Here is a 137957-nt window from a genome sequence, read left to right as displayed (position 1 = left end):
GATGTTGCCAGCTGTGCAGACATTGCCTTGCTGGTGGGCACCCCCATGGGTGCCTCCGGTCCCTGGCGATTGTTTGGGCTGGAAGTTAATCGACATGGGAAAAAAAAGGGAATTTGGATTTCATCTTGACACTGCCACATGCACATAACAAACACGGAGACCAAGGGAGACATTTACCCCTTCGAAAGAGGTCGGCACAGAGGTTTTGTAACATCCAAGCCCCGGGGACGCCGTGGGCTGCCTCTATCCACAGGGCTGCGTTTTGCCCTTAAAGAGTAATCCCTTAAAGATGACTTTATCGCCAGAGAAGGGGAGGAGATGGAGGGAGTGTGAGAGCCTGTGTGCTGGACGAGTAAGTTCTTTGTTGCCTAGAGCTTGTTAAATCCATACATTGAAGAGAAGAATAAATAAAAAATCAAATCTCTACTTCTGAAAAGCGTTTCTGTGGGGAGCTGCTTCCCTGAATCTTCCAGACCCGGCCTCTGTCAATAAATCAATAGCTGATGCAGGTTGGCTGCAATCGGCTGCAGGAGAGCAAGCGTGTGATGGATGGACAGGAGAGAGGCGAATCTAAGAGATAGGGCAGAGGTGATGCTCACCTTGAGCTTTATCGTTTGCCACTGAAAGACGAGGTAGTGTGGCGGCATTAAGCGAAGTGCTAACAGCAGGAGCAGTAGCACAAACACCCTCCTCCCCAAAGCCCACTTCTCCTGAAGACCCTGCTGTGTCTCTCTTCTGGCTTTTACCCTGTGTCCTGTGGTCTTCCTTGCCACGCAAATGCATAAACTGAGGTGAGGAGAGAAGCTAAATGATGCTCCAAATGGCTGGGAAAGGAGGGATGCTCCTCGGGCCCCTCCTCAGGTGTTCCTTGTGCATTAAAGCTTTCCAATTTTGGCTGCAAGGGGAACCTTGTTGCTCCTGCACGAGGGAGGGAGGCGTGGGAGAGAAATGTGGGATTTTCACAGCCGATTTCCTAGTTTTCAAGCCCAGTGTCTGTTCAGCATCAGGAAGGGGGCAACTATACCGGGGAATGGCGAACTAGATCTCCTAGGTTCAGAGTTCACTTGGGGCAGCACAGACCAAACCCAGCCCTCGCTCCCAGGCCAGCATCGAGATCAGCCCAGAGCAGTGATGGGCTTCCATGAGTCTGTCTCATGGGAGTGGTTTTTCCTTCTGCCATCCTCCTCCTGCCCCACAGATTCACTCTTCCCTCCCCTGAAATCCAGGAGACCTTTGGGACCCTCAGCACATCCCTGTCCCTGGGGAGAGATGCTAGGGGAAAGCTGGTAAGAAATAAGGTGACACTTCTCATGCTGAACCACTTCTTCTTACCTTCAGCTTAACGACTTATGTAGCTGAGGCTGCACTAGCCATCCCATGTAACTGCCCTCAAGGGGTTATTCCAGCCCCTCTGTCGGGGTTTAGCCCCAGCCGGCAACTAAGCACCACGCAGCCGCTCGCTCACTCCCCCCTGGTGGGATGGGGGAGAGAATCGGAAGAGCAAAAGTAAGAAAACTCGAGGGGTGAGATAAAAACAGTTTAATAGGTAAAGCAAAAGCTGCGCACGCGAGCAAAGCAAAGCAAGGAATTCATTCACCCCTTCCCATGGGCAGGCAGGGGTTCAGCCATCTCCAGGACAGCAGGGCTCCATCACGCGTAGTGGTTACTTGGGAAGGCAAACGCCATCACTCCAAATGTCCCCCCCTTCCTTCTTCTTCCCCAGCTTTATATACTGAGCATGACGTCATGTGGTCTGGAATAGCCCTTTGGGCAGTTTGGATCAACTACCCTGGCTGTGTCCCCTCCCAGCTTCTTCTGCACCTGGCAGAGCACGGGAAGCTGAAAAGTCCTTGACCAGTGCAGCAACAACTAAAACATCTCTGTATTATCCACACTGTTCTCAGCACAAATCCAAAACATAGCCCCATACCAGCCACTATAAAGAAAATTAACTCTATCTCAGCTGAAACCAGGACACCCTCCAAGCACATTTATGCTTTGGGTCTTGGCAGCCCGGAGATGGGGAATTCCTAAACACAAGGAAACACAGAGGGAAGAGGATTCCCTTTGGTTTGCTCTGAGACTGCTTATCAGAGAGATTTGAGGGTTTGCCTCATTCTTCTGTTAGGAAAACAAGAAAATAACCATTTCCCTTCTTCTCCAGGTTTCTTACCATCTTTAGGGCTCCTCATATGCCCCTTAATGTCCCTGTATGCGGGTACCAGCCCATCCCACCCTCAGTACCTCTCCTTGCTCAGCTCCCAGAGCAGGAGGGGACGGGAGTATCGAATATGGATTGACACAGGACTATAATGATGTGTTCTGATTTCTCCTCTGTTCCTCTCTTAATCATTGCTAACATCCGATTTGCCTTTTTGACTGCAGCCGAACATTGAGCTGACATTTCCAGAGAACTACCCACATTAACTCCAAGAGCTCTTCCCTGAGCAGTAATAGCTAATTTGGAGCCCATCATGGCATATAGGTAGTTAGGGTTGTTTTCCTCATGTGCATGACTTTGCATTTATCAACATTGTATTTTATCTGCCCTTTTATTGCCCAGTCTCCTCGTGTCCCTAGATCCTTCTGCAAACTTTTCCAGTCAGTCTTTGTGTCAACTACCATGAAAATTTCTGCCTCCCCACCAAGCCTTATTGCTTTATTTTCTGCTTTTTCCCGGATTATTTAAGAACGTGTGGATCACGGTGGGTCACAGCAGGGATCCCTGTGGATCCTACATAGAAGTCCTCCATGGGGGCGGCTCTGATATCCACGCTCCGCCTGGCCATATTTCTGGTCCCAGGTTCTCCAGGACAAGCAAATCTATTTTAGGCCCAGGACACTGCATAAGAAGGGAGCTAATTTTGGAGAACATGGAAGAGAGCAGCAACAGATCCCATAAAATAATCAGGAATGTTGAGGAAGGTCACTTCCTCACCAGGCACAAGGCTTCTGCCCAGGTAGATGTTATCTTCAAGCCCTTGTTGCTGTCCTGCCTGTGCTTGTCTGTCCTGAGGTCTGTCTATCCAGGTCATCCATCCCTTGCGCTAGGATCCCACGTAAGCAATTCCAGCCTGGGAACCTTCAGAGCAGGATTTTCTCCTGGGATGTCTGCAAGGCCCTTGACCCTGGTGATCTCCAGGAGCACATGGAGGCAATGAAGCCCAGATCCCGGGGACTGGGTCAGCTGGGGAACAGCGTAGGGCACTGACCCCAGCAAACGTGCTCAGAGACAAGCTCTCCTTGGGCGGGGGATTCAGAGCTGCCCTTTCACCTGTGATCCACCCCATCTTCCCTGGCACAAGTCTTCATCGTCTCCTTGCTACTCGGAGGCTTGTAATAGCAGGATGGAGTAGCCAGGCTGACGGTCAGCCTGTGCTTTGTAGGCAAAGGAAAATACCTTCCTAATCCAGGCATCTTTTCCCCAAAGAGGGATGCAATTGCTCTCACAGGGTCTGTATAAAGAGGAGAGGACTGGGATTTGTACCCCTACTCAGCCCATGAATGAAGGCGTCCCATTTAATCTCCACTCCCGACCAAGTCATGGAGATGCTGCATCACCTCCCCTTGGCTTTCAGCCACGCCATGTCCTGAAGGATGCCGCAGCCCCCACAACCACACCAGTTTGCCCAGTAACGTTTGCCGTACACCTCCCTGTGTGCCCCTTGTCATGGGGAGAAGCAGGGGAATCCAGCTCGGAGCGCTTTGCCTTGTTTCTCCCTCAAACTCATTCTTGGTTTCATTCAAAACAGCTTGGAAAATAATAGCCAAAAATAAACCAGGCTGCCAGGGAAGGCTGGAGGGAGAGGACTGTGCCCACTGCTATGGCAACTGCAATCACTCCCTGCCCTGCTGCGGGAGGCAGAGCTGCTGATTTGTCTTTATTTCCGAGAAGATTGGCTCAGCCCCAGCCCAAGGCATGCACTCAGGCAGTCTCTCCTTGGGTGGGCAAACGGGCATCTCACCTGCAGGCAGCACAGCGAGCCCTGGGCACCGCTGGCTGGGCAAGGGGCAGCCAGAAGCAAGTCAAATCTGGCGACGACAAGCTTTTGGAGTTGGTTGAAAGGAGCGGAGTTGTGGTTTCAGTGCTCGGTCTCCCCCTCTGTCCCTGCAAAGGCCTCATGTGCACGGTCACAACAAGACAGAGATCCTGGCGTGCCTAAAAATAAACCAAAGGCAGACAAAGAGTGCTCTTATGGCCAAGGCACAGGCTGGATGCAAGTAGATGAGATGTTTAAAAGGTTTGAAAGCAAACCTAAAACCAGATCAAAAAGACAGCCACTGCATGGCGTAAAACCACCCCAGACTTCTCCAGATCACTTCAGGGTCCTCAAGGAGATTGTTGGTTGAGACGAAAGTAAATGAGATGGGTGAGATTTGCTCTGCCCAGCCGCCCTGCCTCGCACACAGGCCGTCATCACCCCTTTGGCTCCTTGGGCAGCCCCAGCCCCATCTCCTTGAGACCCTGGGGGAGCCCAGACCTCGCTACAAGCTCCCTCCCAGCACCAGATAAGGAGGTTTTTTTGAGGCTGTTTGTGGGTTTCATGCTGTGGGTGCCTTGCTAGGGTCATCCTGGACTTTTACCCAGACTCCTTCCTTTTGAGGTCATCTGAAATACCCTTGCAAAGTAACACCTGCACTTGAGGACTCTGTTGGCTTTTTCCAACCTGTCATTTCTTGCTGAAGACAGAATTTCAATAGGTTTTAAGATCCGTCCCAAGGTATGCAGAGAGGCCACATTATCGGGTCATGCTCTGCTTCCATTAGGATCCTTTGAAGCAGACAAGCCAGGTTCAACCCTTCTGCTGAGGAGCAGGGTCACCAGCCCAGCTCAGCGAGTGGGAGCAGCAAACCTCCACAGGCCTGGCCCACAGTAACAAGAAATAAATCTTCAGCCTTTAGATTTTTTTTCCTAAACTAGAACTTTTCAACATCTCCTATGAAATAAAACTGGGGAAGATACAATTAGACTAAAATCTAGTAACTTCTTAACTTAGAACTTAACTCAGAAGCACTATAGGCATCTAGAACATGGAAATTAAGTATCATTTGAAATATCCTGTGTTGGCAGGTCAAAGTATTTCATTTCAGCCTTTAAATGGCGTTTCCTTCCGGAGCTTTCCCCTGTACGCTTCATTCAGCTGAAGTCAACACCGTTCCTTGTATTTGTCTGATGAAGGAGTCACCACTGCACAGGTTCCCAAGCCATTTCTGCTCATCTTTTCTTTGATTTCCACATCAGCTTTCCTCAAACAGAGCAGCCAGGCTCCTGCCTCACCGGCTATTTAAAGCACGAGGTCCTGAGTGCCTGGCACACTTCCCCAGCTGGATTTCTCCCCAGCCTGTCACTCTGGGCCCCGATACTGCCTGAGCACCGAGACGCTAATTGAGAGCCAAGCAGAAGGCCACATGCTCCCAATTTGAGGACTGGAGACTAATTTAGAGGCAACAACCTAATTCAGAGGCAACAGACTAATTCACCCCAAACTCTGCAGCCTGAGGAAGGGAGCGGGGCTGTATTGCAGAGCCAGGACTCAAATCTCCTTGATCTCCAGAATTTGCCTGGTGCAGCCTCAATATCCAGGCTGGTGGCGGCTCCGGGAGCCCTTGCTCTTGGGGGAGGGGGATTTTGAGGGCTCTGCACTGCACTGGGTTTCACTGGTGCCCCGTAGCCCTGCTGGCTGCAGACCCCCTGGGCTGGCTGGGGCAGGCTACCGGAGTCTCGGAAAGAAGGAGAAGCACTAGAAACGGAATTCATCTTTTTTACAGGTCTAAAGAGGTGCTGGTGCCTCATGGCTCCTGGGGAAGAATCGTCTTTTACTTGTCCCAAAATAGGCTCAGCAGAGCCCAGGGGAGGCTGAGCTGGGATTGGAAGTTGTGTCCTGGTGTCCCTCCATGGCCTCGTCCGCTCTCCTCAGCCGTGCCGCGGCTCCTCGGAGTCTCCAGCCCTGTCCCCAGGGCTCAGCCATACGTCCTGGCTGCCGTCCTCTGCACGGGGCTGTCGCCCTTCCCTGCCATCCCTTACGCTGACCTCAGCTGAACGGCGCCCTTGGGCCTGGGACCAGGATGCGCCTCATGGTGCCTGGAGACCCACTGGTGCCTGAGAACCCACCGGTAGCTGCTTTGACCGGAGCAAAGGGACATTTTAAAGATCGTGCAACTCACCCGGCCCACACAGTTGGAGACAGGAAGATGTTTCTAGCCATGATAAACTTGGAGCTGCAGCACGAGGCTCATTGCAGGATTGCCACCCGTGTGGGCATGGAATCATTTAGAATCACAGAATCATTTAGGTTGGAAAAGACCTTTAAGATCATCGAGTTCAACCTCCATCTCTGCAGGCACATCCATACCAGCTGCCTTGTGTGTCGTGGGATAAGGATCTCCCCAGGGATAACCCAGGGAGGGCTGGTGGCTTCCTGGGACGCCTCGCTATGGTGTCCCGTGCACAACTGGCCCATGTTGCTCAGCACCACCAGGCCTGGGCAAGCACGTGTGGTGCATCGTGCCATGGGATGTGGGGCCGCTGGACACCAGCAGGGAGTAGCGCACACGCTTTCTTCCTTGCAACTGCAATAGCAAAGCAGTGGCAAGGACTTGAGGGGGGGAATGGGCTTTTTTGTCCTTTTTTTATCCTTGCACTGATATCCCCTGAGTCAAGACTGGCTCCTCCACAGGACCGACACTGCCCCGGTCCTCCAGAGCCATGCCCTGGACCTGAAGTCCCCACCGCCGTCACCTCTTCCCAGCTGTCGCCAGCTGCAGCAGAAAATCCCGGCGTCCCCGCTTTGGCCAGGCTCCGCCACCTTCCCTGGCTCTTGGTACAGTATCTCCCGGCCCCCTCCCTGCTCCTTGGGCTTTGTCAAAGCACATTTCCCAATTAGAGGATAAAAATATTCCATTCCTGACTCCGCGCGCTATCGATTTTGCCTGTAGCTGTGGAGGGGGCGAGGGCGGGCGCACGCGGGGTAGGGAGAGGTGAAGGGCTGTAGGCACAAAGTGCAGCTGCCTCCCCCCCTACCCCTTTATTATTATTGTTATTATTCATCACTGTGAAAAGCACCTAGCAGGACTGGTTAGCTCAGCTGACCACTGATAGAGAACAGGGGATCGATACTTAATTGACACAGGCTGGGCAGCCGGAGCAGGGATTGGAGATGGGGGAAGGCTTCTGGGAGGAGGGAGGGGAAGAGAAGAGAAGGAACAAAAGCCAGAGGAAGGGAGGAGAGGCAGGGAGAGGGTGGGAGGAGCGGAGAAATAATGAAGGAAGAGGCAGAGAGGAGAGGACGGAAGAGGAGGCGGGAGGACAAAGCCCTCTGGAGCCCAGCTGGCCCAGTGGGAGCTCGGCGGATGGGTGCTGTGCCGGCATGCGGCCCCGGACGCCTTGTGTGCCGCAAGGTCTGACGGGACGGGAGAGGCGACAGCGTGGCAAGGACCTCCTGGCGCCTACACGAATATCTAAATCCTCTTCTGAAGGCAAGGTGTGGGCTCTGTCACTGCTGCAGGTGTGCGTGCACCCTCGGCTTCACAGCAACAGCAAAACGCCCTGGACCAGCACTGCTCGTCCCTTCTTGCCCCCTTTGGCCAGGAAGTGTGAAAAGTAATGAACATTGCTCTGCTGTCAAAAATACCCCAGCAAGACCCAAACAGCATGCAGGAAATAATCTGCTGACCTCGGATCTTCTCTTCCACCACCTCGTGGTGTAACTCCACCTCCTTCTGCTGGCAGGAGCCATCCCTCCCTTAGCAGCAGAGCCCGTCCCACACAGCTGGTGGTGTGTCTACCTAAGTAGCAGATATGGTCTAAACTCCCCAAACCTCAGTTTTCCTACCTCTAGATAATGCCTCCCAGAGCTGTTGGGAAAATTAGTAACTTTGAGCGAGGCTTGTCTTATGAGGACTTGTTTTCTCTCACAGTGATCATCCGGGTCCTCTCTCTGCCCAGTGATGCCCTGCCATGCAGGCAAGTTCAGGTGCAGATGGTGGCAATGACAGGGACAAGCACAGCTCACAGAGCGGGGTCTCACTAAGGACCGATGTGTCACCTAGTGGCCCTGGTCACTGCCACCCCTCGAGGTGAGGGGCTAGTCTTGAGTGCTCAACAGAGCCTGCAATGCCCTGCTTTTTGGGGAAAAGCCCCGAGTAGGTTGGGGAGCGCACATGAGCCAGGCAAGGTGCCAGACCTGGCAGTCACCCTCTTGCTTGACTCAGCTCTAGTGAGGTCCCCGCTGGAGCAGCTCACCTGGGCTGGGCACCAGATTTACAAGGAAGATGTATACAACCTGGAGAGCCATGGAGGAAAGGAACAAGAATAAGAGGTTTGGAAGATGTGACCTTTGAGGAAGAGTAGAAGGTGGTGAGTTCATGTACTCCAGCAGGGAGAAGACAGCAGCAGCCAAGCCTAGTAGGACAGGACACTGGCTAGTTTCTTCTCTGTCTCTGTTGAGGGGAGGACAGGAGAAACCCTGTAAGGTTGAAGATGGGCTCCCAGGCTGGAGCCAGTTTCTCTCTGAGGATTTTGGTGGCCAGTGGTGGCACCAGACATGATTGTTACGAGGTCTGGGGGAGAACAATGTGGATATTCCTGCAGAACTCCAAGAGACACTGCCTGTAGTATGGAGGTCTGGCAAAGGGAACTTTGACCAGAAGGACAGAAAATTGCTGAACGTCTCCAGGACTTGGCTGCTCCAGAGGCCTGGGCAAGACACACTTGGGGCTTCTTGCTGGGCCAGGAAGGGAAAAGCCAAAACATGCCTTGACCTTCAAAGCCCTTCAGCTGCCAACAGCATGGGCTGCTCTTCACCCTGAGCTGAGCTCTCAGCCCTAGGGAGAGAGACAGCAGGAATCCTTTCTTGAGCAGAGGGCTCTTTGCCCCTGTTTGTAGAGTAAGAGGGATGACCTTTCCCACGCTAGAAGTTCACTTTCCTTTCTCTTTCCTGTTACTCTGGACCCTTCCAACTCTCCCACCCATGACCTTCAAGAGGACACCCATGCACAGAAAGCCTTCCAGGCTCTTCCTTCTGCCAACCTTTGCCAGCAGCTCACGCAAACAACCCAACCAGCCAGGAAGAGGCCAGCTGGCCTTGAGCAGAGCCCAATGGAGCCTTTGGCTGCTTCCCAGTCAACAGGAAGAAGAAAGACCTTCCAGGCACCTTGCCCTGCTCCAGAGTGTTCAACCTACAGAGAACGTACCAACCTGGAGACACACATCTGCCTCTCGCTCCTGGGAGCTGTCTGGATGGGAAACGCTCAGACCCTCTTCCCATCCACACAGCTGATCACCCGCAGACGGGAAAGGCAGATATATTTAGCTTCTCTTGGCACCAGCCAAAAAGAGCATTGAAGGGAGGGATGGGGTGGTGGGAAAACAGCACTTTGATTTTATTTGTTCTTTTTATGGACTCTTAAAGGTACAGGCTGGTATTTGATCCTTGTTAAGGCATGGGGCCCAACAGGCCGTGGCACAGGGAGCATCAACCCGGGGCCTGTCCCGTCACTCTTGATCTATAACACGTCAGCCTTAAAAGGATCCTCTCTGTCTCCTTAAACAATATATTACCGCTGTCCATCGTTCCCATTAATGCATAAAAAATCATTAGGTATTTCTATGGAGACCCATCGCCATAAACACAGGCTTCCAAATGCACTCTGGCATTAAGTGGCCAAAGTAAACTGAAGGCGATGTCTGTGGTAATACCCTCTCATCACGCATCCCCATCCCAGCCCTCCCCCGTCCCCCACCGTCTCTCTTCCCTCGATCAATTTTATGGTGCTTGCCTGGGGTTCATTAATGTTTCCGGAATCTCTCTCTGCCCTGTTTAAAAATTCTTAATTAAGCAAGGTTTTTTTGTTTACACTTGAACTAATTACACTTTTAAACCCGACAATAAAACATCAGCTCTGGGCCATTAGGGCCTGCTGCGGCCGGGCAATTCAGGAACTGCCACGCTTTGCAAGGAGATAGGAAGGCCGGAGATGCAGCCGTTCTGCCTAGCTTCAGTCAAGAGGATGCCAGGATCTTCACCTGGTACGTGGAGATGGGGGCCAAGGGTTCGAGCAGCCAGATGTCTCCTTTAGCTCTTCCTTGTTTCCTCCGGATGCGCCTCCCCCAGATAAGGGCTGGCAGAGCGGCTAGACGCGGACGTGTCCTCTCCCAACGCTCATTGTTGTTTGCCATGCATGGGTTCTCCACGCAACCGTCCCCATTTCTCCAGAGGCACATTGCCATAGTGGGGCCCAAGGGTAATGAACGATGGAGGCAATGGAGACCTGCAGAATGGGCCTACATGGAGGATGTAGGCCCTGGATGTCAGTGGTTGGGTTGTCTCCAACAGGCCAGGCTTGAGCGCTTGTCTGTACCGAAGGAGATGCTCTCCCTGGTGGCCAAGGAGCAGAAGGGATGGAGCAGAACCTCTGGGACACATCTGTCTCCATCCACAAGGGAATGTCCCACAGCCTAGTGGTGGGAGCACCACATCTCAGGAGCTTGGACTCAGCTTCTCACTGCTGCAGGAAAGTGTTTCTTCCTGGCCTTTGTCTGCCTTGAGCTTTTCGTGTCCATCCTTGGGGGCAGGATCTGCTGTTGTGGTGCTGAGTCCTTGGGGTGTTGGTACCAGGCTGATGCTGGTGAAGACCCTTTAAGCAAGAGGTAGTGCAGCTGGTGGTGGACATGGTGTCACCAGTGACAGGGAGCTGCCCACCACCACCATGCAAATGTTCAAAAGTCCCCATGAGCACAGCAATAAGGGACACCCAGAAGCTGTTCTGCTCCATTCAGGACCAGGAGATGCTGGTCATTAGTTCATCTCCCACCATACTGGTGGCTCTCCAGATACCAGCTCCAAACTGGTATTTTCTGCCTTCTTTCTGTCCCATCTAGAAATAACCTCCCTTACATCAGGAAAGCACATGGGCATGATGAAGGTGGCACTGGGGCTAGGTTTGCTGAGAGCCTTTGGGTGGTGTCTGCGGTAGCAGTATGGAGGGGAGGACAGCAGGACAAGGCAGGGTGCTGGTACCTGCACATTGGCAGCTCTTGCGGAGGGTGCTCAGGTTTCTGTGTGAGGCTCTTGATGCCCAATGGCAGAGGGTTGGCCATCCTACATATCCCACCCAGCCAGGCAGCCTGTCTCGGGTCCTCAAGGGACCCACCAAGAGGAGAGGGCGGGAACCAGGTCCTGATGGCCCAGCCTTTGCTCAGATGCTTTCCTGAAATCCTCACCAGAGGAGAAAACCAGAGCTCTAGGGCTCCCTCTGCAAAAGGCAGTGTGGTATTTGACACCTATGGGACATTTTCTCTTGTGCATCCAGGTCTCACCGAGCCAGGACCAGAGAGGGCTTTTGCAACACAAAAAACCACCCTGAGCAAGACCAAACACTCCCTTCCAGTCCTACAACCCGCTCCCCACATTGCTTCATCCCAGAAGGCTGCCCAGCTCATGTCTGCCTTTTGGAAACCGCTTTCCCTGGCAGTTACGGGCAGGGAGCTCAGGAAAAGCATCTCTCCTTGCCCTGTTGTTTCTTCTTTGTAGCCTTCCCCAGTCATCAGAGCAGCATTCAAACCACCTCCAAAGCCCTCCATCAACCGTTCCTCTCTGAGGGAGGCGGGTGGTGACTGAGCTCCTCCCTGGTGCAGAGTTTGCAGGCAGAAACACGTTCGTGCAGACCTGGGCTGTGCTCGGACTCGCACACGTCTCCTGGGCAGTGCTGGTGCTGGGGCAAGGGCACTGCAAAGACTGCCGCCATGATCTCTGCCAACGGTCCTGCTTGATAAACTCACTCACTTGATGAGAAATGAGGTGTCAAAGCAAATTTTTTTCCATAGAGAATAATTTTTTTAAAAAAAATCAATATACAAAGCTTTTGGGAGGGAATGTTGCATTTTTTAACTTAAAAAAACCCAGATTCAGAAAGGTCTTTGGGAGCCTAATTCTTAAAGAAACCAGTGGATTTGCTAGGAAGGGAGGGAGGAAGACAGGACTGAAATTGTCTGTTCCAACATCCTGATCTTCCCTTTCTCCTCTCCTATTTGAAGCGGAAAATTTCCCATTTTGGAAGCAAAACCTGCGCAAAGAGTTGATTCCTTCCCTACAATCGCTGCTGCCCACGTGAGCTCTCAGATCTCCTCCCAGGCAGGAGCAGGCTAGCGAGGCGGCAGCAGCGAGGCGATCGCCATCTCACCCATAAATCCCTCTGACTTTTGTGTTATTTTATTCATTCTGGACTCAACCTGCTTGGTGTCGGCTCCTGGCACGTGTAAAACCTGCCCGGACCTCACCGTAGCCATCCTGGCCAGCCCCGGGTGAACCGCACTTTGGCTCACAGCCACCGGCGCGGGAACCCCCTGGGCATACTCCTGGGAGGATTTTGTCCCTGCACAGCAGAGTCCCACCTTGCCCCCAGTGCAGGCTATAAGGAAGGAAATTTCATTGTCCTCCTGGGCCGTAAGGGAAACTGGGGCACCGAGCAGGAGAGCAGCTCCCCAGGATCCACAAAGCCGTGGCACCAGCCAGGGGGGTGCACCCGCTCCTCGCCCCACGGCCCCCCTGCACACAGCGGCTGGAGCTGAGGCCCGGCAGACTCGGTTCATGCAACAGCGGTACAGGGAGTCACTGCTCTGTCGCATAACCGGAGCCGGCGACAGGGGATAAAGCCACGCCAGGCTGCCGCCAAGCCCCCCAGGAGGGATCTGGAGGGGAGCGTGAGGCTGCTGGGAGGAGGATGAGGAGGGAGAGGAGGGAGGAGCGGCAGGGGCCGGGGCATGGCTTTCCAGCAGTGTCCCTCTCGAGGTGACTGACTCAGGTGGCATCGATCCCAGTGTTGTCGGGACATTGTATTTGCTGCACAGGGGAGGGGGAGAAAAGCTCGGGGGGGGAAGAAAACAGCAAGAAGAGGGGGAAATCCGGAGGTGGGTGTTTTCCTGTCCCTTCTATTGCTCTAGAGGGAGGCAAAAAACCAGACACCCCCCTCTTCCCGGCAGACCCACCCCAGTGCCAGCCTTGAGCATCCCAAAAATACCAACCGCAAGGCCTGCGGGGGACCTGGGGCAAAGAGCACAGCAGAGAGGCATCAGTCCCAGCTACGGGGGGACCTAGGGCCCCAAATTCAAGCCCTGTTCATGTTCACACCCTCCGTCAGCACCTTCTCCTCCTCGTCTCAAACCTTCCCCCACAGACCCCCCTGGAGGACTCAAGCTGAGACCGGCCAACACATCACACCTCTAACACGTGGGCAGGGTGGGCTCCAGACCCAGCGAAGCCACCGCGCTCGGCCAACAGCCTGGTTAATGCCGCACGAGCGTCAGGAATAAATCATCGGGATGCCCAGTGCCCGTGGGCATCCGCGAGGGCCGGGGAGCTGCAGGGAGGATGGAGGGGGGCTCACCTCCCCCGCTCCACCCTGCCCACCCCCGGGGGTGCTGAGCGGGGCTCAGCCCTCCTGGGAGGGCTATTTGGGAGCGATAAATCTCCCTGACTATTTGGGAGCGATATTTGGGGGAGGATTTACAGCAGGGAAGGTGCCAAAAGGGGTGGAGAAGGGAAACATAGCCTGGCACTGCGTGGGGTTTGAAACGGGGGGAAGGAGGATGAGGAAAGGGGAGAGGGATGAAGAAGTAAATCAGTGCAGGGGGATCACATGGGGAACATGGCCCTTCATGCCTCTCCTGACCATGTCCCCGCAAGAGGGACCACCTCGGGGTGTCCTTCTGGCTGGGACAGGGGAGGGGGGACACAGGTTTTTGGGGCACGGAGGAGCCAGTGTCACTTTGCCTGGCTGGGCGCTGGCGGGCAGGGGCTTCCTCCGCTCCTTGCCCCTGCACGAGCCCATCTCCCCCCTTTTTTTTCCCTAATTCTTCTCATAAATGTCTTTCCACATCAAGGCCTGGAGGAAAACTGCAGCTCCTGGAAATGCTGGGCAGGGTTTGTTTTGGGGGGCCAGGGAGGCAGGAAGGACGGGACGGGGGAGCTGCCTTCCTGGCAGCTGCCCCAAGGGGGAAGGACGGTCGAGCGGCTGCAGGTCCCACTCGCCCTGGGGGCAGAGAGGGGGGAAAGGTGCCTTCCCCATGTGTCTCCCCCAGAAATAGGTCAGGAACCCACTGTGGGGCTTGGGGTGGACCCAGAGCTCTCTGCCCCCCACAGTAGCCGTCTCCCTGGGTTGCACGAGGCCAATGGGGGCTTGCGAAGGGCTGGGGAGGGCCAGAGGTTTGCTGGGGTTAGCACCCAAAACCCCCCCATGCACAGCCACGTCCCCCCAGCACTCACCCCTGGCCCCCAGCCGGGACATCATTTGGTGCTCCCCTGCCCCGTGAGCTGGGTCTCCACCCTGCAGCCCATCCAGCACCAAATCCCAACCCCTAAACGGCCCCCCAGGGCGGGCAGCTTCCCCCCCCCCATCGCACTCTGCATCCTGCCTTTCCCCTTCCCGTGGTCAGCGTCACGGCCGGGCTGCGGCCGGGCTGCAGCCTCCTTCCCGCGCTCTGCCCTTGTTTCAATTTTATGAGCTTTTTCTTGCTATAAATATGGTTTTGAGTGCCCATTTATCAGGTCCTGCAGCTCTGGAGTCAGCCTGCCGAGCTGCCCATGACAGGTCAAAATTGACTCGTATGATATTAGAATTGCTATTGATCCCTTCGGCACCTTGCAACGCTCCCGGCTCCGTGACCCGGTGTCAGGCTGGGCAGCCCCCCCGCCTCCGGCCGCCTCGCGCTTCCTCCTGCCTGCTCTCTGGTTCATCCCTCCGTCTGTGGCTGGGATGGGGTCCCTCGCTCCCTGCCCACCTGACACCCTACAGGCACCCGGGCACTGTGTCCTCCCATGGCCACGGGCCCTTTAGTCCCCATCGCCTCCCCCCCACTGCTTCGTTGGGTGATGCTGGGTGGGATATGGCCTCAGAGCTGCTCTGGGCACAGCGCTGGGTGAATCCCAAAGGGAAATCCTGCTCTGGTCTGAGTGACTTTCAAGGCTCTCAGCCCCTTGCTCAAGGACTTTGGGGCTCGGATGGGTGCTGCACCCCAAAAAGGCCATCAAGTCCTCCATGCCTCAGTTTCCCTGCCTGCAAAGTGAGCATCTTCCCCCTCCTTTTCCTGCAGGTTTCTGCACTGGAGGCAATGGAAGACTAAGGCTCAGGCAGCTCTGGGTGTTGCTTTTATCAAAACGGGCAAATGCCATCACCAATTCAAGCTGAATTAACCTGGTTTCTTCCATCCCCGTTTCCTGGGGGATCCGTGCGGGGTCCTGCTGTGCTGGAAGCCCTTCAGGAGCTTCCCAAAAGACCTTGATTTTCACCCCCAGGTTCCTTTGACCATCCTTTTTTTCCCTGTTTTCCCCTGGAGAAGGAGACGGGGGAAAGACCATTTTTTGGCCCTTCTCATATAGAATGAAGGGCATCAAAGGAAAAAGCAGGTAGCAGGATCAAACCATGCAGGAGAAGGTCCTTCTCCACTGATGTGTCACCCTGCAATGGCAAGATGCTGTAGGCACTGCAAGGGCGGTCAGGGCCAAGAAGCACGTTCATGAGAGACAAACCATCCACGACCAAGCACGGCCAGGGCACCAACCCAGCGAGGGAATCCCTGCAGCTGGGCGGCCGAGGGAATAGCTGGGGCAGGGCGGCTGCACGTGTGGTGGTGATGTGTGGTCATGTGTGGCCATTTCACAGCCATGCACGGTCATATGTGGTCAGACACAGTCATGCATGATCACCCACGGTTGTGCATGGTCATGCCGGTGGTGAGCGGTCATGAGTGGTCATCCACAGTTGTGCGTGGTAAGATATGGTTGTACATGGTCAGGCATAGTCGTGTGTGGTTGTGCATGGTCATGAATGGTTGTGCATGGTCCTACATCGTCCTGCATGGTGATGAATGGTCACGTATGGTCATGCATGGCTGTGGTGACATCCAGAGCCACATCTCTGTGCCCACAGCTGGGAGCAGGGCCGACCGCCAAGGACACGAGGATGCCGCCAGCTCACCAGCTCCCGGGTACAACATCACGGATGACCAAAAGCGAGACCTGGCTTTCCGAGGAGTTTATCCGGAGCCAGGACTGGCAATAGATCAAGGGGAAACTCTGCATCCTCCAGAGCAACCCAGGATTAATTTATGTTTGTCTGAAGGACGCTAATTAAGCCTGTTAAAGAGAAAGTTAACTTTAATACTGTGATCTAGTTGATATTAAGAAGCTGCCAAGGAGAGCTGGAAGCAGCTGATCTAACGTCCGGCCAATGCCCTGTTTCAGGATCTGCTCAGCACGGCCCCAGGGCAGGACGCGGCTGCCCCGGGGATGCTCCCCGGGAGAGGCCATTCCCCTCTTGTGCTTCCCACCTGCTTTAACACCCAAAGGGTACAAAAAAAGGACCAAATCTGATCCAACCTGGGCTTATCAAACAGGACCAAAAATACTTTTTTTTCAGTTTATTGGCCATTTCCCATTCCCCGACTCAAAAAAATTAAATAGAAGTAATTTGATTTGAAATGAAAACCAGTTCAAAATCATTAGTAAATCGAAAGTCAAGCAAAAACCAATTGTTCTGGGTCGGGCAGCACATTCGGGTTTGATTTCAGGCTTTGAGGCGCAACTCGAACATTTTAAGGTCAAATCAAAGGAAGTTCTTCCAAACAAAGTTGCTCTGGTGGCAGAGCTGGAGCTGCTTGGCACTGGAGCTGCTCCCACGCGAGGCGGCCCAGCAGGCTGTGCTGGAGCCCGGCACCCCCCCGGGGTGCTCCCATCACCCCGGGGCAGGGAGCGGGGCCTGATCCTGCTCCCCTGGCTGGTGCGGGAAGCCCCACGCTCCCTCTGGTACCCGTGGTCCCCAGTTACGCCCGCATTCACCGTGGCAGCTCCCCACACACCCCGGGGCTGCGGGAGAGGCCGCTGGCCCGGGGATGAGAGGAGGCAGCAGCTCCTCATCCCCCCACAGCCCCATCACCCAGGGCAGGGCGACATCCATCGAGTCAACAAAAAAATCTCCTGGCAGCTCCATCTCTTTTTTCCCCCCTTAAAGCAAACATCTTCATTACAGCTCGGAGTTGTTTAAATAAATGAATTAATATTGACAAACCATCAACGAGGCTAATAAATGATTAGTTAAAGGCATACATACATCACATTACGGTTAGCATTAGCCGAGGCTTAATTACTTGTGGAGAGGATCCCATTAGAGTAGGTGCTACGTCGCCGTCGCCCTCTGCAGCCCTCCACCCCCACGGGGCTCCCGCTGCGCCCTCGGCCCTGCTGGGACCTCCCAGTGCCACCGCGTCCTGCTGCCGCAGGGCCGTGCCAGGACGGGCACCGCCGGCGGGGCAGGGCACGGCAGAGGAAACCTCGCCCTGACACCCGCGCCGGGGCACGGCCCATCAGTGCGGCGAGTGGGCCAGGTCTCAGTGGGCAGCGGCACTGCCGGGGCAGAGCCGACAGCTCTCATTCAGACGCTCGGTTGGCACGAGGTGGTCAAACGCCCAGATCCATGCGGCCTGTGAAAAGAGACACTGACAAATAAAATAGGCAATAAATAATAATAACAATATCATAAAATTTTCAAATTTATTGAAAACCGGTCCACTCGCAGAATATTGGATTTTTCTATTATTTACACAGCTGCTGATTTTCTGTAAATATTTAATGCCCCATGGATTTTTTTCAAAGTACAAATCTGAACAATTTCTAAATTTAAAAACCATTGCACAACGCAACACAGCGAGGGCCTGATCCTGCCACCCTCCCTCAGCGGGAGCCGTCCCTGGAGCTGGGATGGGACCAATACTGCACCCAGAAGTGTCCATGGAGGCTCCTTCTGGCCGGCGACATTTTGGGTCATCCTCTCAGTCCTCAGATATTGGAGGAGACAGATGGGCAAAGCAAAACCCATAAAACCTCCTAAGAGCTTTCCAGCGTGTCCAGCACCCTGTGCCACCCATCCCTGGGGACCCAAGGCCACCGCACTGGTCACACACGTGGTGTCACTGGGATGGCCGTACCCCGCTGCAGGGGCAAAGAGCCAAACCTCCCAAAAGGCGAAAATTGAGATGAAAGGCAGCGTGCGCAAGGCTCACGTCCATATGCATTTGGGCTTCGAGAGGTTTGTTAGGACTAAAGAGGCCCTTTCATCCCTTTCCAAGGTGTTGTAATGTATCCCCAGCTGGCTTTCATCTCCGCCTGATTGATACTCAGGGCTCTAATGAGCGTGACGGGAAAAGTGGCCGAGACTGGGGGGGGGGTATGGAGGTGGGAGGGAGAGACCCCTCTGCAAAGGTTTCAAAACACTTTCCGTGTTGCAGCTAATGAGGGGATCAGGAGAGGAGAGCTGGAGCGCGGTGCCGAGGAGCATGACGGGAGGACGGGGCTCCCTGAAGGCTGATGGGTGCAGGTCTCTGCCCCCCCCCGGGACATTGAACCCATGTGGCCATGGATGACACCCCAGGACGCCTCTGCCCCGAAGCCAAAACGAAGCATTTGAAGCCAAAGGAGGACTTAAACAAACCCCCCTTTGCTCTTGTCCCCTCTGCCTGCATTTGTCCCCCAACCGTTGAGCGGTGGAGAATGGCCCCACTGGCCCTTCTCCCCTGGGAGGCGAAGGTTTGTACCCCTCTCCCCAGGGTGGGCAAGTGAGAAAGGAGCCCCCGGACAGAGCGCCCCGGCCCTGGGGAAGGTCAGGTGCTCAGCACAGTCAATAGGCATCGCCCTGCCTCCTCTCCTAGCCTCCTCCTCACCAACTGCTCCCGGGCCGAAAAATCTGTACGAACATTAATGGAGCACCTCTGCACCCCCCACTTCACCGTCCTCCTCCTGCTCCCTTCCCACTCGTGCCACCAAGGTCAGCTCGATGGCAGCCCCAGCACGACCCCATGCGCTGCCATGGGGAGCTGGGAGGACCGTCACCTCCCTCCCGTCCTGGCACCGGGGCACAGCCCGGCTGGCACCCGCTGCGGGTTCCCCAGCTGCCTCCCGGCATTGGCACCGCCAGCGCTGGGTGCTGGGGCGAAGGGGGAGGGCTGGGGCCACATCCTGCGCACCGTCACTGCGGCAATGGTCTCACTGCAACCTCATCAGCCCAGAGGGTCCCTGGCCAGGGCCCATGTCTGTCCTTGTGTCTCAGTGGCCCTTTGAGATGTGGGACAAATGGACGGAGGCTACGCCGGAGCGTTTGGGGAGCGAGGGGGTGTCCTTGCAGCCCCCTGGCACGTGCCTCTACCTCCACAGGCGACAGACCCTGCCCTGCCTGTGGGCAGCTCAGCCCTGCACCGATGCCACAGGGGATGCCCCCGAGCACCCCTTACCTCTCCTTCCCCCTCCTCTTCCTCACCCCCTCTCCCCGCCGCCGGCATTCACCTCTTTCTGTCCCCAGGTCTAATGGGCTGCTGAGGGATGGGCCACATGCCAATATGGATCTTGACAAATGCAGCCTGAGCAGGACTTCTCCCTCTTGACTCTGGCCCATTTGTTTTCCCTAATGCCCCAGTGGGTCTGGAGCTGCTAGCTCCTCTCAACAAGGCAAAAAAGAAGAGAGAAAGAAAGAAAGAAAAAAAAAGCAGCTGCTCCAGAAATCCCTGAAGCTGGGTGTTTTTGGAGCCTCCCCGTCTGCCTGCACCCGCTGCCCAGCCGGGGCCGGATCCAGAGCTGCCCCTCGCCGCTGCCATCCCCGAGACCGCCGCATTCTTTGCGCCAATGGCCAAAGCAGGGGCTGCGGCTCTGGGTCCCCAGCAGCCAGGGCTGGCTGTCCCCAGGCTCCTCTCCCTTCCAGAAGGCCCTCAGGCAGGGTTAACCCTGGTGCGCCTGAGGTCTTGGCCACCTCTCCCGTGGAGAGGGTCACCAGAAGGACCCCTCCTGTCCCTGCTGGTGGGTCCCATCGGGCAGAGCAGGTCCTCCCTGCTCTCAGAGCTGCGACCACAGCAAGCACACGGCATCCAGGCTGGACCCTCGGCAGCTCCTCCGTGCCCAACAGGGCACCCGAGCAGATACGCTCTCCTGTCCCAGTTCAGGGACTGGAGCTAAAGGACGACGTGGCAGTTGTCGCTGGCCCGGGAGGGACTGAGCAGGGCTGCACCCTTGGGGACACCAGGGAAAGGCTGGCATGTCCCCATGGCAGAGGAAAGGGGAGCTGACCCTGCTGGGATCCTTCCCCTCCTGCTCGGCTGGTGCCTCCCAGGAGAGGGGAGCGAGGGGCAGGGGAGGAGAGGTGCGAGGGGGGTTATTAGCAGCTTCTCCCTTTCAGGGCCAGGCAGCCAGACTCTTTAAATAGATCTGAAGGAGTCCGAGCGCGTTGGCTTAATTGATTGGCAAGTGCTCCAAGCTGAATATCGGAGATGTGCTGGGGAGCCAAGCGCTATCGCCTTCCTCCATCCATCACCCCGGCACAGTCCTCTCCTCTCCCCCAGCCCAAGCAGTATCTGCTGCCCACGGAGGAGATCTGGCACTGCCAGGCCCACTCCTGGCTCTGGCGCTGGGCACTCTTCCCTGCGGCAGCTCAAGCCAGCTGGAAGAAAAAAAAAGCAAACAACAAAACCAAAAAAACCCCAAGCCAAACCGCACAGCATTTTCCAGGACCCGCAAGGATTTGGGGCAGAGCATCTGTGTGCACGCACAGATATTTGCATATGCTTATCCAAGGGGAACAGGGATGGGTTTTTTCTCATTGTATTTCACTTTCTATTTTATTTTACTCCTCATCCAGCCCTCAGAGCCAGCCAGGATGCAGGAACAAGAATTAACACAAGGAAAAAAAAAAAAGGAAAGAAAAGAAAGAAAAAGGAAAAGAAAAAAAGGGGGGACAAGCAGGGATCACCACTTTGCACAAGTGTTCGGAGTTCAGAGAGACTCACCCAGAGCCTCTGGAGCCACCAGCCCAGTCCGGAGCAGGAGCTGGGAACTGGGGGTTTCACACACCCCGGCTCTGCCATGGTTGTGGCACCCAGGACCCACCCCAGCTCTCGGAGCTCACAAAACCCATGGAGGGGCTTGTCCAGGGTTTCCAGCCCTTCAAGCAACTACTCGAGCAATTCCCTGTGCGTGCGAAAGCCAGAAATGCACTTTAAAACCCTCGAAATTCAGGACCTGAGGCTGTAAAAACCAAACCCCAACCTGGCCATAGGCAATTCCTTTCCAAGCAACTTCAGCTTCCAAAGCAGCTCAGGACTCCCCACAACCTTGGCACCAGCCTGGAGCTCGAAGGCAAGCGGCTCCCAGGCCAGCCCCGCGGTCGCAGGGCCAGCGCTCCGGGCTTGGTGGGTCTGACTCAAGCTCGAGCTGGCAATCCCAGCCCTGCCTGTCCCGCAGGGAGCTGGGAATGCTGTTGGGCACCCGGGATGGAGGTGGCACAGGCGCTTCAGCTGCTGGCATTTCGGGCAGCCCTGATGGCTGGATCCATCCCCCTCCCATTGCACGCATGCTCAGAGCGTCCGGCTGAGTGATCGATAGGTTTTTATGTTACATTGGGAGGAAAAAGAAATAAAAAAAGAGGAAGGCGAGGGAGGAGAGGATGGTGTATTTAACACGGGAGCAGTTGCTGATAATTGCCTGGAGTGGAACATCTCAATACCTGGTGGCTGCTGGACCCGGATCCCTGTCTCGCTGCCAAATCGCCAGCTGTGAGCACTGGTGCCAGATGCAAAAGGCAGCCCTGCAAGATGCAAGAAATAGCCTTGTTTCCCCCCCCAGATTCCCTCGTCCCATCTCTAACCAGTCTCCCACTGCCCCAGCACCACGCACGCACACCACCTCCCGCCCCGAGGGTCCTGTCCCCTTCCCTTTGCTCACTGTCCCCAGTGCATCCCACCCTGCCACGGTGCCGGGGCCCCTCGTGGGGCTGCTCCTCCACCGGGTCCGGCAGCACCGGAGCCGGGGTGGCCCCGGGGTGGCCCCAGGGTGGCCCCAGGGTGGCCCCAGGGCAGCTGGGAGTGGAAAAAGAGGGGTGCAGGCACAGTTCCCAGCCAAGCACCAAGGCTGCTGTGGGGGCACCCCGAAGTCCATCCCACCCCCCCGGCAGCTCTGTGACCCTCCCCTGGGCTGATCCCTCCTTCCCTTGGCTCCTCCAGCAGCTGCCTCTCCCCATTGCCTTCCCCTCCCTCACCGCTTTTAAACGATTGCAAAGCCTCTCATTTTCTAAGCCCAATTACTCCGGCACAATACCCCCGACCGTGCTCTAAGCACGGCGGCACGGTCCGTTGCCTCCCCAAGCTGCCCCGCGGCTGGCCGCGGTCAGCACCGAAAGGTGACGGCGAGAGGCCGGGATCAATACAGCACCTTCATCTCCCGGCCCCGCTCTGCATCAGGGTCCTCACACCTCCGGGCTCTCTTTCTGAAGAGGACACCCAGCAGGAGCAGGATGAGCCACGTCCTGTCCTACCAAGTTGCCAGCGAGGGAATGGGCATGGAGGGCTTTTGTTGGGATTTGGGAGCTTTATCTGCCCAAACAGGAGCTGCTCCCTCTCGGCTCCCCCAGGGGAGGGGCGTGGGTTGAACCTCAGCCCCTCATCTTGTTCCCATGGGTCTGCCCAAACTCATGGGGTGGGCCTGGAAGGAGCCTCCCCCGCAAGCCAAGAGTGCATCCGAGGCACGGAGCTGCAGGGCTCGGACTCGCCAAGCGACCCGGATTGCAAGGAGCCGTTGGCCGGCAAAGGAGGTTTTTTGGTAAACCCGCCTTGGAAGGGTTTACCTTCCCTTCAAAGGCAAGCGCCTTTTGAAGCCAGCTTGCCCCCTCTGTGCCATAGCAATAGGAAAAAAATGGTGTTTTGCCAGCTTACGCAAATAAACCAAAGGCAAAGCCCTGGCGGGTGGGCTAGAGAGGCTGGGGTGAACCCAGATGTTTCACCTGGACTGTTTCAACGGGGCTGGGTCCTTCCCCGGGTGTTTCATCTTTTCCAAGGAAGATGGGAAGTGGGAGTCGCCGGTGGCTGGTTTGGAAGGAAAGGAGCTGGCTGCGGGGTTTTCCCACTTTTGACCAATTCCGCAGGTATTCCCATCCATCTGATAACGCCCTTTTGAACAGAAACCCTTCAGCGTCCATCCCTTTGACCCAAAGATGCCCCCAGCCGTGCCCCAGAGCACTGGATCCCACGGTCTCACACGTGCATTGAGCGCTGCCTGTCCTCAGCTCTGGTTGAGCTGATGCGCTGCAGACCCTTCACAACCCAAACCCTCTGCGGGGAGCTGGTTTACAAGAAGAAGAGTGCTGGCTTCCCAAACAAGCCTCCCAGTCCACAACACATTTCCAGCCATACATAATCTAATATACGTTACCATAGCGCCAATCAATAACTCAGTAGGCCAGCTCCGAAATTATTCTCTTAAAGGGCCAGCACACCTCTTCCTCCCCCTCCCCAGGTCCATCTGCCTCGTGGTACCCAGCACTGGGCCCAGAGGAGCCACTTGCCCTCAGGTCTCGCATGCCAGGCATTGCTGACAGGAGACGACACCGGGCTGGCAGCGACACCCTTCTTCACCCTTCGCATCCTCTTTGCGCCACGTCCTTGTTGTGTAGCTTGTGATGGACACGTGGGCACCCATCTCCAGGCCACGGCTCTGCCTTCGCCGCTCGGCAGCATCTTCCCCGCTCTGCAGCTCCACCATCGACACAGCTTTCACCTCCTCAACATGACCCCAGCATCCCCGAGGGCGGCCTCCCCATGTGCACACACACGCTCACGCTAGCAGTGGGCAAAGCGTGCAAAAAGCGGGTTGTGCTCCGTCAACCCACCTGCTCAACAGGATTTTCCATCCCTCCAGTTCCCGGGAGCTGACGGTGTCCAGGCTGCAACTGGAGCACAGGACCAGGCAGCACCTGAAGCCGCTCCAGCCCCTGCCCAGCGGCTCCCCGCACACATCACCGTGGGCTTGGGGACAGGCATGGGGGACGTCAGCACCCTGCCAGCCCCTGCCCTTAGGCGAACGCCTGGGGAGCCGTCCCTCCTGTGCCAAAGCACCCGGGACCCCCGGGTGCCACAGAAAACCCCAGGGCGCGTTTCCAGTCCGGCTCCCGAAGCATCGCTAGCAATAGCTTTTCCTCCTGTTCAACACCAAGAGGGGAAAGCTCGAAAAGCCCCAGAAATGGCAATTGCCTCCCCGCAGCCCTCGCTGGCTTTAATCCCCCCCCGGGGAAAAACCTCCTGAGAGCAACCTTGCACAGGACTGCGCACGTGGGCATCGCTGTAACAAATCCCATCCTGCATCGCAAATTACCAGACCCGACGCCGTGCCCTCAAGGCACCATCCCCTTCCTCAAGCACCCATGGTCCCAGCTGGAGCAGGTTTACAAATGGGCCCTGCTGATGCTCCCCCGAGCCCAACTGAGCCGCTTTGCTCCCATTATAAAGGGAAAAAGAAGCAGCAGGACCTGGAGACCCTTTCTCAGGCGGCCGTGGTGCCTCCCCAAGCCCCTCACTGCGCAGCCTGAGCAAAATGAGCCCTACCTGAGCCTGTATTGGTGGGAACTCTTCCATTCCCTAACTGTGTTAACACTGAAACCTAATGATACCAGCCAAGGTTGCCTTCTCTGTATCTCAATCCCAGCAAAGACGTGCCAGAAAGAGGAATAGTAATTACGCTCTAAGACCCTAACGACAGGGGCTGCATATTGTCTCATCTTGGGTGGAGTTTGGGAGATTTCTGCACTACCCGTGTGCTCGGCAGGTGATTCTGTTTAACTTCCATTACCAGTAACCTCTGAAAGAGAAATGCCGGTGCTAGCGGCTGCTGCTCCTGGCCCCTTGGTGCCAAGGGAAGCGCTTTTGGGGGGGGGTGGGGGGTTGAGGCTTGGCTTTTTTTTGAGCTCACCACCAAACGCTCTGTGAAGTCAAATGAGATGTCGGATACCTTTGCGCTTGCTCCAGGCTGGTTGTAGGCAGGGTCCTGGTTACATCCGGCTTCTGTGGGTATGGGGAGCCCTCGTGAAAGAAAAGATGACAGCTTTTAATCAGAAGCTGGGGATTTTTCTCTCCTTTTTTTTTTTTCAACACACCCCACCAAACGTTTTCATTAAAATCTTGACCTCCCTGAAAGCTTTTTGTTTGCCACAAGAAAATACCGGTTTTTAAACCCAAGATGCCTGGCTGTGGGGAAAGTGGCTACAGATGCTCTTGCTGAGCTGGGCACCCTACGGCGCCCAGGGCACGGTGCTGCCCTGGCAGCCGCTGGCAGAGCCGGGGCTCAGGCACACGGGGCTCAGGAACCAGAGGGTCCCAAATCTCTTGTCTCTGAAGCCACAGGGTCCCTGCGGTTGTCCCCTGCCCCACTAGCGTCCCCCGGCCCGCGGGCAGGATCGGGGCCAGGGTCCCCGGGGACCCCTCACGGCATCACCAGCTGCCTTCAAGCAGCCCCCGAAGGGCAGCCCGGCCTCGGCAGCGCTGTCAGCCAGCCTCTACGTCTTCCATTAATTCACTTCACACTGTCCATATTGATCGGCTCTGCTCTCTCCCCAGCTCCCCCTCCCTCGCACACCCTCCCCCCCGCCGGCTGCTGCACCACTGGGCAGCCCGGGCTGCATGCTGCATGATCCATACAAACTCACTTACTCAGGGAAATCAATGGGCTCGAAAGAGCACACGCAGCAAGGCGAGGAGTCTGTCTGGGGATCGACCGCACAGCAAGGAGACACAGAGAGCAGCAGCCTGCACCCCGCCTGTGCCCGGCGCCCCGCGGGGCAGCCGAGGGACCCAGCGGCCCCCACTGCCACCCCCGCCGCAGCCCCTCTGTGCCCCGGTCCCCGGTGGGATGGGGCGATGGTGCTCGGGAGCTGGGTGGTGCCAGGGTGCAGCCGTCCTTGGGGGGGTTCCCCCTTTTCTGACAAAGTAGGGGGACTGGGAGGCAGCGTGTCTCCTGGGTAGGAGCAGGGGGTCTGGCAGGGGAGGGTCCCACCAGGACACCTGCCTCCTCCTCCCAAATCTAAGAGAAAGCACATCCCTCTTCTACACTCCAGCCAGGATGGGCTCCCGTACCCTCCTTTTGGTTCTCTTCAGCTTCAGACAAGTCACGCTGCATCTGTGCCTCAGTTTCCCCACGTTTAACTAGCAGGATGCCTCCCTTACAGCCGGTTTCGGGGCGAGGGGAGGCCCTGCTCTGCCAGACCGCCCTGGTTTGTGGCCAGGCCTGTTCACAGCAGCAATGAATGGTACTGGGCTGAGGAGAGAGCTAAAACTGAGGATTTTTTGTCCCCTCTCAGGGCACTGCTGGCCCTATTTGCCCAGGGAAATTGTTGCCACTGCACAAGCAGCGCACCAGGGTGATTAATAAATCCTGCCAGAAGAGCTGCTGCTGTGCTGAGTTTGCCCATCAAGGAAGGAAATCTTTATTTATATATATTCTATAAACTAATTTTTGCATCATTGCAATAAATCCATCTTCCAGCCGTCAGCTACAATCTGCCTTCGTTGCCATTCACGTGCGGCTCCGGGCGGGATGCTGGGGGTGGGGGGGAGCAGGCGCAGGAGCATCCCGGCACTGCTGGCCCTGGGGGGGTCCCCAGGGTCCCCGTCGGGGCTGGAGCCAAAATGGGAACTTGAGGCAATGTTAAGGGGGGAAAAGCAACCGCTGGCACCCAGCTCCCCCTCTGCTGGTCCGTCATGCCTCGGCGGAGGGATGGAGGGGTCCCCAGGAGCATCGAGTGACTGGCACGTCACCACACCTAGGACAGGGGACCCCCAATGGGCTCGGACCCGCTGCCTCCCTGGGGAGGCCCCGGAGGAACCGGGAAGGCCCCGAGACGGTGCTGTCAACCCAGTACCGGTAAATCCTGGCAATGCCCCTGCCTGCGGGCGCCCCGGCAGAGGCGGGGGGAGCCTTTTCCCAGCAGCCCCCCTCTCCGAGGTGAGTGTGGTTGTGCGCTGGAGACGCCGTGTCTGTCCTCCGCAGGCTCCGGCCTCAGACCGGAGCAGTGGGGAGCCGGGCGGGGGCACGGTGGGCAGCGGCAGAGCTCCGGGGACGGCTGCATCCCCCTCCCCAAAGCCACCGCCCCCCCTCAAGCTCTGGGCTGTCCCTTGGGGGTTCGGTTTGGGGGTCAGGGGGTGGCAACGCAGGGCCCGGCTGCTCTGAGCAGCCTCTGCTGGGACCTGGTGGCTTTTCCGCTGAGACTTCGACTGGGGGCGGCTGCACCCCTGCGCCGTGGAGCATCTCGAGGTGGGAGGTTGCACAAGGAGTCGGGGTTCCCATCCGGTCGGCCTCCTGTACAGCCTCCAGGGATGCCCCATCGGCCCTGCCAGGCTGGGGTGCTCCCGAGGAGCAGGACCCTCTTTTGGGGAAGATTTCGGTGCCCCATCCCATCGCCCTGCCTGGGAGAAGGCTCTGCTGCCCAGACTCACCCCAACACAGCCCGGAGCCGGGGCCAGCCTGCAGTGGCCGATCGAAGCCAGCCGAGCGCCCGGGCAGGGCAGGCAGGAGGTGCGGGCAGGGATCCCACTGGGGAGATGAGTCTGCTGGGCCTCAGCCAGGCCAGGAGGCCCCGCAGCCGTGGCTCCTGGCCCAGGGCTGGACATGAATGGCAGGAGAGCGAGGAAGGCTCAGAGCAACGGGGGTGGAGGAAGGCTGCCATCAGCTTGCCTCTTTGGCAAGCAGGGACCCCGAGCCCTCCCGAGGGTGGTTTCCCCATTGCTGGGGGGCACATGGCTGCCTGCCCCCCTCCCCATCCGCGACGGGGGAGGTGGAGGCTGGTGGGGGGCAGCAAAGCCCCCCCGCCTCCCCTGCCCCTTCCCACAGCCGCCTGCTGACGCTCTCCGGCAGGATGCGGTAACGCCGGTGGGAGTGGGCTCACCCGCGTGGGCAGGGGGTTTCGGGAACTGGCAGCCCCCAGACGCCGGTGTAGCGGGCAGCACGGCTGCCCCGCCGCCTCGGCCCGACCCGGGGCACCCCGACCCCCACCCTGCCCAGGGACACCCACCCAGGCAGGTCCCAGCCCCTCTGCCCCGAGGTCCCTGCAGAGCACTGGAGAGACCCACCTCAGGGGTCCCCTAGTGGGGCAGGGGCTGGGAGGGGACGGCGGGGGGGCTGGGGCAGGCTTTTGAAACAAAATTCTTTGAGTTGCTTTTATATAATTCCCCCCCCCCCATTTTGTCCCTTTTTCTCTCCCTTTCCTGTGCTTTGCCAGCCCTGGCACTCGTTACCATCACCGGTGGTAACGAAGGGCTCTGTGCATAGCAATGAGATTGATTGACCCCTGTGACCCCGGCCAGGGCCAGGGCTCCCTCCAGGGCGCCCAGGTCACCGGCTGCTGACCATCACTGGTTGCCACGGTGACACCAGCGGTCCCTCGGGATGGATGGGGGGCTCCGGGATGCAGGGGGGTGCTGGAGCAGGTCAGCGTGTCAAGGCTGGTGCGTTAGTGGGCTGCTGCTGGCTTGGGGAGGGCGAGGGTTAAATTCCCGGCCCGGGTGGCACCCCAAGGGGCAGGTCCCTTCCAAGGGGAGCAGGACAGGGAGTGCCAGGGGGTGCCAGAAGTCACCGGTGAGGGTTGGTGTGGTGCGTTCCCTGGGGAAACTGAGGCACGGAGGGATGTCTGGGTGGCGGAGCAGGAACCAGAGCAGGCCCGGGGTGGGAGCCGGCAGGGAGCAGGAAGACAGGCCGGGGGGGGGCAGGCGGGGAGGGTGGAGGGGTGGAAGGGGAGGGAAGAGGTGTAGCGTGGAGGTTTGGGTGGAGACCGGTGGGGTGGGGGTGCCGGGGGCAGGGGTGCAGGGCAGGGTGCCGGGTGGTGTCGGAGGGGTGCCGGGCAGGGTGCAGGGTGGTGTCAGAGGGGTGCAGGGGTGCCGGGCAGGGTGCCAGGTGCTGTCGGAGGGGTGCCGGGTGCTGTCGGAGGGGTGCCGGGCAGGGTGCCGGGTGGTGTCAGAGGGGTGCAGGGGTGCCGGGCAGGGTGCCGGGTGCTGTCGGAGGGGTGCCGGGGGCGGGTCCCGCCCGGGGCCCCCATTCCTGGGCTCCCGCTGCCCTCTAGCGGGCAGCCCCGGCGGCTCCCGGCCCCGCCGAGGGCCCCGCGCCCCGTCCCGCTGCCGCCGCCGGGGTCCCGGCTGCCACCCCCGCCCCTCTCCCCGGGGGCGCAGCCCGTGGGCGCGCGGGCTGGTGGCGGGACACGGGGTCCCGCCTGCCGTGGCGCGGCCACCCGAGGGGAGGAGCGGGGCAGGGGGCCCGGCGCAGGCATCCCGGCACCCGGCGGGGCGGCGGTCCCGGCACAGCGCCCGGGCGGGCTGGGTCCCGCGTGGGGCCTCTGTCACCGCCCCCCCCGGGGGGGGACGCGTCGGGGACACGTGCCCCGGGGCGAAGGGGACGGGGGGGGTGGGCGGGAGCTGCGGGCGGGCCCTGGGGTTAAAGCCGCCGTTGGGTGGCTTCGGGGGCAGCCCCCGGGCGGCCCCGCTCCCGCCGGAGCCGCACCAAGGTGCGCGGGGGGGGGGCACCCACCCGGGTCCCGTCCCTCGCACCCGCGGGCCACTGCCGGGAGTCCCAGTGGCCCCCCCCTCCCCCCAGGGTCCCCTCCCCGGCACCCAGCGGGTCCCACTGCCCCCTCCCCGAGTCCCCTCCCCGGCACCCAGGGGCTCCCGCTGCCCCCCCACGGCCACGCGCCCCCGGCAGCGCGCCCGTCGGCCGCCAGGTGGCGCCACGAGCCCTCCCGGGCCCCGGCCCCGGCCCCGGCCCCGGCCCCGTCCCTGTCCCCGGCCCCGTCCCTGTCCCTGTGCCCCTGCTCTGCCTGCCCTGCCCACCCCACTGCCTCATGCTGGGCTGGTGCTCAGCACCCCCCAGGTGCGGGACACTCCCAGGCTCTCCCTGCGCCCAGCCCTCGGTGGCGCCGGGCCGGCTGAGCCGCCCTGGGCAGCCCCGCGTTGGTGGCACCTGGGCCACGCCACGGGCTTCGGCTGGGGACGGGAAGCCCGCGGTTCTGCTTCTGCCCCTCTGACGTGGGGTGAGAGGTGGAAAGGGAACGGAGACCAACTGTGGCCCCGAGGACTGGGGTCAGGGCACATTTGGGGACCAGGCAGGGTTCGGCTGGATCCCGGCAGCTGGGATGGGAAGCCCTAAACACCACCCTGGGACAGTGACACACGGGGTGGGGTTCACTGCCACCAGGGAAGCTGGACCGGGGGTAAAGCACCTCCAACCTGGGCAGCAGTCGGGCAGCGCCCAGCCCTGCCCGGTACCCCAGGGCTGCACTGCGCCCCGCTGCCTGCGGGGTGGTAGAGAGGCAAGAGAGGGGGCTTAGCCATCCCTCCCATCCCCTGCACCCCTCCTCTTCCCCTCAGTTATTTCGGGAGGTGGCACCTCCATACCCAGCCTGGTGCCCTGCCCTGTCCCGGGGTGCCAGTGGGAGGAGGGATGCGCAGGGCTGGAGGGGGCGAGCCCCCCGGCTCCTCCCCAGCCTGTTGCGGTTGGAGCCGTGGAGTGGAAGTAACACGCGGTGACACCACTGCCCAAAAAGCCGCTGCCAGAACAATAGTCGGGATTGCGGAGGACGCAGGCAGCCACGCTGTCCCCAACGCTCGCCAAGGAGCCGGCACATCCCTGGAACACCCTGCAAGGGCACCCGGCCCATGGCATCCCTTGGCGCTGGGTGGCCCGAGCGGCTGACGAGGGCACTGTGCTAATGAGGAAGGCCTGACATTTCCGAGGGTGGCACTGGGACAGAGCTGGGCTGTGGCACTGGGGTCACGACCAAAGAGGCACCCGATGAGCTCCTGCCCTAACGGGGAGAAAGCGAGGGGAAAAGAAAATGGCAGGCGAGACAACAGGAGCAGGGTTGCTTTGCCTTTAAAATAATGCAGCAAAATTAGCAGCTCTGCAGTCATTAATATGCAAAAATGCAAATCAGGAGGTAATTAAGCTGCAGTCCTCCGGAGGATATTTCCATCATAATGAATTCTATTGTCAGGGAAAGAGCAGCCAGGCGGATTTATGTTGCTTACATGAATATAAAATATGAGTATCAAAGAGTTGTCCTTGCTGCCTGCTGCAGTCCCCTGCCCCAGACAGAGGAGGGCAGAGGGCACAATGTCCCCGTCCCTTGCGCCCGCCTGGCTGGCTTTGCCCATCAGCAAGGCAAGGCAGCAGCCGTGGGACTTGGGTACCTGCAACGATGGGGAAAAATAGCCTCTCCTTCCCCCTCCCTCTGTGCCACATCCCCAGCAAAGCCCCAACCAACTGGCAGCGCATTGGTGCCGTCGCCTGTGATGCCCACTGGCGCCGAGCCCTGTGCCGGGGCTGTGCTGGCTCTCCATCTCCCCAGGGGCCAAAGAGGGACCGAGGACACTCAAGCAAGGGGGTGACTCTTTCCCATGTGGTCCTGTGTGGTTGGGCTCCTCCAGCGGCACCACGGGGACCCGGTGTCTGAACCCATCTGCATCCCCCGTCCTGCTCCTGGACAAACTCCCGGGAGAGCTGGATGCTGAATAACACTTTGTCCGTTCGTGTCTTCCCACCCTGGGAGTGCGCTGGGGGCCAGGACTCAACCGAGGCTGGCACGGGGGGGTGTGCAGGGACCCCAAACTGGGGGGATGACATGTGGGTACCCCCAGGGTTTGGGGTGGCAGGGGCAGCTGGACCACTGTGCTCTGTGAGCGATGCACCAGCCAAAGGGTCACCAGTCTTGGGCATGGGGTCAGTCCCCGTCTGACGGGTCAAACACCACCACCAACCTGCCTGTGAGTGCCCCGTCCCCCTGGCAGCCCCCGCCACAGCCTCCGAACCCGGAGGGCGAGAGTCGGAGCACAGCCTTCCCCTTTCATTCCCGCCAGCGGCGTCCACTGCGGAAAACAAACCGAAACCCACCCAAAATTAAATAGTTGGCCGGGTGCCACCCTGCAGCTGCCGTCTCCCGGCTCAGCCTGGCATTTTTCAAATGTCAAGGCGAAAGGCTGCAGGGCCACCAGGCAGCCCAGCTCGGGGGGCTCACCACTGGGGGGGGGCTGGGGACGAGGAGGGGGACGGGGATGGGGATGGGGATGGAAAGGGGTGCGGAAGAAGGGGGAAGGGACGCCCGCAACCCCTGCAGCTGTCATTGTCATCCTTGCGGTGGAGGTGGCAGGTTTGGGGAGGCGGGGGGAGCCGGTTAAGGGTTAGATGGGAGGGAACCGGCTCCATCTTAGCGTTGCTGTGGTCGAGGCGAGAGAAGAAGAAGATTTTAAAAGAGAAAAAAAAACAGGAAAGGAGACGGGCAAACAGGAGCAGCTGCTCCCCGGAGACGAAGGCTTTTTTCTTTCTTTCAAAGCCACAAAAGTTCTTGCTCGCGGGCTCAGGAGCCCCCTCCTGCGGCCCCTCCTGCCCGTGGGTGCAGGGAGGCCCCTCCGGCCCCACGCCACAGTGGTCAGGGTGGCCGGACTGCTGGTGGCCAGAGGTCAAAGCCACTCTTGCTGTCCGAGGGCCCAGGGAGCCGGAGCTGAGCTCATCCCCATGCCAGGGCATCCCCTTGGCTCGCCCGGAGGGAAGGGTCCTCCCTGCTCAGGGGACCGTGGGGTTCGGACCTGGCAGGGGACACCCGCCGTCCCCAGCAGGACCATCCTCATCGGCACGGCCGAGGGCCGGGTGCCCCTGCCCGTGCGCAGGGTGGCATGTGGGTGCCTCGCAACCACGCGGGTACCTTGCGAGGCAGACGCAACCCAGCGGTCCCCCGCGGCCCCCCAGCCTCCCCCGCCACCGCGCTCAGCCCCACCGCGCACCTGCGAAGCCGGAAACCTTCATCTCCCCGGTGGAGCCCAGAGCCGGGGCACGGGGGGGCCGGGGAGGGGGCGCAGGCGGAGGGTTGCCTCCATTTCCCCCTCCCCCATGGCCACCCTCTCACTGTCGGGCAGCAGGGAAATCGCTGCCTTTTCCCATGCTCATAGCCCCAACGCCCCATCCCTGGGGAGCTGGGGCACCTCGTGGGTGCCTGCACATGTGGGTGCTCTGTGGGTGCGTACGCAGGCAGGTACGCTGGGTGCTCTGTGGGTATGTGCACACACGGCTGCGTTGGGTGCTCCCTGGGTGTGTGCACAGGCGGGTGCTCTCCCCGTGTGACACCTCCACCAAGCAGCACCGGTGCTGTGGAGCTGTGGTGGGCACTGTCGTGCCCGGGTGTCCCGCTCCCTGACGTTAGGGCCAGCGGGCGCCGGCAGGGCTCTGGGCAGCGTGGGGTGTTTTAGGAACGATGAGCGGCCCCGTCCTTGCTGCATCCCAGCCCCATGTCCAGGGTGGCAGAGTCCGATGCGGTCAGGGGTCCCAGGTTTCCTGGCTTTCAGGGCCCTCGTGCCCCAGGTGGGCTGGGGGGGGGGGGGTTGGAGGGTTATGTGGATGATGGATGAGCAAAAAGGGTTTGCGGACCACCGCAAACAAATGCGGTGGTCCACATTTTTCAGTTTGACAAATTGAAATCAAACCGGCTCTTGCGGAGCCCAGAAACAGAGCGAGCTGAAGGCAGAGTCCCAAATTTACCCCCTGGCCCTGAGGACAGACCCCCCCCCACACCGCCATGAGCTTAGGGAGTCACAAGGTCCCCAACCATCGCCCCAAAGCTACCAAATCCATCTCACGGCGGATGGCAGGGGTCGGGGTGCTATGCTGACCCTGAGAGAAGGGGACACCCTCGTGCCAGTGCCCCGAGAAGGACCCCGGGGGACATCAGGGCATTTTCTTCAGTCATTGTCACAGCAGGGTCCCAATATGTCCCTGGCAAAGGGTCGTGTCCCCACTCCCCCAGGGGCTCACGGTGCACCGAGGCCATTCCCCATCCCTGGGGGGGACACGAGAGCCGCACAGCCCCCCGCAAGGCTGGGAAGCTGCGGAAGAGGACGGTTGGGAGAGGAGCACCCGTGTTTACATACAGTGACTTGCAAATCCCCCCCCCCGCCTCGGCATCCCGGCTGCCCTCCCCCTCAGCGGCAGCTCCTCTTGAGGTTTGAGGTGACATCCTGCCTTCTGCGTCTCGCTGTCACCCCGGCCCGGGGGCCCCCTGGAGCAGGTAGGGAAACCACAGAGGCAGCGGAGGCAGGGCTGGGGGGGGCACGTCCCCCTGTCCAGCTCCGGCTGCACCCGAAAAATGGCAACTATCGACACCAAAGATGAGTCAAGTCCAATGACCCCCCCCGTGCATCCTCCTTGCACGGCTTGTGGGGCAAGCTGCTCACAGGTTCCTTTCCTGAGCTCCCCATCCCTGTCTCCTTCCCCTATTCTGGGAAAAAAACTGCTAATATTTGGGTTTATAAGCTACCAGGAAAGGAAAACAGCAAGCTATAAATCAGGGTGACATGCTCCTTGCTGAGCAGCAGGTCGGAGAAGATGAAGCCTTTTGCATCGGTGCTTTATTTTGGGAGCGTGCATGTGGAGGCAGGATTAAAGATAAACACCGGGCTCTGCCCCACAGCCCATCGCCCAGCCCCGAGCATCCTGGCTGCCCACACCATGGCACCCGCATGCCCTGGGCACCTCCAGACCTAGAGCGCAGCCAGTTTTAGCTTCACCGCTCATGAAAATAGAGACGAGCATGATACCTGGCATCTCAACCTCCCCTTCCCGGGATGCTGGGGGATGGATGTGGGGATGGGACCACTCCCTGTTCCCCTGAATTAACCCGGGAGAAAGCCGCAGTGCCAGCTCCGAGCGCTGCGCGCGGAGCAGCCAGTCCCCCCAGTGATGAGAACACGGGTGCTGTGTCTGCATGATGCGGATGCCCCAGCAGGCAGGAGCAGGGGAAGCCAAGGCGCTTGGCACTTGTTTAGCTGTGAGCGTACAGCAAGATGCAGAGATAAGATAAGGCATCTGACGGCTGCCAAGTTAAACTGAGGTCACTGCAAACCCAGGCGGGCGAACGTGCCCCCGCAGCCCCAGGTTACGTACACACACATCCAGATGTATATTTTCATTTCGGGCAGTTCGTGTCCTTCCACCCAGCTCTCTTGCCCGGTTTGATAAAAAGGCGCTATTTCACACAGCACCAAGCGTCGAGCAGAGCTGATGGCAGGGCCGGGGGCTTCCAAGCCACTTTTTGCCTAGTTTTGCTCAAAATCTGGGCAGGCTGCTCTGCGGGAGAGGGTCAGCTTCTTGGGCAGCCAGGTTTTTTCTATTTCACAGTTCGAGCAAGGTGTCGGGGGCTTCCTCTCCCAGCGTGAACGCGGGGCCGGCGTGGGGCTCGGCTGTCAAGGCACGATGCTGCCAGCTCCCAGCCTCCTCTTGCTGCCCCGGTTCCCCCGGGCTCCAGCCCCACGGCGGCACCCCTGCCGGCGGCACCCCGGGCACCTCCTGGGGCTGGCAGAGCCGGCACCCCGTGCCCCCTCCCCAGCAGCTCCCGGGGGGCTCCAACGCTGCCAGTCACTGAAAGCTGTGAAAGCAGCTTCAAAAGCCGGGCTGCCCAGGAACCGCAGAGCTGGGGCTCAGCCACGCGTGAGGGTGGTTCAGAGCCTTTGGCACAGCCAGAGCCACCTTTCTGCCCTTTCCTCTCCCCTCTCCAAATGTGCTTTTTTTCCCTCTTAAGCTCCTGATTTTAAACAAAACTGTTGTGAACCCCCCTGACTCCCTGACCTGGAGCTTTCCAGAGACCTCAAAAGAAGAGAAAGCTCCTGGGTGTCTGAAAACTGTGTCGGAGGAGAGCCAGGAGCCCAGGCTGGGGGCTGCCCATGGGAACAAAAGGCACATCCAGGGTTTAATAAGGGTAAAAAGCCCCTTCACCACCCAAGGCTTCCTCTCTCCCCCCCAAGGATGCTCCCCACAGCCCCCCCCGGATGCGGGTTTGCAGGGAGCAGGGTGGGGAGGGGATGCAGGAGGTGGGGGGTGATGCGGGGGGAGGCATCGCAGCCGGATTCGAACGGGAGACGCCTGACAGATGGGTCTGCCCTAGATTTCACGACTGGCTGCCGTTAATCTGGCTTCCTGCGCCCTCCCCCCCCAGCCCACCTCCCTGCTGCTCGGGGCTGCACCCGGGCTCCCCGCTGCCAGGGCGGGGGGTGGCGGGGCCCTGTGGGGACATGGGGTGGGGGCCGTGGCACAACGGGGATCATCAGGTGTCCCCAGCCCTTGGCAGGGCTGCTGGGAACCCACCGACCCATGGCCAGAACCGCAGCACACCGCTCTGTCCTAAATGTCCCCTGCCACTCGGGCACGGCCCAAAACCCAGCCCCAGGGTGCCCATGTCCCCTCTTGTCACCTGCGCTGGCAAACCCCTCTGCAGCCTGCTGGCCACAGCCGGGGGGAGATGGGTTCTGCTGCCGTGCCCTTGCACATGCTGAGGGCTGAGCAACTCTTTGGCCTCTTCCTCCTCCCGTCTCCCTTAATCTGCCTTTGGATTTCGTCCTGTCTCCTCTCTGCACCCCCCTGCTCCCCAAAGACCCTGCAAAGCCAGGGATGTCGGGGAGGGGGAGCACCCTGCAAAACACTAGCGAGGGACCTGACAGCTTCAGCTGCAGAAGAGGCACCAACGGCTGGGCTGCAGGATTTTTGGCTGCTCCCCGCGTGGGGACATCGCCCAGTGACGCCCGCCCCGGCAGCAGCCTCTGCCCCAGCCATACAGGTGGGGACAGGGCACAGCGTGGGGAAGGATGTCCTGGTCCCCTCAGCTGCCCTTCGCCGTGTCCCCAGGCCACTGAAGCATGGCCCCCCCTGGACCCTCCACCGGTGGCTCAGCCCTCCCGGGAGTTTCTGCTTCTCCTTCTTCTCAGCCAAAGTGACGTGAGCTCCCGGGGTTGCCGATGTCTAATTATATCGCCGTGCCAGTGCGGTTGGCTCTTCCACCTACGCGCCGCGTCAGTCCGGGGAAGCGAAAGAGGAGCGGTGCTGTGGGCCAGGCCGGGTGGGAGAACATGGTGGAGATGCACCTGCAGCTGCGGCAAAGGATGGGCAAGAGCCGGCAGAGCTGCAGCATCCCCGCGCCCAGCCCTTCCCGGGCGAAAGGGGTGGATTTGGGGGGTTGTCATTTGTCTCTGGCCCCCAGCACCCTCTGGGACAAGGTGATCTGGGCTCATGTGTCCTTCCAGGGGAAGCACATCCAGATCTCAGCCCCTTGCTGGGGAGCTGATCTATAAATTTAGGTCACTCAGGGCCAGTTTCTCCAGGGCACTGGGTCAGTTTTTAGGTGCCTGCTCACAGTCAGGTTGGTGCATGTGCCCAAGCCCAAGTTTTGAGGGAGTTTTCAGCTTCTTCCACCCATGCCAGAGCCATGCGCAGTGCGATGAGGACAGGGTGCAGACACAGAGGTCAAGGACTGGGGTAGCATAGAAGAGGACGGAGCCAAACTGGATCTTACCCATGCTGGCGGGGCCGGGTCTGGCAGCAGGGAGGCAGCTGCGGGGCAGGCAATGCCCAAACCACCCCCTGGGCTGAGACTGTGAGGAGGGAGGATGGAAAATGGGGCTGAGACAGGACCCGCTGCAAACACTCACTTTCCTGGAGAGGAGGCTTGAGCCCGCTTCTGCTGCAGCAAGAGATGTTGCCAGGATCTGGCCATCCTCTCCCGTGGCTGTGACCCATGGAGGCGGGAGGGAGCCTGGGACAGGGACTCACCTCACCGGGGCAGTTTCTATTACTCCTCAAATGATGCTGAAACTTGATTATATCATGAAACCCACTAAGGGAAGAAATCTGGGTAGGGAAGGGAAATCCCCCAGCCAGTCCCAAAGAGGTACCGCCCGTGTCCTTTCCTTCCCCTGCAGCAAAGGCACAGAGGCCACCGCGGTCCCTGGTGTCCCAGAGCTTGGAGCAGCTCCACTTCGGGGCACATTTGCAAACTGAAACTTTCCGAGCCTCACGGACCGTGATGACGTATTTGTGTAGCTGTTTAACTTGAAGAAGCTGGAAAGGCGCCCCGTTAATGACACATTTACATCCCAGCAGCATTCGAACCCCCAGACCCAGACAGAAACCCGCCATCTTCTCCTGCCCCTTCCTCACCGGGACTCTTGGGGCGGGTGGAGGGGACTTCTCCAGCTGGCAGGGGTTATATCGGCAGTCCTTTAGATGGGTGCTGCCACCTTCCTTGTCCATGGGGAATATTTACCCTCAGGTTTGACAGCTGCCCTCAGATCCTGCTACAGTCGCTGTGAAGAGATGCTGGACTGGGCATTTGTCAGCCCAGCCAGTGCTCACAGGCAAGGCTCCTGTCCCTGTCCCCTGCTCCGCACCCAACTCCCGTGACAGCTATGTCCTTTCCTCCATCTCCTCCTCTCCGCCTCGCTCCTTCCCTCCTCTCCCTCCCCCTGTCCCCATCCCCTTTCCCCGGGGCCGGGGCTGCCTGCACAGCCAGGGACCAGGCTCCCTTCAGCCTTTTCCCAGCAGCATCTACCCCCCACCCCATGAACCTTCTCCCACCCACGAGCTGTCTCAGCCGGCAGCAACCTTCGCCCCTGCATCCTGACGGGGGAAGATGGTCCCCACCGGCCCCCCCGGGGCACCCCCGCGAGGGCATCCCCAGAGATCCCCCCCCCGCCTCGGAGGAGGCACTTCAGACGGTTTCTGGGTGCGGGGGTGCCTTTTCTTTCCATTCAGAGGAGATTCCCGGGGCCCCCCGCCCCGGCAAACACCTACAGAGGGTTTCCTGTTCGTAGGCGGATGCTATCCTGGGCCGCGGGCTGCAGCGGTGCTCCTCTGGCACGCTGTACCGAGGGCTCTCTCATGACCCCGCTTTGGTTTTGGTGGATTTTAAGGCAGCTTTTCCAAGCCCCCTGGGTGGGATCGCACCCCCCGGGCAGACACAAGCATCCCCAGGCTCTGCTGTGCCGTGGGGACCGTATCCTGCTGCCGGGGGATAAAGGGCACCCTTGACCTGGGGCACCCAGGGTGGGATTTCTTTACAACCGAATCATCTAAACACTGCAATTTGGGGACCACTTTCCCCCGAGCCCCGGCAGAGGCTGCAGGCCTGGGGTGGGTGCGCTGCGTCGTGGCACAACCTCGCGTTTCCCAGGGTTCCCATCAGCACCCTCTGGTCTGCGGACGATGGGCTGGAAAATGTTATTCTGGGTGTAATTAGGGAGAGAAGCGGCACGGCGGCAGCGGGAGGCGGCCGGAGCGTTTGTCATTGCCAATGCACCGGGGCAGCGTTTTGATGGAGCATTTTTGCATTTTTCAACATTTGCACAAAGCGAGGGTTTTTGCGCACAGAAGAATTCCCCGCTGAATTTTCCAACGAGCTGCCCCGAAGCTTCTCAATGTGCAGTTGAGAAGTTTCCACCCCGGCTTTGCCCGGGCCGGGAGGTGAGCGGAGGCGGGTGCCGCAGCCATGCTCCTCTGCAGGGCTGGATCCAGCTGGCCCCGCCAGCGCCCAGCTCTCCAGTGGGTCCCGAGCGAGGGCTGGGCCGTGGCCCATTCCCCCTGGTGCCTCCCCTCCATCCCGCTGCTGCTCCGGTGAGGACGTGGCCCTGCCCAGCAGGTGCCCGTGGAGACGCTCGATGGCCTCCCCGTGCTGTTGAGATCTGTGCTCCAGCCGCTGCCCTTTCCTTTGCCTCGGTTTCCCCACCTGCAAATGGGGCTGGGGGCTGTGCGAAACCCCCGAGCGGGGGTCCGGAGGAGCAGGCAGGCAGTTCACGCTGGGGCCACCCTCTGCCCGCCCACGGGTCCCTGGGGACACACGCTGCCCTGGCGTGGGCTCCCTCCCCAGCCGGCCACGTGCAGCCATCACTCACGCTCAGCCAGGAGCCGAGCCCGATGGAGGGGGGTGTCCTCCCCACAGTACCAGCATGGGGACGCCTGGGGTGCTGGCAGCGGGGGCGGTCAGAGCCACTGATGTCCCTGTTCCACGCTGTGCCCAAAAGAGAGGGTGAAGGAAGAGAGGAAGAAAAGGGTCCCTGATGTCCCCACGTGAAGGCAGGGAGGACGATCACACTCTCTGCATCACTTCTGTCCGCACAGCTGGAAGAAAAGAAGGAAAATAGGTTGGAGAAGGGGACCCGTCACTGCCACCGGTGTCCCCCACGGCTGTGCTGAGGGCTGGTCCCCATGGGGCACGCGGGCAGGCCACACTGATGGGCAGCCCCAGCAGGCAGGGATGAACTTGGGGCTACCGTTCGCCTCCAGACTGTCCCGTGGGAGATACTCACTGCCGTAACTCAGCTGATAGAATTGCAACAGGGTGCGCATTGCCGGGGCTGCCGGGGGCCGTCAGTAATAACAAGCAGCACCCGAAGGGAGGACGGCGAGCAAAGCTAAGGATGCTTTCGGGGAGCTGCTGGTGGCACGCGCTCACCCTTTGGCGGAGGGAGCATCCGTGCACAGGGACCAGCAGCACCCCGCGGGGCGGCTGGGAGCCGGAGGGTGCCCCGCTCTGCTGTGGGTGCTGCCGGGGTGGCCAGGAAGGACGGGGCACCCTTGAAGAAGGGGGGGACAGCATGGCCAAAGGGTCCGTAACCGTTGGCCGAGCTACCTGGAGAGCGCGAGCCAAGCTCAAAGCCTGCCCTCGCCGAGAGCCCATCCCTGTGGCAGCCCGGCTGCTGCACCATCATGCAGGCTGGGAGGGAGCTGGGGACAAAGTCGCTGTAATGTGAGAGATGGGTGGGTTTTAAAAAAAGAAAAAAAGAGTTTTGAGGCCTTTTTTCTCTCTCCCTGTTGTTGTTGTTGTCCATAAATAATAATTAAACCACCATTTCCAGCCGAGGCCACTTGTTTTAAATTTCCTGGCTAAAGTGATGTAACAGCTGTGCGTGATGCAACGCCATGTGGAATGCATCATTCAGGAAACCAAAAACAAAACTGCCTTTCTGTCCAAATACTCAGTATATCTCCTTCCCCCAGCCCCTGGCTCAGGGGGTCCGGCAGCCCCCAGATCTGGGCTCGGCATCCCTGATGCTCCGTGGGACCCGGCTCTGGGTGCCCGGCTCCTGCAGGAGGACAGCAAGGGCCAGCTCGAGGGGGGCACGGGGGGACGCAGCTCCCTGGTCCCTGCCGGCTGAGCTCCAGGTCTTTTTTAATTAAAAACGTTACAAATCAAGAACTGGAGCTTTGCTGAGGACAAATAAACCTGCGCAAGCCCAGCGCATACCCTGCCACGCAGCGGAGGGTCTGGTGGGCTTTTCCTGGGGGGTTCCCCTATTTCCTCCCCCTCTTCCCCCCCCAGTTTTGCCCTGCCCTGGGGCCTTGCTGCAATGGCCGGGGTAGCCGAAAGCTGCCGGTGGCTTCAGCAGGGCTCTTGCCACCCCCACGTCTGGCCCACCGTTACTGGAGGGATGTGGGGTCTCCTGGGCTCAACTCCCTCCACGGCCGGAGCGGCTGGCAGGGTTTAAACCCCCTCGGCTCCCCAGTGCTACAGGGAAAAATAAACTGTCCAGGATGCCCACGACCGTCCTCCCCGCAGCATCATGGCTGCCCCGTGCCCAGTGCCGACTCTGCCCCCATGGAGCCCGACCTGCCTTCGAAACAGGGCTGGCCAGAAAGGGCAGGCAAGAAAGGGAAGAAAAAGAGGAGAAAGGGAAAGAGAAGGGGGGGGGGAGAAAAAAGAAAAAGAAAAAAACCCCCCGAGGTTGCAGTGGGAAATCAGAAGTCAGAGCTGAGGCATTTCGGCAGCCGGGGCTGGAATGTCTGACTCACACTGTGACTAAATGCAAATATGAACTCAAACTTGCTCCTTAAAGTCACCGGGATCCAGCGCGAAGCCCCGAGCTCCCACCTCCCCCCTCGCCCTGGGACTCCCGGCGAGGTGGCCCAAGCCTGGCCGCATGCTGGCCCATGTCTCGGTGGCTCTGGGGACGGGCATCTGCGGGAGCATCCTCCATGGGGACAGCGACGAGCGATGATGCTCTCCAGCTCCCAGTTTGTTTTACCTCCCTGAAACTGGAATAAAGTGGGAGCCTGGGGGGCAGGACGGCACCTCCAGACCTCGGCTCCGGGTGGGAGATGCTCGCCCGGTCCTGCCCCTCGCTGTCCCCCACGCCGAGGGGACCTCCTCGGGCTGCCCCGATTTTTAGGGGCAGGGGGTCTTTGCGCAGGGACTTTGTGCAGCCACCGGCCTCGCTGGGCAGTCCCGCTCCGTCCATCTTCCTGCAGCAGAAGTCAGGTCCCTCGTGGTGTGGGTTGCTGTCACGCAGCGTCCCCGGTCATTAACAGACAGGGCAAGAGTCTGGGTCCCAAACAGGGGGCAGGTCCCAGCAAGCAGCACCAAACCCCAGGAATCACATCACACTCTGGAAAAACAGCCCTACTCGAAGGAAATTCCAGGGAAACGGGGATTTTGCTCCAGTATCTTTTTTTTTGAGCCTGTTTTGTTGCCCAGCACCGACCTGACCTGAACTTTCATTCATTTTCAGTTTTGTAAGAGGGGGTGGGAGGCTCCCAGGGACGCACCAGCGGCCGGCATCCTGCAGCCCCCGCCGGGGCAGGAGCCTCCCCCAGACATTGCCGCAATACTTGGGCTGGACCAGCCCAGCACTCCTGAGCTCTCCTGGCCAAGGACTGCGGCGAGCCTTTCCTGGACCCTCCCGAACCACCGAGTGGTGACAGGGGGACAGTGACGGACCCAGGGTGGGGCCTCGGAGGCAGAACAACCTGCCCCAAAGCTGCCTTTGAGCAAGTCGCCATCCATCCCGCTTCAGGTTTTCTTCTGCGCCAGCAGCCCTTTCCCTGCAGACGGCAATGAGTCCTGCACCTCCTCGGCAAGAAATTAAATGGCCGAGATGGTTTTTGGCTCTAGGAACGAGGCCGGGACACAAGGCAGCCCCCCCGGCTCGGGCAGGTGTCTGCCGCAAGGTTCAGGGCTCCGCTGCCCAGGGACGCCGGTGTGGGCTGACACTGCTGCCATATCCCCAATAGCACCTGCAAAGATCCAAGGGTCTCACATGGGCAGGGTTTGGCTCTGCCGCCATCTCACAGATGGGAAACTGAGGCGCAGAGACCAGGGCCGCAGATAAACAGAAAGACCCGACCAAAGTCACCGCTCGTCTTCCTGTGGAGACAGTGCGTGGCTCTGCGGGCTGTCGGAGCTCGTGGCCTCTCTCCGCTGACTTCTGCCTTATTGCATGTAACAACCTGCCCAGGCCTCAGCGGCGAGGAGGAGGCGGCCGCGCCAGGTGCTGCACGCCCGCAGCCGGCTGCCGCGACAGCTCCGCTTTGCACGTGGGGAGCAAGACACAGGGCAGGGAGTTCGTCGTGGCCTGAGCTCGGAGCTGGCTGGAGCCCCTGGACCTCAGTCAAGGGCTATAAAGGGATGTTGTTTCTCTGCAAAACTTTTAACGCAGGGAAATCCCCGGAGCGGGAAGCAGAAAGCCGTGCAGGCTAGCAAGGGCACCACCACTCCGCCACCCCCTCCGGCTGCCAGCAGTACTGTTGCTTATTGATATTTTATTGCTTTTTGTTTCTGCCGACGCGGAGCTGCAAACATGGCATTGCATTGGAGGGGGAGCAATTGATGAACCCGGGTTTGGCTCCAGCAGGATTTGTTTGATTCCTGCAGAACTATTAACTCGCCCGCACTTTCCAGGGCTGTCGGTGCCCTGCCCTGCGTAAAAGCCAGTGGGTATCAGGCTGCAGGGACCTGGGGCTGGAGCTGCTGGAGCTCGGGGCCAGGGGACGGGAAGGGACCCTGGGAAGGGGACAGCGAGCAGCCCTGGAATCAAAACTGAGGGGCATCGGCTGCGTTACATGCAGCAACCAAGGGACTCATTTCCACGGGAGCTGGGGAGACGATGGCAAACCCAGCGTGGGTAGAGCTGGAGGCTCTTTGCTGGGGGTCTGCACTGGATGCCTGGATGCTGCTCTGGCCCCACCGGCACTGCCGGGTTCACCACCGGCTTCCAGGGCTGCAAAGCCCTTCTCAAAGGTAGCAAATGTTTTTGCAACAACGACCGCTGTTCCTCCGAAGAGGGAGCATTGCATGGATGGGCTCTTCCCCTTCCAGCAAGGCCTGGCCAGGAGCCCCCGGGGATAACCTGCCCGCGGGGGAAGGTCTCCGGGCCCTCCTTTGGCCAGTGCCTGCCCTGGATCCTCCACTACGCAATGTTTTTTCCCCCCTGGCATTGCCAACTCTGAGTATTTCAAAGAGTCATTGTGAAACCGTGTTTTATTTAAGCCACAGCGGTTGGTGTCGTAGAACTACGATACAATCTCAGCTCCGTTTACGTATTTATTAGTTGTATGTTACTGGCACCAACAGTTGTGAAGATGATGAAAACTGCTATCCCCATCCCAAAGGTTGAGGGGATGGAAACAAGGACAACTCGAGGTGTTGCCTGTGCAACGCTGCTATGTTTTACGCCGTTAGGCAGGGGCAAGGGGCTGGGGCTGGCCTGAATCTCACATCACCAAGTGCCCAGGGGACGCCGAGGTTGCTCCTGAGCCTGCAGGCTCCAGCACATCTCCAGGCGGGGAATGTCACCAGATTCCCTCCAGTGTCCTGGGTGGAGGTGTCTGCACCGCATCCCCGTGGTACCCCTTTGCGTATCCCCGCCATCCCTTCTGCTTCCTCCTGCCCTACACCGAAATAGCCTGAAATAGGAAACTGAGGGGGCCGCGCCGTGAACTGGAAGGGGGAACTTCTCAGCTTCGAGAAAAAACATGATACTGGAGGAGTTTTAAGCCTCCCCAGTTCCCCGTGGGCAGGCCTGGCGACTTGCTTCTTGCCATGATGCTACCACCAGGAAGGAGAAGCCTTCAAAGGCAAATTCTGGTTTCAACATACGCAAAGACACACGGTGACCAACACAGCTCAGAGCAGGAAAATCTCCCCGCTGCTTTCACCCCCCACTGTCCCAGCGGCGGATGCTTGGGGAAAGCCGGCGAGGCTCACGCCGACTCCTGCCCGCCACGGCTCTCCATCACGTGGCTTTGCACAGCCACCAGCGGCAGGATAGCTAGGCTCTGAGGTTTAATTACAATTGTTGACAGGGAAATTATGGCCACACACACAAAATTAGAATATAATTGTGTTAGGGAAATGTTTCATCTTCTCCTTGTCATCCCCAAGAGCGGAAGGCGGAGGGGGAGCGGAGGAAGAGGGGCAATGCTGGCGGGAGGCATCGGCCCTGCGCCTTGCAGCAGGGGAGAGCAGCCAGGCTCGCGGTGCTGCAGGGCGACAGCAGGCCCAGGGGCCGTTGGGCAGGGAGAAAATGCAGGAGAAAAGGCGAATGGCTGCCTTTTACAGAGCGGCAGCGCTCCCCTTCCTTCGGGAGCAGGGGGAGCAGGCAGGGGGTTGCATCTCTGCCCAGAGCTCAGCCCCAGGGATAACCCCTCACGTTAGCCCAGGGCTCAGCCCCACGCTGATTCCCAAAAGCAGTTGCACGCCATGGCCAGCCCCATCCATGCCCTGCATGCCTTTCCACCCCGAGCCCAGGCAGCGTTTCCCCCGGCCGGGCTCTTTGCTCGCGGGCTGGCTGCCTGCAGGGAAGCGGCAGGGCCGAGGGCGACGCTCAGCCCGCCGCGTCGCACACGGGATCGGTGCGGGATGCGAGCGGGGCAGCTGAATCCCGCCCCGCCGGGGAGTACACTCCTCTCGGAGGGCCGCAGATGGCTGCGCGCCAGCCTGGCGGCTGGTGGTTCCCCCTTCGCGCGCCTCGGACCGCCACCACAACCGGCACCTCGCCGCCAGCCCAGATACATCCCCATCCTTGCCGAATCGGGGTGGGGGCTGTTCTCACCCCTGGGAAGATCCATTCCCAGTGACAGGAGATGACTTTGGTCACCAACCCCGTTTAAATGCAGGCAATTCTTTCGCTTTAAAAACAAAAAAAGCCAAATGGCCCGAAGGTCCAGGTGACAGCTGGCCCAGGACCCCGGCTGCAGAAGGGGGTCAGGCAAAGTGAAAACGAAAGCAGCCTTGCTGACTGACGGCTTTGAAGCTGGCCAGGCAGGGAAGGAGCAGCAGGCCTTCGACGGGGAGAGCGCCCGCTCCGGGGCGGGCAGCAGCCCAGCTCCTCCTCGATCCCTCCGTCGGATGCCGGCGTGGACTCGATGAGACGCACGAGCAGCCCCGTGCTCCTGCCTCTGCTTTGCACCTGCCTGAATCAATAGAAGTGGGGGCAAAGCGCGGGCTCTCCACCGCGGCGTGACCCATGGCAGGGAAGCACTGTCGGGCTCAGGAGAAGCCCCGCTCCCCCGAACCCAAATCCCTTCTCCCCGCGTGGGGAGAAAAAAGCCACCGAACAAGCGAGCGGCCCTTGTGGGCGAGCAGCTCCCCGGGCACCAGGGAATGATCCCACCGAACCGCAGCCTCCCTCGCCGCCGGTGAAGCACGCGGGCACACGGCGCGGTACACGAGGTGCCGGGGCGGCCTGTCGGCACCTTTGATACAAAGCACCCGCCGGCTGGCTTCCAAGTGCCGGCCCCAGCTGCAAAGTTAAACCTGGTGGGTAAACCGGCGGCAAGATGTAAAGATCTGGATATAAAATCCGGACTTCACATCGCAACGCCCGCTGCGCTGCCGGGGACCGGACGAGGCTGCTGGCGGGCAGGAGCGCGGGCAGCGCGGGCAGGCGTCGCCGGCCGCAGGCCTCGCAGCGCTCCCCGGGGGACCCCGCGCCGGCGGGCCCGGCGGGGCTGCCCTGCGGCGGGGGAGCCAACGAGCCCGGCGCCGCGGAGGCCGCCCGGGGCGCCCCGAGGGGTCGGCGGGGCCAAGGCCGCGGCCCCCGTGCAGCGCCAGGGCGGGTCCCACCGGGCCCCTCCAGCCCCGCGCGCGGGGCTGCCCCGGGCGAAGCTGCCCCACGGCGGGGCACCGAGCGGGTGTCCAGCTACGGGGCTGCTGCTGCCGGGCGGGGGCTCCCCGAGCGCCGCCGGCCCCGCGGCGGGACCCCACCCCGGGGCGGGCCCACGGCCTGTACGGCCCTGCCCGCCCGACCCCGGCGGGGGCCCCGGCAGCGAAGCGGAGGGAGCTGCGGGCGGCGACGTGAACCAGCGGCCGCCCCCGGGCCCCGCCGCTCCCCGCCCCCCGCGCTCGGTGGGCGGGGACCGGGACAGGGCGCGCCCTGGTTAGCCGCGCCGTCTGCCACTCGAGGCGGCGAGGCCTTCCCGTTGGACGGCGCCCCGCGGCCTTATCAGTCCATCTCCCGGAGCTCCCGTGTCGTCACGGCTCTTCCGCCCCGCCCCTCGGCTCTACGGCCGCCCGTCCTCCTCCGCCAAGAAACATAGTTCCCCATTCGGGGCGCGGGGGGGGGGGCGCCTCCGCCCCGCCCCCCCCTCCCCTCCCCCCGCGCTGCCGTCGGGGCCGGTCCCGCCGCAACAGGTGCCGCCCCACTCCCCCCCACGGCAGCAGGGAGTGTGTGTGGAGGAGCAGCGCTGCCCCATCACCTGCTGCCTGTGCGGGAGGCGGAGGGATACGGCGGGGGGGGGAGGCGCCCCGCCGCGCAGGGGCGGGGCGTGAGGCGAGGAGGCGGGGGGTGTGTGTGCGGTGGGGGGCGCCGCGTCTCGCGCCGCCGCCGCCGCCGCCGCGGAGGGACCATGCGGAGGCAGCGGGGCCGGCGGGCGCAGCAGCAGCAGCAGCAGCAGCGGGAGGCGGAGCGGCCGCGGCGGCAGCAGCAGCGTTAGGACGCGGGGCGGGGGCGCGGGGCGGGCCGGGGCGCACGCGCCGCCCGGTGCGGGGCGATCGCGCCGCTTCGCTACATTGTATCCGCCGGCGGCGCGAGAACAATAGGCGCCGCCGCCGCCCGCCGGCCCTGGGCGCCGCGGCCGCCGCCCGCCCGCTGCCGCCGCCGCGCCCCCAGCCCTCCGCGCCCGCGGGACCTTCATGCGCTTCCCCTCCCCCGCGCACGCACGGGGGGTGCGCGCCTGCCCCGGAACAGGTAAAAAAAAAAAAAAAAAACAGTTACGAGAAGAGAAATAAAATCGTAAAATGCGGACGCGCTGCCCCGGTGCTGCGGGCGCTGGAGGTCCCGGCAGAGCACCCCCCCCCCCCCCGCTCCCGGAGCCGCTGCGGGACTGCGGGCGCCGGCCCCCTCCCTGCGCCGGGGCTGCCCCGGGCCGGCAGCGGCGGGACGGGACGGGACGGGGCTCGGCTCTATTGTCCCCGGCGCCGGCGGCTCTCGGCAAAGTTTGCCGGGGCCGGGGGAAGGGGGGGCGGGCAGCGGACGAGGCGTGCCGGGGGGTCCCCACGCGTGCGGGAGCGTCTTGGGGGGGGGTTCCCCTTCCCGCCGGGGGCCGGTCCCCCGTCCCGCTGAGAACTTCAGCCGGGCACCCCCCCGCCTTCACCGCCCCCGGGGGTTCCCTGCCCCCCTTCCCGGGTCGGGGCGCTGCAAAAGTTGGGGGACCCGGCGGGAGGGGGCTGCTTCGGCCTCCCCCCGGGGCGCGGGGGGCTGCCCGCTTCCCCCCTCCCTCCCCGCGGCAGGGAGGGACTGCGGGGCCCGCTTCGTCCTCCTCCCTCCGCTCTAGGCGGGGGCAGCCCGCCGTGACCCCCCTCCCCACGGCCCGGGGCAGCCGGGTGGAGGGCAGTGACCCGCTTCGTCCTCCTCCCTGCAGGGCGGGGGGGCAGCCCGCTTCCCCCCGCCCGGCGGCACCCCAGGCCTGGCAAGGGGCGAGCGAGGCCCCGTCCGGCCTGGCCGGGCCTGGTCCGGCCCGGTCCGGCCTAGCTGGGCCCGGTCCGGCCTGGTCGGGCCCGCGCGTGTCCCGCAGCAGCCGGGCTGCGCAGGCCGCGCCGGGGGCTGAGGGAGCCGGAGCCGGGGCAGCTCGGGGCAGCCGAGCCTTTGTCCGAGGCGAGAAGGTGCCGCCGGGCCCCGCTGGAGGAAACCCGAGCGGGACGGGGGGGAGAGGCGGACATCTGCTGCGCGTTAGCCCGGCAGCGGCGGGGCCCCCGCGGCCCCCGTCTGCCCCTTGTTCCTGCCGGGTCAAGTTTTGCTCGGCCTTTGTGCTGCCGGGGCGGATAAAGCCCTTCTCGGGCCGGGGCAGGGCGCTGGCTTCCCGGGGGCTGGTTGGGAGTTAAAAATAGGAGCTGGGGGCGGGGGGGGAATAGAAATAAAAGCCCGGACGGAATTTGGGGCGGTGAGCGCGTATTGTTCGAGTTGTCCGCGGTCTTGGCGAGGGCTGCCGGTCCCCTCGGGGGATGCGGGGTTTGGGGGCCGCTGAGGGGATGCGTCTGGCCCCTTCCCGGCAGCGACCGGGGGCGCGGGGGTCTCCCCGGGGTCTGACGGGGACGAGCTCGTCTCCCCCGACCCCTCCGGGGCAGCAGGTTGGTAAAGTTGCTTTAAAAATCCCGAGCAGATGCATTGATGACACTTAAAGAAAAGGCTTTTTAAAGAAAAGAAAGAGGGGAAAAAAAAAATAAAAAAAATCCCCTGGCTGTTTTTTATAGTGGCGAAGGGTTTTTACATGCTGGGCTGATTTCAGTGTTTTTTTTAAAACTTCATTGAAATGTGGTGGCTGAGCCGGCACAGCCTACAAACGCTTTGGATCGCATGGAGTTTTTTTGGGTTTTTTTCTCTCTCTTTTTTTTTTTAAACCTTATGATTAATGAGTTAAATTTATTGGCCAGCTGCCCTTTGTAACCATGAATGAGTTCCTAAAAAAAAAAAAAAAAGCCCAAAAAAAGGGAATCTTTTATCTCATCCCAGGCCTCTCTTCCTCCCTCCCAAAGAAATATTTTTCTATCATAGTGAGCTGGCCAAAAAGATCAATCTCCCTTTAAAAAAAATAATCTGTAAAATTAGGAAGAATAATATTTACCTATCTTGCAAGGTTGCCTAGAGGGCTTTATTTTTGCAAAATCCTCCGAAAACAAAAATTTTTTTTTTTCCAGTCCCTTTTGGGAGCGGAGAGGTTCAGTCCTCGCCGGGTATGGCCTGGCTGAGCATCCCCAAATTCAGCCCCTGAAAAAGCAGCTGCAGGTGCTCGGCAACCCGAAGAAAAGAGGCGTAAGATCAGACCTTTTTTTTTCTTCTTCTTCTTTTTTTCTTTTTTTTAAACAAAACTAGGCAAGGACAAGAGAGCCTCCTGCGGGGAGCGAGTGTGGGGGAAGGAGAGGGGGCGAGCCGAGCCAGACAAGCGCCTGAGTGATAACTTGCCTGAACCCTTTGATAAATGAGTTGACTCTTTTTTTTTTTTTTCCCCCCCCTTTTCATTCGCCACACGCCAGAAACAGAATTGGCCCGAACTAGTGGAATTGGCAGCAAAAAACTAACATACAAGTGTGTCTGGTCAATAGAGCGCTTGTTCCTGCCTCTGGGTGCTATGTGAGGACTCCGACTGTGCTCTCAGCGGAGGAGTTGGATGCTGGAGACGCGAAAAGGATTTTTCTTTTCTCGCCCCTTTCTTTCTCTGGCTCTGTCTTTTTAAAATATTCATCAATGGGGTGGGTAGTTTGCTCTAGTCATTAAAATATCTCTTTCCCCTCCCCCTCGCTTTCTCTAGGACTGCCACTGTTGAGTCTGTGGGAGTATGAATCAGCAGCAGCAGAGAATGGCTGCAGTTGGGACAGACAAAGAGCTCAGTGACCTGCTGGACTTCAGTATGGTAAGCGAGCGCGGCCGGGGGGCTTTAAAGGCCCTGGGGCTTTGCTTGTGTGCAGTGTTTTGGAGCTGCAGAGGGGAGGAAATGTGAGCCTGTAAATTGGACATGATGGGTTTCAGATGTGCCGTGTTTGTGTGCATGCACATGTGCTGCAACTTGTTTATTTTCAAGTTAAAGCAAAGCCTCTGCCCCTCCTCTTCCCCCCCTTCCCCTCAAAAGTATATGGTTTCCTTGCAGGGAGCACAGAGAGGTGGGCTGGGTTTTTTTTGGATGGGAAATTCTGGGGAAATGTAACGGAATTGTGTGTTCTCTGTTTAAATGCTCACTGCGAAGTGAACTGGGTGACTGTTTCTGAAGCCATGCAAAGATGTAACTTCAGTAGCTGATTAATCAGGCTTTTTTCCTCTCCCCAGATCCAGGCTATTAAACTTTTGCTCCCACAGGTTATTTTGTCACAGTTTGAAATGTGTCCAAGCTCTCCAGCACATTATTTTTGCAGGAGTTGGACACTTGTGTTCCCCACACTCTCCTCTTCTCTACCCTGGAAACCTTTAGCTGCATTTAGGAGCTGGTTATTTTCAAAGAAAGAGGACCTAAGAGTTCCCCCAGAAGGGTGTGCACAGCTTGGAGGGAGGAGAAGTCCCTTCTAGTCGTAGCAGAGCGAGGGTTAGTCCCCGGCACGTCCGTCTGTGCTGCTGTCCGGGGCCGGCGATGTGCCACGCAGCGTACGCTCTGCACTTGCCGCACTGGTGCTGGCTGTCGTTGGCAGGTGACTTGCGAAGGGGAGAGCTTGTGTTCAAAAGAAAATAACTTTCTGTTGGGTTCCTCTGTCATGTGCTGCACCCTCATGGCACTTGGAATGCGCGTCTTGCTTTTTAGATAAGCAAACGTGCTGTGAAGATAGGAAAAACAGCTCCACGAGGAGGAATAACCATGAGTGTCGCCGCTGTGGCTCTGGGCTGTGCTGGGTCACCCAGCCCACGGCCCCGCTGGGCTGCTTTTCTTGCCCCTTGGAGCAGAAGGGAGTAAAGGGGGGGAAAGTGGTGGCAGAACTAGGGGCACCTGCTGTCCCGGTACCTGTTACGCCTGTGGGAAGTGCTGAGGCTCGGCCACTTTTCTGCACCCGAGCCCTGGGGTTAAGCAATGGGAAATAAAACTTTTTACACAGCTGGGGCTCATACCTGTCCTGGCAGGGCTCCGCGCTGGAGGGGGGGTCAATGGTGGGGTCTCTCAGTCCACCGAAGAGCAATTCCCCTGCAGGAGGAGAGGCCCAGTTCTCCCAGTTTCATGCTTCTGTTGGGACGCTGGTTCTGTTAAATTACCAGCGAAGTATTTTTACAGTAGTATGTTTTACAGTTGGTAGGGGGACCGCAGCGACGGTATGCATTTAAAAACAGGAATATGTTCAGGGCTTGCTGGGGAGCGGTGCGTGGTTATTTGTCCCTCTCTCACCTCGGAGGTCCTGTGGCTTGGCAGGAGCCCTGGAGCTTTCCGTCTCCTGCACTGGAGAGTGCCAGGTTTGGAACTGCATTTTGGGTCAGTAACCCATAATCTGCTCCCTGGCCGGGGCTGTGGTGGCTCCTGCTTTGCTTTTCTTCCCCCCCTTAGGAAAAAATCAAATCCCACTCACTATTTAGAGCTCTAAAAAAACCCCAAGACCTTATTTTCAAATTTAACGAACGATTCTCATTTGCATGCTCAGAGCTGTATTCCCTGGAGGGGTCCTGACCTGTTCCCTCTGTACACAAATGTTTCTGTCCTTGGAGATTAATCTACACCTAACGGCTGAATTTGGGTTCAATTCCAACGTTCTTACGTTGGTTTAAACCCAGGAACGACCAGAACTTGTTCTGTGTTCGTGTAAGGCTCATGCGTTCAGCAGCGGCGCCGGGGGCGGCTGCTTGCAGGATCAGGGCCTGCAAATGTCATTTAGCGGCAAGTGATTCGAAGCCATTCCCTCCAGGATAAGTTGGCCGATGGGCTCCGACGCAGTCTGGGTTGGAGCCAGATCTGTTTCACAAACCCTCATCTCTGCACACGCACACCCTTCTCCTGAGTTTGCATAAAGGGAATATTAACATCTCTCCTGAAGGATGAGTAGCTAAAATGGAAAGCTTCCTAGCTAGTAGGCAGTCTTCACCCTGGCATTGCGAGCTTGTTGTGCACAGTGTGGGTCCATTGAAGAGGCTGCTCCATGGGTTGCTCTCCCTGTGTCGTTGGGATGGAGGCTTTTTGACCACAAAGCTCACTCTTTCAAGTATGTTTATATTTTTCTTTTAATAAGCAGGAGTGGAGCATTGGTCCACTAATCCTCTCCAGGAGAGTAGATGGAAGGAACACTAGAGAGAGATTCAGAGCAGCTGGAAGCATTTGCTTCAGATCAGTATTTAGATTCCTTTTTTCTAGGGAAAATATGTTCAGCCCCAGTAGTCTGTGGTCCAGCCCTGTGGTGTGTTTTGCTGTGCAGTGAGTGAATTTTAAGGTCTGTCCCTAATGGGGTTGTATAGCCAGGCATGAGTTCGTGGGGTCAGTAAATGGCAGTGTTGTGTGAGATGCTATAAATTGGGCTTACAGTCCTGAAAAGAAAGACTCGTGCCTTCTTTAATAAATAAATGCATTGGGTGGTTATTGAGTGGCAAAATGCTCGCCTAAAGCTGTGTGCCAATGTAATTTGCCAATAAGGGTGAAAATCAAAGGAATCTGTAACGTGCATCTAAGTGAGCCAGAGCCAAACACCCAGCTACATAGTCTGGTCGCTGCTTTGGGGTGTGCACGGCAGCGTGCTCACCTCTACCTCTGAACAAATTGCCTTTTATAATTGCCCCAAAGTACAGGTAATTTGTAAGCTTTCTTTCACCACCGCTCCCTGGCAGTAGTCCAGGACGGGCTTGCAAATCTGGAGGAGAGCTTTCGAGAAAGCATCCTGCCTGTAGACTTGAGTTGCTGGCTTAACCTATTTATTAGGCTTGGGTTTTGGTGCCTTATCCTTTGGCCCGTGGTTGCCAGGCTTTGCAGCTTGGCCTGACGCGCACAGGCTGCGTACGGCAGGAGCTGCCTTTGGTCTGCGCGGTCGGGAGATGCTTGGCCGCGAGGACTCACTGTGGTTATCCCGGGCGGTGTCTCGGCCGTGCCATGCTGCCGGGTTGGTGCGTTGTGGGAAGGTGCGGGCAGGTATCCTGGCTGGGCTGGGGTGCTCGGAGGGCAGGGACACCGCACAGTACGGGGAGAGCTGGGATGGAGCAGCCCGCACAGGCATGTGGACGGGGTTGGGGGCCTGTCCGTGCTGCAGAGCGCGCCTGCCAAGCTAGATAGAGGCAGGCGGCTGCGTGCCAGCCTAGGTCTCTGGCAGAAGTGAAATGCTGTTAACAGCCATGATTATTAGCAGAGTATTAACCATATGCTGCGGGGATGCTAGTTGTCAGGGTGGGTTTCTAGCTCGATGAGACGTTGCAGGGTGGGCAGGGGCTTGAGCAGTCACATAGGACCTGCCGTCTGATTTCTCCGCAAGCGACCGCTCTCGTTGCGTGCCAGCCCTCATGGCTCCAGCCGCTGAACTGGGGGTGAAAGCCAAACTGTTACCAGCAAGCAGGGCTCGAGCAAGCTCCTTCTGCCCTCGCCACTGCTGCTTCTGACGTGCTGGAGGATGCTGAAGCCGTGCCCTGCGCCCTGCTCCGGCCAAGGCACAGCGCCTGTGTTTCCATGATAAAACTCTTGCTTTTGTTTAGAGTGAAGCAGTCATAAAGTTTGACTTTATGCTGCAGTGGACGTTTGGGGCTGTAGTCAGGAAGGTCTGTCTTAAATGAACGTGTATGAAATATCCTGCTGGCAATGTTTATTGAGTCCAATTCCCTCTTCTCCCTGAATTAACAGCTGGATACTTTCCATGCTGCAAAATAGATTTCAGGTTTTGAGTTCAGGCCTGAGGTTGGTTCAGCCTGGAGTTCATAAGGTGGAAGAGCGGAGGAAGTGAAAACAGCTATTTAATTTGAAAACACTGATGCACTGGTAGACGTACACAATAAATGAAATGCTGCTTGATATTGTTACCTGTGTCTGGCAAATTCCCTTCCTTGCTTATGAGTTCGCTGTTGAAAGTGTGAGGTCTCTTAGCTATAACCTCCCTGGTGTGGGTGCGGGCATTTGGGTCTTCTCACGTGCTGGATTTGCATCTTTTAACCTGGGAGAAATGGAGGGAGAATAAATTATTTGGGAGAGGTGGAAATTGAGCTACGAGGGTACGCAGAAGTTGTTGTCAGCTGTCAGGGAGGCTGGAGATGGGAGTTGAGAAACCAAATACAGCTACTTAAGATGGGGGATTTTACATAACCGTTTAAATCTACATTATTCAAATCCAACAAAGGCCAAGTAATGACCCAATTACAGTTCCTCAGACGCTCATGCCTGGGTCCCTCCTCGATGCCCTGGTCCCTCCGGTATGTGCCAGCACTGGCTCGTCTCCTCCCTCCCCCCCCCCGTTTATTTTTAAAGCAGCATTTAAAAGCAGAAAGGAAATTCGCAGTGGGTGGGTGAACTTTGCCTGTGAGTGACATACGCCAGCGAAGACAGCCGGCACTTCACGTATGACTTGTGCCGGGCTCCTCGAGGCAGCGTACCCGGTCGGCTTCAGCCCACACCACAGTGGAAAAACAAGCTGGCAGCAAGAAAAGAAACCCAAAACGCTTCCTGGAGTTGGCAAGCGATAAGTGTATTTGGAGCCTGTATTGAGGCGAGGGGTAACCCGGGGTTCCCCCCTCTCCGGCATCACCCTGCTTTAGCATCCCCGCTCGCCTCGGTGTGGAAAAGGGTCTGTGACTCCTTAATGCCTTGGGGAGGGAGAGCAGGAAGGTGTTGCATCAGTCTCGAAATATCTCTCGAAGCAGGCGGAGGCGGGTGAAGGGGAGAGGTGGGGAGGGCATCCCCCGGCGGGGCCGGGTGCGGGGGCGTGCTGGGGATTGCCGAGCGTGGCGGTGGGGGCACCACCTCTTTTGCAGAAGTAGAAAGCGCTCGTTGCGCAATGGAACAAGGCTGTTCATTTTCTCCACTCGTGTTTGCCGTTCAAACCTTGGGTTTTTCAGCATCAGCAAGTATTAAGCAGAAATGCTCGTGAAAAAGAGCCAGCAGTGCTTTTTGTTGTTGTTGTTATTGCTTTTTGCTGCTCGGTACCATTATGTTCGTGCATCCCATCCCCCCCGCTCGCACATGCAGAACTGCCTCTTGCCACTTGGAAAGGGGGTTTCTAACCACTTCACTTAATCTTCTTCCCTACCTTAAGAGGAGGGAGCGAGCACAGGCCGGGTGGGATCAGCTATATCAATTCCCTTTCTCATAATTTTGGAGATCTCTGCAGAAAACAACGCTGCCCTGTAAGGGGAGGGGGGCAGGAAAAACCTGTAGCATTGCAGAGGAAGGTAGGCTGCAAGTCTTTGGTGTCGTCAGGGTTTGTTTTTGTTTTCTAGCCCGACTTCCTGAGGAAACAAGGCGTATTTGATGGCGGGGCTGCCGGCCCACCCCAAGTGACTGGGGAGCCCAGCCCGGGTGGGCAGCAGCCCCCCGGGGGTGCAGCGGGAGCCCCCCCGGTGCTGCACGTCCAGCGGCTCTCGCTGCAAGGCTGCGCGTAGGAGGGTGTAGGGAGAGTGGGGTTACGGCCCGGGGCGAAGAGGTAGGCAGGCAGGCAGGTGTCTGCAGGCTGGCTGCTGGCGGGAGCGGTTGTCCACACGCGGCTGCATGCTTCAACACTGTTTACACCTTTATTTAAATACATGTCTATAACATATACATGATGTGCATGTGTGCATACATATATATGATCCCAAATTTGTGTTCTTTTTTTGAATGGCAGTTGGTTTCTTAACTGCTCTCTTTGCATCTCTACCACATTTAACTGTTGTGTTTTTTTTTTATTCCTCCCCAGCATTTGTAAAAACAAAGCTGGGCAGATGGTTTTGTACAAAGGAATGTTTCTGACCACAGCCAGACATCAGCTATGTCAGGGCATGAAATGCTGCATTTCTGTAGGCTCTTGTGCCATTACATTGTTTAATCTTCAAAGCATTAAACTTTTGAGTTACTCAGACATTGCAAAGCTAAAAATAATAAAAATTCAAATGACTTGGTGGTGAAAGTATCTTGAGTTGAGTGGTAAAAGGATATTAAAATGTTAATTCACTAAGCGTTTTCCCACCAGTTGTTTTATTGGCTGGAGCTCCATTTGTGTGGAGAAGAATTAGTTTTCTTTTCTGCTGCACGCAGGTGCATATAAATTTTTAAATAATAGCTTCTGAAACCCTCCCAGCTTATATTAAAAATATTTATACAGGTTAGCTGATGAGGTATGCAGTATTTTTGAGGAAGCTCCCTGGCAGGAGAAGATTAGCTGTGATACTGAAGCTGCAGCAGTGTAGCAGATAAGTAGCCAGAATGACCGATACTGTACAATACGTTAATCTTTCTGATCGTGAGTTAAATACCTTTGCCCTTGGCGCAGTTTCTCCCACCGGACCCCAGGGCTGCGTTAGCTCACAGTGCTTCTGAAGCCTCCAAAGGACCAGGGGTGGGAGCTGCTCTGCGAGGCTGGAGGGGTCATGCCTCCGAGAGCTGGCATGAGGCTTCCTGCGCTAAGGTTGAGCATCGCCGGAGCGTGTGGCTTAGTCACCTCTGCTCGTGCCAGCTGGAGCCTGCGGGCAGCCCGCATCCTCCCCAGGCACTGCACGTTGCCGGAGATGGGCCTGGGAGCACGGGAGATGCGGGATGAGACCCGGACCACTGTGGGTGCTGGGGTGTTGAGGGATAAAACGAGCTTCACTGGGTGCTGCGGTCTCAGTGGGGTGCTGTTGTTTTCCTGCTAGCTTCTTATGAATGGAGTCGGCCTTTCTCCCTGGCCCCATGGGCACCCTCTCATCTGGGCCTTGGTGAATAAGTTAGGGAAGAAACTGTTGGTTTTGACCGCAGCAATGATGCTTCTTGGATGGTTTTCAGTTGCACCTAAGGAACCAGACACGCTGTGTACACAGGAGAAGTTTATGCACGTAGGAATGCGTGTGTATATTAGCACACAGCTGCGCTGCTCTCCTGTCCCTCCTGCAGCTGATCTATGTAGCAGGGACACAAGGAGAGGAAAGTTTTTTGCATCAATAAAGTGCTTCTCTTCCCCCTTTCCTCCCCCCCGCCTGCCCAATCTGACCCCCTTTGCAGCAGCACAGTAAAACTAACATACTGAAATCTCTTTTCTCTTCCCTTCTCTCTCATCTTCTTGTTTTTCTAGATGTTTCCCCTGCCAGTGGCTAATGGAAAAAACAGACCCACGACCCTAGCGAGCACTCAGTTTGGAGGATCAGGTACTGTCATCTTAATTTTTTTTTTCTTAACACTGTAACGTTTCTTGCAATAAATTTGTGTTTGCTTCCAGAGACCCAAAAGGAGGGGTTTCTGTAGTTTTGTGTTATGTATTTTTCTGGTGGTGGTCTGCTACTATTTCTCTGGATGATTTTCTTGTTGCTCCACGTGTCTCCGGGTAGTCAAAGCTGCTCTTGCTGATCTGTCTCCAATTAAGAAGTCGCTACCTGAGCTGAAGGCTGTTGTCTCAACGCTCCGATTGAAGCAGCCTGAGAGCAGACAGTCAATGCTGTTCTCTTAAGCTGCTTAGACGAAGGCGTGTCTGCAGACGTACACCCTGGAAGACTTTTGCTGTACGTCACTGAGAAGACACGGTGGTGGTGGTGGTTAATTCCTGGGGCTCAGCTGCCCAAAGGGAGACTCTGATGCAGTTTGGGTGTCTGCTCTATTCAGCCCCTCCAGCAGCTCCCTGCTGTTGGGTGGGGTCTCGGCATTCCTAAAGGGACCTTTGCAAAGCCCTCCTGGCCAGGTGCCTCCAGACAGCACAGCCGCCCCAGGGAGGCGGGCAGCAAGGGTGGCTGGAGCCGTTCCACCAGCCTCCAAGCTGGACCCCACTGCGGTTTTGAGGTGCTGTCAAGCAGAGCCTCGCCTGTCCTGCCTTGCTTGCCCCCGAAGCCAGCAGCTGGCCCCGCTCTCCAGAAGCGCTGAGTGGCCGCATCTCTGCCGGCCCGGCTGCCGAGGAGGGGCCAGGGGTGCCATCATCAAAGGGCTTTGGGAGCAGGGTGTCTGCAGGGAGGAGCGGGCTGGCGATCTGGCTGTGATAGGAGACTCTCTGAAGGGCGCATAGCTTTAGATGTCTGATTGGGAAACGTGGTGCTGGTTAATTTGAGGCTGAAGCGGAGAATTCCCCAGCCGGGCGGACGGCATGGTGCCGTGCCAGGCTTTTGAGGCCCGGGGAAGCTGCTCTGTGCAGGGCTCGCTGCAGCCCCTGGCATGCAGGAAGTTCAGTTAATTTGCCCTTCTTGCTGAAACACGCTGATGCTTTGTGGATGGTTAAAACTTGACCTTCTCTACCCTGGGCCAACTCGAGCTGTCTGGGGAAACTCCTGGCCACGTGGAACGGCTGTGCCCCGACTCTGGGAGGCATCCTGGAGAGCGGGGTGGGATTTCTGGATAGCAGCTTTGATGCCGCAGCACGCCGTGGGGCAGCTCTTGGGGAAACCTGCAGAAGCAGGATGGGAGGGCTGTCCTCTGCCCTGCCCTGCTCCTGTCCTTTTTGGCCAGGGAAATTTGATGCTTTCAGATTGGGCTGTTTAGCTGTGTGTCAAGATGGTTTTGAGCAAACTTTTTTACAGGGAGGGAAGCTGTTGAGTGGGTGCTGGAGGAAATTCGAGGGGAGAAAACTCTTGGGTTAACGCAGATGGAAGCTGATCTCTCCAGTGAGTGCTCCTCTGTGTGACTTTTGCTGTTAAAGTAATCCACAAAAGACGCGCTACACGCTAGTGAGAGAATGGTAGTGGAGCATGCTCACATTAATTAGTTTCCTGCTCGGAGGCTGGCTTGGCTGCTGGGTTTGTAGTGCTGGCCAGCGAGGAGAGGCTGTGAGCAGGGTTCTGTGGTACAGCCGGCGCAGCAACCGGACCCCCCTCTGCTTGGCTGTGCAGCGGCCGAAACGACACAAAATCTTTTATTCCCTGCCTGCCCCCCCCTTCTTTTCTTTCGGGTGAGTGAAAGGTAACGTTGACACCACCCTTCCTCTGGGCTGCTGCTTTTCGAGTCTGGCTGTGAGCAGTTCATAAAAACAGAGGACTGATGTTATACAACGGCACTGAAGGCAGTTGCACAATCGCTGCTGTCCCGGTCTTGGGGCTTTGTGGCGGCTTTTTCGTCCTGCCATGGGCACCCCAGGTTTGAAACGCAGCTCGGGGCTTGGTTTAGGGGAAGCCTTTTGCTCCAGCAGCAGAGTTATCCCTTGGCCAGTCATCCTCGGCCTCACCTTTGGAGAGCGGGTGACATGTTTCATTCATTTGTCGGCTTTGTGACTTCTCTCTGGTCCTGAATGTTTGACGATTGATTTTTGCTGGTGGGGTGAATAACTGCAGTAAGATGTTAACGAGATGTGCCTTGCATGGGGGTGCACTGCGTCTATTAGAAGGATCCAAGGTCTCTAAACTAGTTCCTACATAGTGGCGAGTGGTTGTTTTCATAGTTTGTTGATGTTGGTTTAACTTAATTCACTAATTGACGGCAAGGTACAATCAGATACTAGTTCATCCACAAAGGCATAGCCAGCCATCAGGCTGAAGATTTGATTTGAAGTCAAATTGTCACCAACTCCGATGTGGTCGGAGGGTGAAGAGCAGATGGTCCTTGGATTTGGGGACCCAGACTTGCTGAGGGAGCAGAGCGCCTTGCAGCCACGCTGGAATCTGGACCTGCAGATTAGCTCCCTGAATCTTCTTGCCTTGCAGGAAGGCTTCACCTTTAACATGCCTCGTGTTTTTCAAACACTTGGGTTCAATTGGTATCCCGTACTGCTGATAAAGGTAGCACAGCTTTTCCCCTCTGCTGCTGTCCCTCTGCCTGGAAAGGAGAAGCAAACACCAATTCGCAAGTCTTAGCTCCATAGTGTGCACTGTAGTGCCAGTATCTCATTATTCGGGGGTATTGCAGTAACCCCAAGATAATAAACTGATGCCGTCTTATGTGCCAGAGAAATTGGTGTTTCATGCTTCTGCCCACCCTTGGACATGTGAATTCGTGGCCTCCCACTTTTCACCTCCCTCCTTCTCGAGGAAATCCTGGGGCAGTACGTAGCTTTTATTTTTTCCCCTCCAGAGGAGCTATTAACGCGAGGCTCTTTCCTCCCCAGGGGCAGATAGGAGTGGAGGGAGCAAGGCAGTGACTCTGATGACTCCCGGCCAAAATGCCCCACTTGCCAAGATGAGATTCTTGGTTCCAAAGTCCAGCTGGTAAATAAGGTAGTACAGTCGTTTGAAACAGTGCTACTAGAAAATCACAGTGATAAAATTGCCTGAAATTCAAATCCTTTTCAAATCCCAACTAATAATTGCCCTGGCCGAGCTGCTGGCGCTCATGCAGGTGGCCCCTTTGCAAGGAGGAACCCCTTTCTCTCTCCCAGGCCAGGAAAATTCAAAGTCTTAATGCAAGCCCTCCAGCTTTGAGATCCTTTTGCTTTTATATTTGTCTCCTGGTTTTATTTTAAGCTCTGCCACTGTTTCCCTCATTTCTGTCCTTAAATGCACCAGGGAGGAACTGGTTTAGCTACCCCGCCGCATGGACAATTCAGCACCTCCGCTTTGCGTTTTCTTGGCAAGGCGAAACCCAACAATTGCCACTAGGATGGAGCTTACGTCATGCAGACCGTGTCTGCAGCATTTATAGCACATATAGGTCACCGCGGGGAAGTTGGTCTTCCTGGGGCTTTGAGCTGCAACTAGTGTTTTCCAGCATAAGCCGTGTCATTTGCTGCTGGTATTTTATTTTAGCCGGGACACTCAGGGTAGGCCTATTGTCCTGGTCCTAGAAGGCTGCGGTTTCGTCCTCCCCTTGCCAAACTGCTTGTTTATTATTTGCAGTAGCAAAATATTTAAAACTGTGTCCTCCACCCCCCCCCCACGTCATAGTTCATAAATGACTAATCTGATCAGAAATGAGCTCCCTCCCAGTGTGCTTAATTAAACTGTGCCTCTAGCAGGAAACCGCGCGTGCTAAATTTCACATGGAAATAACCATTTTTAATTGACATTAAGACGGTAGGAGTGGCAGGAGGCAAAGAAGTTTCATTGTCTCTTCCCAGCCCAGGCCGTGGCATTGCCATCGTGGCACGGGGCTGTGCCGGGGCCGTCGCCCCGAGTTTTCGGGCTGCTGAGTTTTCGGCAGGGTCAGCGTGTGCCAGCTGCGCCTGTGCTTCAGTAAATGAGTTGGGGCTCTGCGGAGCAGGGAAATAAAACCGAGGCGAACGGTTGTGCGAGGTAACGCATCTCCTGGAGCAGCTCACGAGCAGCGCTTTGCATCCGTGGTTAGTATGGAGAATGTGCAGCCATCTCCTCTTTGCGTTGAAAATGGTACGCGATGCCAGGTTTGTGTCCTGTTGAAACAGGAGCCCAGGTGGTCTCCTGCTGACAGATTATTCTGCTCGCAACAAATAAAAGCTTTTCTAAAAAAAAGAAAAGCTTTTTTTTTTCCTTTCCTTTTGAGTAAGTGAATTCACCATTAAATGTCTTTTCCTTCTTGCTTTGTGCTGAAGGGAGCTCCCTTGCTTGGGATCTCTTAGGTGGGTTTGGAAGGGAGAGTCCCCTTCTGGTCTGTGCTGTGATTTTCACCCCCAAAATTTGTTCAGTGCTTTTTTGCTAGTGAGATGGTGAGATGAGGCTCCTTGTTGAGGGAATTGCTTTGATCGGGGCAAGTTCATAAAATACATTTGAAGCTGGCTAACCGGGGAGTTTTTCAAAGAGTAACAAGCTGGTGCATGTAACAAATTTTAAGTTATAGTCTACTGAACAAAGTAAATGCATTCTCCCTGGAGGTAGGTGAGTCTGTATCCCCTTTGAAAGCCTGCTTTAAACAACGTTCAAACTTGGATACCTGTGGCAACAGCACTGAAAGTAATAAATTCTATGAAAGATGAGGTTGTCTCTTTAATTGGTGCTATGGGTGAGCTGTTTGAAGATTTAATTATTTTGTGTGTGCACGCAGCCCTGTATTAGGAAGCTCCAAGGTGGGGAAGGGAGGGTCTGGTGCACCGGCTGGGAGCGCGGTGCCTGCCCCGGCAGCTCCGCAAACACAGGAGCGGTGCTGGGCTCCACATTGCTTGCGGAGCGGCCGGCTGGGTAGTTTGCAGTAAAAGCATGGAAGTTAGAGAGTTGCGAAGAGCTAAGCACAGCGTTTCTGTTGCCATGCTGTCAGCAATTGAGTTTCAGGCTGCAGAAACGCATTTGCAACTATTTACCATAGTGAGGAAAGCAGGAGCTTTTATTAGTAAGGATGCATCACGTTTTCCTACTAACTGCCTCTAGTTCCCACATGTTTTGCTTATGCTGAAGTGGGAGTGATGGGCTTTGCTTGCTATTTTGATAGATGATGAAAGGCAGACATGAGGTGCGCAATATGTGACTTGATATTTAAAACTGGCACTTTCCATTAAAGTACGTACTTCAGGCTGCTTGTTTATGTTGCGGTTGCGTGCGTGCCCATACAGCAGGCTTGCAAAACTGTCACTAAACGCAAAGCCACCACAACAAAAAAGTCAAAGCAGAAAAATTTACTTGCCCGCCTATTGGCGTGACTGTTTCTTTCGAAGTAAAAATTACTTTTTAGCCGTTATCAAAGGAAAAAAATGTTTTGCCGTGGACAAGTGAAGCTTGCAAAGCTGTGAGGTCTTGTTAGCCTGGGAAGAGACGATCCCTGCAGCCCTGCGCCGCTCTCCGCACCCCCGGAGCGTTTCCATTCCTGCTGCCGGCAGAGCCTGCTCCCGGGGTGTAGGAGGGTGCTGCCGGCGTGCTGAGGGTATTGCAGGGAAACACCCAGGGTGCCGCAGTCCCAACCTTTCCAGTAACAAAGCCTGGAGGACTTTCAGTGAAGTTCGTCTCCCACGTGCTAGTCAGGTGTGTTAAATGCCTTTCTGCTTTGTTTTTGCCTCTGCCTTCAGGAAGCTCCTGTTCTCCTTCCTCTCCCCTTTCTGCTCCCTGTTTTTCCCGTGGGGTGGGTCCCGTTAACCAGGGTACGGAAAGCAGAGTTTGGAAGAAAAGGCTTGGAGGGCCCGAAAGCTGGGGGCAGGGAACGCGGGTCGGCAGGAAATAGCAAGCGTGGGGGAACAAATGGCAGGGGAAGATCTTCACGCCTGTCTCCCTTAATCCAGCGTCACACCCCAGTCGCATCTCTGATCCTCGTGTCCTGGGGTGCCTGTTCCTGCTCCCAGGGCTTCCCCACCTGGGCAGCTGTTTTTCCTGTGTCTTTGCAGGGAGGTTGAAACATGAAGGCCTCCCCTCTGCCCCCCACCGTTACCTCTCTTCAAATTTAATTTTTTTCCTCGAATTTTCAGGCAAGGCTGAGAGCGAGGGTGTCCTGCCAGAGGCACAGCCGGTTTCTAACGGACACGCGGGGAGTGAGTCTGGGAAGAGCAGGAAAAGGGCGGCCAAGCTGTTGGGGCAGCGGGGATGTTCTGACAGCGGCTCAGTGCTTCTCCAGCAGTTGGGGAGAGGCAAATATAACCTGGTCCCTGTATTGGTGTGTGTTTAACTTCAGAGGGTGAAAGGGTGCATGTTTTCAGGGAAGTTGTTGGGGTGTTTTTGGTTTTTTTGTTTTGTTGTTCTTCTCCTACCCCAGGGAAGAGTCCTCCTGGCTGGATTTGAGATTTTGAACTAGGAAAGAGCATGGAGAATGTCGGGGGTGCCAGAGAGCCAAAGCTGTACTGAGATAAGTGACAGCTTTTGTTTAGAAACTGCAAATTTGACACAGACCTTGTTTAAGCACACAGTTTTTACTTTGCCAGAAGAGCTAAAGCAGTACGGGCATCTCCTGTCGGCAGAGCTTTTTCCTTCCCTAGATGAGGCAATTCAGTACTAGTGTAACTGTGCCTGCTCGAGGGGTTATGACAAGGTGAGTGTATCTTATGTAAAAATCACGTGCATTGCCTGGATTAAGGCTGACGTGAAGCTGGCCTAGGAGTGAACCTTCTGTGTTTCAAAAGAACGTGTACAAGCTCAAGCACCTGCTTTGCTTCTAATGAGAGGAGCTGGTTGTGTATTAATTGCATGCCTGATGTCGTTGCCTTGTTCACGCTGCTGTCTTCTCAATGGCCAGGGTCTCATTACAAATGATCTTCTGGAGGGCAGCATGCTTGGGGTTTGGCACTGGGATGCGGCAGCTCTGCCTCAGCCCACCTCAAATCCTGCTTGTGCAGGACTGCCCGAGTGGCACGTGTTGGTGCGGGACTGAGCCTTTGGCTCAGCATCCCAGCTCGAGGCCTTGCGCGCTTGTTGTGCCCTTTCCAAAGGGGAGAGATGGCTTTGGAAGGGGCCCAGCAGGTCTGGCAAGCGTTTCTGCTGGACCTTGCTGCTGCTAATTTCAAATTCTGCATGCTCTGTAGGGTGCCCTACTCCAGCACGTGTCCTGCGTGTGACCAGTTACTCTGCCTATTGCATCTCCATTGTTAATGTTTATATGCAGTGAAAGGCAAATGGGAATTTTTTTTTTTTAATTTTTTTTTTTAGTTTGAGACAGCAAATGGGTGTCTTAAAGGGATGGATTTAATGCATAGTGCTATTTTGTTACTCTGGATGGCCTCATCTCTAACCTGGCACTACGTTCTCCAGTGTTAACACGGGTGAAGGATGCTATAAATGCATCTTCCTTGCTCACTAGCAGCCAAAATCCCTGGTAAAGGTGATATTTTCGATGCTTTTCTAACGCAAAGAGCAGACTCTGAACCCAACTGGGTAATGATGTTATTCGCAAGCGTCATTTTCCCACGTAGGAAGATGATGGTGATCTACTGCTTTAGCTGGAAGAAGGAAATGTTGACACAAGCCTCCCCGTGGTCATCAGATTGAAGTCACGAGCGTCTCTGTTTCCTGAGCGCTTTGAGCCGCAGACCCGAGAGCATGAGAAGAGACCATCGACTAAACTCGATGGGCAGGTGAAGCCCTCTCGGGGAAACGCCGCGTCCTCTCATAGATGAGGCTGATGCGAGATGATTGTCTAAACTGGGCTGATCTGCCCGTTGGCAGCAACGTGGCACGATTAGCTAACTGCGGGGGTGATCTGGCTGCATCAGCTGGAAACCTGCCCTGGGAGCAGCGTGAGCCAGGCTGTGCCTGAAAAACACGCCCCGCTCCTGGGAGTGGGTTTGGTACCTCTCCCCCGCAGCGCAGGGATCGCGGTGCAGGTAAACCCCGGGTCGCTGATTGCTGGCTGTGGTTTCTCTTTTGTCTTAGCGCTCGCTCCCCAGTGAGGCTCCTCGCCACTTCTGCTCAGCCTGTTTTACCTGCTCCGGGCGCAGGAGCGGAGAGGTTCGCCCGCCCGCACGCTGGCGGCTACCCAGCACGCTCTCCATCGCGTGAAGGGCTACCGAGCGGTGGGCCGGTGGTGGACATGCGGCTGATGCCGCTGTCTCAGTTATGCCAAAAATTTTGCCCACATCTGCCTCTTGGATTCTCAGCCGCGTGGGTTGGGATTATCCTGCCCTCTCCCAGTGCCTCCAAATAGCTGAGAAATCCCAGGAGCACGGCAAGGGGGTGGCAGCCCGAAGGCTCCGAGGAGGAGCACCGGCTCGCCTGCCTGCCCCTATGTGGCAAGGACAAGGGACCCGGGCAGCATCGGGTTTCCCCCGCACATCCCCAGGCCACCAGCCCAGCTGGATACGTGCGGTTGCCTGAACCTGATCAACCTGGGAGGCGAGGATGGGCAGTGACCTGCTTGATGTCACGCTTCCCAGCCAGCGGGCAGCTTGGAGGCTGCAGAAAACCCTAAGATGCTGTGCTGGCCTGAATGCAGGCACCTGCTGGTGACCGGTGCTGTTGGGCGAGGGATTGCATTTTAAGAAAGAGGGTGGCTTTTCCACAGGGTGGCTGCAGCCAGCCTGTTGTCAGTGGGTTGATGCTTGTGCCCCTTGCCGGACCTCCGAGCAGAGACCGGCTGGGGCAGAGAGCGTCTCGCTGCACGCTTCAGAGGCCCTTCGGCCAAAAGGTTCCCAAATACTTTGCAAGTCTTGATTAGCGCATTAGCTTAAACAAATTGAGTTATATATGCCACGGAGGGAAGAAAGGTACTGCGCTCCTTCAGTGTTGACTTAAAGTTTAATTAATTTTGTTGCCAAATGAGGCATGAAATACAGTGTGAAATATATTGTGGTGCTGAATGTGTAATTGTACGGGGGACTGGGAGCACAGTGAGCGCTGAGGATAGGAGATCACCTGAGGCAAGCTGGGGCACAGAGCTCTCGTGGCACCGAAACGTGTGCATCTGGCAGCGGCGGTGCAGCCAGGCTTTCAGCTGGCAGCAGCGAGCTGATTCCGGGGGACACGTGCCCCGGCAGCGCTCCTCGGGGAGGTAGGACCGGGCCAACCTCCCCACCCAAAGTGGAAGCGGCGTCTGAAGACGCTGTCGCGCCCAAGGGTTTGTCACTGGTTTTTTGCTGGAGGATCCAACCACTGGAGCCAAACGGCCGGACAAGACTCGCGCCTGCGGCTCCCTGGGGTCTGTCCTCTCCGGGATGCAGCAGGAGCAGCTGCTGTGGCCTTTGCGTCTTTGCCATCTTTAATCCGATTTGACCTGGGTTTGGGGTAGGATGGGGAGTTTTGCCGTCTGGTGATAGAGATTCTGGGTTTGTCTGTCCCGGGTGGCCTTGCAGAGTGGAAATAGATATGAAGAAACATCAGAAGAGGAAAAAGCTGAACTGCAAGTGAAGATTTCTTGATTCAGCTTTTGAGAATTTTTGTAGCGGCTGTTTTGATGCTTTTCTTGCTGCTGTGATTCATGTTTCTGGAGGGACGATGTCTTCGCAGTGCCTTGCTCCCCCACTAAAGGAGGAAAAGAGGCAGTCCAGGACGTCTGCCCCCCTTTTTTTTTTAATCTTTGATTTTTCAATTAACTCTCCAGGTAGCCCAGCTCTAAAGCCAGCAGGGAGAAAAATTTTAAAAAATGCTGTCCATCTGCCTGTTAACCCCGAGAAGCCCATCTCCACCTCCAAAGTGACCTAAGGCAATGTCTCCCTCTAAATTTAGCTGGAGATTGCGTCACGAGCAAGCAAGAGGGAGGTGAAGTTAATGTGGCATAAGCTTTTTCGAGCAGTGGAGTCTTCATGATTAGACAGGGACTGAAAATAAATAAACGGGCCTTGTTTCAGAGCGTCTGGGGACGAGGCTGGGAGGAAGGGCAGCCTCCAGCACCCGGGGGGTTGAGGTGGGTTTTTTCATACCAAGTGGGGCAAAGGACAGTCATCTGCAAAACCTTGGCCCACCCTAAACAGGAAGAACCTGCCAGGAAAGCGGGTGACGCTCCCCGTGTCCTGTCTGCAGGGCGCTGGGGAGGGCCAGCGAGCCACGGGGTCTCCTTCGGCAGCAGGACTTGCCTCTCCTGGGAACCAGTGGGCAGCAGGTTTGGTGGCAGCCGCCCGGAGCTTGCTGGCCACCACTCAAGGCAGAGCTGTTCCTCTCCTTCTCAAAGAGTTTTGAAGCCTCTTCTGCCCATCCTTCATCCCTGGCTCCTGGGGACAAGGAGTCGGTGAGGTTTTTCCCCCTCCAAAAGCCCTCCTGGGTCTCCTTCATGGGGCTCTTTGGTCACAGATGTGGTGGCATCCAGGAGTGCTCCAGGGGACAACCCACTGTGGCCCTGTCCTGGAAGAAGACCCAGCCAAACTCCTGCAGGACAAGCCTTGGAGGACACTGGTGTCACCAGTCATGTCTCTTACCTTTCTGCCTTGTCCTGCACAACCCGAGGGGACAGGTGGCTTGGTTGTGACAAGTGACAAAACCCGTCCTTGTGGTGGGGAGTGTGTGACCACTCCTCGGAGAGCGGGGAGGTCCTGGGCCCCTTCTGCTTTCTGGGACGTTTTTGTTGTTTTTTTTTTTTTAAAGTGAGGTGGTCTCTCTTCCAAAGGCTTCTTAATGCCCCCTTAACATTGTTATACAAAGCAGCAGTATGCCGTTTAATTAGGAAAAATACGTACTAACCTCTACCATATGTTGCTCTTCTCCTTGTATTTGCATTTGAAAGTCCAGCTGAATTTCAATGTGAAACTGGATTTTATCCAAATGATGAATGGCCTGAGAGGCTGTGGGAAGGTAGATGTGCCTCCCTATCGCATGTGGTTGTTTTTTTGGTTTAAAGAAAAAAATTTAAAGCAAGGTTCTTTTATTTCTTGTAACGTGGCTCAAACCATTCACACCTTTCCTCTAAAACCTTAAGTGAACTTGTCTGGCTGGGTGGTCGTTCCTGCGTCCTCTGAAGTACGAAGGCTCCAGCCCCCCGAAGGAGAGGGATTACGTTTACTCTTAAGCAACGTGGTTTCAGTGGCAGCTCCGCTCATGGCTGAGGAGTTGAGCCTGCTGCCAAGCCTCCCCGCGCTTCTGGGTTTCAGCCGTGGCTGCTCTGTCCTCGTAGGCTTGTAATCTCCTTTGCTGACTTAAAAAAGACTTTGGTATCAACAGGCGCCTTTTCTTTCAAAAGACGAGCCAACGGCCCGGCTGTGCAGGCTCCAAGTCGCCTTTGCCTCTGCTGCAGGAGCGTGCTGAGGGTTATTCGCGTTGTTTTCCCAGCCTGCCGTCGGATGGGGTTTGTGCACGTGCGCCTCGGCTTCTCTCCTGGCATGCAGGGCTTTGCTACAAGTGCACCGACCCCAGATTCAGAGCTGGGGGCTGAAGTTTTTTGGCTTTTTATTTTTACTTTGTTGGAGTGGTGGCAGCTCCAAGCCCCTTCCCAGGCGGGGCCATTGCTTCTCTGTGGCCATTGCTTCTCCGGCAGCGTGGGGCAGCGTTCCCCGGCTGCTGTAAAACAGGAGCAGTGACATCTCGCTGCTGCTTGGACTGCTGGAAGAAAAGCTGTTTTAGGAGCCGTATGGTGGCTGGGTCCGTGGCAGCGCATCCCCGCAGTCTCTTAGAGCTGCCTGGACATTCCACGTGGCTGGAGGCTGGATTTTTCCTCCTTGTCTGAGGTACGTTTAAACTGAGTTAAGCTCTGTAACAAGCTCAGCATTACTTTAGTGTGAGCTGGGTGTGCTCACATGGCTCTTAGTGACCTTTCACCTCACCTATCTGGCAAAAAAACCCCTTAGAAATCACTTCATATCCTGATTATTTCACATCCTCTGCCTCTGTGAATCTGTCTTCGGAGGATGGCTTGGGTGCTGGGCTGGCCGTGCTGCTCGCAGGGGGAGCTGGTGGTTGCCACAGGTTTCTGACTTTTGTTCTCCTTTCTCTTGGCCCCTTGGAGATCAGTTCAATCTTTAAGACAGTTTTTGTTGGGGCTTTTTGTTGTGTTAATGCAGCTGAACTAATATGATTACATTTCCAGATTTGGATAATGGAATAACAAGTCAGGAAGCTCTTTTTTTTTTTTTTTAAGGAGAATTTATGTCACTTCCAAATTACTCAAGTCTCCAGTTGGGAAGATCTTTCCCATCTTTCCCTTTCTCAGTTACTCTTGGCATGAGGGCTCCTTGCTACCGTGGCCGTGTGCGCAGCACCCTGGTCCTGGTGTAAGTGCTGCTGTACTTTGTGCTCCGTGCCGTGGACAGCCACGGACCCGGAGCAACCACGAGGTTGTCCTGGGTGCCCAAAAAGATGGGTCTTCCCTTCCCCATGAGAGCTGCCAGGCCAAAGGGGCTGTGTACATCCCCCAGTGCTGCGTTCGGGGCAGAGGTCCTTGCATGCATGCCCTTCCCTGGGGCAGTTTCACCAGCATCTAGAGGTGTTTTGGCTTTGCTTATCTCTGTGCTCACTCTCAGATTTCGGAGGAGCGATCTGGAAAACAGCTCAGCCAAATCGTCTCGCAATGGCAACTTCCTTTCTAAAAAGAGAAGGATGTTGCGGAGTTAGTGGCTTCCCATTATTTTCCCCAATTTGAGCGCTTTCTTGCCCTTGGTCCCCCAGTGTCAGGCTGTGCGGTCTGCTTTGGTTTAGAGACAGCCTCGCCGCTGCAAAAGCACACCGTGGCGCAGGGCGCCTGCGTCGCGGGGCCGCGCGGGCTTTGGCTTCCCGAAGCACCGAGCTGCTCCTCCCCTCCCAGGACGGAGGCACCGGCCGGCAGAGGCCTCGCACCAGCACAGCCCCACCGAGTGGGAGCGGGGCCGTGGCGTTTGCCCTTCTTTGGCTATGCTGTAAGAAGGTAGTGAGTCAACTTTCCATCGAGCCGATAGTTACCCTGCTCCTGTCTTGTATTTGTGTTGTGTAGCCAGCAGGATTATTTATAACTTAGCCAGCATCCCGAGTCTATTGTTTCAGCAAAGAGCAGGAATGACTAGATGACTTCCTGAGATTTTTTTTACCACCCCCTCATTTTTTATTTTTTTTAAAATCTGCTTTTCCTTCCAAGTATTATATTCGCCAGTTGGATGCTTTCCCCCCACATCTTCCCCTCCTGATTGTGCATTTGTGCTGCTGACAATCCCACTACCGGTGTTGCTTTAACTCTAAAAACTCTCCCAGGAAAAGCCAGGGTCTGTGCCCCGCAGGGCTGGGGCTCCTGAATGGGACGAGCAGCTCTCACCGGCCTGGAGCCGGCCTCGCAGGTGCCGAGGACCAAGGCACGGGGCTCTGGCAGTACCGTTAATGGGAGGACGAGCGTCTGTGCGCTTGCAGGAGTGACCTTGTGCTGTGGACGCCTGTGGATGCCGTGCAACCCAGGTGCAGGGTTGGTCCGGTCCAGGCCACCAGCACGGGATTGCACCTTTGCGCTCCGGTTCAGCCTTTTTTTGTCACTGCCCCTCTGGAGGTGTTAATTGGGGCGATCCAAAGGTCTTACCTGAGCCCAGGGATGTGGCAGGGGTGGGCATGGAAGAAGCGGGTCCTGAGCTCCTGTCCTTGCATGTGCGGCCACTGGCCTGGTGGCAGTGGTCCCATCTGGGCAATGTTTGCCCTAAATCCTGGAGGTCTCCTAGTTCTTGCCCTCCTCTTTGTCCATATGCCTGCAGTTGGACGCTGTTGATATTGCAAGACGCAGCAGTCATCACAGTTTTAATTTTTTAATTAAGCCCTTCCCTGGAAGTCAGTGGGTAGTAAAGGTGTGCAAAACGGAGAGAAGGGGCAGGGTGGGTGGTTTGGTGAACTCAGCTGATCTGAACCTTTGGGAGGGACCTGCAGGTTGAGCTTCCTTGGGGAGCAACACCCAGGGCCCTGATGGCTGCTGTCCGCAGCTCCTCCTTACCCAAACAGCCCAGGTCCGCTTTGGATCTTCTTGCTTGAAATTTGGGCATAAGACTCCCGCTTTGGCTTTGGTTTAGTCAAATTCTCCTTCTGCCCAAGTGGGATGCTCGAGGTGGAGCCTCGGTGGTGCCCGTCCCGGTTGCGTTTCCTTCATTAGCTGCTTCTTGTCCGTGATGTAACGAGCAGCCTCTGAGGTTAGAGCGGCTGCAGCCACGACCTGCAAAAGCGACCTGGGGGTGAAACAGCTGAAGAGGAAGAAGTCTTTGCTGCCTTGTGGTCAGCGGAGATCCTGCAGAAGTCCTCTCGGTTTCTATTAGTTCAGAACTCAAAACTTAGTGCTCATTTATTTTTAAGCTGCTGTTTCTAGCCGAAGTGCCTGCAAACCCTTGCTTGTCCTCTCCCCGTTGGTAAAAGCTGCCTCGCAGCCCCTCTGGCTCTGGGCCCTTCCCCGGTGGAAAGGGCTGGCGGTTGCCTGGCCTGTCTCCGGTTCTCCCCCTCTGCAGGGCTGGCGGCACAGAGGTGTTGCTCTCCCTGCGCTGACTTTCCAGGAACTTCCCGGAAGTTGATCCCAATGGAGCTCTGCCGTGCTGGAAATGCCACTTGGACGTGAGCAGCTCAGAGTGGAAAATGAGTCCTGAATTCTGTCCTGTGAGGGTTTTTACATGCTCTTCATAGCTGGTTTTGCTTTTCCAGGTTTCTTGTGGTGCAGAGCAGTAGATATGGGTCAGAAACTGGAGGAGTGCTGCATGAGATCCTGGCCTTGGGGGGGAGATGATGCTCCGAGAAGGACCTGGGAATTGAGGCATGTCAGAGAACTGATGTCTGGAGCCATGAGCTCACAGCAAACTTCTGGGCTCCTCTCTAGATTGCTTGTCGCAGTCAAAATTGGAGGTCCTTTGGGCCAGGCACTGAACTCGCTTCTTGTAAGAGCTGGTCCCAAAGCCTTTACAGCCCAAGCAGAGTGGTTTCAGGTCGCACAGCAGCTCGTGCATCCAAGAGGATGTTTGTGCCGGCTCCTAGACTGCCTCCCACTGCTGCTTGTTCTCGTTCCTACGAGGTTTTCAAGCTGCTGTTCCCCTAGTAGGGCACCCTTGTGCTGGCTCCTTCCCATCCCAGACACTTGGTTATTTCGGTTTTCTCCCCTAGCTGGAGTCTACAGGCAGTGATCTCCCAAGTAAAGCGCTGGTACGATTCCTGTACCGTGCGGCTCACCGCAGCGTTTCCCTGGAGCAGTGGGAAAAGCCAAGCCTGGATGGCACTGAATTCCTGCTTCCTGCCACTCCTCAGGTTCCTTTCAACTGAAGTGCCTGGAAAATAAAGCTGAGTAAAAAGATGGGGAGCTGCGACTTACGCTCCCCGCTGTGAAACCGCTGCAGCTTAGGACCTCTGGCAGCAGGACATGCGCCACATGGCAAGGAGAGCCAGGCTTGAGCATCTCCTACGGCACGCGGCCTCTTCCAGCTCTTCTGGGTCAGCTCAAAAATAGAGAACAGCGCTTCTCCCCCAGCTTGCTTTGTATTTTTAAAAGCATTGTGGTTTTTTGTTCTGTTTTCTTTAAATAATTTTCTAAAAAGTTGAAACTGTAGGACTGGTACTTTTTTACCCAAAGAAGAAAACTGAAAGATTAGTGAGATGTTGTGGTTTGGATTGCCAGTTGTGAAGATTTTTGTGCGCTCCAGCATGCAAGGCTTTCAGACCTTGAGCGCGAGTGCTTGTTCCAAGAGGTGGCTCGACAACGTGTGGGTTAATAGCTGGAGATGTGTCTGTCCACGCAGGTATTTAAGGGATAATCTGTGTCGCTTTATATTGTGCCAAGAGGCTGTCTCGGCTCTGGTCTCTGCTGCTGCGTTTCCAGCTCTGCCCTAATTTTTGGGCAAGTCTCTCCATATGTACAATAGCTAGAAACAGTTTTGTTCCCTAGAGAGGCTTTGAGGTTTAACATTTATAAAATGCTTTGAGATCTGCAGATAAAGGAAAGCAAGACAATAAACAGCAACCAGGGCTGTGCCAAAGAAATACCCTGTATCGCCACAACAGAGCCACGCAGGGCTGGGTGGAGATGGCTTTTGTTAGAGGGCAAACAACTGCTCCAGAAGCCGCTGCTGCAGACTTGGTTGGGAGCCCTGCTAGCAGGAGGGGTGCAGCTGAGCCCCAACCCTGGCCTTTAAAAGGGCTTGTGTTAAGGCAGTAACATCTGTGGATAAGAGCTCGGTTGAGGCACATAGGTGAGTTTTTCCCCACGCTTCCCATCGCCTGGGGTGATCTCAGGTTGTCCCAGGGCTCCCTGGGAGCGAACGTGGTCTGGGAGAGATGCTGCCAAGTTGCTCTTTGCTCTCTGGGCAGCGCATCATAAAATCCCCTGGTAAACTTAATCCACTCCATAAACCTCGTTAACTTTCTTTTAACTGCCTTTGCCTGTCCTTAGAGTGAACTCCTTTATAGTCCCCCAAACAAAGGCAGGCAGGAGTGGGCAGGGACGGAGGAACCAGGAGCTGCGCTCCTCCCCGGCACTCCCGGCCGGGTGGGAGGAGCGCTGGGGCTCGGACCGCTCGGCACAGGGGCGCTGGGCTCCTCGGCTGCCAGCTCCTCGGTGGACATGGCATCCCAGAACAAGCTGTTTCGGGGTAGGTCTTCCTGCCAGACATCTGGCGATACTGGGATTTTTTGGCAGAGGGCGGGAGGATGGAGTGTGAAGCAATAATTTTTAGCGGATCAGTTGGGAATTCTGCTCTCGAAGGATTTGGAGGCAGGTGGGCTGGAGTGTCAGGCTGGAAGTCTTCAGGGATCCTTCTCTCCTCCTCCCCACACTCTGAGTACCTGCCTTTCAGTACTGTTCCGCTTTTGGGCAGGAGCAGAGAGCGTTAATGCTGCTTGAGGATGCACGATCCTGTTTTGGGAGCAAGATGTGTGGATCTGCAGGAATAGCTCATCTTTTTCTGCTGCTTCCCTACCTTCCCCCATAACATATATGTAAGTCCCTTAAAAGCTACTAAAGCAAGCTGCAGCGAGTCGCACGGCAAGAAGAGGAGAAGGGGATGTAGCTGGAGGCTGGCTCCAGCACACAATGAAGTTAATTGCTAGCCGAAGGTTTCTTGAGTGAGGTGGTGACCCGTGGTCCCCGTGCTGGGAGCCGGTAGCTGGCTTGGTTAACCGCTGTAGCTGGGTGGGTAACACAACCTGGTTGTGGGGTTTCCTTCCCCTACAAGGGGCTCGTCGGATGGTTTTCATTTCAGCTGGTTTTAGAAACAAATCGAACCGATGCCCAGCTCTCTGAAGACAGTCTTGCTTTAATTTGAGTGGCTTGTGTGTATCTAGTTTTAACTTGAGAGAAACCAGTTTATCTGAATTGCTACAAATGGTGCCTGCTTTGAAATGAGGTGGGCTTCCAGGGGCTCTGGTTGGAAAACCTCCCTCTCTTAGTTTTAAATAAACGTGGGCTTGTGTTTAAGTGAGGCAGTATGCTGGGTGCTTCGTAGTGGACAGGGTTCCCCCTGGGGTGCTGGGGACTGAGGCTTTGGGATGCTGCTGAGATAAGGGGGAATGGCCAGGATGGACAAAACTATGCAAGCCCAGAATTAGCTTCCCATGAGAGAGTTAAACCTCCGTTCCCGAGGTCACCAGAGGTAGATTTGTGCTCCTTGTCCTGATCAGAGCAGCGTGGGCAGGAGCTGGACAGCCAAACCCTCGAGTGCAATGGATCCTGGGCACTGGAGGAGTTTACAGCCGGCTTGTTTTCCTCTTGATTCTGCCTGGGGTTGAGGGGGTCCGGTGGAGCAGCTGAGGCAGCTTGCATGGAGGTGGTTGTCCCCTCCAGCCTCTGACCTGCTCCCTCTGCCACGGTGGCAGAAGCAAATGGGGCTCTCGCGTCGCCTGAAAGGCGAGAGGTGTGGAGCTGTGGTTTTGCAAACAGCTGAGCTGACGGTCACTTGCTGCCGGCTGAGGTCTTCCTCTTCCCGTCCGTCCTGGCCTGCCCCGTCTTGGGGGCTTCTGGGGCACGTTGTGCTCCAAATGGGGAACTGATTTTCATTGGGTTTCCTGCTGTCTTACACGTTCAGCAGCCCCTGGAAAGTCCGGTGAGCCCCAGAACTTGCTCAAGATAAATGCAGGGCAAGAAGGGCCCTTTCCTTCCAGAGCAGCAAGTGCTGCAATGCCTTAAACCACTTCACGAACCCGGTGCAGTGAGGAACCGGAGGGAGCTTGGTCTGCGTCCAGGGTGGCGCAGGGTCTCCGCAGGAGCAGAGGTGGGAGCTGCCGGCAGAGCTAGTGCACTGGAGGCAGTCCCATCGTTCAGGGATGACTTTGGTCCTTCACATTTTCCTTGCAGCACTGAGGCTAGGGGTGGCTTTCCCCCCCGCCCCCCTCCTCTTTTTTTATACATACATATTCTTTCCAAAGTTGCATTTGAAAATGCAGCCACTTTTCTGCAGGGCAGCAGCTTCTCCTCCTGAGCACACACAGCGTTTCACCCAGGCCTGCCAGGACCCGCGTGGCTCCGCTCTCACCGTCCCAACAAACCATGGAGCTCCAGATTTTTAACCCCCTTCAGACAACCAGAGCTTCTGCGCTTACGCGTTGGCACTGATGCAGCTCTTTTTGTTCATGGAGGAAAAAACTCCTTTGAGCTTCTTGTAGTTAAGAGAAAGCAAGCTTTAAGCAAAATATCAGAGAAACTTCTTAATGGTCAATTTTACTAGACAGTTATATTGGCATTCCTGATAAGAAGTCTAGGCAAAAGCACTAGAAAATGAAACATCATGTAGAGGAGACACAGACAAGATAATCTAATAGATCTCTTTTTGTCTCCAACTTGTTCCTCGGAATAGCGCACAGCACTGATGTGAAGAGCATTTAAAGGGCTTGGACGCAGTGCGTGAAGCCAGGCTGGATGCTTCCGTGCGTTCACCGTGCTGGCTGCAAAGCAGGGGGAGAAAACCAACTCCCACCCTTCCTGGCAGCACTGCATCACCCGTCCGCAACCCGAACGATGGGTCGGTGTGTGCCCGGGGTAATGTGAAAGATGTAAATTAGGTGAAATGTTGCTCCTTAGTGTTGTAATAGTCAGAAGAATAAAACCTGCTTGCATGAGATCTTCATGGGGCTTCCTAGGAACTGTGCAGTGGGTTTTTCCTCAGGGCTTTTTTTGTCATTCAGCATGAGAGATCAGACCAAGGAGGACCAGCTCCTGCCGTGATGCTAAAGTTGCACCCAGGAAATGGTTTGAAATGCGCGTGCAGGAGCGAAGTGTTGGTTAGTCCTAGAAAACAGAGGAGCCGTGCTACACGTTGAGTGCCATCTACTGGCACCTCATCCGTGGTATTGACGTGTTTGCCTGGGTAGAGGGAGAGCTGTCGCGACGGTCAGCAGCATGGGACCTGCAATGGGGCTTACGGAGGGAGGGCTCGGTGTGCCCAGACTTGTTGACAAAGGAACGGTAAGGATGAAGCCCCTCCGCTCGCTCAGCAATGTCCTCGTTGTCCAAGCAAGTTGTAGTCCCACCCAGGGCAGGAGGAGCCCAGAAGTAGGTATCTGCTGAGGTTGACACATCCCAGCCTGAGCTGGATGCTTCATACCGTACCTCCGTGACTGATTTAACATGGGATGCATCTACGCTGCTGTTGGCAGAAGTCATGCCACCCTCCGTTCCTGTCCTCTCCCTTGAGCTGGCCCCAGATACTTGTCTACATACTGAACCAGACCAGGTGACAGATCTAGATTTTTAAAAAAACCAGCCCACCACCACCAGCTCGGTCCCTTAATCTCTTCACCAGCGTTTCGGCATTTGGGCTGATGTACTGCTTGGAGACGGGTGTTGTGATCTGGTTTTATGGACAAGGCGAACCAGGGCACGAGGGGCTGGAGCAACTTCTCGGTGTCCCCTGGCCAATGTGTGATTAGAAACAGGGTCTCGGAGGCTGACTGACAGCCTAAACCCACGGTGCATCACATCATTGATTTCTACTGAGGTCAAGAGGCTGACCGAGACCTTGCCTCATGGGCTCTACACCGTCTACACCATAAGCCTCGGTAGACCTTAAAACAAAGCTGATGATTTTAGATTTTTTTTTTTTTCAGGTAAGCTCTTCCTGTGACTTGTCCTTTTGGCTTTAGGGGTGCAAAGGGAATTTGGGGCATGGAGTATGGTTATGCAAAGATGTGGATTCTTTGCAGGGGAAGGGACAAGTGAACATCTTGAAGTGTTTATATTTAAAGAGAAAAAAAAAGAGTTGTGGTTCTTGGAAATGGTGCTTCTTAGTAGCAAGTAGATCGAATACAGTCATTTTTAACGCAATTTAAATAATCGATGGTATATTCAATTACAGAAATATTTGGCAGAGCTCTGAATCGGTCACATCTGTCCTTAAACTGTTCTCAAGGTAAATATCTCACCATGCTGTGTCGTGTTGACCAAATGCTGTAACAACTGGTGCCTGGGAGGGAAAACTCCTTGGCTGTGCGTGGAAGTTATCCCCAAAACGCTGTCCCTTGTATACTACTGGCACTTGGTTTTGCTGTAGGGATGCCTTAGTAAGCCTGGCTTGTATATTTTGGGCACATTCAGCTACTGAGGTTTGCAATCCTGCAGTTACAACTGGACTTGGGCAGGGGTTTTGGCATCAGACAGGTGTTGGTGGCTTCGGTGTTGCCCACCAGCTTGCTCTCGGGGGACGGGATGGCAGCCATGAGCCCGCTGTGCGCTCGGCGATGCTCGCCTTGGGAGAGGAGAAGGCAACAAGAGGAACCTTTGTTGTGGCGATCATAGTCTTGAAGTTCTGTGCAAACAAAAGCTGGAGTTGAGGGCTTGCCCCAGCCCCGCGGAGGGAGGCAGGCAGGCAGGTGGTGTTGAGAACACTTTGTTTGGGAAAGTTTTTCTCATTGTGTTGAACAATTCTTCTTAGATGATCCTTCCTGTGGGCTGAATCATCGTCTAGGCGAACACGTTAGCTATCCTAGCCAGCCCCGCGGCCGCATCCTGTGCGGTCCGGGGCATCCTGTGCTGCCGGCAGAGCCGGAGGGTGCTGGGCTGCCCAGCACCCCGCAGGATTGCAACCCCTGTGTTTTGGGTTAGAATAAACACTCCTGGGTGTGCGTTTGCTTCAGCCTTCCTCTCCCCTTTGGGATCTGTTTTTTCCCCTTGCTCCAGGGAAGTTTGCAGGCGAAGTGCTGGCTCGTTGGCAATAGAGCGTAGAAGTCATTAACCACCATCCCTCTCCCGGGTAAGAAAAGACTTACAAATAAACTATCAAGGCCACTGTCATTGTGTGTGCATGTGTTTGGCCGTTTCCCCATGTAATTTCCACATTATTTGGAAACGTTCTTTAATTTGTCTAATTTTTAACTGCCTCTGGCCTCCCTACCTGCTGGCTTCGGACTGCAGCGGTGGGCTGAGAGGGCTCACGTACGCGTGGCCGGCGCTGCTCTCTGGACACAGCCCGGGGAAGCCGCCGAGGAAAGCCTTTTTGTTTGATCTGAAATGTCTCTCATGCAAACTTTTGGGGGTTTTTTGGTCAGGTATAAGTAAACAGGCTTTTGTCCCCTATTTTCTTGCTCGGTGAGTCATGGAAACCAAGTGGGAAAAGACCTCTATTCCCTAGCAAAAGGACAGTATTCTGGTTGCATCTCTGATACCGTAATTTTATTTTACATTGCAAATTAAACAATACTTGGAAAGATGCAAATCAGGGTGGAAATAGAGGTATATGCTTCTGAGTAAAGGAGTGGGGGTGTATGCGCCTATTCCGCGCATCTGCGTGTATGTGCAAAATACACAATTGCCTGCGAAATACGAAAGGTCAATACATGGTGTCTCGGGGGACCCGCAGCCGTCGTATTTCATTCCTCGCTGGCATCGGGCTGCTGTGCACGCTCAGCAAAATGAATTCTTTCTTTGGACAACAATACGTGCGTTAGCATCGAGTGTCTGCATCTTTCATGAGTGTGCAACTTTGTGGTAAAATAAATGAGCTGGAAAAAACAGGATGTGGATTTACTCTCGCTCTTCTCCCCAAAGCTTTCTGTTTAATGGAATATAACCCCTTGCTTTGTGAATAAGCCTGTATCTACTGAATTTAAATTGTTTTGCGGTAGCAAACATGTTGATGTTGTTGAATGCATGTCATGCAGAACATGAGTAAAAGTTCTTTACAGGGCTGTCTTTGCGTTTCAGTTTGCTTGCAGGATTGCAGTTCCCTGGAGCCTTCAGAGGTCCTATAGACACACGTATGGGCTTCAAGCCAGGGGCTCCTGCGTAGCACGAGCCTGGTGTTCGGGCCAAGGGTGTAACTCCTCGTAGCTCCACGGATTTTAATATCTAGTTAATAGAATTAAACATTTTCAAGTTTGCCTGCCTGGAAATAGTAAGGAACAGCGTGGCTTGGGTTGAGGGACTGCTGGGGAGGTGCGGGGCGGCACTGCTGGTGTCCGGCGCTGCGTTTCTCTGCACTGCGATTTAGCAGCCCTGAGTCAGAGCCCACTTTTGGTGCGTGGGTATGTTCCCCAGCCTCCTGTCAAAAAGCAGTTTGGGGAGGGCTGAGGTGCTTCGTGGCACCTCCTGGTAAGGGGGTCCTGCAGGGTCGGATCTGAGCCGCCTCCTTGCTCTTCTGCAGGGTTGGTTTTATCGTGAGCTGCTACCCACAGCTGCGGGTGGCTGATCTCCAGATGTGGGTTTGTCCCCAGGGCTTGGAGCAGCCCCTCATGCTTCTTCCACCCTCTGCAGTCCCTGCAGCCCTGCTTTGCCATGTCACGGTGCAATGGGACCGCAGGGCTGGCTGGCCGGTGGCAAGGGGGCTCCCGCGGTCGCCTCGTGTTGAGTCTCTGTTTCCATCCACGAGGAGGGTAGCAGAGCTGCTCCTCCGAAATACGTGTTGATCCAAGGTGCTAGCAAGAAAAAGCGAATTCTCTGACACCTGTTACCGGTCTGACTCAAACCAGTGTTATTCTTGGCCCATTTCCCTGTGCTTTTGTCCCTTAGACCCTGCTTGATAACTCGCTTCTTGCAGAGTGTGGATGGGCTGTTGGGCTTGGGTGGAGGCTGGGGACGAGGGACATGGGTGGGTTCATCCCAGAGAGGCTGGGGACGAGGGACGCGGTGGGTTTGTCCCACAGGCTGCTGACCTTTTGAAAGCACCGACTGGTCGAGCCCCGTGTTATCCTCCGTCCCCTTTTCATGCTGCTCCTTTGTGCTCTTGTTTGGTCATTGCTGTGCCTTTGTTTTTACAGCTGGGGGAAGTGTTTTGAGCTTTAAAGTTTATTTTCTTCCCTCTGGTTGTCGTCACAGGTTTGTTTTCTTTCTCCCTGTGGCATCTTGCTGGCTTTCCTAGGGGCTGGGAGGTGGGACCGTCTCTGCTCTCCGTGCCTTTCCGATGGAGGGAGCGGGCTTCTTCCCTGTGCTTGGGAGGCCCGATGGCCTCGCTGCCTTCACTTGGTCTCACTGGCTTTTTGTTAGTTTAATAAATCCTGTCCAGTTTGGCCTATCCTCCAGGGAGAGGACAGCCCAGCAGTTCAGCACTGGTGTGAACCACGGGTCTCTGGGTCTGGTCCTTGGCCGCACTGTGGACACCGGTGGTGGTGGCCGTGCCACGGTGCAGCGTTGTCCCACCACTGGCACTGTGTGCAGTTGTTTTGCAAGGCCTTGATGAGGTTTGGGCTGGTCCAGGTGATTTATTTCCTTAATTATAGCTTTAAGCTGGCAAAGTCTCATTTTGATTACCGAAAAGCCACCCCCCAAAACGCAGTGGGGACCTTCCTGTAGGGTCTGCAAATACCGCTTGTTTCTAAAGTGAAAGGTGGTTGAATTTGCTTGTTGGGTTTTCTTACCCCTGCCCCCCACCCTTCCTCACCCCTGTGCTGGGCACTGTTTTGTACACTTATTTTTCTCTTCTGGGGCATTTCTGGGATGTCACCCCAGCACCTCTGAAACCAGCCCAGGACCCGCCTTGGAGCCTGCCCCGTCCTTTGGGAGCAGTTGCAGCCTCCCACGGGCTGTGACGTTCGAGCAAAGCAGTGTCCTGAGCCACGGCAGAAGCTGTGAATGCAGCTTCATTTTGAAACGCCACGTGCATCATCTCCCAGACCATCTTCCAAAAGACCAGGAGCGACTAAAGTACTTCTTTGGCTCTTTTTCCCCTCTTTCTGGCTTTTTTTGGTGTTGGCTGTAGATTTAATGTCTCTCCATAGTTAATCCCTTGTCCAAAGCCAATGGGGAATGGACCATTTTTCCCCACTCTCTGCCTGGTACCATTCCCATCTTTCCCTAGCCCCAAACATTTCCTAAAACCCACTCCAAGTGTGGACTGTGCAGAAACTGCTGAACCAGAATACGGCGCAGGAGATGCCAGAGCAGATGCTAAGCGGAGGAATTAATGATCACCAAAGTGGTGGCATCAGCTTTTTTTAAGTCAAAAATTATCCCTGAGTGCGCGTTTGGGGAGGGGGGAGGCGGCAGCGGGTGCTTCCCTGGGGACAGGGGCACGGGGGCCCGTGCGGGGTGGATGTGCGTGTCTTGGCTTTGAATTCTGGGTACATCCATCATCACAAAGATAAATGGGCAGGGTCTGCCCCATAAATCTTGTAGGGATCTGTGTTAGCGGGCTCCGAGGTGACCTGTTTGTTTAACGTGTCGGCGCAGTTGTATGCGTCCCCGCTTCGGGTGCCTGCTCTGGAGGATGGCATCGCTGCCCTCCTTCGCCAGGCTGCTGTGGTCCAGAGCATCCGCTTGTGCTGCCTGCCTCTCTGGCTCCTTCTGGATGGGTCGGGAAGTGGCAGCACGGAGGGGCGGGGGACAGGACCAAGCTGGGTCCTGGGGAGCTGTGAGCTTCTTGGGCAGCGTGGCTCCATCCCCTTCTTGGGGCGTGACGCGGCTGCTCTCGGTCCTGCCGGTCAGGCCTGGCACCTCGCCCTCTCGGGGGCGGTTACGCAGCGGTGCTCGTCCTCAGGGATCACCCCCGTGCCCCTCAAATTGTGGGCTTGGGGGAGCGCATCCTGGCAAGTGGCTGTCTTCATTCGAGCCGTCCCATCCTGCGTCCGGCCATGCTGCATCCCTCCCCCAGGACCGGCCGGGCTGCGGCTACCAGCCCCACAGCACGGGCTGTGCGCGGTCAAGGCATGAAACCGCCCACTCTCATGCGAGATCCACTGAAATACTCTTTCTCCCCAGGCAGCAGCAAAGCTGAGCCTTGCTGTCTCGGCCAGCCAGCTTTGGTCCAACCTCAAATTTCGAGGCAGTGGAGGGGATGAAACGCGGCTCCCCTACCTGGGGCGAGGACTCCCCGTCTGCCCCATGAGCAGGGGCCACCAAGGTGGCATTGCTGGGGACCCCATGCTGCCCTCCAGGTGTTCGGCATCGCTTGCTTTGGGGGGATTTTTTTTTTTTAAATTGTTTTGTCATGAGCCGGGAAAAGGAAGTGAACAAATTGTATAGTCCCATCCACAATCGACGTCCTGTAAACAGCTACCGGCTGCCTTCCATTCACAGCTGTTTTTTCCTATTCGGGGGTGGATGGGCCTGGTAAATAAACAGGCAGAGCTGGCGGCCGCTCCCAGCGCCCGCTTTTCCCCTTGCAGGGGCTCTGCCTGCACCCAGGGGCCTTTCCTGGGGGATGCCTGGGTGCCGAGATGCGTCGGTGGGCTTTTCCTCGCCGAGCGGTGGTGTGCGGGTCTGGGGAGCCAACTCTCGCCAGGAAAAACAACTTTCCTAGTTTGACTGGGACTAAAGCTAATTACTAGTCGACTAATTTTATTGATTTCAAATCCCTTTTAGCAGAGATTTTGCTGTGAGGCTGATCGCCAGAGCGATTAGGACACAAAGCCGCTTAATTTGGAAGTGTTTATCAAGCAGCCTTCTGTCACCTCTGTGAGGTGGCAAATTACAGTGGCACCGGTGTCTCTGTTTGTGGTGGCTCGCGCCGTCCCACCTCCGATGGAGGCAAGCGGGGAACAGGGTCCCCCAAGCTTCTCCCAGGGTGGCTTGGGGGCTAGCAGAGGTTAAGTGTCTTCATAGCATAAGCATGGTGGGCTGCTGGCTGCAGGGTTTTTATTCCCAGCTGCTACCGCATCCCCGTCCTGCTCTGGCCCGTGGGCCCTGCTCCAGCTGTGGAGCTGAATTTGCTGCCCGGCTTTCAAAGCATCGCTGCGGGCACCTTGTGGTCGGTAGACCCTTGAAGGTGGAAGATGCCATCTTCATGGCAGCTGCAGCTTCTCCTGAACCTTGTCCAGCCACACAAAGGGCTTGGCCTAAATATTTTTAATAGACTTTAAAAAAAAAAAAAAAAGCCTAGCCTAGTCGTTTTGATGGGAATCAGATTAGGGAGGGCGCTTTGATGCTGGCAGATTGCAGAGGCAGGGGCGGCCTTGAGGAGGGAAGCGCTCAGCCCAGCTCAGCCGCAGCTCGAGCAATGCAGCATCCCTGGCAATGTCCCCCACTGTCACCTGTGGGGCTGCCGTGACAGTCCCTGCGCTGCAACCTCCTCCTGACACTGAAAACCAGGCACCTTCGAGTCACTTGAGCCTGCTGGACCACAGCTTTGCAGCAGTGCATGTCCTCCTCTGGGTATCCCTTGGTGCAGGATTTAAGAGCAAAAACTCTGGAACTTGCTGCACAGATGGTGTCCGAGAGCTCTCAGGAACAAAATGTCCTGCTCTGCATCCCTGCATGTCCTCCAGACCCAGAGGGACAGCTGCCCACCCCTTGAGCTTTGCTCGCAAAGGAATCGTTAGGGATTGGGCTTGTTTTGAAAGACCTTAGCCTGAATGCAAAGGCCATGCATCGGGGGGTCCTTCTTGGCTGTCTCTGGGTGGGCAGAGCAGGGGCTGGCACCGAGGCCGCACTCCCTCCCAAGCCAGGTCCCGGTGCTGTGCTCGGATCGGGGGTTTCAGACCTACGAAACATCTCGGGGCTCACGGCTGGCTCGAGGGCCAGCACTTGTGCCCAGGTAGCTTTCGGCGCTCGGGTTATTGAAACCAGAGCAGCATCTCTTGGTGCGGCATTTTCGGCTCCGGGGACCTGTGGGTGGGAGCTGGAAGCCACAGAGCGGGAACTGAGCAGGAGGGACTGTAAGCGGCTGCTGGGATGTGGGGATGGGGCAGAAAACCCTACCCCCTCCTTAATGCCTTTTCTTGTTTGAGTTGTGTGTTTAAAGTGGTTTTGTTCCTCCTGGGTGGGGAACGGCTCCTGGTGCCCTGGGTCACTTGTGCATAGCCTTTTACTATGGCTCATTATCAGGTGGAAGGCTTTTTTCCTGAGACTAATTGTGGACAAATTATTTTTATCCATGCCGAGAGCTTAGGATGGTACTTGTCTATCGGCTCTTCTTAGCTGCAGCACAAAAACTGTAAGGGGAAAAAAAAATTACTGTCTGACAGCTACATCTTATTCTATTAGTATGTTTTAATTAGAACATGAGCAAGAAATGTGTTATGAATATTCATGATCAGGTTATTAAAATGCACAATTAATCTGTACGCTTTTTAATAACTGTATTAATGGAGAGAGGAGGTAGTTCCTATTTTTGTCTTTTCTGAATTGGAAAGTGTGCCTTAACTTGGTTAGTTGGAAAATGGGTTTATTTTAAAATAAAGTTGGCTCCCGACAGCTGCGTGCACACGTGGGCGTCTCTAAAACTGCACGCATGCCCTGCGCTGGAAGAGCATTGTAAATGTTGCAAAGCCAAGCACTCAAAAGCTGGGATATGCCAGAATTAAGCTCGCTTGTGCAAACGTAATTCAGCTCCGTGCCACATGAGGTTTGACACAATCTCAGTTGGTGACTTGGATTTATGATTTTTTTTTTTGCCCGGGACTGCGTGTGCTTTAACGCAGGAAATCTGTGCCTGGGGGTGAGGCAGAGCTGGGGGGCGAGGGAGATGCCTGCAGGATCTTCGTCTCACCCGGGGGAGCCTGGCAGCACGTGAGCGAGGTCCGCAGGCAGGAAACACATCGCCAGGTGCCCCAAGCTGCTTCTGACCGTCCCCTGGGCGCCTGGCCTCGCCTCCCGAGCTGCTGGGACAGAAGGGTCCGGGTGGGGGCTTGGGTGCCCTTGGGCAAGCACTCGGGGAGAGCCCTGGGGCTGCCGGCGTGGGGCTGCCCGCATGGTGTCCTTCTCGCCCCAGGCTTCCCCATCTTCTGCTCCTTCCCCTTCGTCTTCCTCCATTCGGGTCAAGCCCGGCTGCTCGGTGCCAGGCGGTGCCCAGGGGAAGGCCGGGCTCGAGGGCAGCGCTGGTGAGCGACACGGGCTGGGGAAGGTGTGACCGCGTTTGGTGGTGGCACCGTCTTTGGGGATTTTATGGTGCGAGCGGAGCAAAACCCTGCTGACAGGGGCTTTTCCAGAAGTGCCTGCCTTTGGCCGAACTTTGGGTTTTCGCAGGGCTGGCAGAGGGGATTTGCTGCTAAATTTTTAGATCCTTACTCCGATACGAAGGGAGGGAAGAGCAGGTTGGTGTTGAATGTAGGACAGATGCCAGAAGTCGAAAGAGGGCAGTCTGTTTTTTCCTGGCTTCATCCCAGAAATCCCTGAATCCTTAAAACACCTGCAGGCTGAAAATGGGAGATTTTTGCTGGCACCTTTCATGCCGGTGACTGCAGCTCGGGGAAGGTGTGAGACCTTTTTTTCCAGCAGGCATCGGACAGCGGGCTGGCTCTGCAGTGGCACGCTGGCACAGGCACAGTCGGGGCGGCTGAGCCTTTGGGGATGCTGCCACAGCCGTGTGCCGCTTTCTTTGCCGCTTGGGTGGGAGAGCGATAACCTCGCTTCACCTCGGCAGCCGCGCGACCACGTGAACACCGGCGCCTTGAGGGAAAAAAAGGCCTTTTAGGTTTCCCCAGGGGTTGGTTTGCTGTTGCAGGATCTGGGCGCTGCTGTGCCTGCAGCCCGGTTGCATGCTGCAGAGCCGATGGGAGGAGGTCAGGGTTTCCCTCCTGGCTCCTGCTTGGCTGGTGCGGGGAGGGTGGTGGGGGGCTGCTTGCCCCCAGCTCTGCGTCTCCCCAAGAGCAGTGAGGGGGAAAAAGGGGTGCCCGGGGCTCGTACAAGCTCTGGGAGAGCGGCTCGTCCTCCGCAGCTTGCCGCGGTGCGTGTGCTGTCGGAGCACCCGGTACGGTTTTGACCCCTCTTTGGGGCGCGCTGGTGGCACGAGTGGCTCGTGCAGAGGGTTTCCCCACGTCTAGGGGTTGCATTAGCCTCGTGACCTCAGCTTTTCTCACCCGTACCACCCCCTGCCTCCTCTTCCCTCCTTCCTTGGGGAGGCCTGGCAGTGTTCCTTCCCCTGTCCCCTGCCAGGAATTCTGGCAAAAAATTCATCCTGGGCTGCCAGGCACCCGAGCTCCCTCCAGAGCCCACCCCAGCCTGCCCCACTGAGCATCCTCTCCCGGCACATCCTGGCCTGGGGATGCTCCTCTGCCATCGGGTGGGTTAGAGACAGGACAGGGTGGCTCTGTGGGAGGGCAGGGTGACCTGGGACCCGCGGACGCCTGTCCTGCACGGTACAGGGGTGGGCGTGGGAGTCGAGACCCCCGCGCCTTGGCTTCCCCCCGGCTCCGGGGCTCCCAAGGCGCCTCGTGGGGCCACTGGCCGCAGCCAAGGCTCGGTCGGTGCCGCAGTCCTCGTCCTTCCAGTGCAAAGGGGCAAGTTTGCCAAGGATGTCTGAGGCTGCGGTTCCTGCTCGTGTCTTCACCCTGATCGTTGGGGAGCTTTAAAAATACCCATGAAAGCAAAATGAATAGAAGGAGCGTTTCTGCCTCCTGATCTCCGTTGGTGTTTGCAGGGTATGCAGATGAATTGCTTTAGAAAAACACATTAGCAAAGCAAAAGTTTATTCTAGGAAGTAGGAGGTGGGAGAATTGGCAGTAATTCTCCCTAGTATCCAAGGTATTATTAGAGGCTTATCCCTGCTCTGCACAGTAATCACATTGGAAATTTTTGATTAGAAAACAAAATCTAAATGAGAATTATGAATATTCATTAGGTGTAGAGATTAATATGCATAATTATGCAAATTAGACAGCAATTAAACACCAATTCTCTGGGGAAATGATTAACACAAAGGCACAGAAATAGAAGGATGTAATTTGAAAGAAGTTTCTGGTTAAATGAACAGTAAGGGGAGCGGAGGAGACAAATACACGGCGTGTTTGCCATAATAATCAGCTTTGCTAAAACAAAATTGGAGTGCGCCCTGCAACCCTGCCCCGCCGTGTCCTTGCTCCTGCACGCACCCCCGTCCCTTCCACCGTCCTGCGCCTCCGCGGTCACCGCCGCTGCAAGCGGGTCTCTGCTCCTAAAAGAAAATCTCCTGTAAGGCCCTGCCGGCGCCTCGGCTGTCGGCGCTTTGCTGTTGTTGGAAGAGCCGGTGTGGAGGGGGTCCCTAGCGAGCCCCCGAGGCTCCTGCCGCGGGGGGTGGCACAGGGTGATGCTGGACACTGCCAGGAGTGGCTGCAAGACGTTTCTCGTTCCGCCCCGTGGCAAGCGTGGCCATATACCCCCCGCAGTGGGGCTGGGGTTTCCGTGGGACGAGGCAGAGAGATGGCTCTGGCTGGTGCCATCCACGCTGCTCAGCCTCCCGCAGGTCTGGGATTTCTCCCTGCTCGCCTCAGCTGAGCTCGCAGTATCTGCGTAGCATCTCAAGCCCGGCCCTGCAGGGCAGAACGATGCCCACGCCCTGCCCGGCCCCCTCTCAAATCCCCGGCTTTACCCCCATGAGCCTTTGAATGGGGAGACTCCGGCTGCCGCTCCCCGACCCCGGTCTCCCCCCGGCGCGGAGGAGACAGACCAGCACAGTCGGAAATCCTGCTGCTGAGTCAAGTTGAGGCTCGGCTGCCAGGCAAGGTTTCTTCCGTGCAGTTGTGGTGCCATCTTGAACTGCGAGAGCTTTGCTGATGCCACTCCCTGGGCTTTTTTTGTCCCGGTGGACGTTCGCCATCTCCCCTGGGTGCCTCGTGTGCTGGTAGCCCAAGCGGCGCAGCCTGGGTGGACCTGGCAGACGATGAAAGGAGATGATTTCCTACCGCAGTCTGTGTGCAGGCACATTGCAAAACCCTCCTGTTTGGTCTCTTGCCATTTTGGGTTGGATCCCCTTTACCAAGGATATACTTGGCAGGGCTAAAAATGAGATGGGCGGGAGTGTGCTCTCATCAGCCCTGCGTTGACAGCACACCTTGCCCTGCGGGAGCACGAGGGGGCTTAAATAACAAATGCCCTTGAACAAATGTGACTAAGCCACAGGTAACGTTGTAACCCCAGCAATTCCCATCCGAGGCTCTTTCAGGTCTGGGTGGTCTTTTAATCTGCTCGGGTGCAATGAAGAACAAGTTTGGCCTATGACCAGCAGCACCATGGACAAAAATGGGGTCCCACTGGAGCATCGGGATGGGCGCAATGAGTTTTTAATTCATAGTCCTCTTCACCAGCGGTCTCTGGGGAGAAGAGGTTCAAGGGCGCTCTGTGGAATAAAGCGAGTTAAAATACTTGTTTCTCCTCTGCCCGCTGTCCCGTGTTTTGAAGCATTTCCAGGCTGTGGTGGGATTTGCTTTGAAGTTTGTGGAATAAACTCCCAGCTGGAGTGGGACGGTGAGGAGGGAGAGGGGAGGATCGGTCACGCCAAGTGGAAGTGGTTTATTAATGAAAATATTTTTTTGTTTGTAGAAGGAAGAGTTAATTTTGCGAGAACACCTTTGAGGCTTTGCTGATAAAGCAAGAGTAACCTTTGTTCTTCCTGTTTTTCGGTAGGTTTGGATGAAAGACCGGGATCAGGTTCCTGGGGAACGGGAGATCAAAACAGCTCCACATTTGACCAAGGAAGGGTAAGGACGAAGCACAAACACCGAGCTCCAAGCAAAACAAACGGGGGCTTTGCCATGGCTTCTCAGCACGTGTGTTTGTGCCCAGGTTGGGTCTAACCCTGGAACAGCTTTTCTTGCCCCATTTTGGACATTGGTTCTGTTAACCCTGCGGGGGCAACAGCAGGGAGAGGGGCCCCCTGTGCTCATCTCCCCGGGCTTTGCTGCCTTGAGGTCCCCCTGGAGAAGGCTTCTCGTCCAAAAACCTCCCCTAGGTCCGCACCCTGCGTGGGCTGCCCACAGCTGCTCAGGCCTCTCCCCTCCCTGCGCTCGGCTTTGGCGTGGGGAGAGGGGGGCTTCTGGCCGTGGGGTGGGAGAGGTCCCCAAATGGGGTCGCGGCCGAGCGGGCTGAGGGGTCTCACCTGATGGGCTGTGCCTTCGGCGAAGCTTGCTGGGCACCCGCCACGCACAGCTTTGGGAGCCCGAGGGGCCGACTGGGGCTTGCTTAGGGGGGAATCTACCGCATCGGTCGGCTGAGGCACCCTCGGCGGGGATGGAGAGCACGGGAAGGGTGTCGCGGGGAAGGAGTCGAGGCTGCGACAGCGCATAACTGGGGCCTGAGGAGGGGAAGAGAGAAAAGACATTAACTTAATTGAAATGGTGTTATTTTGACAGATGCTTGTTTTAATGGGTTTGTGCGATTCGTTTTTGCAATGGCACCTTTCCCTTCCCTTAGGTCAGTGGCAGAGCAGGCGCTGTGGTGTTATTTCTCATTTTTGTAGGCTTTCTCACCCCTTTGCTCCCCTGGCCTGGGGAGGGGGCTGCCTGGCTCTCACCTGTCGGGTGCCGAGCTGCGGGGCGAAGGCAGAAACTTCCTCAGAGCTGCCAGCATGGGGCAAACCCCCCTTATGTCCCTGTTTTGGTGCCATATCCCCTCCCAGTGCCGCAGCCTCGTGGCTGCACTGCCCTGCTCTCCCTTGCCATGAGGATAAGATCATTTCTGTGCCCTTTTTACGAGGAGCCTTTGACTTTGACCCTTCCTGCTATGGGAGAGACTGAGCTCTGACAGCCTTGCATTTTGACATTTGGCTCGGCATCCCCACGCGCCCGGCGGTAACTCTCCTGTGTTGCTTCAGCAGAGCTATGGCGAAGGCCCTCACTACGGCGAGCACAGGGACCTGCCATCTCACAACAGCATATCTTCATCACCATTCCTGGGAGCTGGACTAGTGGGTAAGTGCTTTTCAGCTGCCTGGCGGGTGTGTGGTCAAAGCAGGGGAAATCTTAACGCAGGATGGCACCTGGTGGTGGGAGCGTTTGCACTGGCCGGTGTTGCTGTTCCCGATGTTGGACCTGCTCCAGAAGGTGTTCTCAAAGATGTTGTTAAAGGAGCTGCTGTCCAGAGGGTCTCATCAGTGCCTGACGTGCATGACAGCTGCTGTATTTTATGTGCGTGATTATTTTTCCCTGCTTTACGGTAGCACCCAGAGGCAATAGCGGAGATTGATGCCCGCCGTGCTGGCACGGGATGGGCTGAGTTTGCTCTTGGGAGCTGGTAATCAAGGGTGGAAAAGCACCAGGAGAGAGGGGGAGAAAAGGCACAGCTCATTGTTAAGGTCTTGCAACAGGCTCGGGGCTGCTTTGCTTTCCAGCCTTGCAGCCCCAGGGCAGTGCAATCTGCAGAGAGCTGGAGGTGCTCTCCCTCACTGCAGTGAGGTTTGGAGGGCCTCTTCTTGTGTCCTGCAAGGCTCCGGCAGCCCCGTCTGGCTCCTCAGTCCCCTGCGGCAACTGGGCAGTGTGAGGAGCTCATAGGGACCGGCGAGTGCCGTCCAGCCCCACGGGCTGTGCCGGAGACGGTGATCGTGTGTGACTGGATGCATGCAACAATTTACCCAGTTACCTCTCCCAGCTCGGGGGTGGGAGGAGAGATTAAGAGCAGAAAATATCCATCCTGAAGGGTTTAGAGAGCTCTAATGACATTAGGTCAGGAATTGGGGTTAGTCCTCCCCACCTTTGCCCACGCAGTGGTGTGGTTAAAATCCTCCAGCGAGTGTGGAAGGAGCGGTCTCAGGGCAGGGCCCCACAGCTAGTGGTGTGTGCTCGTGGTTTGAAGGGTGGGGTTAGAAGAGGGAATTGCGTTTGAAACAGAAAATCCCCACCATGATAGGAGGTTTCTCCTGCGGAGCTGGTCGGAAAAGGGAAGAGAGGAGAGGGGTCGTGCTTGGAAGCAAGCAGCCACGTGTTTGCTCGTCCTGGCTCACGTCTGGGGCGAGGGGCTCGCTCTCAGCTCTGCTCCCCCCTTTCGCTCCTCTTGCTGTTGGGGGGGGACACGATGTTTAATTGCCCTTCGTGGGTCCCGCGCAGGCGTGGAAGAGCGTTGCCGAGCAGCTCCTCCCTGTCCCTCTGCAAGGGCAGTTATTCCTTCTCATTTTCTGCTTCAGGAGGATGTAAGCAAAGCAGAAGAGATGTTTCTTCATAAGACAGGAGAGCCTTGATGCAGTTCAGCAGGGTTTCTTGGGGGTGTGCGTGGGGGGGACCCATCCCAACCCATCCCACGCCCGGGGCCGAGGCAGCCTTGAGAGTTTCCAGCTGAGAAGGAGCTGCCCGGGGAGGAACACGGAGGTTTCCCCTTTGATGTGTGCAGGGAAGACGCGTTTGGCTCCCTCTCAAAGACAGGGCTCCCAGTCTTTGGCAAGCGCTGCGGCACTCCCCGGCAAGGCTGCGAGCCCAACCAGTCCCCAGCACGTGGAGCCGGAGCCTCTGCTGCCCCGGCGGGTGATTTCCACTGGCTGCCTCCGCGATGGAGGGCGAGCTGTGGCCTCATGGCCGGCAGGACGGTGGCCGCATATCGTGCCAGAGGCTCGAGCGCCCGCCGGGGCTGCATCTCCCCACACCAGCACAAGGTCTCGGCTGCTGGCCTGGGCGGTCGGCTGCAGCACCAGGAGCTCCACCGCCAAAACAGGACCTGGAGAGGCCAGGAGAGAGCAGCCAGGAAGGGCAGGGGCTCCTCACATTTCAAAGTTGCTTTTGTTCCTAAAATTAGAGTGTGGTTAAAGTAGAAAACATCAATTCCTGGAGCAGGTTCCAAAATATATAAATAAGTTTTGCTTTTCCTCTGTGCCCATGTGCTGAGAATGATGGACTGGAGGAAGACCACGAGTGGGATTTGCTCTTCCTCTTTACCAAGCTGCTTCTGAAAACTTTTCAAGTGGCAAAACGATAAGTGGAAGGAGAGAGAAAGGAGAGCAGAAAAAAAGCGTGCTTTTGCATACGATAGTGTAAAAGCAGTGGCAAAGTGGCCAAGCAGTGGCAAAGCAGTGAAGGGTGAGCTTTGGAGACGTGTCACTTTAGCTGCCGGTCCCTGGTTTCCAGCAAGGTCCCCCCTGAGGGCAGCGGGCTGGGCAAGCCTGTGCTAATGGGGCAACTGAGTGGAACCGATGAATTTTAAAATGTGAGGAGATGGAAGGAGCAGATTAGGATGAGCATGTCCAGTGGTACTGGGTGGACAAAAGGTTTGTGAGGCTATCGTCTAAGCCCTTCTCCAAAATCAGAATTTGTATCTCTTTCCCACTCAACCTCTATTTCTTCAAGGAGGATCAGAAACTGCTGGAAGAAACATTTTGGGAAGAACACGATCTGTGTTGGAAATGATGGGCTTGGCCAGCTAGAGAGGGGGGCTGAACTGAAAGGGCCCCACAAAGAAAAAGTGCACATTGGCATCCCCCGTCGGCACGGGCTCTGAGCACTGGTCTCTGCCAGCTGCCGCTCGGTTGGGGTGGTGCCGGCCCCCTCCGGGAACCTGTGTCCTCCGCTTTTGTTTCTTGAGTCAGTGCAGTGTCCCAGAGGCAGCCTCCAGCCAGCCATCCCCTAACGCCGGGCATTAGGGACGAGCACCCTTCCCGCAGCGAATGGACACTGCTGGCCAGGCAGCACTTGTTGGAGAAACGGAGCTAAACCGTGGGTTTTTGGGCTCTATTTTCCACACGCGTTCGGCAAATGGAAAGGAGGCTCCACTCTCACCAGCCTTTGGTGGGCTGGGGAACTCCTGCCAGCCCGAGCTTTGAAGGTTGCATCCTTTCGAGGGTGCAGACTTCACCTGCCCCTGAAGGCTGGCGGCATTTTGGGGCTGTGGTGTGCAGGAGGAGGAGCAGGGGTGCAGCCGGGTGCTCCCCTTCCCACATGAGCCATTTCACCACTCACAAACTGATCTGATGTGAGCAGGGGTGCAAGGAGGGAGATTTGGGAAGTGCAGGGTGTAGTGGCTGTTTGGATAAAGGAGCAGCGGAACGTGCAAGCTTGTTCATCCAAATTTCTTCCCGGCGTGTCCCTGCGCGGGGAGCTGGCTTTGCAGGGCTGGCTGGGGAAGCTCTGGCTGCAGGTGGGTCTGGCTTGCGAGCAGCGGCGATCGCGCACAGAAGCAGTGCAGAGCATTGGTTTCAGGTGTATTTAGTCAGGGAGGGGGACAACTGAGAGCAGTGCCAGGGCAGCAAACTCCACGAGAAGAGCAGAGCTGGAGGGATTTGCATGGCCCAGGAGGGAAGGAAAGCGGGTCTGAATTCGGGGGGAGCAGGCCGCTGCCAGCACATCCCCGAAACCCCCACGAGGCTGAGTCCCTGCCTCTTGTTCCTGCCTGCCCGTCCAGGCAGATCCCTTGTGCCATCACCCCAGCGCACGCCCTCGTCCCTCGCCCAGGGTCCCCCTCCCAAGCGCAGCGTTAAGGGGGCTGCTCAGCTCCTGGGGAGGAGGAAGATGCTTCAACAGCCCATGCTGGGGGAGCCCAAAGCTCTGGTGCAAAGTGCTGGACAGATTTCATCCCAGAAGGACAGCGTGCCTGTTGTTTCCTGCGAGCAGGCAGCAGTCCTGGCAGTGGGAGACACCGGCACTGGTGGGTAGAGGGACGGTTGCCTGCCTGCTCTGCGGGCAGCCCCAGTCCAACCCACTCTCAGGATGGCGGGCCTGCAGATCGTGGGGTGCATGCCTAGTCCAGAACTGGTTGGAATTCATGTAGCATGCTCTGAAAGGAAAAGTACTGATTTCTATTCAGCTGGGACACGCAGATGTGGTATTTGGGGCTTTTGGATGTTCTTTAGATGAACGTACAGCACCTGGAGCTTGGCTTTGGGAGGCAACTTGAGCGCAAAGCAGGAGAGACGCTGCACTGGCAGTGGGACCTGTGGGTGCTGCTCCCAGAGGTGGCCTTCCCCTGCCCTCAGGGCTCCCCGAGAGCTGCGGGTGACACCGCTCATGCACTTTTTGAAGGGGATGGTGCGAGGGCAATCTTCAATCAGATGCTTTCCAAAGCCCAGGTTACCTCTTTGCCACAGCTTCAGCTCCACAAGGTGATAGGGAAAACCAGAGCTGTCTGCAAGACTAACTGGACGGGAAGCTCTGGCCTGTGTTGCGCTGGATAGGATAACCTAAATTTAAAAAAAAAAAAAGTAAGTCCCTGAGTGGAAATACCATCAGTGCTCTGAATAAAAGTCCCCCCAGGCTCCCAGGCGAGGGTCGGTGAACGCGATGAGCAGGGTGCAGTGGCAATGCCTGCGAGCTCCGTCGCTCCCTCCTCCAAGTGTTCAAGCTTTGAGCCCTTGGTGCTGCTCCCCGGAGGACGGGTGACGTGGTGAGGTCTGAGCATCCCAGCCCCGAGCGGGGAGAGGTGACGGGGACCGTCCCTGGCTGCCCGGGGTGGTGCCAGGACACAGTGCAGTGACAACTGGCTCGTCCCAGAGGGTGAGGAGAGCTTTTCTGTTTGTTTTAAATCACCAGTCTTCAAAATCCGCCACTCTTTTACCATTCATCTTCAGCAGGGGCAGGCAGGGGGGGATTGCTTAAACAGCAGGGAAACTGATAAGCCATAACAGATTTCTTTCTAGTAATTATTTCTAGTAATTAGCTTCTTTTCAGAGGAATGTTTCTAATCTTATGTGTATTGTGAGCTGTTGTGGATTGGGTTCTTTCTGGACAATGGTTTTAATCTGCCCACGGACTGGGTTTGTCGCTGCTCCTGGTTTTTTAATATTTTTTTTTCTCCCCCTTTCTAATCCCTGGCTGTGTTTTTTCCTCCCCTTTTTCCCCAGGCCATAACTCTAATGGAATTACCGGTGCGGGGCTGGGGGCAGGCACGCGGTGGGTGGCTGTGCCGTGGCCGGGGCGGTGAGTGCCGGGGGCTGCACCGGGGCTCTGTTTCGGAGCGTGGGGACGGGGTGATGCGGGGACACTGGGATGAACTCCCCGCGGGCTGGCAGGAGCGCGGGGCACTGCGCCTCGGCAGAGCACCTGCCTCCCTCCCGGCAGGCCTGACAAAACCCGTAGGCAGCATTGAATCGCCTTCTCTTGGTTTATTTGTACACATCTGTGAGTGGGGCTCGTCTCGGGGAGAGAAATGGCAAAACCACAAGTTTACTTAAAAGCGTGGTTTGCTCTGGTGGATGTGAGATGCTGCCATGGTCCCGGGCGCCCAGGCCAAACCCTGCTGCTGCCAGCGCTGGCGGCAACCTCGGGAAAGAGGAGTTTTTATTCTGCCACCTTGTCTCCGAGCCCGGGAGCAAATCTGCCTTTGGGAGGAGATAGCGCAAACGGTGGGGGGGTTTCTCTGCAGAAGCCCTGGGTGAAGGCAGGCCCTGAGGAGGCTTCGTCTGAGCCCGGCACAGCCGGATCCTGCAAGAGAGAACATGCTGGGGAGAGGAGAGAGGTTGGGAAATCACTTATTAAACAGGGTTGAAGGCAGCGTGGGCAGGCGAGGGGCAGGGGAAAGAGCTGGCAGGGGTGGAAAAGGCAGGAGGGGGATGCCAGGACTTGCAGTGAAGCAATGCCAGGAAGAGCTGGAAATACTAAATGCTCCCAGACTAAATGCTTTCCGGATGCAGCTTGCTCAAGGTGCCCTCCGCCGTGCCTCCCCTTTGCATGCTAAAATTGGCAGAGGTAAATCCAACAGATAGGATTTCCAAGGGAAACCCCTTTCCCGTTCAAGGGATTTGTTCCCAGTATCTTCTGGTATGGTCCCCCCGCACACCCCCCCCTGCCCCCCCCCAAGATCCCTTAACGCCCGTCTGCAGGATTTCAGTAATTCGGTCAGGAGCGAGATGGCATTTGAGGGGATTCCTGGCATTTTCTGCCAAGACCTGCCTCCGTCCTGGTCCTTGCTGTGGTCCTGCGCTTTTGCCACCTTTTCTGGTCGGTGCCGCTGGGCTGTGGCTGTGAAGGGGCGACTCTGGTGAGCCCCGGTGCAGCCGGGTTTGCCGCATGTGCCAGCTGGCACCTTGGCACCTCCCCGGCCGCAGAAACAGCACCTTCTGCTGGCAAGTTCAGCTTTTTCTTGCCCAACTTGTGGACTTTTTTTATTTCAATAAGCTAGATACATTCCAATCCAGAAAAGTTTGCTGTTCTCCCTTCTGCCTTGTTTTCCTAGACAAATAAATGTAAAATTTCTACTGCTGAGGTTTTTGCTGTTTTTTCCCCTTTTTATGTGATGACGAAGGAGGGCGCTGGGGCTGGCTGGGGGGCTGCCCTCCCTTTCCCAGTTTCCCCCACCCCCTGAGATGCCTGCTGGTCCAGGCGCGCAGCAGATTGCTGGTACCAGGCACGCTTGCTTCCCACGTGAACCGAGCGAGGCATGAAAGACCATCAGGTGAAGGTAGCGAGTTTCGGAGCAATACGGTGCAGAGTTGGCACTGGGTCGCAGTCCTTTGTCTTCCTGCGCGCTTGCCAAGAGCCCTGTCGTTCAGCCTCCGAGGTTATCTGGTGACGGCGGAGGTGTTTGGCTCGGTGCTTCAGCACTCAAGCCGCGCGTGGAAGCGGCAGTATGTTATCAGACGAGAGGCCTGGCTGTTGCTCACCAGATAAACTAGCGCGGCATTACCCTGGTTTTCCTCTGGTTTAAGTGTAATCGCGATCCGCCCGATGCCACAACCTGTTGAGTTATTTGTGTAACGTTGCCGGCGCTGCAGCAAATAGAGCTGCTAAGCTCTTTTAAAAATTAGGTCATTTAGGAGATCCGTCCTCTGACATTTTGACCTTTGTTTACTTAACGTTTAAGCCTCTGAAACGAAATGGCAGCGGCGCCCGGTGTGTCCGGCTGTCGCTGGAGGCGAGGGGCGGCGGGATGCTGGCGTGCTGCGCTGCGAACCCGGCGCTGTCGGGAAGGGGGGTCTCGGGTTTGGGGGTTGTAGTGGGGGAACCCACTCCGAAATTTTGGTTTGAGTTCAAGGCCCCCATGCTAAGGTTGCAAAACTGAGCAGCCTCCTCTCTCTTCCCACCCCTCTGCCCTGTGCTTCAGGGGGGCTGTTTTGGGGAAATTTGTTCCCCCCCCTCATCTGCTCCCCAAAACCTCTTAACCGCGTGTGGAGCTGCCTGCCAGCCCAAACGTCGCCCCAGTGCATTAACCTGCATCTTAGCAGGCTTCAGTGATGGCTTTAGGTTAAGCAGATTGGCAAAATCCTCCCCCTCCCAATTTTGCTTACTAAGCCAGACCGGAGGCAGGATGCGATCGCCCCTTTTCGGGGAAGGGCTTTTGCGGGGGTGGGAGGGGGCTGGCAGAGCCCAACGCCTCCCGGCTGCATCACGGGCAGGGTCCCCTGTGCCGGCGCGGGGCAGGTGCCGGAGCGGGGCTGTCCTGCCCTGGGTTTAAAGCCTTTTTGATCATCATCTCCCGTTTCCCTCTTCCCCTCCCCCTTTTCCCTGGTGGCACTGTTAATAGGCTGTAATTAAAAGTGGGGAAAAATTCCTCATATATTTTCAGTCCAGTTTTTCTTTTTCTTTTCCTTTTTTTTTTTTTTTTAATGAAAACCTGTCTGTTTCCCACTAGAAAAATGCCTAATTTTGCTTTGGGCGGGGGGGAACCCCAAAGCAGACTGTTACGCTGTTGTCTGTCCCAGGCACAGTGTGGAGGAGAGGGAATAGCTTCCCTTCCCCTGGCCTGGGGTCCTTCCCCGGAGCTGCGACGCTGCCCTGGCACCCATGGGTGCTGCTTGCCAGAGGCCACGGTGTGCTCCAGGACAGTGACCACGAGGGTAGAGACTGCAAGGACATTTCAGAATGGAAACATTTCACATGGTTTCTTCCCCCCACCTCCCTTGAAAACACTATTTTCAGCAGTGTGTGGGCAGGGAGAGGTTGAGCGTGTTTGATAAAAGCTGTAGCTGGGTGCTAAAGTTCACTCGGCAGCGCTGGGGCACGTGGGCTCGGCTCGCATGGGGCTGCTCCCGCGCAGCATCCCAGTTGGCAGGGATGCTCCGGCTGCCAGGAGCCCTGCAGCCCGGGAGGAGCCTGGCCGGTGGGACCTAACGGAGGGGGCTTAGAAAGGAAGGAAACTTTCTTCTGTTGAATGCCTGCTCTTTAGATCTGGATGGGTTTTTGGAAAATTGAATCTCCACCAGGAAAGGGGAAGAAGGTAATCCCTGCGCCGTAAGGAGCTCCGCACGCTGCTGCTCAGCGTACGCTGGAATTGTATTTCCTATTGTATGGAAGGCGCCCGCAGAGTCTGGTCACTCATGCCTGGCTTTTGGTTTGCTCTGTCACTGCCTCTGCCAAATTCGGCTGGCTTTTTTTAATATGTCTGGAGGGATTTTTTTGCTCTGGTCTGATGCTGCCAGTTTCCATGGCCACAAGCACTTCCCTGCATCGCTGCAGTTTTGGGGTTTTGCTGTTTATGGACCAGCCGAGCCCTGCCGTCCGTGAACTTAAAAGAGCTCCTGTTTTAGCAACAAGCTATTAGGGGAGGCAGTCACCTCTGCAGACGGGTGGAGGAAGCTGCGTTACCAGAGTGGGCTTTGCACCTTGGCAGGACACCCTGAGAGGATGGGTACGCGGGGGTGCACGCAAAACCTCCCCTTCCCTCTTACAGAAAACCTTGTCTTTTCTTTTCTCCACTGTAGGGAAGAGCAGTGAAAGAGCCTCATACTCCACGTTCGGAAGAGACACAGGGATGCCAGGACTAAACCAGGTAACGATAAAATGCACTGGGATTTTTTGCTTCGTTTACTGGCTAAGCTGCTAGGAGTGACAGCCTGGGAATGAAAAGGAACCTGGCGGTTTGCATCTCCCCTCTCTACACGAGGTCCTGGAAAGCCTCTGCTCTGCTCAGAAATGTCTGTTGGGTGTCGGGGGTTTATATGGGTCTGTGTTTCTGGCTCAGAAGAGTTGTCAGAGTTTAGAAAATGGGGTTGTAGCAGCTTCTCGGTGCTTTTCAAAACTTCTTCAGACTCACTTATTTTATTATTGTTAATCCTGCTTCTAGCTGATTTGTATTTAATCAGGTATAACCTAGCCAACACTGCCCTCGGAGGGAGTTTCAGTGAGTCGGATCCAAGCAACACCTTTCCTTGGGCCAGGGTGGCCGCGGGCAGAGGAGCGCTCCGGGAGGCACCTTCTCCCTCCGGCTGGCTGCCTTGGAGCTCTCACTTTGCCTCCAAGCGCCGCGCCTGGTGCTGCATGCTCTCCCTCCCCGACCAGCATCCCCCCGTACCCTGGCCAGCATCCCTGTGTCCCCCCACTCTCCAGTTAAGGGGAGAGAGAGCCCGCGAGATGGTTTCTGTGCTGTTGTAGCATCGTTTCGGTGGACGTCGGGCAGCGTTTTGGTTTTGTGGTGGTTCTGTCGATGCAGAACCTGCAGAGCAGATGCTCATCTCTGCAGTCAGGGAGGGACATGGCATGGGAGCTGCCTCTTGCAGCAACAACCCTGCCCTGTTGGGTCACCCCGTGTGAACCCCAGCAGGAGGACCAGGGCTGTGCCATGGGGAAAAACTTGCTTCCTGTGGGGAGTACCACAGGCGTAAATCAGAGCCCGGGAATGCAGTTGACCAGCCCTGAGATAATCTAGCCTGCTGCCACTGGCATCCAGAAATAGTTTTTTGGGAAGGAGCAAGCACCTTCGTTTTGATGTGTTGCTGCAACTGCCCCGTCAGTGCCCGAGCATGGCCCCGGGGAAACAGTCCCACCATTTTATTCAAGGGAGCAGCTTTTGGCCAGACAGCTCTTTATTTTATACATGTACACACACACATATTACATGTTTTAATTTTACACAAATTTGTCATAATTTCCTCTTCTCTGAACTGAGGATGTTTCCTTTGCTGAAACAGCTGTGCTGGCTGTCTGTGCCAGAGTGGATTTAATTTACCACTGAAGCTGCTAAAATAAAAATGGGACAGATGCCAAGCCTAGCTTTTTAATGTTATGGTTTTGCTGGGGTTTCATGGAGGAGAGGGAGATATAAGGTAACAGAAACGGGGTGGGCAAATGGTGCCGCAGGCCGGGAGAGGCCCTGGCGCGGGCGCGCGGGTCCGGATCGGGTGGCAGAGCGGGAGACGGCCCGTTTGATGTGGAGGGGAGACAAAACCCCTCTTGTGCGGGGCGGCGGGAGGCGAGCGGGGCCGTCTGCACGCTCGCTGTGGCCCCCAGAACAGTTGTTGCTTCTGGCTCCAGTTTTGGGGGGGGGGGGGGTCGACCTGTTTTTTTTTCTTTTGGAAAAGCGCTGGAAAATTGTCTGGTGGCAGATGCTCTGGATGGGGAGCATGTTCCTCCCCAAAACACAGAGGGCAGAGCTGTGGTTCCCCCCTCGTTTAACCCTTAACCACCTCTGGAGGCATCCGCAGGGAGAGGGAAGGGGAAGAAAATCCCTTTGTCTGGGAAATTGCCTTAAAATCTCAGCGCCCCTCTGGAGGTACCCGCGGGAGGAGCCGGGCAGCAGCGACGCAGCCCTCCGGGATCTCCTCCAGGGTGCTGTGCCGCTTGCTTTTCTTGGCCGTGCTGCTCCATGGCGCGTAGCGGTTTCGGTGCAAAGGTAATATGACCGGTGGAACAGATTGCAGGAATTTCACCAGCTGTGAATACATGAGCTCCTCTTTCCCTCCCCGACCCCTTTCTGGAGGAGATGGAGTTTTAAAGCAGTGGGTTTTTCTTTCCAGTTTCTCAAAAGCCTGAAATCCTCCTTTATTTCAATGTGTTGCCCTCGGAAGATGGGTCAAAGCTAAGGTTTTGTCACTTAAAGGCCCTTTGCCAGCCCTCTTAAATTCCACGTAAATACATTTAACTTTCTCCCGAGGTGAAAGGGGCAATGCCGGTGGGCGTGCTCCTGGAGCAAAGGCACGCTTGCTCCATCCCGGGAGCCAGCGAGCACCCTGAGCTCCGGCTCCTGCCGGCTCTGCGCTGCTTCCCAGAGTGCCCAAGGTCAGCTGGGATAAACACGAGGGAGGAGTTTCCTCTTTTTAGAAAGAGGGATTTGACTTTTCCCTGATAAAATGCAAGAGAAAACCACCCCTCGCAGAGGCATTGCAGCTCCGTGGCGTCGTCCCCAATGGGTCTGGCTGCGCGCTGCTGGGGATGGGAGAAAAACCGTCAGTGCTGGCACCCTGGGCTGGGTTTTATGGCCGGGCACAGTCCGAGAGGCACAGTCAGATGGGCCGCCGGCTGTGTAACCTCGCCTGTCTCTTGCGGTCGGTTTAGGCATGGTCGAGAGATGTGACAGCCCGGGGGCTCCCGGCTTTGCCGGTGGGTGAGCGCTGTTTCTGTCCTCTGCCCTGGCCGGGTCCCCGATGGCGTCGCGGGGGTGAGGGACAGCATGGGGCCGTTGGGTCGGATCTGCCTTTTGAGGATGGGCAGACACGCTGTGCCCGTCAGGTGTGTCCCCCGCAGGCACCAAAGCACCGATTGCATCAGAAACTGTAATCCCTTGCCATGAAACCTCTGAGGCGGTGAGGGAAGGGTTTTGTCCTGAGTAAGTCCGTTTGCCCCCGTGTGGGCAGAGCTCACTGCCTCCAGCAGATGCTTCCGACCCCTTGGCTTTGCTGCAGGCTGGCGAGGCAGGCGGGGAGCGCTGCCTGACGAGCCCCTCGGCCTGACTGTCGCCTCCTCTTTGCCTTCAGCAGGCTGGGCCGATAAAACCGTCGGCAAGGTCTCATCCTGCCCTTGTGGGCAGCGAGGTGAGCGTGGGACCGCGATGCTCCCCGCCATGGCACCTGCTAGTTTGCATCTGTGGTTTGTAGAGAGCTTCCTTGCTGGGATCCAGCGAGAAAACACAGCTTGAAAGACCCTTTTCTTCTTGCACATATATTCCCCCATAGCTACCCCCACATTTATGTATTTGTTTTTTCCTTCTGGCCCTTTGGCTTGTTTCCCGCCCCCCCCCCCACCCCCTCGGCTGAATTTGTGTGAAGGCAGCTCAAGGCAACTCTGTTCTCTCCCAGCGAGTGCGGTGGTTTTCCAGTGTAATTACATGGAAGGGTTTTTCTGTCTCCTTGTTTGCAGACTGGTTTCCTGCCCAGTGAAATGGGAATCGCGAGTCCGAGCACGCTTTCCCCCACCGGGGTGAAAGGGGGGTCTCAGTATTTTTCTTACCCCAACAATCCTCGCAGGAGAGGTGCTGAGAGCAACATAGGTAAGTCACTTTGTGCCACCCTCGGGTGCCACCGCTACGGTTTGTCCTGCAGCTTGGTTGAGCGACCACAGGGGCTGTCGACTGGGTGGGCACCTGTGTCGGGTCTGCCTTCGGGAATGAAAGCACTGATGCTGCCATTTGCGCACATAGGTGTGACTTTGGCATTTGCTTATTTTTGGTGGGGGGAATATATATATAAAATTTTTTAAAAAGGGGGTTTGGGCTCAGTCATATAGAATTTCCTTCTTTCTGGAAAATGTCAGATTAGGTGAAAGCAGCAAATGGCTTGAGGTTCTTCTAAAAATGCCTCCAGCCACACTGCACATCAGTAGTCGTTCCTGGAAAACCTTGGGCCACCTTCGAGGCTGGTTTTATGGCCAATGGCCGTCCTTGGAGCCCCTGTTCTGCTGCAAGCAAACGGGGCTGCCAGGAACAAGTCGTTAAGAAGCGGCGTGAGGTCTGGGTGCTCTGCCGGGGCGTGGGAGCTGTGCCCTGGGATGCAGAGAGCGTTTGCTCCGGGACCTCTCCCTGCCCACCTGCCTGCTTCGATGTTCCAGAGCAGGAGTTGCCCATGCCTGGATCTACCTGGGAATAAGCCGTTTTGCTTTTAACGAAGGCTAAGGTTGCATGTGAATTTAACTTTTGGGTGAAGACAAGCCCCAGTTCTCCAGAACTTGTGTTTCTTGTCATAGTTCCTCCCCGCACCCTTCAAAGTCACTTTCTGGCTGCTATTTTGGGCTTTCCCCAACAAACGAAACCAGAAGCGACCCAGTGTTACGTGTATTTTTTCCAGTGCTTTTCAGAAAAAGGCGTCCACTTTGATATTGCCACTTTAAAAAGTTGCTGGTTTATGTTGTCAGCCTGGAAAATGATTCTTTTGCATCAGGTCATTCCGTGTGATGAATTTCTCTTCCTGAGCTACAACCTGGCAGAGTCCTTGGCTTGCCCGACTTGCTGTGTTAGCATCCTGCACCCCCCCAGCTGGGGCTTTCCTTAATTATGAACTAAAAAAAACACCCCAAATTTTTAACCAGTGCTTCCCCTTGAGCCACTTCTCGGGATGTTTCCCCTGCTGCCTCCCTGAATGGTCTCCCTTCCCCCAGGACACTGTGTCCTCCCCCCTCAGAGCTGGACCTGGCGAGATGGGCTGGGGAGGGACCGGCCGGGGTCGTCCCTGCCTTCCTGCCCCAGTGAAGCTTTCCCAAGTCTATTACTGTGTAAGGAGCAAATGAAAATACAACCCCCTCCTTGCATTTGTTTTCTTCTGCATCTTCTCTCTACAAACCCACTTCAAGTTAAATTGTTTCAAAGAAACCCCAAAAACCGAGGGGTTATCTAGGGGCTCAGTCTCTTCCAGAGAGCAAGCGCAGCCCTTCTTTGTGTGATGAGCACCTCTTATCACAGTGTTTCAGGAGAGAGACTGCCCTGTGAACCCTGTTTGTGGGTGAAACCCACCCTGAAGGGGTGCAGACGAGACAGGGAGGAGAGGTTCACCCTCAGACATTTTCACTATTGACGCTTCTTTGGCTACGGGGTGTTTGGCATCTGAGCCCTATTTGTACCTGTGTCTTCCATCCTTGGAGGCTTTTAGCTATAGCTTGTTGTTTTCCCTCCTGCTAACCCCCTTCAAAAGTTAGATCCTCTCTTCTTTTCTTCAAACCAGATGGACAGCCCAAAAAGGTTCGGAAGGTGCCTCCTGGACTCCCCTCCTCGGTAAGTGGCAGGAGCGTTTTCCCGGCAGGTATCCCCTCCCTGTTCCTCCATCCCCTGGGCGTCCCTGCTCCCTCTGCTGCGAGAGCTGCCAGCCCTGTGAGTCCAGCCACCCCAAACATCGATGGCTTGGATTTTAGCAAGACGAGGAAGGGTTTTCCCAGGTATGGCTTCCTACCTAGGAGAAATGGGGAAGGAGAAATGGGGAAGCACTGTGAGACTGCAGTGCCGGGGCAGTAGTCGGATAGAAGGAGCTGCAATGCTCCCCGTGCGGAGCAGCCGGCAGCGGCACCTCCCCGGCCAGAGCCCGGACCCATCGCCTCCTGGCCTCGCTGGCTCTTGTCTGTTTGACGTTATGTCGCGAGTGCCCGAGTGAAATGTAATATTTGGTGTGATCGGATTTCACTCCAGAAGGGAAACCAAACCAGTTGTAATGCGGGCAGGCAGCTGGGGCTGCTCCAGGTGTGTGCGCTGCCTGGGCTGTTTTATAAGAAAGCCGAGCAGCCTGTAGGAATATGTTAGCCATGCTCCCGCGGCTGTTACAGGGGAATAAACTGAACAATGTCTTTGTGGCTAGAAGTAATGGGATCTCCAGGAAGGCTAATTGGAGCGGGCTGGAGGGTTCCTGCAGGAATATGGGAGCTGTCTGGCTGTGCGGCAGCCGAGGCTGCATTCCTCGCTGGAGCGTTTGCGTGCTTGCAGGGGGACGGGCGGGCTCTGTCCTGCAGGCGAGCTGGAGCCCAGGCTGGGGCTGCGCTGGAGACGTGCCCTTGCCCGAGCGTGTCGTGCCGCTCGCTGCCAAAGCTGACGCTGACGCGCCATGAAGGGGGTGCCCGCTCCCCCGTTCCCCGGGGAACACCTGCGTGCATCCACCCGTGGGGGAGATCTCCTGCCGAGGCGTTCCTTCACTGCTAGTGCAAAGCTTGGTCTGTAACCTCCAGCATGGGCTCTGCCTGTGGAAACGGGCCCTGAGATGCCAGCGTTGGGAGGATGGAGGGAGAGGAAGGCACCGAGGGCTTGCCAGATTGGGCTCGCGGACCGGAGGGTGTTGGAGGGTTCCTGCGCACCCGCATCATGCAGAAACCAGCTCCAGTCAGCAGTGCTGAGTTGCTCTAAGGGTCTGTGTTTTAACAGGGAAAACCTGCTCAAAGCAGAATCCATATCACTGCGTCAAGTTTCTGTGTGAAATTCAGAGCTTTTAAACCCCAGTCGACATGTGGGGAAAACATCGCTCCGACAAATGGCCCTTTATTGGCCTCAGATTTCAAAGGTGACGGGGCTTGCTGCCCATTGTGCTGGCCGTGCCCTAAAGGGCCCCGATTCCCACAGGAAGAGCCGCTCGGCCTTTGCCAAAACTCAGCCCCTTCCCTGTGTCTGAGCCGACACCTGCACACGGGCTTTTCCAGCCCAGAAAGCGCTGGCTGTCGCCTCGGCTGCCCCTTGACCGCAAAGCTCCGGTTTTTGCTGTATGGGCCGGTGCTGCCTCTTTCCGCTGCCCTCTCTTTGCTGTGATCTCCGGCTTCTTGGTTTGTTTTTGAACTTCCACACCTGGGGAGAGAAATCGGCACCGAGGCGGCGAGAGAAGTGTGGAGCAAAAGGAGTCGCCAGCCTCAAAGGCAGCGGATCAAAGGGTCTTTCTTGTCTGACTCGCCTGTGCGGGAGCCCACTTTGAGTTATCGCTGGACCCTGTGCAAAATAAATAGGTTAATCAGCATCTTATTAAAATAAAGTGCTTTAATCTGTAATTCCCTAGCTGCTTTGAAAACTTAGAGAGGTCAGCGGCTGGAATAGTTGAGGGTGGCTGAAAGAGGAGTGGTTCTGCCGAAGGCACCAAGAGGCACTGGCCATGTGAGATGGTTAAAGAGGGATGTGAAGGGCGATGCCAGGCAGGGACTGAGCGGCTCTGACTGCGGGCGGGCGCAGAGGTACCTGTGCGTGTAACCCACGGCCCTTTGGGGTCAGTTCTTGTGAAATGGGTGCTGGCCTGGGGCAGCGGCCTGTGCTGGGGCTGCCCCGGGGCGTGAAGCCCCTTTGAGCCTCCCTGCTACGCAGAGCTGGAAAGCAGGGTTCTGCTCGCGGCCGCGCTCCCCCGCGGGCTGGCGCGTCCAGGCGCAGGACACGGGGCTGGATGAGGCCCCCGAGCCCCCGCTGCACGTCGGCCGGCTTTGCCGGAGGAAGCCGGGGAGGGATTTTGTGCAAGTCAGTTCCTGCAGGATTTTGTTGCTGCAGCGAGTGTGGTGGCTGGGAGCCGTTTCAGCCTGCGAATTCGCAGTCTGGTCACCGCTCTGTTTAGGTTTAGTCTGCCTGAAGTCCCACCCCGGTTCATGCATTTAAGCAAGAAAAACAGGGAGGGAGGGAAAAAAACCCAACACCACAAAGCCCTGCGAATCCCAGCGCTGGGGCTTTTCAAGCGGCTCTCTCGCCGCGCTGGCAATTTTAACCGGAGGAAATGACCTCACCTGGAGGTCCCCGAGGCCGCCGCCGGAGCTGCCGACGCGAGGGCTGGGGCCGCAGGGTGGGGAGCGGGGACCTGGCGCTGATTTACCGTTTCCTGCGGCGCTTGGCCAGCGGCCGCCGGCTCGGCCGGCTCCCCCGCAGGCGGCGGGACTGGGATGCTCCTCGCTTGGCTGGCGTGGGGAAGAGCGGAGTTGGCTTTCCCCAGCATCCCCTGCGCTGAGCAGGGAAGCGAAAGATTTGCAGGGGCCAGGGCCGCTCCTGGGGTGAAGCCTGGCCCCCCGGGATGCAACAGGAGCCGGGGGGGTCGGGGATGGCGGAGCAGGGTGGATACGCAGCGAGGCGAACTCCCCCCTCTTTGCAACCCTGGTCCGCTCATCTCTGCGATTTTATTCTTCTTGTTTTCGCTCTGGATTTATTAAATGGATGTTGCAGCTCGCCGCGGCCCCCCCGCGCCCGCTCCGCTGCCGCACAGCTGCCTCGCGCGCTGGCCAGGTGCCAGCCCCTGGCAGATGGCGCGGGGCTATTAGACGTGCTTCATTCGATTCCCTGTCCCAGCTCCCGCTATTTAATCAAATTATAGGAAAAGTCAATTTACTGGATTCTTGTTCTTTGCAGCCTCCTCCATTCCCCCGCTCTCCCCAGCCGCACGCGCTGCCCACGCGCAGCTCTGCACGCCCGCCTTGCCCCGGTCCTGTCCTGCGATGCCGCACAAAGGCGAAGCACCGCAAATTTTCTTTTTTGAGCGAGGGACGAAGGGCAGCTGCCGGCATCTGTCAGGTTTTTCCCTTCCCCCTCTCTTAATTTTATTTTTTTTTCTTTTTTTTCTTTATTTTACAAGTTCCCCGGTCTCACTGTGTAGCACCGATGCCCACAAGTTGCTTTTGGTTCCCCGTTGCCCCGCAGGGTCCGGCTGCCCAAGGCCGATGGGCGGTGAGGGGCCGGGGCTGCCCCCAGGGCTCTGAACTCTCCCAGCTTCGAGGGAAGCTGCTCCGAGAAGCAGGAACCTGGGCTGCCGGGGAAAATGAAGCAATATGTTGAAGTGCAATCGCTGGTGCTTTTCAGAGTGCCTTTTTTTTCTTTTTTCTTTTTTCTTTTTTTTTTTTTAACAAAAGGACCCCTATTTTCTATTACACCCCCACCCCTCCCCCAGCCAAAAAAGAAGAAATTCTTGGTGTTCTGGGCAATTACAGAAATAGAGAACAATTTTGCCCTTTCTCACTGGGTGAGGACAAGGGGTTGGAGGGAGCTGGCTGGGTGGGTAAAGAGAAACTCAGGGCAGGTTTCCTTTCCAGAGAGAGCTGTGTTTTCCAGGCAGAGCTGGCTGAGCGTGCCCGGCCAGCCCCTGCACCCGCCTCTGCTTTCGTATGTATTTTAAAAAAAAAATTATTAGTGGTTTCAGAATGAATCAATGGGGATGAAAATAAGCTGTAACAAAAGTTCTCACGTAATTTTGAGTGGCATTTCGGTTTCTTTGCATGTTGAATTTCTGCTTTAAAAAAAAAAAAAAGTATGTTTTTGCACCGGCACAAGGTGATTTTCGGTAAGGGCTTTCGAGGATGGGTTTGGTTAATTTAGAAGGGAAAAAAAGCACCTTTTCTTTTGCTTAATATGCTGTTAAATAACATAGCTGAACAGTGCTGCAGAAAGCTGGCCAAAAGCTGTCAGAGAGCTGTCCCCTCCCGTGTGACATCCCTTTTGAGGGACTGCTCAGCCCTCAGCTTCCCCCGTGCCTCAGTTTCCCCTCGAGCGGGACGGGCTGATTTCCTTGAAGGGTTTGAGCAGAGGCCATGCTCAGGAGCGGCTGCTCCCAGCACGATGCTGCAGGGGTGAGCAGGTCCCGAAGCCTCGCTGGTCCCCGTCGCCACCGCCCAGCCCTTAGGCGCGGGGTTAGCACGCAGAAATGATGGCTTTTGCGGTTACCCATAAAAAGTTATAACCGCAGAAAAAGGAACTAGAGCAGAGAGTTGAAACTTCTGCTGGCGCCAGCGTCTTCTGCAGGAGGGGGCTGCGGGGATCCGCGCTGTTACGGGAAGGCAGACAGGACGTGTCTGCGCGACAGCCCCGTTCCCTGTGCCGCTCCCCAGCAGAGCTGCGCCGTTCAGTACTGCCGCCGTGACTTCAGCTGAGCTGCTTCGGTTTCCCCCCACCCGGCTTTGCTGTGGGACCGACGCTGTCCTCTGCTGTGATGAATAAAAGCAAAGCTGCACAGGATGGGGTGACCTGTGGGGAGGATATCGGGCCATGGGGTGGCCAAGTACTTCTCTTCAACCCTTTTCCTGCCCCACAGGTGTATCCATCCAACTCAGGTGATGACTACAGCAGGGATCCAGCTGGATATACTCCCTCAAAACCTCCCAGCACTGTGTATCCCGGAGCCTTTTACATGGCAGGTGAGTTATTCACAACCCCGATGTCCTGCAAGCTAGCCGGAGCAGGGGCTGCCTGACCCATTATGGATGATGGGAGGAATTGCAGAGCTCATGAGATGGAGGGAGCTCAGGGCAGGAGTGCATGAGACACGAAGCAGCCCCAAAATGGCTCTGATTTGCTCAGTGGGTGATGCTTGGCGTAGGCAGGACACGACGGGGACAGACGCAGCCCCTCAGCCCAGGCTGACTTGCCCCTGTGTGGGCTGTAGGACGCATGCTGGCATCTCTGCCCTGCTCAGCTCTGGTTTTCCTTCCAGACGGGCTCCATAATTCGCCAGACCTGTGGAGTTCACCAGGTGCCATGAGCCAGTCGAGTTACGGTGCCATGCTGGGCAGCTCCTCCTCCCCGCTCCCGCAGTCCAGCGGCTTCAACAGTTTACATCAGCACGAACGCATGGTAATGCGTCCCCGCGCTGTCCCACGGGCGGGCTGGGGGGCTCCGCTCGGCCGGCCAGTGGCAGCACGTCACCTCGTCCCATAGCTGTCGGCTCAGGGCGGCTGCTGACAGGAAGGACCTGGGTCCTGGCCTGGATGCCAAAGCCCGGCAGCCTTTCAAGGGCACCTCTCACCCCTCTCCCCTTCTCTGCCAGAACTACCAGCTTCATTCAGGAGAGGTTAACGGCGGACTTCCCTCTGTGTCTGGCTTTTCCTCTGCCTCCACGCCGTACGGTGTCTCCAGTCATACGCCCCCAATCAGCGGGACAGACAGCATGATGGGTACGTATGGCCCCCGGGCGCGTGGCAGTCCCCAGCGTGACCCCCCTTACTCCACTGCCATGCAGAGGCTTAACTGGAAAATCAAAGTCTTGTGCAAACCTCTGATGCCCGAGGCTGTGATATCTGTGTCCGATGTACCCGGACACTTCTTATCCCTTGTGTGTCACCTGTGCATGGAATGACTGCGTGAGGAAGAGGCGCAGCGAGGTTATCGCTGCTGGATATCTGGGCAGGCTGTACAGGGGCACAGGGTGCTGGCTTGGGGGTTTACACCTCACTTGGTGGATCTGGGAGGAGACCAGGATCTGTGACATTATCTCCTGGAGGTGCCGTGGCTAAAAGGAGTTGCGGGAAGGATTTGCACCTGCATTGCGGGAAGGCAGGGGGTATGTGTGAAGGTGTTCATCTAAATCCAGAATACGAATGTTTGTGCTGCATTTGGATACCACGTTGAACCTTCAAGTGCTTTAATTTCTAACCCTGCTGAACCTGTTATAAAACCTGTTACTGACATGAACTCGTGTTCCCCAGAAAATGAGGATCCTGGCCTTGATTCATAGAAAAACCCTAGTTTAGAGGAGGGGGAGCAAGTTCGGGATTGTAGGGGCTTAAGATGTCCCGTGAAAATGGGCTGTGCTGCAGCAGAGACATTTGATCACTGTTGATGGCATGACACCTTCGACCCGTCGTCTTATAAAGATGTTCCTGCAGCCCCACAAAAGCCACTGGGGCGCATGTGCCCTCCTCCGGGCTGCTCTGAGCTGGCCATCCATTTAAATATTCAAGCAAAGCAGGAAGAGCGAGAAATTTCAATCTCAGAGCGGGTGACCCCAGAGAAGGTCTTGTACAGGTGCCTTGTCCTGCTGGGTTTCTGGCGCCCTGGCAGTGATGTCTGTGTCCTCTCTCGGCAGGTAACAGAGGAACCACAGCTGGGAGCTCAGGAGACGCGCTCGGGAAGGCACTAGCTTCGGTAAGAGTTTCTGCAGATCCTCGACCCAGTCCCTGTCCTGTTGCGGAGTTGGACCTCCTCTCTACAACAGGGACCCTCTAGGCAGCCGGGAAGATGGACACATTGAGAAGTTTGGGTGAATGCACCCCAAAAACACAGCAGCATCTGAGGGGAGGGTTCCCCCCTCTGTGTGCTGCCATCCTGAGTCCTGGCACTGTGCAAAAGCACCTTTTGGCAGATGGGGAATCTGAGGCACTGGACGTTACGGTGGCCCTGGAGATCCATGCCCGTGAGCTGGCTCTGCGGCCACCCAGCCTGGTCCTGGTCTGGCAAGACAACCCTATGGAGCCCTCATAGCAGGACTTGCAGGTCCCAGTGGTCCTGGCCCTGCATGTGCTGGTTCAAACTGGAGGGCACTGGTCCCACTGGGCTATCAGAGCTTGTGGTTGCCTCTGTCCCGTTCAGTGCAGGGACCTTTGCTTCTGCGTGGTGGCAGAGGGGTGCCAGCACTGCACCCTGCAGTAATTTCTTGGGGCTCTCACTTCCCTCTGAGGTGGGACCTGAAGAACGGAGGCTGTAGCTGCAGGGGTGGCAGCAGTGGGGACAGAGAGAGACCCCGGTGTTAATAGGGGAGCTGCAGGGGGACTAATGGTCTGGGCCACCGCACGTGCGCCGGCTGGGAGCTGGTGTGGGTATGGGAGGTGCCATCGGGTGGTCCTTGCTGCACCTGGGCTCCACGGTGCTGCTGGGGAGGGGGAGAGCTGTCGCGGGGTGGGCGCTGCTGACCGTGCCCTGCTTCTCTCGCTCCAGATTTACTCCCCCGATCACTCTAGCAATAACTTCTCGTCAAACCCCTCTACACCGGTCGGCTCCCCTCAGGGGCTTGCAGGTAGGTGAACAACGTTGCTCTTTGTGTAAAGGGGGATGTCAGGTTTGCTCTCAGGAGGCCCAAGGCAGTGTACTTCCCAGGTCAGCCCCAAACCCTTATTAAAGACACTTTTGGCAATCTCGCCAAATCCCATTTATTTTTAAAAGCCAGAGGGTGTAAATGTCTCCTGTGAAGTTGCATGTCTGTCCGCTTTAATTGGTTGTAGCTTTTCCCCCGTTTGGAGCTGAGCAGTGCCCGGGTGCGGTGAACACTGCGTGCGTGAGGGCGATGGCTCTGCCTGCGCCTGGCTTTGCCCCTGCATAGGAGTTTTAGCAGGCGGCTGTGCCGGCGGCGCGAGCCCGACCCGCATGGCGGCGCCGCCACGTGCTTGAGTTAAAGCATCGCTGCCACCCCCTGGGACCCGCTCCTGCCGTTCAGACAGACCCTGTCCCTGAGCATCTTGTTTTGGTGAGGCTGGGAGAGTTTGTCCCTGGTTTCATCTCCTGTGGGAGGAGCGCAGTGGGAACTGGGAAGCAGCCAACTAGTAAGAAACATTTTCGGCGCCTGACAAAAGCCCGTCTCTGCTCCCGTCCGGCAGGAGAGGTCTCCTTTCTGCCTAGCAGAGCTGGCGCCGAGGCTCCTCGGTGCCCGGGGTGCAGAGCAACGTACACACGCCAGCCCGCTGCTCCCCTGGGGTCGGAGCGAGCACAGCGTGTGTGCTGGCTGCCCGCTCACTGAGGTGATATAAATTTAAAAGCCTCTTGAGGTCTTGAAGGCCCGAGCTCAGTTTCCTACTGAGGCAGAGCAGAGGCGAGCCTGCAGCAGGGGCTGAACAGAGATTTCTGCGGGAGGCACGTGGGACCAGACCGTGACCCCTCACAGCATCGCTGCGAGATGAGGCAGGCACCTGCTGTGAGATGAAACGCCTGTGGGCACCCCGCTGCCTCGCAGAGCGCTGGCGGGGAGCAGGGGAAAACCTGTGCCTGTGTGCGGCGTGGCTGGCTTCGTACGTGTGGTGTGACCGTCCCTGCGCGGCCCCGTGCGGTGCCGTGGTGGCCCGTGCGGTGCCGTGGTGGCCCGGGCCCAGCGTGGTGGCCCGTGCGGTGCCGTGGTGGCCCAGCTTCCAGCCCCATCTAGCGGCAGCCGTGCCCGGTCCCGAGCTCTCCCCGTTTGTTCGCAGGCACATCCCAGTGGTCGCGAGCGAGCGGACAGGGTGCCTTATCTCCCAGCTACGAAGGGAGCCTCCACACTTTAGTAAGTGTTGCCGAAAGATCTTGCCTTTTCCTCTTCTCTCCCATCCCTCGTGCGCCGGGCAGTAAAGGGCTTTTGGGGAAAGTCCGCTCCCCCCGACGTCTGGGGCCTGGAGGAAGACGATGAGTTGGGAGATGGACGTTTGGTTGGAAGCAGCTGAGCGGAGCTGGGCACCTGCTTCCCGGAGCCTGGCTGGCAGAGGCGCAGCCGTGCACCCTCCCCCTGTTTAGGGCCCATTCACATCCTGTGGGTCTGGCCCAGCTGCACGGATTTCTGCCTGGTTTCTGCCTCCCTTTCCTGAGCAGTTCTGCTTGCGTGACCCCTTGTGCCTTGAGGGGATGGCACTGACGGTGTCGGGGGGTTATTTCTCCCCATACCTGCCTTGCGGTAGCTGAGTGCATGATTGCCGCCAACCATTCTTTAGCGTAGAGAGCTGCAGTGGGCTGCTGGCTTTACAGGCATTAATGCGGACCTATTTCTCTGTCCTGTCCTTCAAGCAAAACAAAATGGAAGACAGGTTGGACGAAGCCATCCACGTGCTGAGGAATCATGCTGTGGGCCAGACAGCTGCCATGCCGAGCAACCACGGGGACATGCACGGGCTCCTGGGCTCAGCGCCAGCCCACAGTGCCACCGTGGGTAGCCTGGGCCAGGCCTTCCCTGCCTCAGTCATGTCCCTGGGGAACAGGCACCCGAGTCTGGTAAGTGGAAGCATCGTGGCAGCTGGCGGGGACGTGCCAGGGACTCAAGTCACGGGGTCCCCTGGCATCCCAGGGGGATATTGCCTTTGGCATGAGAATAGCTCAGTGTGGTCCAGCTTGGGTCAGCTGTTGGCAGCATTGAACGGGTGATGCGCACAGAAGTGGCTTGCTGTCTGTGCGGGGGGGTTGAACCCACCCTCAGCACAGTGGTGGCTCTCGGGCACAAGCCCTACATGCAGTTCGCTCATGCCCCTTCTTGGGGCAGGCAGAGGTGGTGAAAGCTCTTCTTCTTTCCCTACAACATGGATGGAAATCCCTCAAAAGGGCTTCAAGCTTTCCCCAGGGGATGCAAGGAGAAGGAAGAGAGGGATCTGGTGCAGGGCAGGACCGTGGGTATAGAGAGCTGGGTATCGCCAGGACTTCTCTACTCCAAACCGTTTGGGCAGGCACCGTGTCCTTCCGTGCACGTGGGGAGTGCTGATGTGTGATGGCTCATTCAGGCTCCAGGGAGCACGACAGGTCCCAGGTGCCCTGAGCATGTGGATGCTGGGGTCCCAGGCTGGGCCACCAGGGTCCCCCCTTGTCCAGAGGCTGGTGACCACAGGAGCACATTTTTGTCAGAGCTGGTTGCCTGCTGCAGCAAACAGTAACGCATCTCCAAGTCTCTCTAGAGAACCAGACGTGCTTCCCTTCCAAGCTCCCCAGACTCTGCTACTAAGCGATGAATCATGTGTGTCCTCTGTTGCAAACTGCTGCCAGCTGCAGAGACGAGAGTGTTTGCAGCAGGGCTGGCTCTGTCCTGCCAGTCCCTGGCCGGCGTAGCGCAGCCTCGGGAGGTGCAGGCTCAGAAAGGCTGCCTGACCCTTGGTCTTTGCATCCAGGCCCTTCGGAGTGAAGTTCACGCTGCTGGGATGTCCCCTCCTCTGGTGGCAGCGGAGAGGTGGCAGAAACGTTGGCGCTTGATGGAGAGAGGACATGTGCAGCCCAGGCAGGGTGTCCTCTCCAGTGTGCCAGCCTTGCATCCAGGCAGAGAGAGGCATTTCCATGGTGGGGGGAGACAGCACTGATGGGGGCTTTCTGCTTGGTCCAGCCGATGTGCAGGGCACGGAGCTGCTTTCTGCAGTGCCTCCGCCACGGTCCCCGGAGGAGAGCTGGTGCTGGAGCAGGTCGGCTCTTCCCTCCTGCATGCCCACGCTCTGGGTGGTGGGAGTGTGCAAGGAGGGCACGTGGCTGCACCTCAGCCTGGTCTGCAGGGCCCCGCGGCTGTGCTCGGGCTGCCTGTGCCCATGCCCACTGGCCGTGACACTTCCCCCCCTCAAGGCTTGCTCTGCTTGTTCTGCTGTAGGTGGGAGGAGGTCACCCCGAAGATGGGTTGTCCAGCAACCCCAGCATGCTCCACAACCATGTCACACTTCCGTCACAGCCCAGCTCACTCCCTGACCTCAACAGGCCGCAAGACACGTACAGCGGTAAGGCAGCTCTGCATGCATGCACGCTTGAGGCTCGCCTGCCACGGGGGTGACTCGGGTCACCCGTTAGGTCCAGCCCTGCGCAGCAGCAGCCTGGGGGGAGATGGGTGCTCTTGTAAGGCTGGTGCTTCCTTGCAGCATCTGCAGGGCAGTTTCTACCTTGAGACTTTTCCAGAGGTTTGACCTGCATGTTCCTGTCCCTCCTGCCAGCTGCGCATGCACGGTGTCCCCAGGTCCTGCTCTGCTGGGGGAAGTTGGGCTCTGACTCTGGAGGGCCTGGGAGGTGGGGGGAGAAGAACAGGGAGTGGTGGCAGGGCAGAGCTGGCACCCCTCGAGCTCCTCTTGCTGCGGACCGGCGATGCAGGATGAGTCCAGGATGCTGCGTGCTGGCAATGCAGCGCAGCAGGAGCAGAGCCTGGGGAACCCCCAGCCCTCCATGCGGGTCAGGCCCCTCCAGCCTCCATGTGCGGCTCTGCTTCCTCAGCAGGCTTGTCAGGGGCTCTGGGGCGAAGCAGCGTCTCCTCGGGAACCAGCGAAATAAAGCGGGAAGAGAAGGAGGATGAGGAGAACACGTCGGTGGCAGATAACTCAGAAGAGGAGAAGAAGGAGCTGAAACCTTCCCGGAACAGAACAAGGTGCTCTTTGAACAGGTCTCTCCCTTCACTTACTCTGTTACCAGGCTGGGGGCGTTTGGGCTGGGGTACGACCGTGGTGACCCACCGGGCGCTGGGCTCAGCCTGGTGAGGCCGGGGATCATCCTGCGGTGCAGACCCACCAGTCCCTGCCCACTGTGGGAGCCTTGCCTGTCCTCGCACAGAGGCGGCACAGCCCGGGCTCCCGCTGCTTCCCCACGGCTGGCCGCTTTGGGCCGTGCTGGGGAAGGCTCCCTGTTGCCCTCTCCTTCTGGCTCCCGTCCCCGTGGCCACACGACTTCCTCGCACTCGTACAGCAGAGGGCTCACGCCTTGTCCACACGAGATGTACCCCCTGTGTGGTTGCCCGGGGCGTTGCTTGTGGCCATGCATGGAAAGGACTGAGCGCTCAGCTCCCCTCGGCCAGGGGTGTGGAAGGTTTTGACCTCCTCCCTGCTTTGGGTCGTCTCCGCTGTCTGCTTCAGGCTCCTGTATCCTCTGTCACATCCAGCCAGATGCGTGGCAGCGGATCAGGTAGAGTCCTTCCAGTCCGCTGGCTTGTCTGCAACCTCGCCATCGGCTTGGAGACCTCGCCAGGGTGATGCTGCCCGGAGGGGCAGCGCCGGCCCCGCTCCTGCCCGACTGCAGCCGCCTCCTGCCCGACTGCAGCCACCTCCTGCCCTGGAGGCAGAGGGCTGCGTCTTCCCAAAACGCCAGCTTGGGACACCAGTGTTGGCCCCCACACCTTCTCCGGGCCACCCTACAACCTCCCGGCAGCAAGCTCAGGGCTTAATTGCATTGTTGTGGTTTCTTTCTTTGTTGTTTAAATACAAAACAAACAAAAAAAAGAGGCAGAAGAAGAGCCTTAATTGCTTCTCTCCAAAGTCTCTGCGTGTCTCCGTGTCTGACGCGGGGCACCGGGCCGGCACGTCCCGGCGGGGACACGCAGGGCGCAGCACCCCGGCTTGCGGGGCCGTGCGCGGGGCTTGGCATCTCGGTGCCTCGACGTGTGTTTCTTTTCTGTGAGTTGACCAGTGCTGAGAGTGCACGCGAGGAATGTCCCTGTCTCGTTCTTATTTTAAACCATTAGTCAAGATGAGGATGAGGAGGACGATCTTCTTCCCCCAGAGCAAAAAGCCGAGAGAGAGAGAGAAAGGAGGGTCGCCAATAATGCCCGTGAGCGCCTGCGGGTCCGTGACATCAACGAGGCCTTTAAAGAGCTCGGACGCATGTGCCAACTCCACCTAAACAGCGAAAAACCGCAGACCAAACTGCTAATCCTACACCAGGCCGTATCAGTCATACTGAACCTGGAGCAACAAGTTAGAGGTCAGTGAGGGTCCCGGAGTGGTGATATTTTACGTATCTGATCGGCACGGGGCTGTCTGTCTGTCTGTCTCCTGTGACATGTGCTGTGGTGCCTCGCACTGTCTCTCTCCCCTGTGGCCTTGGGTTCCCAAGGCTGTTGATGTCCTTTTTTTTTTTTCTTTTTTTTTTTTTTCCTTTTTTGCATCCCTGCTGTTCTCTTTTGTTCCCCACTGCCACTGCGTGTGCTGCATGCTGGTCCCTGAGGGGGCACCTGCGCCATCCTCGCTTTCCCGCAGCCAGGTGTTTTGCTCAGCTGCTTGGCCAGCAAAATGGGAAAAAAAAACCCAACACACACCCCCCCACACACCCCCCCCCCCCCAAAAAACCAGCAAATCTCCCAGAGGGGGCCCAGATCTGACTCTCCGAGGGCTGCTCCAAGCACAGAGCCTGTCTCTGCCCGCAGCAGCAGTGAGCTATGCCCCGTCCTCCCCGCGCGCCCGGCACAGGGCTCTGCATTCCTCTCCCACCACTGCGCCCCTGGGTTTGCAGGCACCTGGCAAACCCCTGGGGATCGCTGGAGCCGTGCGAGGGGCAGTGGGATGGAGACGCTGAGCCCAGGGTTGGGCAGCCCTCGCTGCCTGTACAAACTGGTCTCCGACGCAAGCTGGGAGCACCGTGCATCCCTAGCAGAGCCTGGAGCTGCGGGTGGGGGCGCGCAGGCTCTCCCCCTTGCCGGGGAGCGCTCGGTCCCTTCCCACGTGCGTGTGCGCCCGTCTCGGCCACCCGTGCTTGCCCTGGGGGCCGCCCGTGCTTGCTTGCCCCGGGTGCCGCGTCCCGGTGGGAGGGGAAGCAGAGGCCTTGGCTTCCCGCTCCGGAGGACTTTGCTGCTTTGTTCCTGCATCCTGCAGTGCATGCTCCCGCTCCCCGGCCCCGCTGCGCAGGGTGCTGTGGCAGGTTAACCCCCTTTCTCTCTGCAGAGGCTGTTGTAACACGCATCGGTGGTTTGTGCCTGGCTGTGCTCCTCTGCTGGCCTCTGCTGTTGCATTGATGTTGGAGTCCTTTGTGCCTCTCTTCAGTTTGTAATTTTTTGCCTTTCATAACATGTATATTTTTTCCTGTCTCTTTTTTAATTTCCCCTTCCTTTTTATTTTTTATTTTGAGTTTTTATTTTTTGGTTCTGTTCTTTCCGATCTCCTACAGACAGTCCCCAGCCGTGACCTCTCGGTGGTCCCACTCTCTACCTTGTACTTGCTGCTTGCGGATCGAGGCAGGAGCCGAGGGGTGGGGGGGGCAGGGGCTAGGCAGAGTTGGCACCGTGTTCACTTTGGTCTCCCACGCTTGTCCCTTTTTAAACCCTTCTTGGACGCAGCCGGGGAAGCGAGCCGAGCCCCGCGTGCTGCTGTCAGCAGGCGTTAGCACAGGCAGCGAGGGTGTCCCTTCTCTGGTGGGTTTGGCCTTCGGGCTGCTTTGCAGGAGAGAAGCCAACCCCCATGTCCCTTCCTGCGGGGCTGCCGTGGGAGTGGGGCCATCGGGTCCCCGCGTGCCCAGCCGGGGCTGCCAGGATCCTCCTGCTGCCATCAGCAGCTAACAGAGCAGGAGGGGAAAGGAGAAGATCGGGGGGGTTGCGGGGGGCCAGGCAGGCAGGGCAGTGCCCTCTTTGAGCAGGGCACAAGGCAGCCAAGGCACCGCAGATCCTTATAACCTGGAGGACCCCGCACGGCCGTGCAAACCGCCAGCAGCACTTGCTGGTGGCAGGGAGGTGGCTCCATCCTGCCTGGCTGTGGCGTGCAAGGCGCTGCCGGAGCTGTGTCCCTGCTGGGTGAGCCACCAGCCAGGAACCGGAGCTGCCAGCGTGTGTTTGGAGGAGCGAGCTGGGTTTCTGCCGCAGCTGGGTTCGGGTTGCTGGGACGGCTGGTGGCTCCGCTCCCCCCGGCCATCCTGGACGTGCTGGAGAGAAGGTGGCAGTGCTGGCTGGGGCACCAAGGCAGTGAGGAGGGGACACAGGCAGGGACAAGGCAGCGAGGAGAGGATGCAGACAGGGATGGTGGGCAACCCTCTGTCCCACACAGGCAAACACTTGCCTGGGGAGCCCTTGCTCCCCCTCCACACAGTCGGGCACCATCCGGAGGCTCTCCAGCCCCGCAGCGCACCCAGGAAGGCTCTGACTCTGCGGCCCCTCTTTGGTGAAGGCTTATCCCTGCGTGGCTCCCCTGGAGCCGAAGGCCACAGTCTGTCCCAGTGCCAGGTCTCGCCCAAGGACCCTCCTCAGATAGGTGTCTTTCCTGCAAGAATTTTTGCTCTGGGGGAGAAGGTCGTCTGTACAGTAAATTGGGGGTTTGGAGGGGACGGGCTGCGGGCGAGGCCGCGGTTTAAGATGCTGCCAGCACGACTCTGCCTTCCCCCCGTCTCTGCCTGTTTTGGGCACCCCAGGGTGCTGCCAGTGGTAGAGGCTCTCCCAAAGCTCCTGACTGTGCCTGGAAAAGAAAATCGCCCCCTTCCAGGGTGATTTTGGCTGTGTTGAAAGACCTGGATTCAGTGTCTGCATCCAAGACTGACCCTCAGCAGCAGCCCGGGGCACTTGGCGCCTGCCCCTGGTGCTGCTCCCCACCCGTAAGAGGGTGCCAGGCCAGGCTGCCTCATGCTGCTGCGGCATGGCTGCCCGAAACGCCTTCACTGGGAGGATTTTGCTGCAGATGGGATTTTTGAAGAAAATCTGACAAAGAGGGATTTGCTTTCTGCCAAAAAGTCTTTCCTTGAGGGATGAACCTGATGTTTTTGGCTGAGACTCCCCTGAACTTTTAGTTTTCAGCCGAAAACAAACAGGAAGGCAAAATTTTGCAGAGGGGAGAAGGTGCTGGTGTCGATACTGCATCCACTGCCCGCCCTCGCCCCCGGCAGCACCCTCCAGCCCCGTGGGAGCCCGGCCCTGTGCTGGCAGCACCTTCACGTGGCTCGCAGAGGTGACGCACAGCCCAAATAGCCCGGGCCGCTCCAGGAAGCGGCCGAGACGAATTGGCTTTGCAAAGCGAGGCTGTTTGAGCCGTTTCCAGTGGACACCAGAAGCACTACCAGCACGGCAACGTATAGCCCCCCCCTTGGTACCACCCCCCTGACTAATCCCTGTGGTGCTATGAACCCAGCAGTACAGACGAGGCCTTGTCACTGGAGGACAAAGATCTGAGGGACCGGGAGAGGAGAATGGCCAATAACGCCAGGGAAAGGGTGCGTGTGCGGGACATTAACGAGGCCTTTAAAGAACTGGGACGCATGTGTCAGATGCACTTAAAAACGGACAAAGCACAGACCAAACTGATCATCCTACAGCAAGCGGTGCAGGTCATTCTGGGCCTGGAGCAGCAAGTACGAGGTATGGTAACAGCTGGCAGGTGCATTTCGGGGCCTTTCTCTCCCCCCACATCTCTGCGTGCGCGTGCATCTCTGTTTGTGACTCCTGCTTTCGGTGCGAGGTTGCGTGTTTGCATCACCAGTGGCACCCTCGGGTGCACCGTGCGGCAGGCTGAGCTTTCCAAAGCCCCGGCCTGGGGTGGATTTGAGGCCGCTCTGTCCGTCTCCCCTCATGCTTAATGGGAATTTGGCACCTGGATCCCATTAAGCAGCTTTGGAAAACTCAGTCCTCAACTCTGAGAGCTGGCTGAGGTACTTGGGGTTTTCTGTAAGCAAGCACATGTTTAAATTGGCATGGTGTTTCAGCCGGGCATGGGGTTTTGCTCTAGCAGGGGTCCGGCCAAGTTACTGCAGCCACTGCAAGGAGCAGCAGGCAAAGAGCAGCTTGCACTGAGGTTGTTTCCTCGCATGGTCCCGTGTGTCTGTCCTGGGACTCTGTCCTCACTCTCTCCTTCGGATGCTGTTGCCGTGCACGATGCTGTTGCCCAAACTGAGGTTGCTTCCCTCCCTTCCTTGCTGTTTTTGGCATAGAGCGCAATCTGAACCCTAAAGCAGCCTGCTTGAAGCGTCGGGAAGAGGAGAAAGTGTCCGGAGTAGTAGGAGATCCCCAGATGACGCTTTCAGCTTCGCATCCTGGTCTAGGAGATGGTCACAACCCTGTTGGACACATGTAAAGGTATCGTCCCCCGCCCTGTGATCCCAGCACCCCACTGCAGGTCCAACCCGCTGCTGACGAGCGCTGCTCTGCTTTGGCTGCTCAGCCCCCCTCGTTTGGCACCAGCCAATGTCCTTCTTAATTTACCTTAACTAATGACTTGCCCGTGCATGTCGTTTGCTCGTCTGTGGACACCAAAGCCTCTGCCCCACAGGAGAGGTGCAGCGCCGTAGCCGGGACGGAGGGTTTCGGTGCTCTCGCCACTCTGAGCGAGCTCAGCTCTGCTCTGTGCCTCCCAGCCCTGCCCCAGTTGGCTACTGGAAGCCAGCAACTCCTTTGCCCGGTGGCCCTATGGGAGGGAATAGGCAGGTCTCAGAAATGCTAAGAAAGACAGAGAAGGTGAAATTCCCCCAGCGAAACCATGGCAGGCACAGGCTCTGCTGGCCTGTCCCTGTTTTTAAGGGAACCCCATGCTTGGCCAGCAGCAGCTCAGCATGTTTGGCCCGAGCAGTGCAGGGATGTCGGTGGGGGATTGAGCAGATCAGGGGCGGTGGGTCAGAGGCCGACCCCGTCAGCGTGGCTCCCCGTGCGGGGCTGCAATGCCTCAGCCCGTAGCACCCGCACGCCCCGGAGCGCACAGAGGTGCCGTGGTCCCCCAACGTCCCCTGCGCCGGTGGGTGCCTGGGGCTGCCCTGAAAAACAAAAGGTGAAGCCGGTGTCTTGGCAGAATAGCGAGCTTGTGTCTTAGCTCCGCTGCAGCCACATCGAGCCCTTGGGGCTGACTTCTCCTGCAGAGACCAGGCTGCGGCAGGGTGGCTTGTGGCCCCCCCCACGCAAGGAGCAGAGTTTTATTCTCATTTGGGTTTCTCTCACTTCAGGCTTTTGGTTTTTTTATTTGTAGATCTTTTTGTTCCTCTGGATAGAGAGATCTGTAGGAAGAAAACCCTCGGTGTGACCTGCAACCTTCTCGAACCATAAACTTTAGTACCGCTAATACTGACACACATGGACGGATCCTGGCATGACGTAAGGGGTGGAAAAAACACTTTGTCAAAAACAAAATGAAAACAAAAAAATTGCCTTAAGTATAAAGTGTGGAACAGTCAATACATATCACTCAGTTAGGAGGGGGTGGCATGTTCTCTTGGCTTGTTCACAAGCAGCCAGCAGCAAAATTGTGCCTAAGCTTGATATTTCTTTTTTAAAAAAAAAGAACATTAGTTATGAGATTTTTTATGTAGAACAAATAGCAATGCCTTTTGGTTTTTTTAGCTTCTTTTGCATATGTTTTGTAAGCAACGAAAAGAATTTTTTTTTGTATAAAAAAAATGTCTTGTACCCCACGCTTTTCTGCTGCTGTTTCTATAGTTAACGTTGCATCTTTAGGATCAACCAGAATATTAAAATTGTATTAAGAGAGACTGGATATAAAGAGAGGAATTCTCAGATTCGGCTCTGAAAGCCACTAAAAGCGAATGTAGCCACAGCAAGGGGATGTTCTTCCTTGCCTGGCTTGTACCTTCCATTATAAAAAAACAAACTCGTGCTGAATTCACCATCTCTTTGCTTTGGCCACTTCTGATTTGGGAAAAGGAAGTTAAACAGCAAAGCAAGCTGCAGCAGTATCCCTCAGCGGTGCTCCCGCTCCTCCCGGGAGGTGACCGAGGTCCATCACGGGTCTCTGCAATATTTGCTTTACTCCTGGAGGATCCCAGAGGCCGCGGTCCCATCTGGGAGAGGAGGTGCCCCGTGGCTGTGCCGGAGCATCATGATGGGGAGGACGAGCTGCCGGGAGAGAGCAGGCCTTGGGGGGTGGAAGAGAACCGAGGGACTGGGGCTCTTTCAAGGTAAGCAAAGAAGCAACACAGATGCAAGAGGGAAGCCCAGGACAGAGGAAAGCGCCTCTTGCCTATGCGTCTGAGCAAATGCCCGCTGTCAGAGGTGCTTCCAGGGGCAGCGCTGAACAAAGACGAACTGAACAAAGCTGGAGGACTGGGAAGAGGCAGAGGCGGACAGAGCAAAGGCAGCAACGGGACGCCGTGCTCGGTGGCCCGAGCAGCAGACAGACCCGCAGACGCTGGCAGCAGGCAGCGGAGCCCAAGGTGGCAGGAAGGGGAGCAGCTACCTGGCGTGTGCACGCGCTTCAGCCCTCAGCAAGCCGCAACCGGCAGCAGGATCCCTGTCTCCACGCAGCTTCTCCCCACACTGGAGCCACCACCATCGGAAGTGCAAAACGCTGCAGGCTTGGGGAGAGGGGTGGTTTCACACCCCGCCTTCACCTGCTGTTGTATCTCCAAAGAATCCTGGGAGGCAAACTCAGACCAGCATACCACCCGGCTTGCCATGGGGATGCAGAGTGGCCGCTGTCACCTGTAGGTGGGCTCCTCTCTCCGTGCTGGAAAGGAGGGGAGCGGCGAGCGCCCGTCCTGCGTGAGATGCTCCAGCAGCCAAGCTGGGCCAACGATCCCTTCGCTCCAAGGGCCTTCCCAGTGTTGCTCCAGACTGCTCCAGTGTGTTCAGCGGGAGGAAGACCCCCGGCAGCCCCAGCGTGTGGCAGGGTGCCCCAGAGATGTGGGAGCAAATGAAGAGGTGCTCGGCGGTGCTGAGCTGTGGCAGCTGTTCTGGAGTTGGCAATGGAAAAGCATCCACCAGGAATTTAGTCTTGTTTCTTCCCTCTCCTTCTCCTTCTGAAACATTTTGTGCCCGGTTCTTCCCAGCTCTGCAGGCAGACGGGGTCAGCTCCCCAGGGGGATGTCAAATCCCAGCTCAGCAGTGTCTGTAATGCTCTCAGACTGGGGCCGGCTGCTGCCCAGATCTGCCTGGCAGAGCCCAATCGGGCAGGATAGTTCACAGGGCACGGGTGCTGGCCTGGGGGGAATGTGGGGACAGCGAGCACGGTAGGACCCCCAGCAGCAGGGTCCATCTCTCCCCTCTGCTTTTCTGGCCTGCGCTCCTGGGGAAGCTATATTGCTTTGGCACAGGGAAAGGGAAGGACTGGTGGACAGGATTAGGTCCTGTGGCACTTCCTAGCAACCCCAGGCTTTGGCATAACCTCCTGGTGCTCCTCTTGTGCTCGTAGCTGTGCTTTGTGCTCCAGCAAAGCCTACTGGAAATGCTCAGAACATTGCTCATCTCCCACCTACAGCCGGGTACTGTGGGCTCAGTCCCTGTAGCATCTCAGAGAGGAGCAACTTAAAGTGCCGGAGCAGTATGGGACCATCTCTCCCTGCTGCCCCTGGCACCGGCACTGCCCTGGGACTCTGCAAGGTCCAACCATAGCTCTGAGGCTCTCGGGTGCTCCTGGCTTTCCCTGCCCACAGCCCTCTGCTCCCACCATCACTTCTGTGTCGTGAGACCTGAGACCACAGCAGCCTCCAGCTCTGTCCCCAGGAAGTGTGGGAAAGCTCGGTGGCTGTGGTCCCTGCAGCCCAGGAACACGCATTCTTCTTGCCTGTGTCAGCAGACATGTTTCAGCCTAATGAGCTCGTCAGGTTATGACACTCTTCCCTCCCTTGGGTTCTTCTGCCTGCTTAAGGACTGGGCAGTGTGAGACAGATGAGGTTTTCCTCCGTGTGTGACAGCCTTGCCCCCGTGGAGCAGCTCCCTTGCAGCAAAAGCCGTGTCTTCCTGAAGCATCCTGCCAGGTTGGGTTGTGCTTCAGATGCTGGAGCAAGTTCAGTTTGGGGATGGTAAAACAGGCGGGGAGGGGGCAGTGCCCCTCCATAGCCTGCTAGCTGGGTCCGGACACTCGGACAACCCTGATTGATGCTCTAGGGTAGGAATTAGGGACTCATCAGCTACTTTCTGCAGCTGGTAAGAGGCTGCTTCATCCCGTGAGCATTTCTGCCCCGTTGGCAGGACGGTGCTGGGGCTGGCAGGGCGCTCGCTGCTCGGGGTTTTCTGCTGGCTCAGTGCCACTGCCCCAGGACTGGGCAGGGATGGAGCAATGTCCCAGCCCTGGCAAGCGTGAATCTGTACGAAAAAATGAAAAGTGCTTCCCCAAAACTTTCATTTTGCAACAAGAATTTGAGGTGGCAGTCATATACAACTGGATTTAAAGAAAAGAGATGGTAGTCAAGAAAAATCTGGAAACTCAACAAAATTGGAAATTTGAGAAGATTTATGATTTGTTCAAAATTTTGCTGAACTCCCTCATCCCCTCCGAGTCCTGGCTGATGCTCTGCAGGCCAGGGGGAACTCCTGATGAGACAGAGCCTTTCCCATCATCCCCAAACCACCAGGCACTGCAACAGAGATGGGGCTCTTCATCTGCATTTAGGTGGCTCAGATGCTGTTTTCTTGACAGCAAAACCAGCTAACTTCATGGCAAGGCTCGGATGAAAGTCCTTGAGCATAAACCCCCGGGTTGCCAGGGTTTGGAGGAGATCTTGGTTCCTCCAGCAGGGAAGTGCAGTGTCGGGGGCTGGTAGTGCTGTGCCTGGGAGCTGCCTCGATGGCGCAGGGTGCTTTGTGTGCTGTCGTGCTTGCTGCCTGCGCCAGCTCAGCACAGCCTTGGTGGAATCTCTGCTCTCCAGCTGTATAGGGAGCAACTGCGGAGTGCAGCAAGACAAAATTACTTTGGCTTGCCCCAGTGTGTTGGGCTCAGTGTGAACGTGGTGCCTGTAACCTGCCAGTGAAAGTGGCTTTTCTAAAAATGAGCATTGTCAGGTGCTGTCCCCAAAATACCACCGGGCCATCCCTGAAATATCAGCCTATTGCAATGAAACTCTTGTCTTTAGGTGTCATGGTCAGAGAGGGCCAGGGTCTGCGCCCTCCCCAGCCCATGGCTCTGCTGGCATTCAGCTGTGCTATCTTACAGATCACTTTTCTCCCCAAAATTGCTTCTCTGCCTGTCTGCATGTCCCTTGCGCTGACGGTCCTGCACAGAGAGATGTCACGAATGGGTGACATGCTGCAGGGTAGCATTCAGTTTTCTGCTTCCTCTCTCAGCCTTGCATGTATGGGTTCTCCTGGGCTGTGTGCCCCTCAGCGTTGGGGGCCACAGAGCCCCCACAAAGCTTCCTTCATCGGATGAGGAATCAGGGGAGAGGCTGCCTTCTCCTGTGTGCATTTTCTAGTTTCTCTTTTTCCCGGGACGCAGTAGCTGAGCTGCATTGCAGTCAAACAGCAGAACTGGGGTCCCAGGCGCACATCTGCCATGGGACGCTTCTTGTGTGGCAGGGCCAGCCGCTGGGGTGCAGTCCTCGAGTCCCGAGCCCAAGGGACCTCCTCTTTCCTCCGCCTCAAGCAGCCCCCAGCCTCCCTGCATATCCTGCCTGAGAGCTGCGCATGCCACCAGGTGCTGGGGAGTGTCTGGAATCCAGTTTATTAACAGTAAAAATTGCAGATTTTTGTTCTTTCTCCCTCTTCACCTGCTTTTGCCCCAGAGCAAAACAGCTGCAGCCTCCCAGAGACCGCACCTTTATGGTCTCATACTGATGGCACTCGGCATCGACAGGAGGTGGTGGCAGTCTGCCTGCTCCTGCTCACAACCCTGCAGCCGCTGCCAGTGCACCCCGGGGAGCAAAATTCCAGCTAACCCCTGGTTTGGCAGTCTCTCCCCTGCCTGTGACCCACCAGTCAGACCTACTCACAGCCAAGCGACTGCCTGGCTTGAGTTCAGCTCCAGCTCTTTGCCAACATCTCCTCGGGCTCTCTCTGCTCCCCTGCTTTTACAGCTTGTGCTGGTATCCTTCGGAGGTGTGTTGGCAGGAGGGACAGGACCTGGGACATCTGGATCCCAGTCTGTACCCCTCCTGTCTGCACTGAGCTCCAGCCTGGGAGCAAGGGGCACAGCAGTGCCTGGGCAGACGGTTTGCAGGAATTGGGGCAGTTGAGTTAGCTGGGCACCCTAAGATCCTGCATCTGGCTGTCGGGAGCAGGTCCATGCCAGCCCCACGCGGTGGGGTCAACTTGCTGCCCCTCCCCTGTGCACCGTCACTCCAGGGCCAGGGGTCTGGCTGCTTTGCAGTTGGGGTTTTTGCCCTCGCCAGCAGAGAAATGCAGAAATGTGATGTGAAACCTCCCCAGCTGTGACTTCAAGTGAACAGCTTTTTTCCCCTAGCCCGTGCGTCAGTGATGAGCCGGTTTCCTAGAGGTTTGCACTCGCTACCTGGTAGCGATTGAACAGGAAGGACAGAATCGGGCTGGGATTTCCCCAGGAGTCTGCAATTTCAGGTTCAGTGCAGAAGCTGCTCTCAAAGGTCCTTTGCGTCTCACACGTGTACCTGGTGAAGCCAGCAGCGGCTTTAGGCCCTGGGTCCTTGCTGGGCGATTCAGTGCATCCTCCCGCTCGGCAGGCGAGGGGTGCCTTCAGAAACAGGAGGCTTTTCAAATCCTCAATCCCCTGCATCCCTGAGCTTTGCTCCCATGAGGAGGCTGCTAACTTCAGTGCCAGTGGAGCCCATGGTCCTCTTTGCAGGCCCTGCTATGTGCTATGCTGGTGACTGGGCCAGCTCCAGTTTTAGCAAGTCCCTGGCCTGGAGTTTTAGAAAAGAGCTGAGAATGGGGAGGTGAAGCAAAACTAGTACTGGACTTGGGCTAGGACAAGCCACCAGCCCCTGAGGTGCGGTGCTGGCTAACCTGGAGCAAGCCGTGGCCACTGGATTCCCCTGTTCCTGCTTGACACCAGCAATAGCAAGGCCTGTTTTCCATACCACAAGCTTGCACAAGGTCTTTGCCCTGTTAAATCCTATGCAACCCCCTCTCCTCTCCCTCCTGGGTTCTCCAGGTCGCAGCCCAGCCCATTCTCTCTGCTCTTGTCCATGACTGCTGAGCTCCTGCTCCCTGCTGCTCTCAGGGTCCAGCTTCATTTCTAGCAGCTCCAAAAGCATTTCAAGACCTGTGCCCTGGAGCCGGGGCTGGGTAGACAAGGGGTGAGACCACAGGAACACCCCTTCCAACTCGTGTTGCAGGAGCCGAGCACTGAATTGGAGGGGGCAAGGCCTGGTCCTAGGGCTCCTCCGTGCACCCTTCACCCTCCTGTGCCTTCTACTCGATGCTTGGCGGCTCACTGCCAGTATCCTTCATCTTGCACCATCTCCCCCAGTACCCCTGAATGGAGAAGCTGTGTCCCACCTCGTTGCTGCCCAGCTCTACGGGCTGCTCTGTTAATGCCTGAGCCTCAGGCTTGGTTTGGCTGGTCTTCCTTCAACCGTCTCAAGCCTGAAGGTATGTTTTCCTTCCTCCTGTGCTCCCCAGTCTCTCCAGCCAGCACCTCCGAGCTGTTTCCCTTCATGCGCAGCCACCGTGGGTTTCTTCACAGTGGGGCAGAACCGTGCCACCAGCTGCCTATCTGCTGGGGCGGAGGTGGGAGGATTTGGGAGGTGGATGCTGCAGGTCAGCCCCGTGGCACAGCTGCCTCTCCCTGCCCCACTGCCCTTAGGGCAGGCGTGGCGGGACCCGGTGCTCTGTGCAGAGCCCAGATCAAACAATCTTCAGGGCAATTCACCCCTTCTGGAGAGCCGGCAGCTGCAGTGCCTTTGCCTGCGGGACTCCCACATGAGCCGAGCATGGAGGTGGTCTCTGGTTAGGAGGGTGGTGCAGGCCACAGGCGTCCTTTCTGCCAAAACTTCTGTGTCCATCTTGCATCCCGCCCCCAGGGGGCAAGAGGCAGCCCTGCCGTGGGTCTCCACGCCGGTATTTCTGTTCCTCTGCTTTTGTACGCCTCTTGCTCCTCAGGTCTTGTAATACCTACCCTGGTCCAGCCAAGCACCCACCGCATTGGAAGGAGAGGGAATAAAACTCGCGCCCTGTCACACCTTGGCACGGTGCAGCTGTGGGCACCGGTACGGGAGAGCAAAGGGGTTTGTGCTTCAAAATGGGGTGTCCCGGGTACCGAGGCCTTTTGCCGAAGAGCATCCTTGTGCCCTGCATCCCTGGGCTGTGCCCTGGGGAGCCACGGAGCTCCCCGCAGCAGCTCCCGCAGCAGCGAGCTGGGGACACTGCGGATCCCCCTTCCCGGTGCCACGTCTTCCCAAATCACTTGAAACCCACCAGCTTTTGAGCAAACCTTGTAACATGGGGCCTCTCGGGGAGGGAAGGAGCCACGGGAAGCCGTGCACCCTCCTGCCAGCGGTAGTTAATTTGCCAGGAGAGGGGAGAGGAGAAAGAGGCACCTGGTGAAGCAGAGCAGGGATGACCCCAACCACGCTTGGACCTCGCGGTCTGCAGGAAATGGCCCATTTTCTATGGAGGGCTCCAGCTCGTTGGGGAAACGAAGCGTTACTGGGTTGCTCTTTCTATATATTTTTGTAGGATGGGGGGTGGGAGAGCAGATGGGAGATGCCTGCGGAAGTTGTTTATTTTTAACCCCGTAGAAAATTTTGGGTTGTTTTTGGGTTTTGGCCTTTAAAAAAATGGTCCTTGCTTTTGATGTTTATGCTGCCTACCTGTAAATCCAGATGTACTTAAGTGGCTGAAATCCTTGTTCTTAAATCAGATACACATTATAGTTTTGAACTATATATATAGTAAATATATATATATATATGCCTAACCCAGCAAAAAAAAAAAAATAAAGTATTTGGGGGTGGGGAAATGCGTTGTTCTTTGAAATGAATCACAATTGGGGGATAAAATTGTGTTTCTGAGTGCCTCAAGATATGAATTGTTTTCATTTTTTTAAATAATTTTATACAAGTGTCAAAACAGCTGGCTGGATTATTTGGAATTTTTAAATAATCCTAACTTTTTTAAAGTAGATTTTGAGAACTGTCCTGTATATAACAGTAATGTAGCAATAAATGTGACATTTTATAACAATATTACTTTTTTTCCCCATATCTGTCTTTCAGATGTTGTATACCTATGAATGAAAAGTTGTAATAAAGGTTTTACCTTGTACTAAAAAAAAAAAAGAAAAGGCAAGACAAGACAGGTTCTCAGACGCTGTCCACTCAATCTCTGTTCCTGTGCTCTGGGCACAGGTCCTACCCACCTGAATTGGCACTGTGGCACAGCCTAAATTCGCACACTGCGAGTGTTGCTGACCCTCCCTGCACGCAGCCTCCAGTGAAGGTTTCCAGCACCGCCCATCACCATGGGATCTGGGCACCTTCCCCGGCAGCCATCGGACACGCCTTGGCAGACATGTAGGTGCTGGGGTCTCCCTGTCACAGCACAGCTTCTCCTGTGGCTCTGCTGTGGTCGATGAGGTCCTTCGCCGCCTCTCCGGGGTGCTGCTCTCATGGGGCAGCGTGTATTTTAGCCCGGGTTATGCGTGGCAGAGGTCTCGTCTTCATTTTTATTGCTGGAAAGATTTGTGTTGGGAATGCAGCCCCTGCCTGGCTGGAAGGAGCGGATGTCGCAGCACGGCTGTTGCTTCCTTGCCTCTGCCCTGGGGAGCACCCAGTGAGGGCAGTACCGGCAGGGTGCAAGTTGGAAGTCGGGTCAAACGCACCCAGCCCATACCAGGAGCCCAGCATAGACTGGTAATGGGGGAGACGATGTGGCAGAGCATTTAAGAGGGCTTAAACCCTGCAAGAATGGGCTGGATCCAGTACTGGGAGACAGCCCAGCCTCGTAGGTTCTCACCCTCCCAGCCTCATCCGTGGGGTGAATCATGAGGGATCTCTCTCCGTCACCCTCTGCCAAGGGCCCAGCCCCGGCCACAGCATCTTCAGAGGCACCGCTGTGCTGTGCTGCCCAGCCGGGCTCTCCGTGCCTTCATCCTCCAGGCTTCACCGAGCAGGTCCCCGATGTGTTGCCCCTCCGATCAGCAGGTATTTCCCCAAATTGTCATAGCTTCAACCCTTGTGGTTTCAGTGGTTGGCTTAGCCCTCCGCCACCAGCTTGCTCAGCATATTAGCGACTCCTTTTTGGGGAAAACGGAGTTGCAGTAGCTGCATCCAGGAGCACTGAGCCCTTGCGGACCCTCTCCAAGACCCTGGTTCCAAAGAGGAGATGCTGCCTGAAAGCAGCCCTCCTTTCTCAGAGTTGCTGCCTGTGTTTCTGCTGCGCTGCTCCAGCTCGGGGCTTGTCCACATAGGCCCAAGCCGGAAAAACAGTCTGTGTTAACTGAGCAGTGGCTCTTGCAGTAGTCAGTTAAATCTCATTGAGCCCTTCTCTCAGCATCGAGCGTGCTCTGAGGTAGTGCAGTGCCCTCCCGAGCTGCACCGAGCTCATCAAATGATAGTCCTCTTAATTCTGCGTCTCCTTGTCCAGACTGATGCACCTCGTCTCATCCTCTTCGCCTTTGCTCCCTCCTCACAGGGGTAGTTTCCTGCATGCTCTCATGTAGAAGAGCTAGCTCAGCCCTGGGGGTTGTGCTGCCATGTGGCCAGAGCCTGTGCTGGGCCGGTTTGCTCTTCTCCCTTGAGCTGGCTAAAAGCCAGGGTACGCCCAGATAAGCCAAACTGTTTAAAGACACCAAACACCTTGGTTACTGAGAAATTTGAGATGTGAGCTGCCAGGCCAGGTGAGGGGCATCCTCGGAGTGAGGAGGGAAGCCATCTTATTAGGACAAGGAAGGGTGGAGGACCAAGAAACCAAGGTTGTACCAGATCCAGACAAGGGAGAAATGCGTGCTTGGGAGCAAGGCTGCAGCTTGGAAGATGGATGCTCGGAGATGCACAAGGCTGAAGGTAAAGCAGGCAAGCCCCGGTGGCCAGAGCAGGCTTGGGCTGTGAGATCAGGTGAGGGCAGGAACAAGGAGCAACACATGGGAGTTGCTGCTGAGTGGCTGAGAGCAAATAGCTTGCCCAAGATCCAAGCAGTGGCCACCAACTGATGCAGAGCGGGAGGTTCCTAGGTGAACACTCCGAAGCATTTTCTCCCTGGAGATGAGTCAAGAGGTGCAATGAGACTGTCAGATCCTGTGGGCAAAAGTCATGTCATGCTGGCACTGCCAGACGTGGCCGTGAACTCCTTAAAGCAAGGACAAGCTATTGCAGAGCCGTCTGCTCTCTTGGAGCAGAAAACTCCACCTCACTTCTTTAAACAGGGGTTGATTTTTGTTGATCCAAGGCATCAACAGAGACATCCCCACTTGCTCTGGTGGCCTGAGAGATGCAGATCACTTGTTCTAATGGTTGAACACAGCTTTGTGCTTTAGCGTGGTGTCCCTAAGGCAGCTCTGGACAACCAGGCCCACTGCCCTTTCTTTTCTGCTCCGTAATCTAAAATGACACCTGTGCCACAGAAGTCACCAAGAGAAGAAAGTGTCGCTCACCTTCGGTGGCAACTCGCCTTCAGGAGTCAGGCTTTGGAGGCGTAGCTGTCCCTGCTGCGGTGTGAACATTCTCCCAACAGCTAAAAGGAGCTTCCGCAGGGAAGGAGCAAGCGTGGTATTGCAGCATGGTGTCCAGAGCAGGCCGCAAATCCCTTTGCACAGTGCTCGAACTGTAGATGACAGAAAAATATATTGAAAGGATGAGTTGCTAATGTTGCCCTTGTTTTGCTTTAACCAGGAAATTGGTAGTATTACTGGATCTTTCCCTGCCTGCCTTGACTGGGGTAAAGCAGTAGGATACGTGACCTCCCCTCAAACTGCCTTCAAAACCCCAAGGGTTTTCTGAAGATAAACATTGAGCTATTTTTCATTGCTTTTTGAGTTTTGAGTTATTTTGCCTTTGTTATTTTGTTTTGGCATCTAGGAAACTTTCAATGCAAAGTGAAAGCTGAGACTCTCCTGTGTGTGCATGACTCCACGGAGCTAAACAGACATTAAAAAAGCAAAAACTCTGCGGATCCTGTTCACCAGGCTCGCTTCCCCCACCGTACCCTTGGTAACGCGGTGGCTGTGGCAAAGGCACCGGTTTCCTGCAGGAACGCACACCACGAAGCTCCTGTCTGACTTCCTCCTGCACCAGCTGGTGCGTGGGCAGTGGGGAAACAGCTCGCAGAAATGAACCCAAAAGTCTGCATGGTTCAGTAACCCGCGTCGCCCTGCTGGCACCTAGGCAGAGAAACACTCGAACCATCAGTATGAAACGTGGTGTTGAGTCAGTCACGTAAAGGGCTGATAAAGTAGTTGTTCCGTGTCCTGGTGAGAAAACAGGAGCTGGGTTTTTGCAACAGGCTCCGCTCTGTGAATCTCGGCTCTCGGCAGCCAGCCCAGGGTACGAGGGAAGACGATGGCTGCTGGCATCGTTGCCAGACACCGTTACTGCAGGTTTGCACAGGAGAGCACGGGAGGCGTTTGCAGCTTTGTCAGTCCGGCCGCGGGTCTCAGGCAGATGAACGCTTCGGGCTTCCATGTCCCCCAGGACTTTCAGCAGGTTCACAGGAGGCTGAGCTGGTTTGGAGCCTGGGGAATGTTACGGAATTGATGGTGGATTTAGGACCCTCTGCTGAAAAGATCTGGCTTAAAACTCCCTCTCATGTTGGGAGAGGCTGAGCAGCAGCGACGAGGAGGGTTTGCAGTGACAGGAGGGTTTGCAGAGGCACTGATGGGCGCTGGGGAAACTGCTCTGGAAAGGGGCCACTTTCCTCCAGCACGGAGGATGAGAAGCAGTCCCAGCTCAGTGCGAGGACAGTCCGTCCCCTCAGGGCTCGTGTCCCCTCTCCAGCGTGGGGACAGTCCGTCCCCTCAGGGCTCGTGTCCCCTCTCCAGACGGGGCCGGGGACGCGGCTGTGTGGCGGCCGCGGCGCCTCGGCCCCATGAAGGACGACGACCGAAGGGGGGGGGTGTTGTCATGACAACGCCGCTTGAGTCAGGCAGCGCCGCTGGCAGCCCCGCTCAATGCGCACGCGCGGGACGCGGGGTCCTTCGTGGCTCAGCGGCGCGCCCGCGCATGCGCAGTGGGGGTGACTTTGAGGCGGTGCTGGCGGCGGGATGCTGAGCAAGCTGGTGGGGCCGCGCTACGTCCAGCTCCTCCAGAACTGGTGAGGCCCGGCCCGGGGCTGCCCGCTCGACCCCGGGGCTCCTTCCCAGTGGGCCTTGGGTGCGTGGGGCGGGCCGCGGCCGGTCCCGGGGTCCACGGCGAGGGGCGCGCGGCCTGCTCCGCACTCCTCACCGCGGACCCCGGGGCCGGCCGCGGCCCCCACCGCGCCCCTAAGGAGCCTGAAGGGCTTCCCGAGCCTTTTCCGTTCCCTTCCGCTTTGTTTCGCGGCCCTGTGCTCCGTGTGAGGTCCGCTGACCCCGCTGGGGCCGGCCCCGCGGGTGCTGAGCGGTGGTAGAGCCGGGTGTGACGGGCGAGAGGGGCGGGGTGGGGTGGGGTGGGGGGTGTCTGCCTGCCTGGCCGGGCTTTGGCTGGGCCGGACTCGGCCCTCGGCTTGCTCTGGCTGTCTTCAGAGTGTCTCAGAGCTATGGATGTTTGTCGCAGTGCCAGCGGTGCCGCTTTGCAGTGTTGCGTGAGGGAGGATGAAGTAGCCTGCGGGCCAGAATAACGGGGCTGCAAGCTATAGCAGTAGAATAGTTAAACAAAAAGTGTGTCTTTTCTTGGCTTGGTAATGCCCTTTTTAAATAAAAGCATCTTAACAGGAAACTGTAAAATATCTTCACTGTCCTGGGGACTAATACTTTTCTGTGTATGTGAGATTCTTTCAAGATTTCTGCCAAGCTTTTTTCTTGATTGAAATTACTTTCCCAGGTACCTTAGCAATGAGCATTTGCCAGACTTTTCACAGTGGAGAATTAACGTTGTTTACCTGCACGTGTGTGTGTCTCTTCTTTAGGACTCCCACCCTCGTTACATGGGGTGGTGTAGCTGGTACTGGTTTAATATGGTTCACAGACTGGAAGCTGGTCCTTCAGTATGTTCCCTACATCAGTGGCAAGTTTAAAACTGAAGACTAAGCTTCCCTCTAATGGTAAGTTTTGTTTGTGCATCTCTTAGCTTAATTAGTAGTGTTGTGTTGATGTGACAGTCGATGTGTCCTCTTTGTCCAAGGCGCAATCATATTGTTGGTCCAAAACAGAACTGCTCGATTTGATTGTTCAGGGCTTTTTTTTTTTTTTTTAATATGGGGCTTCACAGAGTGCCAGAAGGATGAAATATTAATATGTTTTTCAAGTTATTATTTTGCAAGGAGTGGATTTTTCACAATGTAATGTGGTTCTCAAGAAGTCAAATCAAGTGTTCTGTGATAATTTGGAACTTTTGACAGATCTGTTTGGTACTAATCCTAGGTAGAATTTCTTCAAGCTCATGACTAGTTTTGTTGCTAGGTGAATTCAGACTCCTTTCTGTTCCTTGTAACTGTTATTAAAAGTCAGTTGAATGTTCACAGCTGGTTACTGTGTACCACAGATTCATCGGAAAATTGGCTTTCTCAAGTTTGTTTTTTTCCTTCTTGAATTGCATATGAAATGTGCTGTTCTGAATCTTCTACAAGACCGACCATCTATAAAGCTAGAGCAGCAGTTAGACGATACCTTCTGTTGGGCCTCTAAATGCATACTTGTGTGGTAGGCAGGCAGGCTTAGAACTTTTTTATTCCCTGCCACAGATAGAAGGGAGTTAGGAAGATTTTTGCCTTGTATTAAAGGATGCTGATGGAAAAAGGTCCAGAGGAAACTATATACATCTCAATACTTGTTTCTTCCAGTCAAAATAACAGTTACATTTAAATGTTGCTAAATGAAAGTAAGATACTTGTCTTCAGGCTACACAGTATTTTATAGGGAAATCAGTGAGTCTGGAAGTCACAGAGCAAGTCCTTAGTACTTTTATAAGTCTCTTTTTCCAGAGATACTTGTTGCAGCTTAAACAATTTACTGTGTCTTCCCTGTTTTAAAGATATGTATCACCTGTGTAACCAAAAGATGAAAGAAACTTTTCATGAAAGTCAGCTGTACTTCCAGCATCTCGGGTGACCGTAGATGTTTATGGACAACTCAGTGGAAAAGCTCTCAAGTCGTGTAGAGGCAATTAAATTACCTAGTAAGGGCTTTCTTTACTTAAAAACTGTCTTAGCCAGTAGTAGGAACATGGATACATTCCTGAGACCACAGCGTAGGTTCTCTGTTTTGAAGCAAGAGCTTTGATGTGTCATTGTGCATAAGAGCGTATTCCTCTGCAGGATTAGCGAAAGAGGATGTTTCTATGGCAGCCTCTGGTTCCTTCCGAAGAGACTACAGGCTGCGTGCCTGCATTCTGCTGTGCCTGTGTCGCCTTCTGTAACAGAAACTTCTTGCCTGGGTACTGGAGGCTTCTGAAATCTGTCTGTAGTGTGGGCTGCTGTAGCACTTTGCAGGAAGCACTGCTTAATGACTGCTTTGTGTTTATTGTAGGAAATTTATTGCTGGATAGAGTGTTTTGGAGCCATCCGTCCGCTGAGACCCTGCTTTGAGGTGAACTTGAAATGCCCAGTACATTGCAACAGGTCGTGGTGTCCCTCTCTCTCCCTCCCATGAACAGCTGTGACCGCTTGGTTGGGAACAAATTTAACTTCACTGGCCAGCCTGCCTAGTACTCTTCCTCTGATCACTTTCACAGCAGATCTTGTCCTAATGGGAGTAATTTATAAACCTGATGTACAAAATAAACCAAGTGAATGATATTTTTGGGTTTTTGTGTTACCTTCTTAGTCCACATTCTTTAGACTAGACTCCTGGTTTGGGTTATGTCTTCAGCTTGTTTGAATGCGTGTACTAAGGAAGGCCTGCTGCGTGTTTGCCTCTCTTCCTGTGCAGGTTCCTCAGGCATCAACCAGTGGCTGCTGGGATGCTTGCGCCTTTTGTTTGTCCCTGGGTAGTTGTTGCTCATCACTCTTAATACTGCTGTAGTTCTTGAACTATTCTTAGTGATGTGTTGATTTTAAGCTAATAATTCCTAGATCAGCAGCAACTGTGGACTCTTGCATGCAGTCAACTTTTCATAGCCAATATTGCAGTTTCACGGTAACGCAGATTCCTGGCATTTAGTTTAAAGCAAGGTTTTGTTTCTTTTTAACATCAATTTGTGGATCCCTTAAACTGTCTGATTGAGCACACACCGTCTAATTGATAGTGTGTGCTCATTTGATAGTGTGTGCTCATGGAATGACCAAGGTCATTCCATGGTCATTCCAAATTCTAATTGAATATCTAAACTGTCTAATTGAGCATTAAAGCAGTGTGTGCTGTCAGAAAACAGGCTAGCTTCTCTGGCTTAGTCTAGAGGCTCAAGGAAGGCAGTCCACAAATCCTGGGAGGCTTTCCCTGTACCAGCAGTACAGGTGGTTTAGAGAGCTGGTTTAGAGAGCAAAAACAGTGGTTTAGAGAGCTGCTCAGTTACTTTCTTAATGTGGGTTTTGAGTAGGAAAAGAATGTGTATCTGTACTTCATAGGTATAGTTGTATTTGTCAACATAAATTGGTGATGAAACAACCCACTACCAGAGCCCTTTAGATGAAAACGTTTTTGGCTGTTAGAAAAAGGAAGTACAAAGACTATTCTTGATCTGGTCTCTGCCCCTAAGCTACAGCAGACGACTCAGACTTAGGGAGGAAAGTTCACCCCTTTCCGCAAAGACCAGAATTTGCAAACAAATCCTCTGTGAGATCTGTGTGAGAACAGGATCACTGTTTTCTCTCTGTTTAGTGCCAAATTTCACCTCGTTATAATTTTTGGCTGTAATGAAAGGATCGAATTTCTTCAGGGAAAAATCTCAGTTGTAGTAGCTGTGCTGCTTGGGTGTCACCTTCAGGGCTGAAGGCTTCTGAGTGCTGTTGCTATGGAAAACTGTTGTAAAACCTGCCTAAATGCTGGCACTGTGCAGGATACGTGCACTACTTATTTAACAGAACAATTGCTTTAACATTGCTTCGGCAGCATCATTGATAGTTAATTGATGGGGTGGTGAATATAATTTTCGCATGCAAAACTCTTTTGCTGCTCTGCTACTTCTAATGGGATGGTACAGAAGCTTACGGCG

At 56.5% G+C, this 137957-nt stretch overlaps 2 protein-coding genes and 1 long non-coding RNA gene across 20 annotated transcripts; 2 read left to right on the top strand and 1 right to left on the bottom strand.

The window, feature by feature from the left end:
• Window positions 1–47237: 47237 nt before the first annotated feature.
• On the top strand, window positions 47238–129718 carry TCF3 (transcription factor 3). Of its 18 annotated transcripts, XM_072845272.1 has the most exons (21): window positions 47238–47605; window positions 49552–49666; window positions 50163–50264; window positions 57523–57595; window positions 89187–89260; window positions 90373–90469; window positions 99109–99176; window positions 102479–102608; window positions 104272–104321; window positions 109063–109165; window positions 109462–109601; window positions 109795–109921; window positions 110833–110891; window positions 111681–111759; window positions 112919–112992; window positions 113487–113690; window positions 115036–115159; window positions 115644–115809; window positions 116881–117119; window positions 121035–121179; window positions 122060–129718. In XM_072845272.1, the coding sequence occupies exons 3-20, from the start codon at window positions 50190–50192 to the stop codon at window positions 121175–121177; spliced, it is 2025 nt and encodes a 674-aa protein (XP_072701373.1). In that variant the 5' UTR covers window positions 47238–47605; window positions 49552–49666; window positions 50163–50189; the 3' UTR covers window positions 121178–121179; window positions 122060–129718. The 18 variants fall into 18 exon arrangements, with proteins under 18 accessions (XP_072701373.1, XP_072701387.1, XP_072701374.1 ...); XM_072845286.1 differs by lacking the exon at window positions 49552–49666 and having other exon boundaries at window positions 90376–90469; window positions 115647–115809; XM_072845273.1 differs by lacking the exon at window positions 49552–49666 and having other exon boundaries at window positions 90376–90469.
• Window positions 121295–133762, bottom strand: LOC140643481 (uncharacterized). The gene is made up of 3 exons (XR_012039586.1): window positions 132880–133762; window positions 132329–132498; window positions 121295–121507 (listed from the first exon to the last, which is right to left on the bottom strand). It is a non-coding gene; the product is annotated as an uncharacterized lncRNA (long non-coding RNA).
• A 156-nt stretch (window positions 133763–133918) lies between these two features.
• Window positions 133919–136602, top strand: UQCR11 (ubiquinol-cytochrome c reductase, complex III subunit XI). Its single transcript, XM_072845292.1, has 3 exons — window positions 133919–133983; window positions 134776–134910; window positions 136334–136602. Exons 1-2 carry the CDS (start codon window positions 133934–133936, stop codon window positions 134894–134896), a joined length of 171 nt encoding a protein of 56 aa, XP_072701393.1. The 5' UTR covers window positions 133919–133933; the 3' UTR covers window positions 134897–134910; window positions 136334–136602.
• Window positions 136603–137957: the final 1355 nt, after the last annotated feature.

The sequence above is a fragment of the Ciconia boyciana genome, chromosome 24 (genome assembly GCF_034638445.1).
Source record: "Ciconia boyciana chromosome 24, ASM3463844v1, whole genome shotgun sequence".
Taxonomy (NCBI): domain Eukaryota; kingdom Metazoa; phylum Chordata; class Aves; order Ciconiiformes; family Ciconiidae; genus Ciconia; species Ciconia boyciana.
The sequence above is the reverse complement of the archived record's forward strand: the minus strand, read 5'-3'. Positions and strand labels throughout refer to the sequence as shown.

Excerpts from the sequence above, each read along its gene's own strand:
- TCF3 (XM_072845271.1), top strand. The coding sequence starts at position 50,190 with ATGAATCAGCAGCAGCAGAGAATGGCTGCAGTTGGGACAGACAAAGAG. Across the intron at positions 57,596-89,186 it reads CACTCAGTTTGGAGGATCAG|GTTTGGATGAAAGACCGGGA; the intron begins GTACTGTCATCT and ends GTTTTTCGGTAG. Across the intron at positions 109,922-110,832 it reads CGGGACAGACAGCATGATGG|GTAACAGAGGAACCACAGCT; the intron begins GTACGTATGGCC and ends CTCTCTCGGCAG.
- UQCR11 (XM_072845292.1), top strand. The coding sequence starts at position 133,934 with ATGCTGAGCAAGCTGGTGGGGCCGCGCTACGTCCAGCTCCTCCAGAAC. Across the intron at positions 133,984-134,775 it reads GTCCAGCTCCTCCAGAACTG|GACTCCCACCCTCGTTACAT; the intron begins GTGAGGCCCGGC and ends TCTCTTCTTTAG.